General features: G+C 52.3%; 3 protein-coding genes across 4 annotated transcripts; all 3 read right to left on the reverse strand.

Moving 5' to 3' along the window:
- Positions 1-44,591: 44,591 nt before the first annotated feature.
- CELF5 (CUGBP Elav-like family member 5) lies at positions 44,592-93,295 on the reverse strand. Its single transcript, XM_055566660.1, has 12 exons — positions 93,037-93,295; positions 74,041-74,123; positions 63,016-63,067; positions 61,087-61,215; positions 59,478-59,557; positions 57,663-57,809; positions 56,620-56,761; positions 56,370-56,516; positions 54,494-54,556; positions 53,606-53,689; positions 50,503-50,646; positions 44,592-44,758 (listed from the first exon to the last, which is right to left on the reverse strand). Exons 1-12 carry the CDS (start codon positions 93,293-93,295, stop codon positions 44,631-44,633), a joined length of 1,458 nt encoding a protein of 485 aa, XP_055422635.1. The 3' UTR covers positions 44,592-44,630.
- Positions 93,296-103,848: 10,553 nt separating this feature from the next.
- On the reverse strand, positions 103,849-117,866 carry NCLN (nicalin). 2 transcript variants are annotated; one of them, XM_055547334.1, is made up of 15 exons: positions 117,523-117,866; positions 112,048-112,238; positions 111,814-111,958; positions 110,885-110,979; positions 109,972-110,052; positions 109,576-109,679; positions 108,621-108,709; positions 108,398-108,537; positions 108,004-108,182; positions 106,978-107,065; positions 106,848-106,886; positions 106,598-106,758; positions 105,646-105,699; positions 105,476-105,554; positions 103,849-105,382 (listed from the first exon to the last, which is right to left on the reverse strand). In XM_055547334.1, exons 1-15 carry the CDS (start codon positions 117,704-117,706, stop codon positions 105,326-105,328), a joined length of 1,686 nt encoding a protein of 561 aa, XP_055403309.1. In that variant the 5' UTR covers positions 117,707-117,866; the 3' UTR covers positions 103,849-105,325. The 2 variants fall into 2 exon arrangements, with proteins under 2 accessions (XP_055403309.1, XP_055403303.1); XM_055547328.1 differs by having other exon boundaries at positions 106,598-106,761.
- A 6,364-nt stretch (positions 117,867-124,230) lies between these two features.
- On the reverse strand, positions 124,231-125,641 carry S1PR4 (sphingosine-1-phosphate receptor 4). The gene has a single exon (XM_055566661.1). The coding sequence runs from the start codon at positions 125,595-125,597 to the stop codon at positions 124,440-124,442; it is 1,158 nt and encodes a 385-aa protein (XP_055422636.1). The 5' UTR covers positions 125,598-125,641; the 3' UTR covers positions 124,231-124,439.
- Positions 125,642-132,891: the final 7,250 nt, after the last annotated feature.

Here is a 132,891-nt window from a genome sequence, read left to right on the forward strand (position 1 = left end):
AATGTGGCTTTTCCTCTGCATCTTCACTTCCTTAGTGCCCGGCACATGGCAATTGCTCAATAAGTATTTAGTGAATGACTTACTGAACGTTTAAGTATAATTCCGGCTTTGTTAAGGCGATAACAGCCCAAGAGCACACATCTGAGCAAAGATCTCCCTCAAACCAACTCTGAGGCCCACAGATTAGGAAGCACCAGCAGAAGGATGTCTCTAAGGGACCAAGAGGGGTAGATTTGGCGGCCTAAAGGGACCCACTCCGAAACCCTTTGCTGGGCCAATGGGCTTCACCTGGAGATGGGGCGTGACTTGTTGGAGCATTGTCATTGGCCAGCACGTACCCAGGCATGTTCTGATAGGCCTCGAGGCCAGGCGCAGGTTGATTGGCTCCTTCCTCTCCACCCACCATGCCCAGGCCCGGGATTCCACTGTTTGTGCTGGTGCCCAGTTCTGAGTTGCATTTTCTATCCTGATGGTGCCCTCAGGGCCAAGGCAGTGGCACTGCCCAGGCATGCCGCCCTCAGATTTTGCAACTGTAGCATGCCTTGGGCTCCTTCTACCAGTTCCTGGAACCTTGGCATGGCTGATCGCATTGACTGCCCAACCCTCCCCAGGTGGGACTAGTGTCCTGAGCAATGGGTTGCCCGGGAAGACTGTAGAGCCTGGCTGCACCCTGATGTGCTGTGCACTCTCTCTGAGCCTTAATTCCCTCCTCTGCTAAAGGACCTCTCTGAACGTGAGGGTGCTAACAAGGCTGTAGGGTTCTCAGCGGGGCGGTTCTGTCCTCCAGAGGACACTGGGCTGTGTCTGGGGACATCTGTGGTTGTCATGATGGGGGTGGGGGGTGGAAAGGATGCTGCTCCTTACTCACAGTGCCCAAGACAGCCCCACAGAGAATGACCCCCTCCCCAAATATCCTCAGTGTCCACGGGGGAGAAACTCTGCAAAAGAGGGCTAGGTGTTTTGGAAACTGGAAAACATTGTGTGCAAGAAAGTCTGCCTGATGGTCACGATTTACTCAACAAGCATATATCCTCCTGCCGCGGGCCAGACCTTTACAGAGTGGGCTTCATTCATCTTCCTGACAGCTAAGGGATGTGAGGACAATGAAAGCAGGATGGTTTTGTTGTGCACCTACTGTGTGCCAGGTACCTCCCATGCCTCTTCTACACGTGACTATCTCACATTCTACCCCTGCCACTGATGTTTCCATTACTCAGCCCATTTCACGGATGCACAAATTGAGGCACCTGCCCACAGTCACCACAGGTAGCACCTTTGCCTCTGGTGCCTGGGGTGTAGACAGACTCACTCACTTGTATCATAATAAGAACATCAATAGCCAATGGGGCCCGACTTTGTGCTAACTCTTTTACAGACTCAATGCAGTAATTCTCAAAGCTGCCCTCTCAGGAGTGTAGGACTGTTGCCTCCATTTTATAGATGGGGAAATTGAGGCCCAGAGACAAGCAGGTCTGTTCCAGGGTTCTGTGCAATATACAGCTAGCTTCCCAGGTCATTTGTACTCATACCCCTGTTTCTGCTAAGCTAGGTCTGCTCCCCGGCCTTTCACCCTAATCTTCCCGGAAGATGGGAGGCACTGCTGTTGACCCAATCAGGGTGCAGTTCCTCCAGCCCCCCAGCTTCTCTGGGCTCATCCCTGAAGCCATCCAAACAGGAGGCAAGGGAAGCAAAGCAGCAAGAGAGACTGGGGCTAGACACCTAGTAGCACTTCCTGGGTTTGGAGACTGATAGAGCAGGAAATGTACCTGAAATATTCCCCCTACTGGAAACATTTCATACCCTTGGAGCAGAGCAAAGAGCAAGTGAGTGACGACCCTTCTGGACAAGACAGGGAGACTGCAGTTCCAGGAGGCATGACCATTTCCCCATGGGCAGGGGATGCCCAGCAGCTGGGAAACTGTATCCCTGAGGGCTTTGATATTGTCCAGATGCCTTGGCTCTAGAGTCAGGCTGAACTGGGTTGGAATCCTGGTTTGGTCATTAGTTTGCCTGGTGACTTTGTGGGGGAGCTTGCCATTGCTGGGGACATTGAGAATGCCATGGAGGGTGGTAGCCTGAGTCAAGCCCAGACTTCCACAGAGGCCATTGGGGAAGGCCTCCACCCAGCACCTTTGCCAGAGGGCCTGGCACAGGCACCTGGGTGTGGACTCGGGCACCGCCTGGAACTCTGGAGCCTGCCCACACATGCCGACCTGGGCACAGCCTCCAGAGTCCCACTCTTGTGTCTCTGGCATCTCTCCTTCGAATGGAGAAACTGAGGCTGGGACCTCGTGAGGTGGGAGCTACTGACCAATTCAGGATGGCCGTGGGGACACAGCCCACCTGGCCCCCATGACCGCCCAGCTCAGGGCTCCCCAGGCTGCTTGTCTCCCGCTGTCGCATGGGAACTCAGACAAGTTGCTGTTTTCTGGTCCTCGGTTTCCCCATTGGTCTGAGAGGAACTCACTGACGTGCCTGGGGGCGCTGCTGCAAGTAACAGATATCACGCACTTCCGTGCAGCAACAGGGGCAGAAGTGACACTGTGATTTCCAGTCCCACAGGGCCCAGGAGGCCTCTTCCCCTGAATCCCACCTGCCAGGCCCCAACAGTCAGGCGACTGAAGGCTCAGACCCCAGCTCTGCTGCTCGCAGATGGTGTGGCCTCAAGCAGGAGGCATCCTTGTCTCAGTTTCCCCATCTGTAAAATGGGCACATCCACATGATGATCACAGTTGCCACTCTTTGCAGGCTGCCTTGCTGGCTAGAGGAGGGCCCCAGAGACAGCCCTCCCACATCCCCTGAGTAGGGTTGGGGGTCTGCTCTTCCCACCATGGGGGCTGTCTCCCACCTCCTGCCAGCTGCTCGTAAAAGTCCTGCCAAATGGGAAGTTTCTTTGCCTTCTAAAAATTAGGGGGCAACTCCTGCTCCTCTCGGTCTTAAAAGGGAGCTCCTTGGCCTTCGCCCTTTGCCCTCCGACCTCCAGCAGCCAGGTAGTGGGAACCCAACAAGTAGGGAAAGCAAGTCAGAAAGGCAGTAGGAGCCTGGTAATTGGGCCCCAGGTCTTACCCAGGTAGACGTGCCACTTAGGGGGGCGTTTCTTGGGAGTGGGAGCCTTAGGTGAGGACTGAAGTCCTAGCACTGCCGCCTAGGCTGGGGGGCAGGGAGCGGGTGGCTGGCACCCAAGGTGGGTCATAACGGCAGGAAGTCGGTTACAGAGGGAGAGAGTCGTTGGCACTGTGATTTCCGGCTGTGCTGCTGGGTTATGTAAAGGGCAGAGCCGCGGGGTGGGGAGGGCGGGCACCTCGACATTGTTGCCCACCTGGCCTGGCTGACAATGGAGGGACAGAGTTTCAGAGCAGGGGTTGGCACTAATTTGAATCGGACCATGGGGACTGATGCCCTCAGCTCATTTCTCCACCTCCTCAGCCTCCCATCCACTGGGCACCATCAGGTGGAGGGGTGGGAGGCAGCCCTCTGGGTTTCTCAACTCTCCCGGCCCTGCCCCAGAGGCAGGGGACCCCAGTCTTGGTTTGCCGGTCTGTGCAATAGGCCTGGCTTGCATATTTATTTATTTTTGTTGTTGTTCTTTCTTTTTTTTTTTTTTTCTCAAGGATAAGAGACTTTTTAATTTAATTTTTTTTTTTTTTGATGACTACTATATGTTTGGGCTTCCCAGGTGGCTCAGTTGTAAAGAATCCTCCAGCAATGCAGGAGATGTGGGTTCAATCCCTGGATTAGGAAGATGCCCTGGAGAAAGAAATGGCAACCCACTCCAGTATTCTTGCCTGGAGAATCCCATGGAAAGAGGAGCCTGGCGAGCTACAGTCCATGGGGTGGCAAAGAGTCAGACAAGACTTAGTGACTAAAGCACCCCCATCGTAACCACCATCACCACCACCGTACATTTATCTATCATATCATGTAGATACAAAGTTAAAGAAATAGAAAAAAAATTTTTTTCCTTGTGTTGAGAACTCTCTGAACAGACTGGGCTGAGGGGAGGTGGCCTCTCCACTTCACAAAGGAACACAGTGAGTCTTGGTGAGGACCACCACGGTCATGAGGCCTCACGTCCAGTCCCAAGCTGTCCCGGCCCCAGTGTGCATCCCACCTCTCGGTTCATCAGCCCGCGTTAACTGAGCACCTGCTATGCATTCACTCCTTCTGGGGCTTTCTTCACAACCTGGAGGTCAGGACCCCCACTTTCTGGAAGAGGAAACTGAGGGGACAAATCTGGGGTCAGAGAGGGGCCAGAGCCTGACTTGGGTGTCCTCACTTTAGGCCCTATGATTCCATCCTTGGTAGCTCAGTCGGTAAAGAATCTGCCTGCAGTGCAGGAGACCCGGGTTCCATCTCTGGGTTGGGAAGATCCCCTGGAGGAGGAAATGGCAACCCACTCCAGTATTCTTGCCAGGAAAATCCCATGGACAGAGGAGCCTGGCGGGCTTTACAGTCTATGGGATCACAGAGTCGGACACGACTTAGCAACCACCATCACCACTCCCATCCCTCAGACACGCGCTGCACCCACCACGCCCAGCCCCCCACCCCTGTGCCCCTTCCACCACCTAGACCTGGACTTGGGGGTGGGCAGAGGCCACTGGATCTTCACCGAGTGGGGGTGGGGCGGTGGCTAAGGTCAGGTTGCAGACCCCGCCCCCTTCTGGGAGGGGCCTGGCCAAGAGCTCCGTTAACAGGCCGATTAAAGAATGACAGATGCGGGGGAAAGCCTGAAAGAATTAAGCCAGCGCTTGGAGAGGTTGGTTTATATAATCTCGGGTACGACGTGTCCTCTGGAGCCAGGATTAGGTGCTGCCGTCTCCCAGGCAGCCTTGAGGGAGGTGGCATTCCGCTCCTGCTCTGCCCTGCTCCACTGGGGCTACCCCCTCCCCAACCCAGCCCTCCTGGACACCTGCTGGGGGAAGCTTGGGGGCTGCAGGGGCCGGTTCCCCTGGGAGGGCGCCAGCTCTGCCCGAGGAGGGGGAGACGGGTCTAGGAAGTGTGCCACCTGGCAGATCCACTCCCAGGTTCTGCCTTGCACAACCGGCTCCTGACCCTGGACAAACCCGAGGCCTCACGTTCTCTTCTGGAGAATGGGTTTTGCAGGTTTAAACATTTGGAGCATGGTGTACAGTTGGTGCTGAATAATCCTAGACCTTGGGAGGCCTTGGAAGCTGAAACGTGGGCTAGCCACATTGTCCATTGGCTATCAACATTGCTGATGGACTTCCCTGGTGGCCCAGTGGTTAAGAATTCACCTGCCAATGCAGGGGACATGGGTTTGATCCCTGGTCTAGGAAGATTCCACATGCTGCTTGGTAACTAAGGCTGAGGGCCACAACTACTGAGACTGTGCTCTAGAGCCTGCCAGCCACTGCAGTGAGAAGCCCACGAACCACAACTAGAGAGCAGCCCCACACTCACGGCAGCTAGAGAAAGCCCGCACACAGCAGTGAAGACCCAGTGCAGCCAAAAATAAAAAATATTTTAAAAACGAATGCTGACTGCAATAATAATAAAGCCTAACAATCATTTCAGTTTTCCTTATGCCATTCAGTGTCCCTTGATAGTATGTGTTGTTTTTCCTCTGTAGTCTGTCTCTCTCCCTGGAATGCCAGCTCCTCAGGCACCCAGGAAGCACCCTGCATACAACTGCGGGCTGTTCATGTGTACTGCACAGCCACTCGGGAACATGCTCTGTGCTGGGACGCTCACATGGGAATCCCTTGGCAACCTCACAAAACCAGGAAGGGGTGTTTTATGGCTCCTATTTCCCAGAGGCAGAAACTGATGCTCAGAAGGGGAGGCTCACCTGCTCAAGGTCATCCTGCAAAGAAGTGACGGAGCTGAGGTTCGCATCCAGCTCCCTTTGCCGTCCGAGGCTCCCGGCCAAGTTGCTGCCTGGCTCCTCCTGGACTCAGACGCTTGCAGGACTAAAGCGCAAGGAAACATGGGGCAACCAGAGATGCCTGGACCTTTGCATCCACCCATCAGGCCTTGTGGGGAGCTCCAAGGGGGGTCAGCAGTGTCACTTTTTGGGGGGCCTGTGTTGGGGGACTGTGGGCGCAATAGGGGATAGACAGTGCAGGGGGAGGGGAAGAGGAAACTTGTTCCCATCACACATCACAGCCATGGTACCCTGGCCTTCAACAACCAGGCCGGGGATCCAGAATGACTCCCACCCCCAAGGAGGATGCGCTGCAACCACTCAGCGAGCTGACTTCTTTTTCCGGTAACTATTACTCAGCTCCGGGATCTGGGAGAAAGGTCAGGGACGTGGCCAGCAGCAGTAACTGGACTGGATGAGGGAGAGGGTGGAATTCCCACTCCTCCCAACTCCTGGGCTGGCTTCCCACTGCCTCCTTGCAGGTGCTGGATGTCCCCAGAGGCAGGGAGGGGGCAGGAGAGACTCCTAGATCTCTATATGGCCCCGACAGTTATACAGGGCAGACTCCATGCTGGTCCAGCCCATGATCCACTTCCTCCCATGCTGGCCACCTGTCGCCAGCCTTCGGGACACACACTCACCACTGTAACTGAATCTACCAGGCAGCTCTGTGGATCCCCCCACCCTGTGACTGGCGCAGACTCAGGGAGAGTGAGATGGGAGGGGGCAGGAGGGGCAGAGCAGGAGTTGGCAAGCAGGGCCAGGCTTCAGTCCTTCATCCTCTGCTCTCTCCCTCCTCCTGCTCTTCCATCTTCCAGATGGACAGTTACCTAATTTCCTCCACTGCTCATAGCCTGTAACATCCCTGTGGGTCCACTGTGTGTGGGGCACTGACCGAGCACACGTGGTTTCTAACTGCTCAGGATAGACCCCCGATCTGCCTCTGACTTTACAACCTGCGGGTATGAACATTCCATGCGCTGTTGCTTTGCTGTGGGGTTAAGTGGATTTCATGGGTCCCATTTTACAGATGGGGAAACTGAGAATCTGAGAGGTGAAGAAATTTGCCCAGTGGGGGATGATTCAGATCCTCTCTGGTTTCCTGGATTTCACTCCTGCCTCCACCCAATCCCATCTGAAAAATGTCCCCCAATTTCTCCATGGCTCCTCATCGCCCTAAGAATAAAATCCACTGTCATCTTCACGGCCCACAAGGCCCTGCATGACCTGCCCCGTCCCCTGCCTCCCCTCCCCTCCTCCCTCTCTCCCCTTCACTCACTCTGCTCGCACCTCATGGGCCTCCTTCCTGTTCCTCCAATACACCAGGACCAGTCCTTTGCCCAGACCTTTGCACAGACTGTGCTTTCTGCCAGGGACACATTCCCCCAATGTCTTAAAGCTGGCTTCTCATCTTTCAGGACACTTTCTCTGTAAGGCCGTCCCTCCCTTCACCCCTTCCACTTGCCACCCACCTATCATCCTAGCTTTTTTTGTTTGTTTGTTTCATAGCCTCAGCATTGTTAGATGCTGTGTCTGTGTACACCTGTCTTGGTCACTGCTGTATCTCCAGTGCCTGGAACAGGGCTCGACACCCAGTAGGAGTCTGATAAACATTTAGGCCAGTGGTCAGCAGACTATGGCCCAGGGACCACATCCAGCCCACTGCTTGTTTTTATAAATAAAGTTTTATTGGCACGGACCCATCCCGTTTAGGTACATGTCATATATGCTGCTTTTATGGTACAACTGCAGGATTGAGTAACCGCGACAGAGGCTGAATGGTCCACAAAGCTAAAAATATCGACTATCTACCTTTTAATAGAAAAAACTTGTGACCCCATCCCCCTCCCCCTGCTTTACAACTAACAGATGTAACAGAACCAAAGAAAACAACCTGCCCAGCTTCCGGTCCTGACTCTCCCCTCAGCCTCTGACAGAATAACTTTAGGAACTGTCTTCCCTCCCCCTGAGTCTCAGATTCCCCCACTGTCAAATAGAGTAAGCTTTCACATCTCACCAATTGCAGCCAGTGGGTCAAGATGTTTAAAATAATCAAATGATGGGACTTCCCTGGTGGTCCAGGGCTTCAGAATCTGCCTTCCGATGCAGGGGATGTGGGAGCGATCCCTGTTCTGAGAAGACTCCACTGCCCTGCAGGGCAACTAAGCCTATGTGCCACAACTACTGAAGCCCGTGTGCCCTAGAGCTCCTGCTCTGCAACAAGAGAAAGGCCATTGCAACGAGAAGCCTGTGCCCCACAACTAGGGAGTAGACCTCACTCATCACAACTGGAGAAAGCCCGCCCACAGCAACAAAAACCCAGGACAGCCAAAAAATTAACAGTAATTATAATAAAATACTCAAACAGACTCATCAGAGACATTTGAGAGCCTAGAGGTGTGTCCTCGGACATCTGCAGACGTGACATCACAAGCCAACAAGGAAAAGACTAGGGCGGCTGGACAAATGGTCTTGGGGAAAACTGACTTGGTCCATGAGAAAACTCAAACTGTCCCCCTGGCTGATGTCACCTACAGATGGATGCCTCCCTGGATTAAAGACCTAAATGTGAAAAAAAAGAATGGGACCATTGGCAGAAGAAGATGTAGGAGAAGAACTTTAGGACCTGGGGGTGGGAAATGACTTTGTAAACAGAACCTCTGAAGCACAAACCAGAAGGCAAAGAAAGAAAGATAGAGCTAAGTTGTGTACAACTCTTGTGATCCCGTGAACTGTAGCCTGCCAGGCTCCTCTGTCCATGGTTTTCTCCAGGCAAGAATATTGGAGTGGGTTGCCATTTCCTTCTCCAGGGGATCTTCCTGACCTAGGAATTGAACCCAGGTCTCCCACGTTGCAGGCATATGCTTTACCAACTGAGCTACATGAGACAGCAAAGGATGTGTAAGTTCTAGGACATTAAAATGAAAGATTTCTGTTCCTAGGACACTAGGAACAGAATGAATAGAGAGATGATGGGACAGGAGGAGAAATGGCAGGACCAACAGCTGGAGTGTACAGGAACTCCTAATCAGGGCTGCTGTATCGCACGTGGCAGGTGGAGTCATTCTCACTCTAGTCTAATTGAGTTCCAAGACAATGTTTGCCCTGGAGGTGTACAATATGGTGGCCCTGCTCCTCCAAACCATTTCAAAAAGATGGTACCCCTCGAGCAGAGTGGACAATGTGTATGAACCAGCAGCTTTCAGAGGAGAGGAGAAATGGTCCGCCATAAGCAGGGCAGAGTAGCACAGTTGTATCACTTTACACCTGTCAGGGAGGCAAAAATGAGAAAGAGGGGGGATGCTGAGGGTTGCTGAGAGCCCATGTGTGTGTGGACTATGGCAGCCCCTCTGGAAAGCAGCCACTCACTACTAGTTGACATAGGTAGATATAAACACGTAACAGCGGTGCAGCATCCCGCAAGAAGACACGCATAGGAATGGCCATAGCAGCTTTGCTCATTAAAAACCCCAGACTGGAAACAGCCGAACGTCTAATCAGTCGAAAGATCCAATTGCAAATGCTGAGGTTTCCTGGCGAAAGGAGGAATTCTGCCACAAAACTGTCACACAGAAGTCCTGCCTGTTTTCAGCCTGCCCAGCTTGCAGATTTCAGACTCAAGGATGCAACATCACTTCTTAACTGAATTTCCAGCATGCTGGCCTGCCCTACAGATTCCAGACTGGCCAGATCCCACAGTACATGAGGCAATTTCTTAAAATAAATGTATTTATCTACTTATACCTATGTCTGTTTATGTCTACACACCCACACACCCCCTGTTTGTTCTGCTTCTCTGGAGAACCTTGACGAATATGTAGCCCAGCCCTGCCTTTTATAAATAAAGTTTTATTGGCACACAGCCACACCATTCACTTTTGCATCATTTTCCCAGGCCTGTTAGCTTCCCTGGTGGCTCAGACAGTAAAGAATCCACCTGTAATGCAGGAAACCCAGGTTCGATCCCTGGGTTGGGAAGATTCCCTGAAGGGAATGGCAACCCACTCCAGTATTCTTTCCTGGAAAATCCCATCGACCTAGGAGCCTGGGGGGTTACAGTCCATGGGGTTGCAAAGTCAGACATGAGTGAGCCACTAACACTCACTATTCACTTTCACTTCCAGGCCTATTACCTATACGTGCAGCCTAACAAAATACATTTTCAAGGACACACAGACGTAAAGAAGATACACATTGACACTTAAGACATTTGCCTATGGAAGGACAGGATTAGGAAAAAAGGACAGAAATCCAGAGGTAAATAAAACAAAGATAGGAAACAGAAAGGAAACCTTCGATAACGTGGGAATATGGATCAAAAGGTTAGGGCAGGTCTCCCGGTCACGTGCTGCCCTCTCGTGGGATCCATAAGCATTGCGGCCTCTATCACTTGGTTTGTCCTAACAGAGGGATTCTACCAGGGCTCAAGCAGTAAAAATCTGTCTGCAATGCAGGAGATGCAAGAAACGCAGGTTCGGTCTCTGGGTCGGGAAGATGCCCTGGAGGGGGAAATGGCAACCCACTCCAGTACTCTTGCCTGGAAAATCCCATGGGCAGAAGAGCCTGGTGGGTTACAGTCCACGGGGTCGCAGAGAGTTGGACACACCTGACGTGCAAGCAAGAGATGGTTACCGATCAATAACCAAAGCAACTTGTTAAGGGCTGAAGTCCACTGCATGCTGCTGCTGCTAAGTCGCTTCAGTCGTGTCCGACTCTGTGCGACCCCATAGACGACAGCCCACCAGGCTCCCTCGTCCCTGGGATTCTCCAGGCAAGAACACTGGAATGGGTTGCCATTTCCTTCTCCAATGCATGAAAGTGAAAAGAGAAAATGAAGTCGCTCAGTCGTGTCTGACTCTTCGCGACCCCATGGACTGCAGCCCACCAGGCTCCTCCGTCCATGGGGTTTTCCAGGCCAGAGTACTAGAGTGGGGTGCCATCGCCTTCTCTGACTGCATGGATGCACCTTAAAAAATTGTGGTAAAATACACAGAACATAAAATTTACCATATTAATCATTTTAAAGCACACAGCTCAGTGGCATTAAGCACATTCATACTGTCATGCAAACCATCCCTGCCATCATCTCCAGAACTTTCTCATCTTCCCAAACTGAAACTCTATCCTCATTAAAAACTGACTCCCTGTCTCCTCCCCCAGCCTCTGGCCCCACGGCCTACTTTCACACCTGGAGAGGGTGTGAAGAAAAAGAGACTCTTCTACACTGTCGGTGGGAATGTAAATTCATACAACCACTATGAAGAGGAGCATGGAGGTTCCTTAAAAAACTAAATAAGAGTTACCATATGATCCAGCAATCCCACTCCTGGATATATATCCAGAGAAAACCCTAATTCAAAAGATACATGAAAAACTTCTCTGTGGGTCCAGTGATTAAGAATCCACCTTGCAATTCAGGGTATGAGCATTTGATTCCTGGTCGGGGAACTAATGCAACTAAGTGTTTCAGAGCAGCTAAGCCCATGTACCTACTGTAACTACTGAAGCCCACGTGCTCTGGAGTCCACACGCAACAACTAAAGACTGTGTGCCACAATGAAAGATGCCCCATGACACAAGGAAGATCCTGCGTGCCACAATTAAGGCCTTTGTTGTTGTTCAGTCGCTCAGTTGTGTCCGACTCTTTGCAACCCCATGGACTGCTGCACGCCAGGCTCCCCTGTCCTTCATTATTTCCCATAGTTTGCTCAAACTCATGTCCATCGAGTTGGTGATGCCATCCAGCCATCTCATCCTCTGTTGTCCCCTTCTCCTCCTGCCTTCAATCTTTCCCAGCATCAGGGTCTTTTCCAAAGAGTCAGCTCTTTGCGTCAGGTGGCCAAAGGATTGAAGCTTCTGCTGCAGCATCAGTCCTTCCAATGAATATTCAGGGTTGATTTCCTTTAGGATGGACTGGTTTGATCTCTTTGCAGTCCAAGGGATTCTCAAGAGTCTTCTCCAGCACCACAGTTTGAAAGCTTCAGTTCTCCGGTGCTCAGTGTTCCTTATGGTCCAAATCTCACATCTGTACATGACTACTGGAAAAACCACAGCTTTGACTATATGGGCCTTAATCAGCAAAGTGATGTCAGCCAGCAGAGGGGGAATAAAGATGCTTGAGCTTGGAGAGATGGGAGTGCGTGACCACTTTGTCAGCCACATTATTTACATGATATTTATTAATATTCCTTTATTCATTTTTCAATACATAATTTCAGTGCCTCCTGTGTGTCATGCCTTATTCGGAACACTGGGAACCCAGAGAAGGCCAGGGCAGAAATGCCCGCTCCCACTTGTGGCACAGTAGGGGATACAGAATTACACAGAATATAATTGCAACGTGTGCTTGCTGCATTCAGGAGAATGGGGGAGGAGTAAGGACAGGACAAAAGTTGGGAAGTGGGGCTTTCTGAAGGCCATTTGAGCTGAAAACAGAGGAATGAAACTAAGCCAGCTTGGCAAAGGGGATATGAACAGCATCTAGGCCAGAGGGCACGGTCCGTGCAAAGGCCCTGGGGCAGGGCTGTGACAGGTTCATTGGTGGAAGAGAGAGGAGGACTGTGTGGCTGGAGCAGAGTGAGCGAAGGGGAAAGGGAGGAAGGAAGGGCAGGCAGGCGGTGGGGCAGGTTATGCAGGACCTTGCGGTCCACAGGGAGGACTTGAGTTTTCCCCCCAGGGAGTTAGAAGCCCTGGAAGTCTGTCGGGAACAGGGAGGGGCCGTGGTGGAGGTGTAACCTGACTCGGATGCTCACTGCCTCCCTCTGGTGGCCACTATGGGGATAACAGACTGTGGAGACCAGGATGGGAGCTGGGGAATCAGGACTGAATGACACAATGATGGTATCAGGTCAGTTTATCCAACTGTGGGCCTCAGTGACCCCCCCCCCCCAAATGGCACTGCCCAGCATTTAGTACGTGTTCAGTAATTACCAGTTTGCCCTGAATAGCTCACTGAATCCTCCCAACAGCTCTATGAGGAAGGAGTTATTCTCATCCCTGTTTTACAGATGAGGAAAAGGAGGCGCCAAGAGGGAAAGTGACTTACTCAAGAACACACAGCTGACGAGTGGCAAAGTGAAGTGCTTGCTCTTAACTCCCTTGCATAAGAACCAGGGGGCTAAGATTATACACACGGGTGGGCAGGGCAGATGTTTCTGAGAGTGAATGACCGGAGTAGTTGATCTGGTCTGGGAGCACTGTCTGGAGGTGGTGGACCTGAGACTTAAAAGATGAGCTGAAACTACCAGGCACCTTTGCAGGAGGCACTGCAGGGCAGAGGTCCCAAGGGAAGCCCCACCAGGATGCACGGCCCAGGTGGGTCCATACCTAGCATCCAGCGCCATCTTTTCCATGATATGGCCCTTCCCCTCTCCCCGACAGCGCTGCTTCCAGGGACCACCCCCTCCCTCTCCCTTTCAGAATGGGTGGCTTGGTGCTGACGCCCCCCCGCCCCCCGCCACCAGCCACCTCCAGCTGGTAACAATCCCCAGAAAGGGGTCATTAAGTGGCCCAGCTGAGGCCGCCGATAACCAGCACACAGGCACTAGTTTAATTTTCCACTGATTTGTGTGCGGTGGGCCCCCCAGAGCTGAGCCATGTGTGTGTGTGGAGAGGAGCATCCAGCCCCACAGCCATCTACAGGGTGTGAGGGCAGAGGAGAGGGCCTGGGGGGCCTCACTGAGAGACAGTTAGGGGGCAACTAACATGATTTCTGCCCCCCCCAAATCTCACCAGCTTGGCCCTACAGTGGGGATTTCCCGGGTTGTACTGGGTCCTCTGTCCTTCACACTCTGACAGCCACTTCTGTCTTCAACCTCCACCCACCCATCTGTCCATTCAGCCATCCAGTTGTCCATATGTCCATCCATCCATCCATCCATCATCCACAATCTATCCATCCACTTATTTCCATCCATCATCCACCCATCCACCCACAGTCTATCATCCATCCACTCATCCATCCATCCACCCACCCACTCAATTATTCATCCACCCATAGTCTATCCATCTAGCCACCCACTCACTCATCTATCCATCCACCCACTTGTCCACCCCTCCATCCCTCTATCACTCCCTCCCTGACCCCTTGTCCCTCCCTGCCATGGACAAGCAGTTACTGATCACATAACATGAACCAGGCACTACTTTGGGCCCCAGTGGTTTTCTCCACACCTTACCTAGTATCCCTCCCAGACCATCCCTTAGGGTCGCTAGACTCAACATCTTCCTCCACAGTCCTGCCTGCCCCCTATGCTCCCATCTCAGGAACAATTCCACCCTTGCTTTCCGTCCCTGAAGCTGGGATCCCAGCATTAGCCTCACATCCTCCCCCATCTCCCACTCCACAGCTTGTGGCCCCCCCACATTCTTCCCATTTACCCCCTTGGGACTCTCTCCCACCCATGCCCAGTTTTCATTTTCTGCCATGTGTATCACCACGTCCATCTCCCCCTGGCCTCATTTCCAAATCTCACACCTGCCTGAAATCTGGTCACACCCCTCCATGCTCAAACACCCTCTATGGCTCCCTGCTACCCCAGAAGAAAGGCTTTGCTCTGCATCCCGGCAGGCTAGGCCCACCAGGGTCTGGCTTCACACTTCCCTCTCGCCTCCCTCTGCCACCTCATTTCCTCCCCACCTTAGCTCAGTCACACCCAGCACATCCCCACCGCCACACCTGCTTCTGTGTGGCTCCTTCTGCCAGGAATGCCCTCCTTGCCATCTCTCTGAGCTGAAAGCCTTGGCTGAGCTGAAAGCCTTGGCATCCCCCCGCCCAGGCTTGGGTCACATGCCACTTTCTCCAGGGAGCCCTCCCGAACAGAGCCTGTTCCCTGGGTTTCCATCTAAGGACCAGCCTCTTCCACCCTGCCTTCGGCTCTGCCCCTCAGGTTTTCAGAGCCTCACAAGGCCACCAGGTGTAGAGGTGGACCAGAGCACCGTGTCAGCAGCTGGTGTAGGGCCAGGGTGTGACACTCACCACCTGGGTGACTTGACCTCCCATAATAGCAGCCACTCATGATGACAGAGACAGAGGCTGCTTCAGAAGCCAAGCCCTGCCCCACTATGTTGCCCTGGCACATCTCTGCATCCTCATACAGCTACTGCCCCCTCTCTGAGCCTGTATCCCCATCTGCAATGTGGGGAAGAAGCCTCCTTCGTGGGCTTGTTGGGAAGACTCCAGTTGGTTATTATCTTGAGCTGTCGGCTCAGCATTGTGAAGTTATGGCGATTTGCTGTGTGATCGTGGGAAAAGTGCTGTCCCTTTCTGGGCCACTCTGTCCCTTCTCTTGACTTCTAGAATGAGCAGCAGCCAGCTCTACCCTGCTCCTGGAGGGGCAGCCTCAGGGGCCCCCAGAGGACGGTCTTCACACCCCACATTTGCCAGCCCAGGAGAAGAAAGGATGGAAGAGAGGAAGGAGTCCTAGAAGGTAGGAAAGTGCTGGGATTTGGAGCCAGGGTGGAGGTGGGGGGGGGGGGTTCATGCATGTGGTCAGGGACTAGTTGTCTCGGGCTGAAGTGAGAGGCGGGGCTGGCAGTGTCGGCTGCCTTCATTCACTCAATTATGAGACCATTCATTCATTCTTTCTTTCTTTCATTCATTCACAAAATATCGCACTGACTTCTTTAGCGGCTAAGCCCCCAGGCTCTGCAGCCGGGTGGCCTGGGTTCGAATCCTTATGCTGCTTCAACCCTAGCTCTATGGATAAATCCATTTACCATCCCATGCCTCAGTTTCCCCCTCTGTAAAGTGGAGGGTGGCATACTGTGACCCCTTCTGCCCTCTGTGCTGTCCGGGTCTGCACTGCCCAACCCCCCGCCCCGGCCCTGCTCTCTGTGTCTCCCCAACTCTCTTCTCCGGGGCTCCCCGCCCTTCCCCTCCTCACCGCCGACATTCCCGGCTCGGGCGCTCCGGGAAACATTCCGTGGTTTGCAGCAGACTGTCCGGCTCCTCAGTCCCTCAGATGTGGGCAGAGTGGGCGGCGGCCGGGCGGGCGCGGGCCGGGGGCTGGGGAGACTGCGTGCCCCCCGAATCCCACCCCAGCGCCGGGCACACGGCGGGGGAGGCAGCGGGCGGTACTCGCAGACTGGCAGAGAGACCTCCTCGGCAGATGGGGAGGCCCTCCGCTACTCACAGCCCTCCCAGGGCTCGCTAGTGCCCCTTGCATAAAACCCCAAGTCCTCCCCACAAGCCCACAAGGCCCTGCACGACCTGCCCCTTCCCCCGCTCCCTCTCCCCCTTGCTCTCTCTGCTCCAGCCAAAGGGGCCTCCTCGCTGTTCCTCCAACACACCAGGCACAGTCCTGCCCCAGGGCTTTTGCATGCATTGTGCTCACTACCTCCAGATCTTTAGTCCCTGAGATCACTCAGGTTGCAACTCAAAGAGACCTTCCTTGCGCACCCGGCTTCCTGGTCAGGTCCTACGCTCTCTTTGCTTATGTCTTTACAGCTTCCCTGTCAATTTGAAATTATCTCCTGTGCTTATTCATTTTCTGTCTTACTCCCCACCCCCACCCCAAGCTGGACCATGAGCCTAGAAAGGGCAGGGCTGGGTCAGCCTGGTTCACTGCTCACACGTAGTAGGCACCCGCTGAATAGATGGAGCGAGCAGCCATGGAAGTCCTCCTAGAATCTAACCACAATCTCTCCTGCTTTAGCTGTGTGAGTATCACACAGTTCCTGACCTGGGCACAGCCCTTAACAGCTTGCTAGACACCTCCACCTTCATAAGCTCATTGGATTTCCCACGAAGACCCTGTAGAGAGGCCTTATCATTCATGCTCCCCTCCCCCATTTTACAGGTGAGGAAATTGAGGCTCAGAAATGTTAGCTAATTTGCTCTCTGAATGAATGAACAGAGAGTGAACAAACAGAGCTGCATTATGACTTTTGAGGGCCCAGTGCATTTTGCCTTCCTCCTTAAAATTATTAACAATTATGCTTCCTGGCTGCGTTGGTAAACACATAAACATAATCTGGGCTAGATTCATTGCTATATGTTCATTATTATCATATTCAGTGTTCTTCTGATTATTAAAAGAAAAAAACAGTTAAAATATTTCTGAGGACACTGGCAGTCCCACAGACCCTGGTCACTGTAGGAGACGTAGAGGCTGCCTGGGGTACTGGGGACTGAGACTGAAATCTTGGACACCTCCCCACACTCCCCTGTCCAGACCCACATTTTGAATGCTGCCTGGTCCCTTCACCCACCTTGCGATCTTTGAAGCTCTGAGCGTAAAGGGACCTTTTTAGACTCGCTTGGTCCTCTCCACTTAAGAGGATGCAGTTCCCACCAGGTGGGGCTTGGATGCTTCCTGTGATGGATGCCTTATTACCTTTCAGCCTCCTTCCTAAGGATGAGCTGACCCTTGCAGAGGCTGAACCCTGCCCTCTGGCATTACGCAGACCTCAACCCCCTCCCCCACAACTTCCTCGGCTCCCAGTGCCCAAGGGCAGCCTCACCTGGGGAGATTTAAAACCTATCTTGGGTCTCACTGTTTCAGCTCTTGTGTTGGGAGCTCCATGTGGGTGGGGCTGGGGCAGATCTTCTGTGTGGGGCCCAGGTAACCAAGCTTGAGACTTGAATCCAGAACAAGATGGTGAATTTGACCAAATTTGCCCAGGCTTTTTAGGGCTGAGGTCCCAAGTCTCAGTCTTTACCTGCAGGCTGTTGAACCCCATTCTCTTTCCTCTTCTGGATATATCCCGGTTTGATACCTGTCCTTAGCTGATCCATGAAAGTGAAAGTGAAAGTTGTTCAGTTGTGTCCCATAGACTATACAGTCCATGGAAATCTCAAGGCCAGAATGAGTGGATAGCCTTTCCCTTTTCCAGGGGATCTTCCCAATCCAGGGATCGAACCCAGGTCTCCCACATTGCAGGCAGATTCTTTACAAGCTGAGCCACAAGGGAAGCCCAATAGCTGATCCATAACCTCCCCTGTATTGGGGCTTCTACCTCTATTGATAAGACCTCAAGTTTGCACAGAACCATTTTCCTTGTAACAAACTGCCAGTTGTGCTTGACTTTCCCAAGTTCCTGGCGGTAGGTGATGGGAAATTGCCCCCTCACTTCTGACTTTCAGCCCCAGCTCTCTCCTCCAGTTTCCAGCTCTGCCTGCCACTTCCTGGGTGACTTTAAGCAAATTACGCCATTATCTGAGCTTCCAATCTAATCACCAGGTTCTCGCTTTTCTTCATCTGCAACCCACCCACTTCCCTTCATCCCCCAGGTGCCCATCATATCTTCCCGGCCTCCCCTTGGTACCAGCTGCCACGTCAGTCTCAGACAATCCCTTCTCCCCACAGAAGTCCAAGGGAACTTTAAAGAATGTAAAACAGGCCCCATCCCTCTTCTGCCCATAGCCCTTCAGGGCTCCGACCTCCCTCGGGGTAAAAGCCTGAGTCCTCCCCATGGCTCCCAAGACCCTGCACGACCGGCCCCATCCCCTCCCTGCCCTCCCTTCCTCCCTCTCTACCCTTTGCTCAGTCTGCTCCACACGGCCTCCTTACTGTTCCTCCAGTACACCAGGCACAGTCCTGCCCCAGGGTCTTTGCATGGGCTGTGCCTGCAGCTGGGGCCACTCTTCCCCTTTTCTCGTCTAATGAATTCTGTCATCTGCCTGGTCTCAGATGGTATGTCATCTCCTCAGTGAAGCCCTCCTAGATTGGCCAGCCTAACTCAAAGCCTCCAGCTCCTTAGAACCCCTTCCACAATCATAACTAAGTCTGATTTTGCACACTGATTTTGCTTTTTTCCCTTATTGCAACATCAGCCCCAAGAGGAAAGGGATCTTTGTCTGGGTCACTGGTGTGTCCTCAGCAGCAGAACAGGCCTAGAGGCACAGTAAGTGTTTAATCAGTGTTGGCTAGATGAGGAATGAAAAGTGAAAGTAGTGCACAACATTTCTCAGGAAGGTGGGGACACCTCTGAACTGGTGGACCCCAAAACCTTCATACTCTAAGATCAACCAGCTCCTCCTGCCCCCAACCAACTTGAGTCATCTCAACTCCAGGGGGCCTGTAATGAGGGATCATAGGAGATCTCCCATCTAAGGCTCAGTTCTCCTTGGAGAACACTGGCTGCCAAGCCTGAGATGTCCAGGCCCCAAACCGTTTCCCTGATGGACCTGATGAAACCTGAGGACCAGAGAGGGCAAGTCACTGGCCCAAGGTCACACAGCACGCCCAGGTTCAGACCTAGAATCGTATAGGTAGGTAGAGGGTTTCACAATTCCACTTTGGGTGGCGGGCCAGCTGCTGGAGGGACAGATGGATAGATGGACAATGGGGCAGACAATGGTGCACCGGCTTATGGCCTCATGCTGGTCAGAGAGCCGCAGCAAATGTCCAGCCCCCAGCCCCCAGGTGCCACAGCCTACCCTAGAATGTCTCCTCTCCCATCGGCTGGAACCTGAATGTGGCCATCTACCTCGAAGCTTCCAGAAGGGTGCCCAGTCCTAGGAGCAGATACTATGGGGTGCCCATACCCTCTCTTAGGTCTGGGAGGACAGAAACGGGCAGAGGTGAGGCCAGGGTCCCACAGTGGCTCAGATCACAAGCCTCCCGCCTTCTGTCTTTTGATCTGGCCCCCAGAGCCCCCAGACCCCATACCTTCCTGCACTCAGAACTTCCCATCATAGGCCCTGAGGGCAACTGAGTCTCGGCCTCTGCAAGGTTTCAGGTCCAGTCAACTCGCTGAAAACCTTCTCAGTGGATGGCCTCTCTTGGCGCCCTTGGCCGCTCTGGACACAGTCAAATCCGGACTCTCAGCTGCCTCTGGGCAACCTGGCCATGCTTCCAAGTGGAATGACTTTCTCTCCATCGTCTGGCCTTGGTTTCCCCGCTTCTGATCACCTTTCCCCATTTTCCAAACACTCAGGGACGGGTCACCGCCAACCGCTAACCATGCCTGAATTCCCTTCACCAACGTCCAAGTGTCCCCAAATCCGAGAGGCTGGAAAATGTGGCGAGAGGCGCCCGTCTGCCCTCCGTCCCCTCCTGCCCCCCGAGACGGCGGTCTGAGCCCCTGCCCAAGCCCCTGCCCGGCAATGGCGGGCGCCTCCTCACTCACCATCCACCACATCTTGGCCGTCATGTCGTAGCAGAGCTGCCATTTGACCGAGGTCTCGCCCGGCTTGCTGGACACGAGGGGCCCGGGCACCTCCATGCTCGGACGGAGGGGAGGGCGGCCCGAGCCGCCTCACTCGGTCAGAAGCGCAGGCTGGGCCGGCCGCCAGGGGTGCAGGTCCGGGGTCCGGGCTTCCATAGCCCCCCGGGGCGAGGGGCTTTCTCTGAGGGATACTCAGAGCTGGAGATTACAGGCTTGAGGGGGAGAGGGAGGGGCGCGGATGCACTGGTCTGAAACACACCAGGCTGGTCTCTTGCAAGTGGCCACCCACACCCCGAGGAGGCCGTCGCAGGCCCTGTGTGTGTGTGTGAGTGTGTGTGTGTGTGTGTGTTCATGTGTGTGTGTGAGCAGTCAGCACTGTCATACCAACCAAGGATTTGTGAATGAGCCTCTGATTGGGAATCCCCCTCCCACCCCCGGAAGGAGCGTGGCTTGTCTCCCCCCTCCCCTGCCTACCAGCCACCCATCAGCTCTATCAGGGAAGAAAGGCTGGACTGGGAGGGAGCTGGCGTATGTGCAGTGGGGGGCGTCAACCCCCCTGCCCTCCCACACACCCACCACCCTGTGCTGGATGCTGGCTGGGGTGGTGCTGGGGCCCCAAGCCTCATTAAGTCCAGGTGGGGCCCTGAAGCCAGGGACAGCAGATGGTACCTTTAGAGAGCTGGGGAGAGAGAGGCATTCCCGGTGCACAAACAAGGTGACATCCGAGGCTGGCTGTGTGATCCCAGACCAGTTCCTGGGCCTCTCTGGGCTTCACTCTCCTTGTCTTCAAGATGTCAGATGACGTCACTGAGGACAATGGTGGGGTGGGAGGGGGTGATGGGACAAAACACAGAAGCCCTTAGAAGGGGATGCGATCGTCACTGGTTGACTTTTTCCCTTTCTTCTCCCAACTTCTGAGCAGAAGTGAGCCAGGGGGATCCCTTTGATCTCATCATCTAATCATCGCTGTGCATTTATGGAGCACCGAGTGTGTGCCTAAACTCCATGAGAAGCGGCCAGTCGATTCCCTGTGTGAGTCGATGTCCTAGCCTCACTCTGGCAGCAGGAGAGACTGGCAAGACTTCCCAACCCGGCTAGGGGCTGCCGGGAGCTCTGAAGAGGCAGAGGTGAGGTCCAGCCGGAGAGCACGTGGCCGCTAGGTTTCTGCTGGCCCTTAAGGCTTCCAATTAGGAGTGGATGAGGGAGGGGGAGGCGGCAGTGGGACTGGGTGCAGCCGGCACCGGAGCTGGCCCCCGTGACACTGCGAGCAAGCAGAGGGGCACACTGGGAGTGTAGCTGTCCCAGGCCCGTCTCTTCTGCCCTGTCTCCCACCAGCCTGGAGGCTCTCATGGGTTCTTTTTCCTGCCTGCCGCCCTCCATGCTCCCCAGTGTCCCCAGGTTAAGCCTACCCCGCTGGGAATGGGACTGACTTCCCCCTGGCCTCTCTGCCTGACACACTCTTCCTCTTTGCATTACCTGTGGGCTCCTATGTATCCTTCAAAACCCAGCCCAATATTTCCCACCTCCCCCTGAGGGTGAAAGTTATACAGAGACAAAAAAGAAACAGAGATACTCAGGGAGAGACAGAGTGAGTGAGAGAGACAGAGAGAGACTCAGCCATGCCCAGTACACTGTCTGGACTACACACTCTTACCACCCACCCTAAGAGGCTTGGACAATCAGCCACTTTTTTCTTGATGGAAAGACACTGTATGACACATACCTGCTGGCCCCAGGTTCCAACCCCCAAGCACACAGGACTGAGTTCCTGGGTCTGGCTTGGGGGCTCCCAGAAGACAGCACCTGGGTCCAAGCCCTCACTGGGACTCCAGTGAGGCACGCAACAGGAACCGAAGATCACTGACCAAGTGCAAGGGTGTAGATTAGACCTGATGATTCCAATCACCACTATTGACATCAACTGCAGGCCAGGAGCCATGCAAGGTCAGTACAGACAGGAAAATGGAGGCTCAGAAAAGTCAGGAGCCTCGGGACACACAGCAAGTAGGGCTCACTTCTGCGATTTCCGGGGGATGCTGGACACCTACCCAGCTCCCACCTTCGCCTCCTAAGCCCACCCAGCACTCCCCCCACACCCGCCATTTAAAAGTGCTCCCCACAGGACATCTCTGGTGGTCCAGAGGCTAGACTCTGAGGTCCCAATGCAGGGAACCCGGGTTCAATCCTCAGCCAGGGAACTAGATACCACATGCCACAACTAAGAGTTTGCATGACGCCACTAACACCCAGAGTAGCCAAATAAATAAATAATAAGACAAATATTTTTAAAAATTATTTAAAAAGTGCCCCTACCGTTCATGAGCATCCCCCCTCCCAATTTTAGTTTTCCTTTATCATTTTACTTATTGCTCATCTGTGGCCATCCCCTGGGCATGGGGGGAGGTGGGGAAGTCAGCTTTTGTCTGTCTTCTTCACAGTTTTGGCCTCAGTGCCTGGAACATCGCCTGGCACCGAGTAGGCGCCCGGTAATCTATTTGTTGAATGAATGAATGAATGAAAAACCAGTCAGGGTTTTGCAAACACTGGCATTTCCTGCTGACTCTCCCCAAAGGCATTTTCCTCTTGGCGCAAAAGCTGCAGGTCTGGCAAGGGGGTGGGGGTGGGGAGGGACGAGGGGCTGGGCCTGGCTGCTGCCAGGGCCCGAACAAACCAAAGGAACAAACGGGGCCACGCCTTGGCCAGCTCGCCCAGCTGAGGCCAGCAGGGCCCAGCCCAGCGGACGCGGGTTCGCCCACATGGAGGCCCCCGCCCCGTAACTATAATTTGCCTCAGTACCTTGTGGTCGTAGGAGACAATTACCCCACAGATGTGTGGTTGGAGTGAGGCATTCAGACGGCGGGTCAGAGCCCGGGCCTTGGCGGAAGACAGATGTGGGAGGCGGCTTTCAAATGGGAAGGGAGAGAAGGCGACTTCACAGAGAGAGAGAGAGACAGGGAGAGTGAGACAAAGAGAGACAAACTGAGAAAAAGACACACACACACAAACAGAACAAGGAAGACCTAGAGACCCAGCCAGGCTTCCCTGGTGGCTCAGATGGTAAAGAAACCCCCTGCAATGCAAGAGGCCCAGTTTTATCTCTGGGTCAGGAAGATTCCCTGGAGAAGGGAATGGCAACCCACTCCAGTATGCTTGCCTGGAGAATCCCGTGGACAGAGGAGCCTGGTGGGCTGCAGTCCATGGGGTCACAAAGAGTCGGCAGGACTGAGTGACTAACTCCTTCGCTTCACTTTTCAGAGACTCATCCACTCCCTGTTCATCAGGGTAGATGGTTGGGCTGCTGGGTCACCTACACACCAATCGAGGGGTCTGGTTTATCAGCTGCGCTTCCACCCAGGGAAACTGAGACCCCTGAGGGTCAGGGGATGCCCAAGCCTTCGGCACCAGCTGAGCTGGACTAGAGCCCACTGAGGGCCTCCCAGCACCTCCCCTGACTTCCCATGCCCTGATCCCGAGGGCAGAGGGCCAGGGTCGCTCTGAGCCTGTTTCCCTAGTTGCAAAAGAAGGAGCTTAGGGGGCTTCCCTGGTGGTCCAGTGGCTAAGACTCCAAGCTCCCAATGCAGGGGGCCCAGGTTCTATCCCTGGTCAGGGAACTAGGTCCCACATGCCACAACTAAGAATTCACGTGCTGCAACTAAAGATCCCACAAGCCAAAACTAAGACCCTGGCATAGCCAAATAAATAAATAAGTAAATGTGGTGACCCAAGGATGAAAGAGCAGATAAAGCCAAGGAGGGTCTTGGAATGCAGGAATGGAAAAACCAGACCCTTATCATCCTTCCCTCCAGCATATCGTAACTATTAACGGATTTCAGGTCCTCCTGAGAAGTACAACCTGTCTCCCCTCCTACCCCACAGGGAGAAGGTATTTGGCTTACTCTTCTCCACAGCCAGTATACGTGCCTCACCCAATCAGCAAATGACCCACAAGACCCCTATCCCACTCCTCGTACCCTGGCTATGGACTAAGAAAAAAAAAGTGGACTAAGGACCCCTGTTCAATATCGGTTTTCTCTTGAGCTGGCCCACTGTTCTAGCAGCGCCTCCCACTCTAATAAACTTTATTTCCCTCTCACTCTGTCTCATGTCTGGAAATTCTTTTTCCAACCCCGCGCCTGGACCATGACATTTTTGGTGGCCCGTACGTGGACCTTGCGGTCTCTTTCCCCATCTCCTCACTTTTTTTTTTCATAGGGACCCTCTGTGAACAGGCAAGTGCTGTGGAAGCAACTGAGGAACTCTGGCCAGGGTTACCCTCTGGTGTGTTCCAAATGCCCCACTGCTCAATGCGCCCCAGTAGCTGCTGCCCAAATGGGAGAGGGTCTCTCCTTTTTCTTCTCTCCAACTGAGGACTAGGCCAACCAATATTGTGTAGGCACGGGTCAGGCACTTAAAAGCTATTAGGGCGCCTGCCACATGAAGACTCCCATGTGAAGATAACAGGGACACAGAATGGATCAGGCCACAAGGGCATCCACCCCCAGCAGGACAACTTCCATGCACCGTGTCAGGCACACAGTGGTTGAAGCAAAACAGAGACAATTGTCTCCTGACCACCGCCTCCCCGATAGGCTTGTAAGGTGGATTCCTCAGTCTTCTTCCCTGTCACTTTCATTTCTTTCCCTTTCAGTCCGGATTGATTTACAGGAGCCGAGGTGTTGCCTCTGAGCCATCCCAAGAGTGCCTTCCACGTTTCAGGGAATCGCCAGTGAGTCACCCGGCTGCTCCCAGGGAGCTCTGTCTTTCTCTGCCCGGGTCACATGGTGCGAGTACGTCTCGGGAGCCTCTCTCATTGACTACCTTCTCAGAAACTGGGAAATTTTGACCCTTCAAAAGGCCTGGCCCCAATACAAACTGGGGGACCCAAAAAATGGCCTCTGAAAGGCACACTAGCTTTTGTCAAAAGCAGGAAAAGGACTCAGAATTTCCTTTCGTCCAGTCCTTCACAGACCTCAGTCAGAATCCAGATTTGAGGGACTCACGCCACATGTGTCTTTCTGTTGCCTTTCCATCTCCTGTTCCCTTTGTCTTTCTCCATCAGATTTCCTAGACAACCCCTACTCGACCTTTCATATCCCCATGATCTCTAGGAAAGGATTCTGAGGTTCCCTTTGGTCCAGGTCTTTCTCCTCTATTCAAAAGCCTTGAAGGATCAAAAACTCTCCTAACATTCTAAAGAATCCCCTTCTAACTAGCTTATCTCTCAGGTGGGGAGGGAACCAACCATCCCCCATTCCTGAACATCCTACAGAATTCCCTTCTAACTACTCCTGTTTCTCAGGGTGGGGAAGGACCAAGCCTCCCTGACTCTTGCAGATTTCCTTAACCCTTTAGATTCTTCTGAAGGGATGAAGACCTCATTTCCCACCAGAGAGACAATCCAAGACTTTATCAGCTGATCTGCCCCTGATATCAGAGTCAATTTCAGTACTATTTGGTCTATATTTTAGCTATAAAACTAACATGAATTTTTTTTCTTGGAAACTGCAAAACTGGTTCTTTTTGGATATGAAATTAAAAACAACTAGGTTGTTAAAAGGCCTGCCTAGGGAAAAACTTGAAGTTAACCCCTTCCATGTCCTTGAAATACACAGCCAACTTTGACTGAGACCTCAACCTTGAGCAAATTAGAACTTCAAGCCAAAAAAAGTGGCGGGGAGGGGGGGTGGTGCTGATAAGAGACATTTTAAATCTCAAGCGGAAAACTATGAGATCTCTGTCTGCCTGTCTATCTGGATTTATCTATGTCTCAGTGTGTGTCTTTTGATTTTTTTTTAAAATAATATTGCTGAAGTTGTAAATGAGTTCTAATTTAATTGGCCTAATGTGCTGCAATTCATGGGGTCGCAAAGAGTCGGACACGACTGAGCGACTGAACTGAACTGAACTGAGAGAAAAGTAAGCGCTTACAAATCAGACAATTCTAAAAACAAGAGAAATTAACCTAAATGAATTTCAGATTCACATGAATGAACTTGGAAATACAATACTAAATATCTAGTATAAATGTTTGTTTGCAAATCTAATATAGACATGTCTAAGAGTCGAGTCCCTTGGACTGCAAGGAGATCCAACCAGTCCATTCTGAAGGAGATCAGCCCTGGGATTTCTTTGGAAGGAATGATGCTGAAGCTGAAACTCCAGTACTTTGGCCACCTCATGTGAAGAGTTGACTCATTGGAAAAGACTCTGATGCTGGGAGGGATTAGGGGCAGGAGGAGAAGGGGACGACAGAAGATGAGATGGCTGGATGGCATCACTGACTCGATGGATGTGAGTCTGAGTGAACTCCGGGAGTTGGTGATGGACAGGGAGGCCTGGCGTGCTGTGATTCATGGGGTTGCAAAGAGTTGGACACGACTGAGCAACTGAACTGACTGACTGAAGCGTCATTAATCTTAAGTATAATATTTTCATTGTGCCTAGGTTTATTATAAGTTAAATACTGTTATATTGTTAAATATTATTATATCTGTTACAAGTTTGTCAGCCAAGAAGGTACCTCCAGTGAAGAAACTTAAAAAAAAAAAAAGTAAATGAGATATGAGGTTTTAGATAAACTCTATTAAGATTAAAAATGTCTGTCTAAAACAGTCTCTCTAGATTTTGGTAACCTGAATTTCTAGGGTTGTGCTAAACTAAGGGACAGAAGTTTATTGAATAGGTCATTTCCAAATAAAGTAAGATTCTGAAACATTCATTACTAAACACTAACTTCCTCTTACAGAGAAACTAAAGATTTTGGGCTATTAATGAATAATATTTGATGTTATCCTGAGATGTTCTCTATCAGAAAGCAAAAAAAATTTTTTTTAAGGAATTATCACTGGTATTTGTGTTCACCAATCTATAGAATGCTAATATAAAAGTCAGTTCTTGATTGCTTAAGGAAAGTAGGGTGTGTGTTTTCAGTAAAGAAGGTATGAGGAATGAAATTACATTTTATGAAGGGAAAAAGAAGTAGGTCTGACTTACAGGTAGCTGTTTCAGGATGGGAGAACAAACTAATGGGTGCAGAAAGTGATAAGAAGTTTTATGGAAAGTGGACCCCAAGGGAAGAGTTTTGTGCGTAAATACAAGTTTTCTTGAGATGTTGAACTGCCTTTGATAGTGGATTTTAAGTTTCTTTACCTCTGAAGTGATCTGTTCTATGTTTACCTTTGAAATCTTTGTTACTTTGGCTAAATGAATATATTGTTTCACAGTGACCTATATGATCCTATCTGACCGAGTGTTATAAACCCTTTTGATATTTATTGAAAACACTTCCTAAATCATTTGATTTCTAGCTAACTTTGGGATGCTTCAGAGAGCCCCTGAAACATGCCAAAGAGAGATATTAAACTACCTGAGTTCATTTGACATGTTAAATTACATGGGAAGTATTGTTGGAGGAGTGATGACTCTTCTCAGGTTATATTTTATGGTTGATGTTACTAATATAGCTATCCTAGAAATTATGTGAAATTCATGAAAATCTGATATGTCCTGGTAAAATGTTGTCAGTTATAATTCTAGTTATCATATTAAAGTGTTACATTTCACAGCAATGACCAGGCTACTTTGTCAATTGCAATTTCATCAGGTTTTAAGCATGCCTTCTATGGTTCCACTCTGATGCCTTTGCAAGAATACTGCCACTTCAAGATTTATGGAAAAGACTTCTAAAATTAAGCAACAAACAAATTTTGCTTGTTTGTTATCTGGTAAACTTACTGTCTATGTTAAGAGAACAAAGTTTTCTTAGAATGAAGCTTTCGATAACAGATTATGAATTTCTTTGCCTTTAAGTGATTTATATTTGTTTTTAAAATCTTTTGTTACTTTGGTAAAGTAAATAAACATTATTTAAGATTATGGTACATAAAAAAAAAAGATTATGGTACATGTAGACAAAGGTTATTCTGCTTCTACAAAAAAATAAGCCCTCGCGGTTAGACTTTTGCTATCCTGATGTCCTTAAAACATGGCTACAGTCTACTCCTAAATCAGGGAATTAAAAATGCGTGGACAATAACTGTAAATCAAAGAGTCAGGGCTATGGGAAATCCAAGACGGCTCCTTGGATTTTCCTGGCTCCCTGACAAACCTCATTTTTATTTGATGGGTTAGAACCTTCCCTGGCTACAGGGTTAAGGCCCTCACAATGACAAAAAAAATTATATTTCACTTAATGTTAAGCTCTAGCTTTGTTAATTAAGCTCTGTGTTTACTACAACTCTCTCTTGAGATAGTTCCTTGTTGCTATGTTATATTGCTAAAAGGTTTAATTAAGTTATTAAAAAGGCCACTCTAAGTTTGTTTCTAAAGCAAATCTCAATAACCAATCTTTGGATAAAGGTCAGATGCTCCATGAAGTACAACCAGGAGATTCACACCTGGCTATAATCATTTAACTAAGTCAGATGACCTGGGGAATACTAGGGTATACCTAATGAAAGTTCTTGACTTAAATTATTGCTTGTGACCTTACTAGTAACTGTGAGCTATATTATTTGGAAGGAATGATGCTAAAGCTGAAACTCCAGTACTTTGGCCACCTCATGCGAAGAGTTGACTCATTGGAAAAGACTCTGATGCTGGGAGGGATTGGGGGCAAGAGGAGAAGGGGACAACAGAGGATGAGATGGCTGGATGGCATCACTGACTCGATGGACGTGAATCTCAGTGAACTCCGGGAGTTGGTGATGGACAGGGAGGCCTGGCGTGCTGCGATTCATGGGGTCGCAAAGAGTCGGACACGACTGAGCGACTGATCTGATCTGATATTATTTTCTATGTCACTTGTTTCAGAAGATTGTTTCTTACCTTACTCCATATGAGAGCAATGATTGTAATAATGTAACTCTAGATATTGGAAGAAGCAACAAGAGGGAATATTTTCCTGGACCAAGAGACTAGTAAGACAGGTATGGTCCAGAGACTTCTGCTACTCACAAGGCCTGGTCCAATAACAGCACACTGAGTGGCCTGTCAGTGGAATCTTCCCTAGACCTGGGAATGAGCCTTCCCAGCACTGCGGGGCACAATGGCCATGATATGTCCACAAAGCATGGTCAAATATGTGGCTATGAAGGGACCCAGCTGACTGGAAGTTGGCATTTGCCAGCTGCCTCTACAAAGATTACATCATGACCACTGCAAGCTGATGAACTTCAACACCCCCTGAAAGGAGTTCAGGGTGGAGATTAGAAATAAGGCACTCTGTGCTCTGGGAAAAACCCAGAAGAACCGGCCTTCAGACAGTCAGATGTTTTCAGATAAAGATTTTATGAGCCCAAATTCTTGCATCTTTTTGTACCTAGTGAAACACTAATGTCATGACCAATGTCTGGGCCTGGCTCTCCTGGTAGCCCCTGAGCAGCTTTTCTACTGCTATTAATCTTTGGGCCATGTACCTTTAACTTTCTTGTTAAGTTTGTTTCTTCTAGAATACAACAAATTTCAAGTGGTAGTACGACAAGAATATTCCCTGACCAACAGCCAGACGATGCTGAAACAAGTCACCTTATCATTCCATGGCCTCTCCTCTCCCTCCATAAATGCACCCTGATGGAGAGCACGCAGAGGGAACCCAGAGCCCCACGACACCCCTGTACAGCCTGAAGAAGTCAGAGCGGTCATCGCCCCCTTTCCCCTGACACTGGGTTCCCAAATGCCTGAGAAGGGAAAGAGGTAGATAGTTAGACATGAGCAGGGTATCAAAAGGGGCCAAAGAATTGGCCCTAAAAATAAAGAGAGGGGGGAATGTGGTGACCCAAGAACGAAAGAGCAGAGAAAAACAAGGAGGGTCTCGGAAGGCAGGAACAGAAAAACCAGACCTTTATCGTCCTTTCCTCCCCCATGTTGTAACTATTAATGGATTTCAGGTCCTTCTGAGCAGTATAACCTATCTCCCCTCCGATCGCATAGGGAGAAGGTATTCGGCTTACTCTTTACCACAGCCAGTATACATGCCTCACCCAATCAGCAAATGACCCGCAAGACCCCTATCCCACTCCTTGTACCCTGACTGTAAAAGTGGACTAAAAAAAAAAAAAAGTGGAGTAAGGACCCCTGTTCAATGTCGGTTCTCCCTTGAGCTGGCCCACTGTTCTAACAGTGTCTCCCACTCTAATAAGCTTTATTTCCCTCTCATTCTGTCTCATGTCTGGAAATTCTTTTCCAACCCACACCCAGACCATGACAGTAAATAAATTTTAAAAATTTTAAAGGAGGAGGTTAAGTAGGGAAGCCCCCTTCAGCCTCCTGCTACTCAGACCACCCTCCATCTTTTGTCTGTATCCAAGTATGACTTAACAGTTTTCTTGCAATCCAACCACTTCCACCAAAAGACTTGGAGGTATTTAAAAATTACAGCTCACCACTACAGGCTGCCACCATCAGCTGAAAAGATAAATACCAAAAAAACCCCTCCTCAATCCTATCCAACTCCTAACCAGAGAACAAGCCTGAAGCTTGGTCTTGACGTCAGTTTCAGGGCCCCGGAAGGCCACAGGACAAGATCAAATGATCTAATAGACGTGTAACTGGCATCCCAGAAGGATAAGGAAAAGCAGGCAGAAGACTATCTTAAGATAGAATGGCCAATAATTTCCCAAAATTAAAGATATGGAGTCACAGTTCCAAGAAGCTTAGAAGATACCAAATGGGACAAATATTCCCCCTAAAACAGACCGAGACATGTCACACTCAAAATGCATTAATTTTAAAACAAAGAGAAAATTCTCGAAGGAAGATGAGAAGACACACACATACAGAGGGCCAAAGACAAGAATGATCAGACTCAACCATATAAGCAAAAAAAAAAAAAAAAGATATCTTTAAAGTGCTGATAGGAAAATACTGGCCAGCCAGAGGTTTATGCCCAGTGAAAATACCATTTGAAAATGAAGGAGAAATAAAGGCTTTTCCAGCAAACAAAAACAGAGGAAATTCATGATTAGCAAGACACCCACTTTAAATATAAAGACGTAGATAAAAGTAAAAGTATGTGGGAAATATACCAAGAAAATAAGCATTTAAAAAGTACTAGAGGAAAAAAAAAAAAAAAAAGTACTAGAGGGATTTCCCTCGTGGTCCAGTGGTTAAGAATCTGCCTGCCAATGTTGGGGACATGGGTTCAATCCCTGGTTTGGGAAGATTCCACATGCTTTGGGGCAACTAAGCCTGGGTGCTGCAACTATTGAGCCCATGTTCTAGAGCCCATGCCCTGCAACAAGAGAAGCCACCAAAACTAGAAGCCTGCACACTGCAACTAGAGAGTGGCTCCCACTCCCTGCAACTAGAGAAAAACCCACACATGGCAAGAAGATGCAGTGCAGTCAAAAATCAATAAATCAAAAGGCACCAGAATACCACCCTATATAACATAGATTAACAGGGAACTTCCCTGGGGGTCCAGTGGTTAAGACTCCGAGTTCCCACTGCAGAGTACTCAGGTTTGATCCCTGGTTGGGGAACTAAGATTCCACATACACCAGGAGCTGCCAAAAGAAAAAAAAAAAAAAGAAGCCCACAAAAGACAACTCAGTAAGAAAACAATATTTCCTACACTATTAAAAAAAAAAGAAAATATAATACAAAAATCCATGATGAATAAAATACCAAGGTTTTTTTGTTGTTGTTTAAAAAAGTGGATTAACAACAAGGATTTGCTGCAGAGCATAGGAACTATATTCAATATCTTGTAATAAATAGAATCTGAAGAAGAATATATATAACTAAATCACTTTGCTGTACACCTGAAACTGAATGATATTGTAAATCAACCATTATAACACTTTTTAAACTTAAAAAAATGCTGGAGTGGCTATATTAAAATCAGACAAAGCAGACATCTTAACAAGGGACATATACGAGAAAAGGGCCAATTCGCTGATCTCAAATGTGTATGCATCTTGCCACATACAACTAGCAAACAATCCAACAATACACAGTCAAGACAAGAAAAAAAGCTGATGATTCTGAAAGGAAAACGGACATATCCACATGTATACTTGGAGACTTCAAACTATGCTCCCAGCAGTTGATGGAAAACAGGAACGACATTGTCCAGCTCTTTGCAGCCCCAGGGACTGTAGCCCAGTAGGCTCCCCTGTCCATGGGATTCCCCAGGCAAGAATCCTGAAGTAAGGTGTCATTTCCTTATCCAGGGGATCTTCCCAACCCAGGGATCGAGCCTGTGTCTCTTGCATCTCCTGCACTGGCAGGCAGGTTCTTTACCACCAGTGCCACCTGGGAACCCCTATGGATAGAAAAAGTAGACAGAAAATCTGCAAAGATCTAGAAAACCTGAACAATACTATCAACCAACTTGAAATGGCATTTCTAGAATATTCCACCCAACAACAGCAGAAGACACATTCTTTTCAAGTGAACATGGAACATACACCAAGACTGGCCATATTCTTTAATCATACTCATCAAGGTGGGTCATAAAACAAACCTTTCGTTTAAGAGAAGTCATACCAAAGAAAAAATGTAACAAAATTAAACTACATATCAGTAATAGCTATGCGGAAAAAAATCTCCAACAACTTTGAGATTAAACCATAAACTTCTTAATAACCTAGATGGAAGTGCCATGAGAAAACACTTAATTCAATGAAAATGAAAATCAAGGTTTGTGAGATGCAGCTACTATAAATCAGGTGAATGTATTTAATGTCATTGGAGCTACACTCTGAAAATGGTTAAAATGGTAAATTTTGTGTTACATATATTTATCTACAATCGGAAAAACCACAAGAGAAGAGGGAATGAGGCCATCACCTTGATATATCACTTTGTATATTCCATTGGTTAGAACAGGTCACAAGCTTCGTCCACACTCAAGGGGTGGGGTGATGTCAGGGCTGTGGGTGGGACTGACACAGAAGCTCATCTCTGCAGAGACCTTCCCAGCTCAGGACCTTCTCCCTGACCATCCAGGCTTGCCCATCAGGTTTCCAACTGGCTTTCATCCTCCTTACATCACACCACTTGACACTGGCTCATGCCTTTTCTATAGCCAAGAGTGCCCACCTCTGGCCCTTGACCTTCATCCTCATCCTTCTAGGCTCCACCCAAATGCCACCTGGCCCCTGGAAACCTTCCATGACCGCCAGAGGACTTGAGTCTTGAATCAGCCTGGGTTTGCTCAGGCAAACCCCTTCTTTTGTTTGAAACTCAATTTCCTCATCTGTATAATGGGTCCTACAATGTCTTCTTTGCAGCTTTGTTGTGAGAGTCAATCCAGTGTCAAATGTTTCCAAGCCAAGGTTCTGGGCATAGGACGTTCCTTCCTTCTTTCCTTTATCAGACCTTTGTTGAGCACCTGCTGTATGCCAGGTCCTGTACTGAGCTCTGGGGAACATAGCACAACCAAGGCAGACCCCAGATTCTGCCGAGGGGAGTTCTGGGGGGCCCTGACCTCATCTAAGCCACAGCACTGCCCACTTGGGAGCTGGAACAAGCCTCTTCTCTTTACACAGTCTCCCCTGCACTATGTTCTCCACACAGCAGCCAGAGGGAGACTAAACAATGCAGATGTGACTGCACACCTCACCCCTCCCTCCTATAAAACCCTTCATGGCTCCCTGTTGCCTTTGGTACAGAGACTGACATCCCCACCAGGTCTCCAGGGCCCATGATGCCTGACAGTTAATCCCCTGCTAACTTATCCCACCCCCACTCCCTCCAGGCTAGTTCCTGTGAGTGGAAAGGAGGTGATTATCTAGGGAAAGTGGGTTCCAGGCAAAGGGTCAGCCAGTGCAGAGACTGTGAGCCATGGCTGGCATGATGGAGAAGCAGTGATGAGGCCTGTGTGGCTGGAACAGAGTGAGCGAGGGGGAGAGAGGGAGGAGGAGAGGCCAGGGAGGGGACAAGGTAGGTCATGCAGGGCCGGGGGCAGAATTTGGATTTTTACCCCCAGGAGGTCTGTAGGCAGAGGAGGGTTGGGGCCTGACTCAGATGCTCATGAGCACCCTCTGAGGAGTTTGCTTCAGGTAGGACAGATGGGTTGGGGGAGGGGGGCAGTGAAGATGAGCCAAGGACCTCGCTGGAGGGGACTGCGATGGTCCATGTGGGAGATTCTAGGGCTGGGTTAAGTGGAGGCAGAGGAGCAGGGGAGAAGTGGGTAGATTTAGGATATTTGAAGGCAGAGGCAACAGACTTGCTAATAGATTGGCTATGAAAAGAGCAAGCAAAATGTCAAGGATAACATCGACATACGTGGGCCCAGCACGTGGAAGGATGGCACTGCCATCTGTTGACATGGAGCCAACGTGGGAGTAGTGGGACTAAGGACCAGGAACAGTTTTGACCTGAGGAACTTCCACTTGAAGATGTCAAGTGGACTCATGCATCTGGGCTCCTTTGAGGCTTTCTATGGGGGTGGAGCAGACAGGCAGAGAGAGAGAGTAGGCCCTTGTTCCTGTGGGCTGGCTGAGGGCCTGGGACGCTCTTTCTGGACCTTGTCCCCAGAACCTTCTACACACGGGTACACCCACCCACTCAGGGCCCTCCATCTGGGCTCTGGAGCTGTCCGCGACCCCTGGTGCTGAAACTCCAGCTCCAGTGCCTGGCAGGGGGTGTGCGCTCCAAACGTATCCCTGACTTTATGCACGACGGCAACGCTCTTTCTTCGCTATTAGTATGCGCTGGTTTCCCAACCTGTATTGTATAGACTCCTAAAAAGAGGCAGGTATATGTGTTGCTGTAAGTCAGTTCCAAACTACCTGCTCTTCAGGAGGTTACTGCGCCTTTAAGTATCGCTGACAGCGTCACTTCTGAGGTCACAATTACCGAGGCTCTGAAGACAGGCCTGAGTTTAGGCTGTGGATTGGCTGATGGGCTCATGAATATGTAGATAATCCCCACCTCCACCTCGTTCTGGTAGGCTCAGGAAAGAGAGGGGCGGAAATGAGGCGGGATCGTGGTGAGGGGCTGGGGGCGTGGTCAGGGCTGTGTGTGTGTGTGTGTGTGTGTGTGTGTGTGTGCATTCTGTTCCCGGCTGTGTCTCCAGGACCTACCTACAGCAGCGCCTGGCACACGGCTGGAGCTCAATAAATGCCTGTTGATATTCGAATCCACAGTGTTCACTTTCCTGATTCAGGACATCTTGTCTTGTGTATAAGTGTTGTATTATAATGACAACGGCTGTTATTCGTATGCATTTATCTTGATTGTCTCAACAATCCTGGATGGTGCACAGTATTTTACAGACGAAGAAACTGAGGCTTAGAGAGAGAATGACAAATATTGAGGATCCAGACGTAAGCATACTGGTCTCTGTCCTCGTGGGCTTCACATCCTATGTCACCATGTTTAACCATCACGTGCCCTGCTTGCATCCTCCGTGTTGCTCTGAGGCCAACCAGGGTGAAGGGTTCCCTGTTCTGTCACTAGGATCTAGACCATTGCCATCTCTCTACCTCGGCCAGTTCTGTTCCCTGTACTCGGAAGATTTCCGGTGCCCTCATCCCAAGCCAGCGTCTCAGAACTCCAGGGTGGGAGGGTTTCCCGATGGAGGAAACCACAGATGGAGAGGCCTGGTAGCTGGAGAGATGAGGGGACAGAAGGGAGGTGGGACTGATCCCACAGGCTTTAAGGGACAGGCTAAGAAATTTGGGCAAGGTAGCTTTCATGTCCAAGGAGAGAGCCCAGGGGTCTCCTTCACCCCCTCATCCAGCCCCCAGCACGCGTGCAACACGCATTTGCTGTTTAGTCTCTTAAGTCGTGTCTGACTCTTTTGTGACCCCATGGACTGTAGCCTGCAAGGCTTCTCTGTCTATGGGATTTCCCAGGCAAGAATACGGAAATGGGTTGCCATTTCCTTCTCCAGGAGATCTTCCCGACCCAAGAATCGAACCCGTTTCTCCTGTTTGGCAGGCGGTTTCTTTACCACTGAGCAATAAATGCTTGTTCCGTTTCAAATGAAGGCGCCAATACTACTGAACGAAGGCGTGAGTCTCTGTTGCCCCCTGCTGGTGGCCAGGAGCCAAGCCTCTGGAAAGTGAATTTTCTATGGGATTGATTTCTTTTCCACACTCCAGTGTTCTTGCCTGGAGAATCCCAGGGACGGGGGAGCCTGGTGGGCTGCCGTCTATGGGGTCACACAGAATCAGATACGACTGAAGCGACTTAGCAGCAGCAGTAGCACTTACTCTGGGCTTTATAGATATTAACTTATTCATTCACACAACAACGCTCAGAAGTGTGTGCCCATTAAGCCTCATATTCCGGCCCTGGGGGCGACTGAGCCTCAGAGAGATGAGCTACTGGCCTGACAAATGTGATAATTGGGATTCAAACCCTGCGCAGTCTCTAGATTTAAGCTTAAGCTTCCAGATTTAAACACTGTAATTTTAGGACAGTCAGTGAGCAGATACTATGTACTGGGATCCAGGGAACAGAAGAGCAAATAAAACAGGACAGACACTGATGATGTATAATTTTAGTTACTATAGTTTTATAACATATCTTTCTGTTCAGTAGGGCCGTGTGGATTCTTTATCACAGTTCAGTGGGCAGACTGTGGCCAGTCACCCAATCTCTCTGTGTTCCCCATCTGTGAATGAGATCTCACCTCCTGAGGTGATAAATGAGTTAAACCTAATAGTGCACCAGGAACTGTGCCCAACACATAGTATATGCTCAATAAACAGCCATTCAACTCAGGACATTCCAGCCTTGCTTCCCTTACAATTCAAAGATCCACATGAATTTGAGAATTGGCCTATCCAGTTCCAAGCAAACTTTGTAGGGATCTGAATTGTGATAAAGTTCAAGGTTCATCTGGGAGAGAACAGATCCCTTAAGATCGTGAGTTGCCCCAGGTACCTCTGTCACCCAGTTCACCACTTGTCTGCTTTTCCATTTATGTCTTTCAGTAAGATCTTACTGTTTTCTCTCTACAGATTTTTCTGAGGTTTATTCCAGGTACTTAGTAGTTTCTGTCATAGTTGATGAGCTTTTGCTGATGTGTTATTTACCACTGCTGCATGATGAATTACCTTAAAACTTCATGGCTTAAACTATTTCCTAGTTTCAGAAATCTAGGGGTGCTTAGCTGGCTTCTCTGCTTTAGGGTCTCCCACAGGCTGCAATCAAGGTGTTGTGCTGGGGTGGTGTCTCATCTGAAAGCTTGACTGGGTCAGGATCCTCTTCCAAGCCCAAGTGGTTGCTGGTAGGCTTCAGTTCCTTGCAGGCTGTTGGCTGGAAGCGGCCCCCACTCCCCACCCCATTCCTTGCCCTGAGGGCCTCTCTGAAGGACAGTGGAGCATTTGAGTTAAATGTAGTATTTCCCCCCAAATAACTATCATACCTGTCATTTCCATTCTTTTATCTTCAAAAAAAAAAAAAAAAAAAGAATATTTGGGGACTTCCCTGGTAGTCCAGTGGTTAAGACTTCACCTTCTAAAGCAAGGGTTGTGGGTTCAATCCCTGCTCAGGGAGCTAGGATCCCACATACCTTGTGGCCAAAGAACCAAAACATAAAACAGAAGTAATGTTGTAACGAATTCAATAAAAGACTTTAAAGATGGTCCACATAAAAAAAAATTTTTTTAAAGAAGAACATTTAAAACTAATTCTTAATTTCCTAAATAATAATATATTCACCTTGTAAAGATTGCAGCTGAGGTTCAACTCTGCTTAATCTTGGCCTCCAATTCTTCACTTCCCCAAAACCACCCCCATCATTATTTTGGTAAATATACTTCTAGCCTTTTCTTCTCATTCTTACAATCATATACATGTCCCCAGAATGTTTTAAATACATATATTCTTTTTTCTCTCTCTCTCTCTCTCCCCCATGTTGGATCATGTGCTCTCTGGGAGAAGCCAGCTGCCATGTCATGAGCAGCCCTGTGGACAGGTCCATGCAGTAAGGAACTGAGGCCTCCAGCCAACAGCCATGCAAGGGTGCCAGCTTGGACGCAGCTCCTCCAGCCTCAGTTGAGCCTCAGATGATGTCTTAACTTTGACTCTGTGAGAGACCCTGAACCACAGCTCAGTTAAGTTACTCCTGGATTTCTGATCCATAGAAACTGGGTGAGATAATAAATGTGTGGGGTGTTTTAAGCAGCTAATTTGAAGATAGAATATTTGTTCTGCAGCAACAGCTAACTGATACACCCTGGGTGTCACTTAGCCTACTTCCCCAGGATGAACACCCTACCTCACTACCAGGACTAAGCCATCCCAAACACACCCCTAAGTCACTCTATGGAGATACTCAGGTACAATTGCTGTATTGTACAGGTGCACATTTTAATTGTTTAATGACTTTGAGTTAAATTTAAAAGCTTAAATTGGACTATCTCAAATAACAACTTGAACTAAGATCTAATACATCTCATTTTAGCCACTACACAGTACAGGGAAATGGGATAGCACAGTGGTTGAGACCAACCTGAGATCCTGGGTTCACCTCTGGCTGTGCAGCCTCAGGCAGGTTAGTTAACCTCTCTGAGCTTCAGACTACTGATTCATAAAGTAAGGCTATTGATAGGACACACCCCACAAGGTTGTGGCAGGTTATGTCATGTACAATGTTTAGACTGGTGTCGTCTGAGAAAACTCCAGAAGTGATGAACACGTGGCTCTTGAGCCCTTGAAATGTGGCTTAGTGGGACTGAAGAAATTATAGATTGACAAACTGATCTAGATGTAAATAGCCAGAGGTGGCCAGTGGCTACTGTATTGGATGACATAGGCTTGAAACAACACTTGGCAAACAGTGCTTAGTAAATGCTTGATAGAAATATTACCCTGCCCAGTTGTTCTCCAGAATGCCAATTTACACCTCAACAGCAGCACAGAGGTCACCTGAGGTGTCCTATCATGCCCCTCCCCTGCTCAAAATCCTCTGTGACTCCCTATTGACATCAAGATAATGTCCCAGGGAATTCCCTGGTGGTCCAGTAGTTAGGACTCCCCATCTCCACTGCAGGAGGCGTGTGTTCGAGCTCTGGCTGGAGAACTAAGATCAAACATGCCATGTGCCATTGCCAAAAGAAAAAAAAGGTAATGTCCCAGATTTGTTGGTTTCATTGTGATTACAACTTTTAGCACATTGCAAATTACTTTTTCTTGTGGGGATGGAGTACTTTTTTTTTTTTTTTTGGCCCTATAAGTACTTTCTCCTCAACTGCAACTTTGGAGGGCAGAGACAAGGTCCAGCACATGGTAGTGCTCAGTCACAAAAGAACCTCTGTAACCCATCACCTCTGCATCCATCTCTTCATCCAGTGCTGTGGTCTTAGCCAGTGGCCCAACTAAAAACCACATCCCAAGCCTTTGAGCCTTTGCCCAGGCTGTTCCTTCCACCCAGAAAACTTTTCCAGGTGGACTCAGACTCACCTTTCCAACTCCCACCCGAGCTGGGCCTCTCTGCTGGAGCTGGACCAAGCATTTCCTGTCTCTGAGTCTCAGTTTCCTCAACTGTAAAATGGAGTCATTAATAAGATTAAAAGACATAGTTTCTGCAAAGCCCCTGGCAGGACATGAGTAGCTTATTAAATCAAGTGCTTAGTATTCCTCCCATGAATTTGGAAAGGCTCAGCTTGGGTGTGGCCACCCCCCTCTACTCACATCCCCACTACAAGCTCTTACCCTGGAGCCCACTCTTCTGCATCCCAGGTCTCAGGATTTTCTTTTTTAGGACCTTTGAGGACTTCATTGGAGCGGGGCAGGGTCTGCAGGCTGTCTTATATGTGCCTTTTCAGCCGAAGTCAATTCCTCTCTTGGATCTTACCTCCTTCAGGTCTCACCTCTTCAGGACACTTCTGGGTCCTTGACTACCTCAGCTCCAATGGGGGGATTTCTCCCTCCACATTCCAATTTGAATCTGTTGTGTAACAAGAATTGGTGAGGATGTGGAGACGTGGGAACTCTCATGAGCTGCTGGTGGGAACACAGAGTGACCAGGACCCAGGAATTCTGCCCCTAGGTATGTGCCTTAGAGAACTGAGATGGGTGTTCAGACAGAAACTTACACATGAATAATTATAGTAGCGTAATTCATAGTGACCGAAAAGCAGACCCAAATGTCCATCAATGGATGAATGGTCCATCCACAGATGGACCAGATTTTTAAAGAAGAGAAGCACTGACACTCGTTACAATGTGGCTAGACCTTGAGAACACGATGACAATGCTCAGTGAGAGAAGCCAGACACAAGAGGACACACAGCCATGGGATTTATCTGGTGGTCCAGTGGCTCAGGCTCCGTGCTTTCAATGCAGGGGACCTGGGTTCTGCCCTTGGTTAGGGAACTAGATCCCCTATGCCTAAATTAAGAGTTCAAATGGCACAACTAAAGATCCCATGTGCTGCAACTAAGACCCAGCATAGCCAAATAAATATATTTTTTAAAAAGGACACAAGGTCATTTTGCTATACATGTGAAACTAAAACAACACTGTAAAGCAGCTATACCCACAATAAAAAATTTTTTTAAAGAAAAAGAGGATACACAGTGATTCCCTTGAAAGGAAACGTCCAGAACAGGCAAATTCACAGAGAGTGGGTTCCTGGTTGTCAGGGGCTGGGGAGTGAGTGTTCATGGGGACAGGGCTTCTTTTTGGGGTGATGAACCCTATCGTCTGGGACTAGATAGATGTGATGGTAGCACAACATTATGAATGTACTTAATGACATTGAATTGTACACTTAAAAATGGTGAATTTTACCCCAATTACAAAAATATGTATTGTACAGTGTCTCCCCTGCCCCCACCCCTGGCTGCCTCCTTGAAGTCAGAGCCCAGAACCATCTGGTCACTGCTATGTCCCTGATGGCCAGCATGGGGTCAGTCATTCAGTTGTTGCTGTTTTAGTTGGTGAGTGGTGTCGACTCCTTTGGAACCCCATGGACTCCTCTGACCATGGCATTCCCCAGGCAAGAAAACTGGAGTGGGTTGCCACTCCCTTCTACAGGGGATCTTCCCTATCCAGGGGTTGAACTCTCATCCCCTGTATTCACAGGTGGATTCTTTACCACTAAGCCACCAGGGAAGCCACAGTCACTCAGTTGGCATTCAATAAATAGTAGACATTTGTTGAATTAATGAATGAACGTGTGAATCAACAAACTTAGGCACCTGCTTTTCATGAGAAAAGAATGCTCCATTTCTTCAGCGTCTGGATGATTCTGTCAGAATTCGGCTGTGGGGACATCAAACCCTTCTCCCCACACACCCCTCACTCTAAATCCGGATTCATCTCTAGCCCAGGCACCCGACTTGACCGGAAGCACATGGTCTTTATCGAGGAGAGGAGGGCAAATGAGGGAGGGCCCAGTCCTTTAGCAAGTAAAACTTTTATTAAATAAACTTTCAGTTTCTCCAGACCAAAGAGAGGTGTTTTGGACATGAAGGTGATGACTGCAGCTTCTCACCTGAAACACGCCACAGTGACAAGGACCTCGAGATTCAAAGCAAGTCAACTCAAAGTTCCCTCCAAGTCTTTCTCCTCTTTGTGTGTGTGTGTGTGTGTGTGTGTGTGTGTGTGTGGCGGTTTGTCTCCAAAAGTCAGTTTTGCAAGTTGAAACTTCATGAAATTACTCGTAGCAGAAATAAAGTACATCGTACAAATCACGTCGGTCTTTGATGTGGAGTATAAAAATGGTATTTACAGCCAGTAAACATGGGCCAAAGGACACACACCACTGCACGCCGGCACGCAGTCCCAAGCAGGCCTGGCGGGGGCCAGGTGGGGCAGGACATAGCCGAAGCCCCGCGACCCCTGAGCACACACACACGCAGACTCACAGAACACAGGCACACTAGAGAGGGTCTTGGAACAATTATCAAACTGGAATATCGAAACAGGTTTGTCAGATTTTTTTTTTCTTCCTCTTTTTTTTTTTTGCTATGTTTTTTTTTTTTCTTCCTTTTTTTTTTTTTTTTTGCTTTTTTTTTTCTGGGTCCGTCAACACATTTTGGTAGAAACAAAAGGGAATGCTTTTTTTTTTTTTTCCTTTTCAAAAATTTTTTTTTTCTCTTGAGCTTATGAAGTTCTCTGGTGCCTCGTCTGGCATGAGGCCCCACCGGATGTCCAATAAAAAAAAAAAAAAAAAAACTTGACTCTGTGCTTCAAGGGGGGTTTTCACGGTTTGAGTAGCTATACAGAGGCGCCCCACGGGATATCCCTCCCCGCCCCAACTAGGAAACAAAAAAATCCATTGTCGTTTGATTTTCCCCCCATTTCTTTTCTTCTTTGTACCTGCTCAGAAAGACCAAAAAAAGAAAATTCTTTGTAGAGGTATCTCCGGTGAAGGGGTGCTGGGCCAGCGCACACTGGGCTCCTCCGGTGCACGTGGCGATCTTGGTCATGACATTGTGAATTCCAGGCTGGTGATCCAAAGGCAGGGAGGGTGGCTGCCTGCCCTTGGGAGGGGGCTCAAAGGGTGGGGGGGGGGCTTCCCCCGGCCCTGTCTGCCCCCGACGGAAAGCTAAGGGCTATTGGCCACATGAGTAAGGCTATGACTGGGGGTGGGGGGAAGGGTCGGGGGAGGCCAAGGGGTCTCTTTTGTGCCTGCATCCGGAGAAGGCAGGGCCCTGGCACGCGGGGGCGGGGGCTCAGGAAGCTGCAGCTAGGACCAGGGACACTGAAGCCGGCTGAGCCCTCAGGCCCATGAGAATTATCGGTGGCGGGGGGGTCAAAAGTCCTGGAGGTATATCGCGTTCGTTGGCTGATTCCCAGTGCTTGACCGGCGCCCTGGTCTGACATGACAGCGGGAGGTGGGAGGACACTGGGCTGCCCCGCCAACCTCAGCCCTTCTGAGCGTCCCTGCTGGGTGACTGGCCCAGGGTCACCTTCTCTTGGATGGAAAGAAGTCGGAAAAGTTTGGTCCCATGATCTATACTCAAAAAATATATATACTGTCTATAGCTCTATATATATATGCATATATATATATAGGAAAAGTTGCGATTTCATTTGGGGAAGCCATGAAGGTTGTGTGTGTAGGAAGGGGGTGGAAGCGAGGAAATCTCCGTGGAGGGGGTAGTGAATCCTTGGCCCCCACCTCAGGAATCCCCCAAAGACCACGAAGCCCCTTCCCCACTCCATGGGGCCTTGGGTAGCATTTCACATTTTGGGAAGGGGAGCAGGGAAGTAGGGAGGGGAGGGGAGGGGGCTGGTGTCCAAACTCTGTTGTAATTTACGGAAAAGTCCTGGATCAGTTGGAAGCGGGAAACCCTCCTGGGGTGGGAAGGCCCCTCACCTGGCGGAGAAGGGAGGGGCGTTAGGGCGCTGGGTGAAGAGAGGGGGAGGGTGGGCACATAGGCCGACAAATCACCTCCCACCCGCTCCCCTGCCCTGGCCAGACTTGGATCTGGGATCCCCAAGGACCCCTATCTTTGCAGAAAGAGTCCATTTTGGGGTTTGGAGGTTGACACACACGGCTTGGAGGGGTTGCTAAGCCCCGTGTCCTCATCTGGCCACCGGGCACAAATATTTGTTTCTTTCCGTCTCCTCTCCCCTGCTCCCTGTCGCTCCATGAAGCAGCATCCCGCCCCAATTTCTGTTCACTTGTGGCGCTGGAAACAGTGCCTGGTGCACAGTAGGTGCTTAGTAAAGACTTGCTGTCAGAGTGTTCAAAGCGCGCGGATCACAGATGTTGGCTTCAGGTGGCGAGTCTCCGAGCATGCCCCCAAAGACCCACAACCCTTGAATCTGTGGGTGCTGAACACCCTTGAATCTGTGGGTGCTGCCCTGGCAGAGGGTCTGGAAGCAGACCCTCAGTGAACACCTACTTCACACCAGACCCCAAGGTGGGGAGCCTCTGTGATGACCGCGGCAATGGTGGGTTTAGTGGAGAAAAATCGAAATAAGTTATCAAGAGCTTTCCAGGTGGTGGGTCCTGGGCTCAGCTGGAAAAACATCGAGTGCCCCGTGTGAATCCACCCCACAGCCCCTGGGGGAGGCGACGTGCATGAGCCCATTTCACAGATGAGGCTTGTCGAGGCTGGAGCACAGTTATAAGTTTCCCCACTGGCCCTGGAGGCTCAAGGTTCATGCCTCCAAAGAAGTGATGAGTTGACAGGGTCGTTCACTTTGATGATGCAGACATTAGGGGATTTGTTCATTTGTTCAGGGGATTTCCACCCCCACCCTCACCCCCGGCATGGCCTTGGGTGGGGCAAACATTTCACTCTCTCATCTACCCACTGGGTGTGAATTGTGCCAAAGGAAGGGCTCCCAAAGGGGCCTAGCTGGGAGAACTGATTCTTAGTACAGGACAAAAGCCCCTCCTCACGGCCCTCCTCACCCGACCATGCCCGCTTCTCAGGTGAACTTCTATTCATCCTTCAAAGCCTTCTCCAGGAAAGATTACCTAACTGCCCTTCCCACCCCCATCTTACTGCTCCGGTTCCAGCCCTGACCATGGGGTGAGGGTAGGGGGTTGAGAGGACTGGGGGGGGTGTCTTTGTCCAGCTCTGTCCCCGTCAACCAAACCTGGGGGCTTCTTGAAGCCTCTTGCAGCATCCCCCCAGCCTGGGGAGGGTTTGGAGAATGAGGAGAGGGTGCGGACAAGACGGGGTGGGGGTAGGGCAGGGGCAGGGCCGCCTAGCGGCTCACCTGGGCCAAGCCCGCAGCCTCTGAGTGGCTGTGGGCCCGGTCAGTAGGGGTGTCCCGGGTCTTTGGGCCGCTTCAGCTGCACTTTGAGCCTCTTCATGCCGATCTGAAAGCCATTCATGGCCTGGATGGCAGTCTGCGCGCTGGCCGGGTTGTCAAAGCTCACGAAGCCTGCGGAGACCGGGGTGGACCCACGATGGTGGGCAACGCAGGGGTCCTCGGCTCGCTCCAGTGCTGCAGCCCTGGCTGCCCGGCTTGTGGGGTCCTGGGGGCGGGGGTGTGCACTCGCGGGAGCAGACGACCCAGGGGAGGTAGGGGAGCTTCCCAGAACACACACAGCAGTCCTGATGTGGTTCTGACACCTTGGTGGCTTGCATGCCTCTGGGGATAGGGCACTCACTTCTTACCTGGGCTCTGCTCTGATGAGGCTTCCCAACTGATAGGGGGAGAGGGGGACAGGTGGGGCTTCTGGGGGTCCAGGGAACGCCACGGTCTCCCTTCCCCACCCCAGGCCCACCTCCTTCTAGGCTCTGGATCCCTACCTTTTGCCTCCTCTAAGCCCTCCATCCATTTGGGGTCTTGTCTGTCCATCTGACTCTTCCGGTCTGTCTCTGTGTCTATCTGTCCTTGTCTCTCTTCTTCTCTCCTTTTGTGTGTGTCTTTGTGTTTCTTGTCTATGTCTCTCCCTCCCTCTCTTTTCTCTTTTTGTGTCTGTCTCTCTCTTTGCCACCATCAGTCATTCCAGCCACAGATATCCCCCAACCTGGACCATCAGAAACACTCCAGCGCACCATCTCCTGACACACACACCTTAAACTTCCACCACATAATTCCCTCCACCCAGCCCTACTCCTACCCCTTACCTGTTGGTTCTCATAGACTTTCTGGGGGGCTCTGCAGAGGCTACAAGGGCTGGGGGCCACCCCAGGGGGAGGGGAACCACATGTGTGAGCGTTTGGGGGCAGGGTACCTGAGATCTGTGGGAGAGGCAGAGAGGTCAGGGCAGAGAGATAGTGGGATCAGGGCTGAGGGGTCTGGCTGAGGCCCACGGGGAGCCATAGGGCAATCTGGAAATGGGGTAGGGGGGTGTCTTCATATCACTCACACCTCCCATTATACAGACGAGGAAACTGAGGCTCAGAGAAGGCATGTGACCCCCTGACTGCTGAATGTTATGGAGGTTTTCTTCCAGAAATTTCTTTATTCTTCCTAGAAGCAGGATGCTTCCAGAAGCAAAAACAACAGCCAGTTGAGGATGTGACTGGTGATGGAAGTAAAGTTCGATGCTGTAAAGAACAATACTGCATAGGAACCTGGAATGTTAGGTCCATGAATCAAGGTAAACTGGAAGTGGTCAAACAGGAGATGGCAAGAGTGAACATTGACATTTTAGGAATCAGTGAACTAAAATGGACTGGAATGGGTGAATTTAACTCAGATGACCATTATATCTACTACTGTGGGCAAGAATCCCTTAGAAGAAATGGGGTACCCCTACAGTCAACAAAAGTGTCTGAAATGCAGTACTTGGATGCAATCTCAAAAACGACAGAATGATCTCTGTTCGTTTCCAAGACAAACCATTCAATATTACAGTAATCCAAGTCTATGCCCGAACTAGTAAAGCTGAAGAAGCTGAAGTTGAATTGTTCTATGAAGACCTACAAGACCTTCTAGAACTAACACCCAAAAAAGATGTCCTTTTCATCACAGGGGACTGGAATGCAAAAGTAGGAAGGCAAATTTGGCCTTGGAGTACAAAATGAAGCAGGGCAAAGGCTAAGAGTTTTGCCAAGAGAATGCACTGGTCATAGCAAACACCCTCTTCCAACAGCACAAGAGAAGACTCTACACATGGACATCACCAGATGCTCAAAACTGAAATCAGACTGATTACATTCTCTGCAGCCAAAGACGGAGAAGCTCTACAAAGTCAGCAAAAACAAGACCAGGAGCTGACTATGGCTCAGATCATGAACTCCTTATTGCCAAATTCAGACTTAAATTGAAGAAAGTAGGGAAAACCACTAGGCCATTCAGGTATTACCTAAATCAAATCCCTTACGATTATACAGTGGAAGTGACAAATAGATTCAAGGGATTAGATCTGATAGACAGAGTGCCTGAAGAGCTAGGATGGAAGTTCATGACACTGGTACAGAATGTAGTGATCAAAACCATCCTCAAGAAAAAGAAATGCAAAAAGGCAAAATGGTTGTCTGAGGAGGCCTTACAAATAGCTGAGAAAAGAAGAGAAGCTAAAGGCAAAGGAGAAAAGGAAAGATACACCCATTTGAATGCAGAGCTCCAAAGAATAGCAAGGAGAGATAAGAAAGCCTTCCTTTGTCAATGCAAAGAAATAGAGGAAAACAATAGAATGGGAAAGACTAGAGATCTTTTCAAGAAAATTAGAGATACCAAGGGAACATTTCATGCAAAGATGGGGACAATAAAGGACAGAAATGGTATGGACCTAATAGCAGCAGAAGATATTAAGAAGAGGTGGCAAGAATACACAGAACTATACAAAAAAAGATCTTCATGACCCAGGTAACCACGATGGTGTGATCACCCACCTAGAGCCAGCCATCCTGGAATGCAAAGTCAAGTGGGCCTCAGGAAGCATCACTATGAACAAAGCTAGTGGAGGTAATGGAATTCCAGTTGAGCTTTCAAATCCTAAATGATGATGCTGTGAAAGTGCTATACTCAATATGCCAACAAATTTGGAAAACTCAGCAGTGGCCACAGGACTGGAAAGGTCAGTTTTCATTCCAACCCCAAAGAAAGGCAATGCCAAAGGATGTTCAAACTACCACACAATTGCAGTCATCTCACATGCTGGCAAAGTAACACTCAAAATTCTCCAAGCCAGGCTTCAACAGTACATGAATCGTGAACTTCCAGATCTTTAAGCTGGATTTAGAAAAGGCAGAGGAACCAGAGATCAAATTGCCAACATCTGTTGGATCATAGAAAAAGCAAGAAAGTTCCAGAAAAACATCTACTTCTGCTTTATTGACTATGCCAAAGCCTTTGACTGTGTGGATCACAACAAACTGGAAAATTCTTAAAGAAATGGGAATACCAGACCACCTGACCTGCCTCCTGAGAAACCTGTATACAGGTCAGGAAGCAACAGTTATAACTGGACATGAAACAACATACTGGTTCCAAATCAGGAAAGGAGTACATCAAGCTTGTATATCGTCACCCTGCTTATTTAACTTATATGCAGAGTACATCATGAGAAATGCCAGGATGGATAAAGCACAAGCTGGAATGAAGATTGCCGGGAGAAATATTAATAACTTCAGATATGCAGATGACACCATCCTTATGGCAGAAAGCGAAGAACTAAAGAGTCTCTTGATGAAAGTGAAAGAGGAGAGTGAAAAAGTTGGCTTAAAACTCAAAATTCAGAAAACTAAGATCATGGCATCTGGTCCCATCACTTCATGGCAAATAGATGGGGAAAGAATGGAAACCAAGAGAGACTTTCTTTTTTTGGGCTCCAAAATCACTGCAGATGGTGATTGCAGCCATGAAATTAAAAGACATTTGCTCCTTGGAAGAAAAGTTATGACCAACACAGACAGCATATTAAAAAGCAGAGACATTACTTTGGCAACAAAGGTCCATCTAGTCAAAAGCTATGGTTTTTCCAATAGTCATATATGGATGTGAGAGTTGGACTATAAAGAAAGCTGAGTGCTGAAGAATTGATGTTTTTGAACTGTGGTGTTGGAGAAGACTCTTGAGAGTCCCTTGGACTGCAAGGAGATCCAGCCAGTCTATCCTAAAGGAGATCAGTCCTGAATATTCATTGGAAGGACTGATGCTGAAGCTGAAACTCCAATACTTTGGCCACCTGATGCGAAATGACTCATTGGAAAAGACCCTGATGCTGGGAAGGATTGAAGGCGTGAGGAGAAGGGGACAACAGAGGATGAGATGGTTGGATGGCATCACTGACTTGATGGACATGAGTTTAAGCAAGCTTTGGGAGTTGGTGATGGACAAGGAAGCCTGGTATGCTGCAGTCCATGGGGTGGCAAAGAGTCGGACACGACTGAGCAACTGAACTGAACTGAGAAGCAGGATGTGGGAGCAGGGGGGCTGGGTACTGGGTCGGGGGGGTGGGTGTTGTTCCTAACTTGCTGTGTGACCTCAAGCATGTTGTTTGATCATCTATACCTCTCCTTCCTCCCCATGTAAATGGGGACAATTCTTCCCTTTTATGGTTGGATAATGAGTATATACAGCAGGACTTCCCAGGTGGCTCAGTGGTAAAGAATCTGCCTGCCAATGCAGGAAACCTGGGTTCGATCCCTGGGTCTGGAAGATCCCCTGGAAAAGGGAATGTAACCCACTTCAGTATTCTTGCATGGGAAACCCATGGACAGAGGAGCCTGGCAGTATATAGCCCATGAGGCTGCAAAGAATTGGACACAACTTAGTGACTAAACAGCAGGAGCTTAATAGGCAGTCAAGAATCAGCCCTTCCCAGAGGACAGGGTAGGGTTCAGAGTCCAGATTTTGGAGTCAAACAGATTGTTTCTAATTTAGGTTCTTGCCTGTGACTTTGGGCAAGTTACACATCTCTGAGCCTTAACATCCTTTGTGTCTGGGGACAAGGAAGTCCTCCCCATGGCCCACAAGGCCCTTCATGACCTGCCCTTCCCCTCCCTGCCTTCCTCTCCTCCCTCTCTCCTCCCTGTCCTGCCCCAGGGCCTTTGCACATGTGGTTCTCTCTGCCTAGAACACTCTTCCCCTAGACACTCCTATGATTGGCTCCTCATCATTCAGGCCTCAGCTGAAGCACTGCTTCCTCCTATCAGTCTGTATTTTCTTACTGGTTTTATTTTTCTCTATACCATTTATAACACCCTGGCCTATATCCTGGGCTTTCCTGGTGGCTCAGACAGTAAACAATCTGCCTGCAATGCAGAAGACTCGGGTTCCATCCCTGGGTCAAGAAGATCCCCTGGAGGAGAGAATGGCACCCCACTCCAGTATTCTTGCCTGTTTATTTCCACCTCCTCCCCCTGGACCTGTGCTTTCCAATTCAGTTGGCAGCCACTGGCCATGAGTTGTTACTGAAATTGAAATTCATTAAAATTAAGTAAAATAAAAAATTCAGTGCTTTGGCCACAATAGCTACACTTCAAACGCTCAGCAGTTACATGTGGTGGACGGCTCAGACAGTGGGGATACAGAATATTTCTATCCTCAGAGAAAGTTCTACAGGCAGGGTGGCAGGGCTCTGAGCTCCCAGAGGGCAGTGATTTTTGTTGGCTTCCTTCACCAATCTGTGCCAGGCACTGTGCTGGGCACTGGCACACAGTAGGTGCACTGTATGTCTATTTGGGTTTTTTTGTTTAATCTTATACAGGGCTGTGTTATTGATTTATTTATTGGCTGCACCCTGTGGCATGCGGAATCCTAGTTCCCTCACCAGGGATCAAACCTGTGCTCCCCCCACACACACAGTGAAAGCTCAAAGTCTTAACCACTGGACCACCAGGGAAGCCCCTATGTGTCTATTTGTTGAATGAATGGATGAATGAACAAGGGAATCTTAGAAATGACTCATGCTAAGTGCTGGGTACACAGTAGGCGCTTAATAAGTGCTTGTTATGATCATAAATGTGATTCTTTCTTTCTTTTTTGCCCTTGACGCTGCTGCACAGCTTGTGGGATGTTACTTCCCCAACCAGGGATAAACCCGGGCCCTGAGCAGTGAAAGCGCAGAGTCCTAACCACTGGAGCTTCAGGGAAGCCCCAGAATGTGGTTCTCTCAGACCAGATCTGTCTTGTGGCTGACCACACCCGCCCCCCCGCCCCACCCAGGGCAAGGGGCCCGCGGTTCAGGGAGCGGCAAGCAGGAAGGGGCGCCCACAGCAAGGACTCACCAAAACATTTGCTCTGGTTGGTGGCCCGATCCATAAACACCTTGGAGGAGATGATATTGCCGAAAGGCAGGAACATCTGCGTCAGCTCCGTGTCTCCAAACTCCTGGGGGAGGTGGTAGATAAACAGGTTACAGCCTTCGGGACCTGCAGGTGGGGGGAGAGAAAGACATAAAGCCCCCAAGGAGAGGAGGCCGACCCCCGGGGGAGGGGCACGGGTCCGGAGCCCACAGCTGGTGTCTCCAGCTATTGGGGGAGGGGTGCACCCTGACACCCAGAAAGGAGGGGCGTGGAAACAGCGGGGAGGGGAGGCAGGGTGCCTTGAGCCCTTGTCTATAAAATTCCACATTCAGATGCTCCACACCTCTGCTGATCCTCAGGCCCCAGAGAACTGACAAACTTTAGATGATCCCTAGCCCCCCAAACTGAAATAAAGCCTTTCATCCTAGACCGCAGATAATCCAAAACTCCCAGACAACCTCAACACCCCCCAGAAAACCCCTAAACCTCAAACTCTTGGTCATTGACAGAAATCAGATGAACTGGTTGTAGGGTATAACAGAAACTCTGTACTGTCTTTGCCATCACTCCATATCTCTAAAACTGGTTTAAATGGAAAGGTTCATTTTTGAAAGTCTAATGATCACAGATTAGAATAAGACAAGTTAACTCCCTGGTCCCAAACCCCAAACATCCAGATAATTTTCAAAACCTTGGATAACCTTCCAAACCTTGGCTAATTTTTAAAAGCTTGGATAATTTAAAAACTGATGCAAAAATAAAATGTAGAGAAATAAAAAGATTATTCTCCAGTCCCAAAGCTCAGATATCCTGAAACCACTAGTCATGTTTAAATGATATGCTATACCAACCAGAAATAATTTTTTAAAGCACAGCTAACCATCAGAATCATTCCTTCCCAAAGAATCCCCAGTGCATGGCTCATATAAGAATTATAAATAACAAGAGCATTTTAAAACCTTGATTACCCAGTTTAGTCCTCAAACCTGCTGCTAATCCTGAACCTACAGACGATCTTCTCCTAGGTCTCCCCAAACAAAGGTAACCCTCAAACCACCAAGAAATCCCAACACTCGCGATGAACATTCCCCACCCCAGAAAATCCAAAATTCAAGATTACACATTCACATCCACCCTTACCTTCCTGATGAGGACCACAGTTCTGCTAATGTGCTTGTTTGCTGTTGTTGTTTGCTTATTTGTTTGTCTGGCCGTGTTGCAGGGTTTGCCTGAATTTAGTTCCCCGCCCAGGGATTGAACTTGGGGTCACAGCAGTGAAAGCACCGAGTCCTAATTAGTGGACCTCTAGGGAATTCCCTAATGTGCTTGTTTTTAAAATACAGGTGTGTTTCCACACAACTGATATGTTACAGAACAGTTGTGAGCAAACATGAGCTTTGTGTTTGCTTGTGTGCTAGCTCAACTCCAAGAAACACTAGGTGAAGGCGGAAAGCCACACCTAGCTGAACTGAACCTCATAAGAAAGCAAAATGCACATACATATGCAAAGGCAGCTTCCACATTCACCACCTTTCTCAGCTCTCCAAGTGTATTAGGAGGAGGACCTTCTCCCGTCTGAGGTTCCAGCTCTCCGTCTGATTTCAGACAAAACTTTCCATCACTTCACGGTAACTCACATGCTACAACCCATCCTACGCCACTTTCCTGTGCAAACTTCTAATGCCCAATTTATTGTACTATTCATGGATTTCTTAATCATCTAACATGAATAAAACTGTGCTACCATTTTTATTAGGGTCTTTTTTTTTTTTTTTGCCATGTCCCAGCCAACTTCTAAAAAAACATTTTGGCCACACCAGGGCTGCATGAGATATCTTAGTTTCTCAACCAGGGATTGAACTTGTGCCTCCTGTAGTGGAAGCACAGAGTCTTAACCACTGGGCCACCAGAGAACTCCCACAGGCAACATTTTGAGTGGTGTGCCCTGACCCAACTTCCCCCACGAGCCCTGCAGTTGGTATTGTGAGGCTCTGGAACTCGGGTGGCTTCCCAGAAAGCAGATATCCTGTTCTGTTACAGCAGCACAGATGGCATCAGAACCAGCTTTTACCCACAGCACCCTGCTGGGCAAGGAACTGAACAGAACCTCACAGAACTCAGTCTACAGGCCAGGCCATCCATAAACTTCCCATGTCCTGGGGGAGTCGGGGGACTTTTCTGGCTGGTCGCCTGGCCCCAGCTCCCCACCCCCACCCCACTAGATGGATTAAGGCGAGGAAAAGCCTCCCAGGCTGCTGCTGCTAAGTCACGTCAGTCGTGTCCAACTCTGTGCGACCCCATAGATGACAGCCCACCAGGCTCCCCCGTCCCTGGGATTCTCCAGGCAAGAACATTGGAATGGGTTGCCATTTCCTTCTCCAATGCAGGAAAGTGAAAAGTGAAAGTGAAGTCGCTCAGTAGTGTCCGACTTTTAGCCACCCCATGGACTGCAGCCTACCAGGCTCCTCCATCCATGGGATTTTCCAGGCAAGAGTACTGGAGTGGGGTGCCATTGCCTTCTCCTCCCAGGCTGAGTGCCTACTATGTGTCAGGAACCGTGCTGCTCACTCCCCAGCAAGGCCTCGTGGCACGCGTGGCCGTGTGGCCGATGAGGAAACAGAGGCACGGGGCAGGGAGGTGCCTTCCTGACGATGCCTCAAGTCAGCACTGGGTGGATTTGAATCCCAGCGGTCCGACTCCAGAATCTAACTCCTCTCCCACTTGACTCTACTGAGGAACCCTCATCTCACCAGGGATACCTCATCACCCCACCCCCTGACCTCAAACTCAAAAAAAGGCATTCCACTCTGGAGAGAGCTCCTGGTGGAGACAGGGTCACTGCTATCCCTATGGGGTCGGGACTAGCCCGGTTCCCACTTTCCGGAGGAGAAGACGGAGGCTCAGAGACCTAGAGTCAATTGCCTCCTAAATACCCAGGTGATGCTGGGAACTGAAGGCACGTCTCTCCGGACGTCAGGCCGAGCAGTTCCCCGAGGCTAGGTCAGACCCAGCAGGAGGTCCTGGAGGTGGAGGGGGGCGGTCAAAGGGCGGGGCTGGCGCCCAGGGGAGGTCGCGGCCCCCTCACCTTCTCGCTGCTGCTGCTGCAGGAGGGGCGGCGGCTGGGGGACGCTGTGCGCGATGGGCGTGATGGCCGCTGTGGGGTACATGGCTGCAGAGACCGGGAGCGAGACATAGGGCGGAACGGGCGTGAGGCCGGTGGGCGCGTGGGGCGGGGCTAAGACTGAGGGGGCGAGGTCACAGCCTAGGGTGGGGCCAAGATGGGTCTTGGGACGGTGGAGGCGGGTGGTCACAGGGGAGAGTTGGTCTGAGGGAAGTACTAAGACAACAGGGAAGAGTAGAAGGGAAAGGGGTCATATTCGAAGGGTGGGGCCATGGCTGAGGGCAGAGCCAAGGCCAGATTTTAGGAAGAAGGAGGGGGCGTGGTCACATGGGAGAGACAGTCTGAGGGAGGGGCCACGGCCACAGGAAAGAGTAGAGTGGGCGTGGTTGTGGCTGAGGGTGGGGCCACGACAGGTCTTGGGAAGGCAGGGGGGCGTGGTCACATGGGAGAGACATAAGAGGCAGGGAAGCGTTTAATGGGCGGGGCCATATTTGAGGGGTGGGGGACCACGGCTGAGGGCGGAGCCAATGCCCGGTCTTGGGAAGAATGAGGGGGCATGGTCACATTGGAGAGCGGGTCCGAGCAGGACACGACAAGCGGGACCAAAGGCAGGTTATGAGGGGCAGGGCCAAATGTCGAAGGTGGGTGAGGCGGGGGCCAAGCCACAAAGTAGGAGGTATGGCTAGACAGAAGAAGCAAGGTAGAATGAAGAGGGCGGCCCTGAGGGGTGGAGCCAGATCTAAGTGCAGCTAGGGGCGTGGAGTGGCTAGCCCAGGGAGGAAACTGAGGGCGGGGGGGTGGGGGGGGGTGGGGGGGGGTGCCCCGCGTTGGGGCGCCGCACTGCCTCCCTACCTGTGTACTGCTGGACTCCAGAGAAGGCAGGATGGAGGGTCTCGGCTACCGTCGGACTCTGAGCTGCGGGGCAGACGGAGGGGCTCAGTGGGGCGGGGGCAGCAGAAGTCTTCCATCCACCCCACAGCATCCACCCCGGCTTCATTTCTGCATAAACATTTTATAGGTATGACCCTCATTCCACAGGTGAGGAAAACTGAAGCTCAGGGAACCTCTTACAGGTGGGAAAACAGCAGCTGGCGCAGGGCCACTCAACTCGAATCCAGTTTTCTCAGACTCCAGATAGGTTTAACTCCCAACTCTTTGTCCCCATCCAGACCCCTTTGCTCCTCCTCGTTTTTTCTCTGGATTCTCCAGGGCTCCAGGTCTCTGCTCCTGATCACCACCCATTCACATCTCTTCCTCCTTTTCCCTCCCCACACCTTGATCATCAGACAGCCTATGGATCCCCTATGTGACTGTGACCTTCCAATAGTCCCTAGTGGAGGACACAGGGGGAGGAGAGGGCTTGTCGAAGCAACTAAAAATCTCCTTGAATGGAGAGAGGTTGTTAGAAGATAGGGTAGTGAGGGCAGAGAGATAAGCCAGTAAAGGGGTCACATGAATGAATTACTTCATAGTAATGGAACAGTGCTGTATGTTGATTGTGGTGGTGGTTACACAAAACTATACCTGTGATGAAATGACATAAAATGAACGAACCACACACACACACAGAAGTGCCTGTAAATAGTGAAGTCTGAACAGGGTCTCCAACACGTGTTCAGTTCATTGTACTGTACTGATGCCAGTTTCCTAGTTTTGACAACTAGGAAATAACAAATACTGTTGTTATGTAAGGTGTTAGCATCCGGAGACACTGGGTGAGGGGTAACCAGGACCTCTCTGTACTATGTTTGAAACTCCCTGTGAGCACCAATTATTACAAAATAAAAATAAACAGATTCTCAGTGGTGGAAACCCAGATGACAAACTTCACCTAAGCAAGGTGTGGGAAGACATTTGCCTTGAAATCAGGGTATAGGGTAGAGAAAGGTAAGACCTCTGCTTCAGTAGGGCAGAGTCCAGTGCCACAAATCAGTGCGTGGTCAATCCTGGATGAATGAATGAATGAATATGGGCACTGATCCCAAATGGTAACAATTAATAGTGAAGATTGATGGCACCCTTCTTGGTACCAGGAGATGGGTTAGCATCTTACAGACTGAGTGCCTCATCAGAGCAACATCATGAGATGAATGATACTATCTGTCCCATTTTCCAGATGAGCAAACTGAGGCTCTGAGATGTAAAGAAACTCCCCACAAGGGCCACTGAATTGGAATTTGAAGCCAGAAAGGTCTGACTGCAAACTTCCCATGTTTAACCCCCTTCTCTGTGCCCGTGTGTGTGTGTGTGCTTAATTGCTCAGTCGTGTCTGACTCTTTGGGACCCCACAGGCTGTAGCCCTTTAGGCTCCTTTGTCCATGGGGATTCTCCAGACAAGAATACTGGAGTGGGTTGGCATGCCCTCCTCCAGGGGATCTTCCCAACCCAGGGATTGAACCCAGGTCTCCTGCATTGCAGGCAGATTCTTTACTGTCTAAGCCACCAGGGAAGCCCATGAATACTGGAGTGAGTAGCCTATCCCTTCTCCAGGGGATCTTCCTGACCCAGGAATCAAACAGGGGTCTCCTGCATTGCAGGTGGATTCTTTACCAGCTGAACTAACAGGGAAGCCCCTCTGCACCCATAGCTAGTATCTATTAACCTAAGAGTCCTTGCTTCCTGTACTTTTGTTCCCTGGACACCAAGGCAAAGGGATTCATGCTTGTCCCAGGGACACCCTCCCTGTCCCCTGCCACTCTCCTCGGCCCCAGGGGACCACCCAAGTTACCTGGGTAGGGCACAAGGCCATTGGCATATACGGTTTCTAGGGCAGGGTGCCCGCCAGGGAAGGGCACAACACCTGCGAAGCCGTTGGTGATGGGGGCCACGAGGCCGGGCACAGCAGCGGTGCCGAGCAGCGGGGGCGAATGCAGTCCTGGGGAGTGGAAGAGCATCATGGGTAGCCTTAGCCACAGCTAAGGCTAAGAGTCATAGCCCCAGCTCTGCCCCCCATCTGTGGGCCCCTGGCAGACTCTCACCAGAGGCAGGGGCGATGGGTGTGGCAGGCAGCCCGTTAAGGCTGACAGCGCCAATCTGCTGGATGTGGCAGGGTGAGAAGGCCACGCCGGGGCTCAGGTAGCTGCCTGATGTGGACAGGACCGTCGTCTGCTGCTGCATGAGCTGGGGGTGGAGAGGGAGTCAGAGTCCAAGTGGCACCTGGCCTTGGAGCATTACTCATGGGGTTGAGGGGCCAGTCCTCCAAAAACAGGGGCAGGGGGTCAGGCCAGGTATCTTGGCTCAGGTTGGGTTAGGGCTCAGTTAGGAATTGGGGCTTAGCCTGAGATCAAGTCTCAGCATAGGATCAGGGCTCAGACTATGTTCAAGGATCATTTAGGAATCAGAGCTCAGCCAGGGACTGGAGCTCAGTCTATGATAGAACTTAGTCTGGGACCAGGGCTCAGCCAATGTTTTTTTATGTGTTCTGCTTGTTTTGGTTGTGCCATGCATACGGCATATGGGATCTTATTTCCCCAGCCAGGGATCGAACCTGTGTGCTGTGCACTGGAGGCATGGAGGCATGGCAACTGCCAGGGAAGTCCCAAGCTCAGCCAATGTTGAACTCACTCAGGGCTGGGTCTCAGTTTGGAGTTAGCCTGGAGGTTTAGCTAGAATTGGGGCTTATCTAGATTTGGGGAACAGCCAGGATCTGGGGGTCAACCCAAGACTGGGTCTTGATTTGACATTCACCCAGGGTTGTGGCTCAAGCTGGATTTGGTGGCCGAGCCTGGGGTCCTGTCAGTTGGGGTTCAGCTTGGGCTCAGAGCATAGTTCATGGTGGGTGGCTAAGCTGGGGTTGAGATCAGGAAGTGGACTGGATCTGGGGACTTAGCCATAACCAAAATAAGGCCATGAGTCAGAGATTGGGCAAGAGAAACAGAAAGATAGCACTCAGAAAGAAACAGAAAGAGGCACTCGACAGAGACTAGATGGAGAAAGAGAGAGAGAGACACTGAGCTGGGCCCTCAAAACAGCGGTGTCAGGAGCCCCGCTGGAGACAGGAGTGTGTCCGCCATTCACTCACAGCCTGGGCGTAGGCACTGTAGGGGCTGAAGGGCAGGGTGAGGGACGGAGTCAGGATGCCCAGCTGGCCCACCATCTGCTGCATGCGCCTCAGCGTCCGCTCCTTGTCCGTGTCGGCAAACTTGACCACCAGGCTGGAGGAGGCACCCTGCAAGGGCAGCCGCAAGCAGGGAGGAAAGAAGGGGGACATTGCCAGGACTCTGAGGTACCTTGCGGGGGGTGTAGGGTGTGGGTGGCAGCAGCTATCAGCCCCTCCCTCAAGGTCCCAGGGGCCGCAGTGAGACTAGTCTGGAGATCAGCATCCTGGGTCTCACACTTGACCTTGTAGGCTGCCATGCACACAAGTGGGGCACCCAGGTCTAGTGGGGGCTGCCTCTGGGAAGCAGAGGAGGACCTGACTGTCAGCCATACTTTCAAAAAAGGTGGAGAACCCAAGTGCTGGAGAGGAACAATGAAGGCCCATACAGAGGATTCTATAGCTGCCCACACCTGAGAACAGGTGAGGTTACAATCATTTGAGAAACTGAATACCTCCTTTGATGGGGAGCTCACTACCTCTCCACTCACCAGCTCCATCAGTGGACAGCTCTGAGCAGGAGAAAGCTTGACCTTGGATTGAGTTGATTCCTCCCTCTCCAGGGACTAGAACTGATGCCCAATGACCCACAGAGCAAGAGAAGGGAGGATCTGAGACTGCCCTGCTCTTTATACCATGTTGCAGAACAACAGAAAGGAGAGTGGGTTCCCCAAGGCCTGTCTTCCCTGCGGCAGATTTGGACATTTTTGTACAGTGATGGAGGCTCCCAGGGCCACTTTTCTGGGTGGCAGGGCCACCCCCAAGACCCCAGTGGTCTCCTCCAGCCTCTCACAGCTGCAGGCCCACCAGCTCCCAGCTCTAGACTTGCCACCTGCCTATCTCCCACACTGGCCCCACGGAGACATTTCCAAATGGCCTGCCCCTTCCTTCTCCTGGGGATACCCTGGGAGGCTCCCCATTGCCCTGGGAGGAATCCCAAGCTTCTTGGCCTTGAACTGCAGGCCCCTCCAGCCCCATCCCCTCCTGTTCCTCTGGGGCTCACACACATCTGCACACACACATGCATCCCACCCACAGTGACTCACACTCACCATCCACACTCACACACATACATACACTCAACAATACATGCACATATACTCACACACACATGTACACACATATTTGTCTACATTCACACACATGTGCTCACCCCTCCACACACACTCACACACTCTTACAGATGCACACACATGCACTCATTCCCCCCATATCACTGGGACACACACACACAAACACACATGTGCACTTACCTATATAACTTACATATGTGCACTCACATGAGCACACCCACTCAACACACTTGCATGCATGCAGTCACAGCATATACATGTGCATATGCATCAGCATACATGTGAACATATATCCATTTGCACACACTTCATGTGCACACTGACACCCACCTACTCACAACCACACACTCACATACAGGCATGGAAGCACACTCTCAGGCACATGCACACGTGTGCACACCAACACACACACTGGCCCACACATACTCACACATGGGCAGCCAAACACTAGCAGGACATTCTGCATAGTCTACACTTGCACGCTCACACACACACACAAGTACATACATATACCCAGTCATACCACCATCAGAGATGCACTTCTTTCTCCCTACCCTGTCCCCTCTCTGAAGAAGGGCTAGGGGTTACCAGATGGCTGGGATGGTCAGGCCAGGCCCCTCCCCCTTGCCTACCCTGACCCCAATTGCCCAGGGCAGCTCTGACTCACCGGCATGGTCTGGCTGCCGTGCAGAGCGTGTATGGCCGCCTGAGCCTCGGTGTGGGAGGAGAACTTCACGAAGGCACAGCCTGCTCCAAGAGAAGGGGAGGGGTGAGGGGACACAGAAGAGGGGCTGGCAGCCCTGCACAGCAGGTCAGCATGGACATGGGCAGCCCACAGGTCAGACAACAGAGAGACAGGCAGCCATATGTTCAGACAGACAGTGGGACAACAAAGAATCAGACAGTAAGACAACTGTTTGTCCAGCACATCATCAGAGGGTGTGAGGTGGTGCCCAGGATAGGGAGGCAGGAACTGCCCATTAGAACAAGTGAAGGGGACAGGATTAGAGAACACCCACCAGCCACCAATACCACAAGATCCAGAGTTGTAATCAGGCAGAATTAAAGTGACAAACCATCAGACACAGACAGAGATGTGGACACACTCGGGCAGAGGTACACTCAGACCCAGATGGATACGCCCATGTGACCAGAGTTGGATAGATGGGGATGAAGAGTCATCGGGCAAGGGCAGAATCAGGCAGACAGACAACCAGAGACCACCAGACACAGGCAGATCCAGACAGATGGTCATAGGATAGAGTTCCAGACAGAGGGCTATGGAAGGGTCACACGAATTTGGGGGAGAGGAGTGAAGACATTCTGGAATTCAATACTGATGACAGTCGCACAGTTCTGTGAATTTTGTGAAGCATTTCACTGTCCACTTTTTTTTCCCACTGTCCACTTTTAAAAGGTGAATTTTACAGTATATGTGTGTGTGTGTGTGTGTGTGTGTGTGTATACTCAGTCTTGTCCAATTCTTTGTGACTCTCTGTACTGTAGCCTGCCAGGCTCCTCTGTCCATGGGATTTCCCAGGCAAGAATACTGGAGTGGGTTGTCGTTTCCCCCTCCAGGGGATCTTCCTGACTCATGGATTAAACCCACGTCTCTTGCGCCTCCTGCCTTGGCAGTATGTGATTACAGTATGTGATCATATCTCAATTTTTAGAAAAGAGCCAGGCAAATAAATAGACAGGGACCATCAAATATATTCAGTCCTAGTAAGATAAAGTCACAAGGGCAGAGACAGGCCAGTTCTGGACAGAAACCTGAACAAGTAGAATCAGGTAGACAGAGATCGCCAGACACCTGAAGACCCAAACAGAGCAGACCAGAAAACAAGTTGCTGGAGATCATAAAACAATCATCCCTGGATGGTACAACCTTATAGGAACGGTGGAGTAAGTAGGATCAGGTACACCGACAGTCCAGGAGACACAGGCAAATCGAGACAGAAAGTCTGATGGACACAGACACAGGAGGCAGCCCCGGATGTCCTGGGCCGGCGAGTGGGACCAGGTGAGACTAGACGGCCTCTGCTCGCCCCGCCCCTGGGCCAGCCCCGCCCTTTTGTGTGCCTAGAGGAACCCCATCCGGCAGGCCTGCTTTCCACGTGCCAGGCCACGCCTACTGTGGGCCAGTCCCTCCCCACAAGCCCGGCCCCGCCCACCGGATCCAGCCTCCCTCTCCTGGGCCCGCGCCGACCCCATCCCACCAGCCGCGCCCTCCTATAGTCCAGTCCCCGGAGCTAGCCCCGCCCCTAGCTGGTCACCTTTGCTGCTGCCGTCAGGTCCCCGGAGCACGGTGCACTCGTCGATGACCCCGAAGGGCTGGAATAGCCGCAGCACGTCCTCTTCTGACTGCTGCTTGTTCAGCATCCCCACAAACAGCTTCCGGTCCCCTGTGGGCGGAGACACCACCTCAGCCAAGTCCTAGCCTCCGGGAACTTCCGCATCCCTCCAGCAGAAAGCGGAGGCACCGGGGTGGGGAGCGGGGCCCCTGGACCTCCCCGGGGCCCTCTTCTGCGCGTGTGAAGGAGGACGCAGCCTCGCGCTTTCCCGCCTTCTCACCCGCCCACGTCCGTGAGGCCTCCCACCTCATTCAGTGCCCTCTGCCTAGAATGCCCTCTCTGCCCAACTGCTCCCCATTCTGGGCAAAACGGCTACTCCCGCCTCTGTACTCCTCCCACCTCTCTGAGTTCTTCAGAAAGCCCACACACAGTACTAGGGTCTATGCCTTGCCTGGCCTGGGTCTATGTCTGTCTGCCATCTAAATTTTCTAGGCAGGGGTGAGCACTGAGGGCGCCTGCATTCTCACAGTACCCAGCAGAGCTCCCCATCGGACTTTCCCAGGGCTCCGGAGAAGCCAAAAAATCAATGTCTGATGAATGAATAAAGGTATGTGTGTGCAGAAGACCAGTTGTCTGGGGAACCTGGGATTGGCTGGAAGCCTGGCTGGGACCTGCCCAAGCCTAAGGCCAGGGGCCAGTATGGCCCAGCCTCTCCCATGTGAGGGACTAGAGCCCTCTCCCGCCTCCCGGGGGAGTTGCACTGCTCCCCTGTAATCAGGGACCAGGCAGCTTCCTCTGTGAGGAATGGTGAGTTGGGTTGCTATGGAAACCCGTTCTCTGGCAGCTGTCATTCATGGGGGTGGGAGGGAGAGAGAGGGACAGGGAGAGACCAAGAGACAGAGATAGGCAAAGAGAGAAACAGGAAGAGACAAAGAGAGACACACAGAGAGGCTCTGAGAGAACCAGAGAGATAGGAGGAGAGAAAAAGATGAGAGAGAAACAGATGGAGGGAGAGGGAGATAGAGATTGAGAGAGAGACAAAGAGAGACAGACAGAAATGAAAACATGCAGAGCCCCCTCTCCAATCCCTAACCCTCACTGGAAGCCAGGTTGAGAGTGTGAAAATGGGCTCCCAGCCCAGATGGGCTCTACCACGCTCCTATGCATACACAGAGGTCCTAACAACCCTGCCCCACACACCATTTCCAAGGCTGAGTGCTCTCCTTCAGGCCTGTAATCCATCTGAGATGGGGAGGAGGGGTCAAAGTATCTAAGAATGGCTAGTCTTGGATCCCATGGGGGACAGTCAAGCATCTCCTGATGGCACACACCCATCCTGAGGTCAAACCTCACGTAGACACAAGACAGAGCCTGCACACCCACACTCCCAGCCTAGAACAGTCAAGCACACACGCTTGCACATATACACCTACGCACCTATGCACAACCCAGGCACACAGATGTGCACACAGACAGGCACTGAACCAGCCAGAAAACACATGCCCATGTGCACACACCCATACACATCTGCACACAGGCATGCCCAGGAATGCATGCTCACATACACACATATGCACTGGCTCATATATCCAATTGTGCACACACACAACCCAGAAAGCCATCCATAGTCCTTTGGGGTCCCCCAGTGCCTCTGCATCTGAAGATATCCATCATTGCAACCTGAAATGAATCAGGTATTTCAAGTTCTAGGGGAAAGCAGCAGGGCCTGGCCATACCCTCCACAGCTGGGCCTGTGGCCCTGCGGTTAGGAGGGACCCATGCCTTCCTTCTCTACCACCTTGCCCCACCCTCACGGGGGCCTCTGCCTCTCCCACCACCTTTTGTGCAAGGATTTCCCTCCTCCCGTTCCTCCATCAACCCACAGTCTGGCAGCCATGGAGAGATGACAACTACCTCCACGGCTTTCGCTGTCCGCAGGCTTCACCTGGATTGGTCGCGCCATCTGTGAAGAAAAGGGGAGGGAGGTCAAGGTGGACAGTGGGGGTAGTGTGGTGGGAGCTTCATCTGGGCCCTGCCAGGCACTCCTGCCCACTTCCCCAGCCTCAGCATCCCACCACCTTCTGGCAGCAACCAGCACCTCAGTCACCACTGGGTGTGACCAACTCAGTCACACCCAATGACACATGGTCCTACCTCCAGGGCTTTACTCTTGCTACCTGGAAAACTCCTACTTTGCCTTCAAACCCCAGGAACAATACCCCTTCATCCAGGAAGTCTCTCTGCTGCACCCACCCCTCCTCCCCAAAGTATGATAGATTGCTTGCCAAGATGGCACAACTCCTGTGGTCCCTGTATATAATGGGACATTGTGGCTCCTCTCATTGAGAACTGGAGTCTGTTTCTTTACCTCTTCTATCTGGACTTGGCCATGCAACTTGTTTTGACCAATAGAATATAGTGGAAGTGAAGTAGTGGGAGTTCCAAGCCTTGGCCTCAAGAGACTTGGCCATCTTGGAACCCTGGAGATTTCAGGGTGGACAATTCCAGGTGACTCACTGGAGGATATGATATCTCATGCACAGAGATGCCCTGCTGACAGCTCATGGGGGTCCCAGCCCAGCTAACCCCAGTCAATCCCCAATTGACTACAGCTGCATGAATGACTCAGGATGAATCAGCCAAATTGTCCAGTTAAGCCCACCCTGGGCTTGCCAACCCATGGAATCATGAATAAATAAAATGGTTGAGGCAGCTTATTACTCAGCAGCAGCTGACTGGTACACCAAGGCAGCTAGTTTTAGCCAGCCCCCTGAGCCACAAGTCAGGAGAACTGTCATACTTGAATGGACCAGCCTTCAATCTGGCCTCATTGTTCTGGACATGTCTGTCCACCATCCTCCAGCACTGAAACTGGAAGAAACCAATGAACTATTCAGTGGAAGAAATTCTTCCCTAACTCCAGCTCCTGCAACTTACCCAGCCCTGGGTATGAGCTAATGCAAGTATTTCAGAACAGACTTGAGGAATGTGGGGTTGGGTGGCATTTACTTCTCTCTTGGCTCTAGGACAGAATCTTCTTCCCAACCCGGTGTCTCTGGTAAACTGTTCATCCAAGTTCAAAAGCCCCCAGGCAGGCAATCCTTCCACCTTTTGGGGCCTCCTCCTCTCTCTGCCTCAGGGCAGGAGGTGTCTCCATGTTTCTGCTTCCCTCCAGACTGAGACCATCACATTACTCCCCATCCTTCAGGGCAGGGTACAGGAGAGAATCAGAGGAGTTTGCTGAACTGAAGTGACCAGAAGGAAGTGGTCAACACCTGCCATGATAGAAAGGCGCCTGGTCCCTCTCCACCAGGCCTGGGGTCGGAACAAGTGCTGGTCCCAGCCCCCCTCCCAAGGCAGTCTTGGAGTAGATCCCCACAGCCATTCGGAGGTACTTGATGATACTTGATAAGTGTCTTCTAATCACAACACAGCTGCCCGGCAAGTTTTCAGAGAGAGAGGCACAATTTTTACCCTGTTTTTTATGGATGTCAAAATCAAGGCCTGGAGAGGTATTTTTCTGCTCCCCCTCCCCTGGTGGGCCCCCTCATCTGATATGCTCCCCCATTTCAAGTGTGTGTCTGAAGCATATATGGGCCTCCTCAATGTGAACTCAGCCTTGGGAGCCCCAGAACTCAAAGGGTTTCTATTTCCCCCATCTTGGCCCCCATTTCCCCCAGCGCAATCCTCCTGCCACCCAACCACACCCTCAGAGGGACCCTGACCACCTGGGAAAGGCCCAACCACATCTCCCTTCCCCCACCACACACACACACACACAAACGCACATATGCACGTGTGCGCGCGCACACACATCTTGGACCCTCTTCACCTGGGTACCACACCCCTCTAGCTGGAGGCCTGAGGAGAGATTATTTCAACCATATGAGACCAGTTTCTGGGCTGAGGGTAGACTGAAGTGGTAAAGGGAGATGGGAGGGAGGGGGCACCTGGGCTTCAGTCTCCCTCTCCTCTACCTCTCCCACCCGCCTCCGCTGGCCCTCACCTCCTCCCCCCCTCCCAGCACCTTGGGCAGATGAGGATGGGGTTGCCATGGCAACGCTGATTCACCACACGGAAGCTGGCAATTGTTGTTGCCATGGAAACAGCCTCTTAGGGGCGAGCCCAGCTCCTGCCTTGCACAAAAGAGATATTTAAATATAATCTTCTGGAGATGGATGAGCCGAGGGAGGGAGCGAGGGAGGAGGACCACAGGGAGGGAACCTGCCCCCATCAGGGCACCCTCCACCTTTACACCGTTCTCTGGGTCTGGATACCTGCTTCCCATCTCCCCCCACCTGCTGCAGAGCCTGGGACCTTCCGCCTCCTACTAGGAGGCCCCTTCCCCCTCCTGGGTCAGCTCAGCTGGAGGGAAGGGGTCCTGGCCTGGCTCTAAGAAGCCTGGTGGGCATCCCCTTCCTCTCCAGCCCCCACTCGAAAGTCGAGGTTCTGAGGCCCGGCCATCCACATCCCGCAGACCCGCGCCTCGCCTTACCCACCGGCCTAGAGATGTGCGCTAGGCTGGCATCCATGTGCCGCCGCCCGCCCGGCTGGCCCTGAGAGCACAGGCGCGCACACGCGCGCACGCTCGGGCTCCGCGCCTCGCTCTCCGCTCTCCGCGCCCAACGCCCAGGCAATCCGCACGCCAGAGGCCGGGCCCTGCCCGCCCAAGCCGGGAGGAGGCGTGCCGGGGAGAGCTGGGTTTCCCCTCACCCCACCCCTCCTGTCGCCCCTGCCCACCCATCTGGCTCTGCCCACCTCCTTCCGGCTCCCTGTCTCCATCTGTCCCACCAAGGTCTCTGCCGAATGCCCTTCCTCGCTGCTCTACCTTCCCTGGCTCCCCATTGTTGTATCCTTTCCCTGCCCTTCCCCTCCCTCTTTACACTTATTCAACAACATTTTCATGTGCTTCCAGCTGAGTAATTCTGCAACCTCAGGGAGCATTCCACTAGTAAGGCAGTGAGGGAAACAGAAGGATATGCAGACATTTCCAGACTCATGGGGTCAAGTGCTGGGAGAGCCTAGAGCAGAGGACAGTGAAGAGCCAAAGACTTTCCTGGAGATGCACTGAGATGGAAAATTTGCAGTGGGTTTTAAAGTATGAATAGGAGTTCATGGTGGGGTGGGGGTTGGTGAGGAACAAACTGGAGCAACACCTATGTCCATTGATTCATTTAATCTCCAAACAACTTTATGAAATGGAAACATGCTCCTTTTAAAGATGGGCAAATCAAAAAGGGAGAGGAGAAAATTAGAAGCAGAGACCAGATCTCCTGCCAGTTTTTTCAGGGGGAGTGGGGGTCTCTGAGAACCCAGCCATCCCTCCAGCCAAGGATCAGGTGGACTAGGGCTCTGGGCAGGCATACGTTAAGTGACTGGAATCCAGTCCTTGCTCTGCCACCCAGCTCTTGCTAAATGACTACAACCAAGCCATACACCGTTGGGAAAATAGGGTCCTTTATGTCTGACTTATGTATATACTGCTGCTGCTGCTGCTAAGTCGCTTCAGTCATGTCTGACTCTGTGTGACCCCATAGATGGCAGCCCACCAGGCTCCCCCGTCCCTGGGATTCTCCAGGCAAGAACTCTGGAGTGGGTTGTCATTTCCTTCTCCAACGCATGAAAGTGAAAAGTGAAAGTGAAGTCACTCAATCGTGTCCAACTTTTAGCGACCCCATGGACTGCAGCTTACCAGGCTCCTCCGTCCACAGGATTTTCCAGGCAAGAGTACTGGAGTGGGGTGCCATTGCCTTCTCCGTTATGTATATGAGAGATGAGGAAACTGATGCCACTCGGGGGAAGGACTGCAGGAAGACCCTTTGGTAGACAGGCTGGGGCCCCAAATATTCTCCTGGGTTTGCAAAGCTGTGCCTTTTGAAGGTGTGGGGGCCCAGAGAAAGCCCTGACTGCGTTGTTTCTGGATGGTGTAGAGGGAGATGAAGCAGGTGGACCCCTATCTGGGCTGTCTGGGCTAGCATTCCATGCTCTTCCTCTCCCATGCAAGCCCTTCTCCTGTTCTAGATTCTGCCGTGGCTCCCTATTGCCCTTGGGGTGGCGTGCCAACTCCTCATCCTGGCATCCGAGCCAACTTTGTTGCTCTGTCCCAACCATTCCTGCCCCTTTCTCCTCCCTCCCCCCCCACCGAGGACAATGGACTGGAACACACCCCTGTGCACCCCATCCTTGCCCAACAAGCCCCTTGGAATGTAACCTCCCCCCGAAGCCTTCCCCTCCATCCTACCTGCTTCAGTTGCTTTGCCCAGTCATTGCCTCGATGACAGCATCTCCCCCCACCCCTAGCACACATTCTGTTCCTCTCTAGGAGGGATTTCCAGGGTCGGGGCTGAGGTGAGGGGCTCTAAGACCTCCTCCTGAGAAAGAACCAGCATAGGGTCCACAAGTGGCAAACAAGATGAGACAAGACAAGACCTATGGTTTCCAGACTCCTGTCCCACAGGCAAGAGTTGGGCAGGCGTGCTGGGCAGAGTGCCCAGCATGGGAAGTAACCCAAGAGCTTGTGCCAGGCGTGTCTGAGCTGTCCCCGTTTCACGGGAGAACACGAGCTCGGGAAGAGACGTGACTGGCCAGAGTCCCACAGCTCGACTCCTGGGACCATGAGTTCATTCATTTGGCTGTGTATTTGCTAAGTGCATGCTCAGCCTCTGGCGTGTCCCAGCTCACAGGCCCCTCAAAATACACCACAAACCCATTTTACAGATGAGGACACTGAGGCCTCAAAAACCATATCCTGAGACACTTGGCTCCTCAGGGGCCTCCTGCTCACTCCCAGGACTGGCTTGACTCTGAGCCAAGTCATGAGATGTGGGGGTGGGTTCTGCAAAGGGACCACTTCAGATACCCCTGTGTACACAGAAGGGGGTTCAGGGGTTCAGGGAGGGGCCTTGTGGTGGAGTGCTCACAGTTTGACAAACTCAAACTCATCCCTTTCCAGAATGCTCAGATGCGCTGCATGGCTGCTCCCTGATCTGGCTCATCCCTCACTACCAAGAGCTTCACAAAGAAAGAGATAGTGTTGCCTCAAATGGCCACCAGCCCCTTGCCATCCTTGAGGTGGGAACTGGACCTGTTGCCTTTTGTCGCCAGAGTGGGACTTTCTTCCATCCCCAGGATCCCCACCCTGGTTTTGACAGGCCAGCGGAGAATCCCTGTGACAATCGGAGGTGTCGGCCCTGTGGATTCCAGGGTCCTGTGGTCCATTCTGGGTTCTATTCTTGGATTCTGTTATTCATTGTAGGATCTTATTCCAGAATGCTGAGATCTGATTAAACTGCATCCCCCATGGACTCTGCTGTCATATTCGAGGTGGGAATTGGAAGGGGTGTGTGTCACTTGCTGCAGAAAACAGCATTGGGGGGGGAGGGGGCGTCGGCTGTGCCAAGGTGGGGGAAGATGCACTGAGCTGGCAAACCACTGGGACCACTCCCTTGTTCATCAAAAGATGAAGAGACAGAGGTGTCGATCTGTACTGTGTTCCCTAATGCGCGCGCGCGCGCGCGCGCGCGCGCACACACACACACACACACACACACACACACACACACACACAGGGATAGGAAAGGTGCTGGCAGTCTTTGTCTCTAACATGGCCCAGCCCAGGGCCCCTGTCTCCCGGGCAGTGCACAGGCACGTGCAGCATGTGACCCTGCAGGGCAGGCTTTCTTCCGCAGCCAAGACTCCATTCTCTGGCATTGACACCTGTGGGGAGGCTTAGACTCCTGTGCTCAGACATGCTGACAGGCAAAGGGTCCTCTTGTCCAATAGACCCCATGTCTCCTTGTGCGATTAGTGAGCAAGCCTCCAGCTCTCCTACTGTAAGACTGGTTCCATTTCTGTGGGTGTTCTTGTGGAGGGAGGCTCACCCCCAAAAACAACCCCTTCTCTCATCAGAATTGGAAGACACACATATTCAGGGATCCCGAACTCCTGTGTATGAGACTGACCCAAACGTGGCATGTGTCCACCCAGAGCAAAACACTGGCAAGGATCTCTGTGCCTTAACAGCAAAACTAGAGACAACTCACATGTCCACCAGCAGGAAGATGGATGAATAAACGGTGCATCCAGGCTGTGGAATACCACACAGCAATGACAAAGCACAAAGCTACAAGGCATCATATTGAATCTCATCCGCATGGTAATGGAAGAAAAGGAAGGGCTGATTGCCATAAAAGTCAGAACAGGGGTTCCTCCAATGAGAAGAGAGGGGCTTGGGCTTGGGGACATGGGTCGGGGTGGTTTCCGGGTGCACAGTGGTAATGGGTGCTTGCTTTATAGTCAGTTGGGTTGCATGCACTTTTCACTAAATGTGCAGTATTTTTCAAATTTTAAGAAAAAAATTTAAGCTGAGCCCCTCTGTCCCCAGGATCTAGCTCTGAGCCTCCTCTTTATTTATCAGACATCTACCCTCACCTCCAGGGCACAGGGAGCAGCTTACAGGAAACTCAAGCAGAGAAGCCACAGGTTCAAGGTCTGTGAAGCAGGGTGGGTGGAGCCATAGTGCTCACCCTCCTGGGTGACCTGGGACAAGTCCCCTCCTCTCTCACCACAGTCCCCTTGTCTGTCACATGGGGCCAGAGCAGACCCAGGGCCCTGCTGACATGGCAGCTGGATGAAGTGCCCCAAAGTGCTGGGGGACAATGATAACACCAGGGAAACTGAGCCCTGAGAGGAGAAGAGGTGGCTTGAGGCCCCTAACCCCTCCTCAGCTGTGATCTGGTGTCAAAACGAGACAGACAACTCCCTAACCTAGATGTATAATGATGTTGCACCATGCTCCTGAGTCTAGAACATTCTAGGTCTACACTGTTGAACAGTCTAGAACATTCTAGATCTGCACTGTCTAACGTGGTGGCTGATCCCTGATCTAGAACATTCTAGATTTTGCAGTGTTCAGGACAGTAGCCTCTAGCCACATGTAGCCAGTGGAAGTTTAAATTTACATCTATTAAAATTAAATAACATTAAAAATTCAGTCCCTGAGTCACACTCACCCCTTTTCAAAGGCTCCATAGCCAAACGGAGCAAGTGTCCACCCTACTGGACAGCGGAGACAGAACATCCAGTAAATTCTATTGGATGATGATAGCCCAATATGGGGATGGGCAAACTACAGCCCTTTTCTGCACCCCGCCCCAGCCAGTTTTTGTCAATAAAGTTTTATTGGCACTTAGCCACACTCAATGTGATTGTTTTGTGCTTTCAACAGATGCAACAGAGGCTGTATGGCTGGCAAAGCTGAAAACATTTGTTCTCTGATCCTCTCCAGAAAAGTCTAAAAACTGACTCCATTCTTGGAAAAGCTCTGAGTAGGTTTACAACAACTTGAGGAAAGGAATCTACTTTTTCAATTGTCGATTTTATAAAATGCAACTCCACATTGAGCATCTCTGGTAACCACTAAGTGTTCTGGTTGAGAGGCATTGAGGGTGTGCAAGACACACACCAGATTTTCAAACACTTGCTGCTGCTACTGCTAAGTCGCTTCAGTCGTGTCCAACTCTGTGCGACCCCAGAGACAGCAGCCCACCAGGCTCCCCCTCTCTGGGATTCTCCAGGCAAGAACACTGGAGTGGGTTGCCATTTCCTTCTCCAACACATGAAAGTGAAAAGTGAAAGCGAAGTCTTAGGATGAAATAAAAAGAATGTGAACTATCTCATTAGTAAGTTTTACATGGGCCCTACTGACAGCCTCTTGATAGGATTTTGGGACAGTGGGTTAGAATAAAAGAAAGCATTAAAATTCATTTCACCTGTTTCTTTCTACTCTTTAAACGCTGCTCCTAGAAAAATCTAAATGCTGTATGTGGTATGCATTCTACATAATTCTCTTAGTACTGTTCTAGAACATTCACCAGCTCCTTATTCTCCTAAACAGGGTTCCTCAACTTCAGCACTGCTGATTTTGGCCTGAATCATTTTCTGTTGTGGGGGGCCGTCCTGTGCACTATAGGGTGTGGAACAGCAGCCCTGGCCTGTACCCGCGAGATGCCATGGTCAAGATGATCACAAATGTCCTCAGACATTGCCCAGTGTCCCTGGGGGCAGTAAACTTCCATTAGGTTCTCGTGCGTTCCCACACTCAGCTTGCCAGGCACACTCCTGCCTCCACGTCTCAGTACGCTCCGTGCTCACACCACCCCCATCTGCCAACACCCTCCCAGTCACTCAAGACTAGCTCCAATGCTTCCCCCTCCAGAAAGCTGCCCTGTTTGCCCTCCATGAGGTCATCACCACAGGTCACCTGGTTCTCCCTTGAGATGCAGTTCCCCATCACCCTTCCATCCAGCTGTTCATTTTGTGGTCACCCCCTGCAGTGAAGTGAATGGCTGTCCTGCCCCAAAACGTGTCCAATACCTAACCCCTGCAATCTATGAATGAGACCTTATTTGGAAATGGTATCTTTATAAATGTAATTAAGTGACAGATCTGTACACAAGGTCATCCTGGATTTAGGTGTCCAGGACTGGACTGGTGTCCTCATAAGAGAAAGGCAGTGGAGATGGCAGAGATGTAGACATGGAGGAGAAGGCCACCTGACAACAGAGGCAGGAATTGGAAGGATTACAGGCCAAGGATTGCCAGCGACCACAAGAAGCTGGGGCAGGGCAAGGGGAAGGGAAGAAAAACTGGTTCAAAGGGGATGCTGTGGGCAGTTTGAGCTCTGCTGGGTATGGGGTGCCTGAAGGAGTCACCAAGGGGCGTCTTCTGTACACAGAACTGGTAAGAGAAGTGCAGAATCAGGCCTATTAAGTAGGTGCTTAATAAAAGGTTGCTGGCTGGCTGGCAGGATAGATATGGATGAAAGAATTGGATTGTGCTAGGAAAGTGAGCAGAGAGAGGAGGACAAAGAGCCCTGAGACTGGGACTTCCCTGATGGTCCAGTTGCTAAGACTCCATGCTTCCAATGCAGGGGTCCAGGTTCTATCCCTGGTCAGAGAACTAGATCCCATATGCTGCAACTAAAGATCCTGCATGTTGCAACTAAGACCCAGTGCAGCCAAATAAATAGATAAATACATAATTAAAAAAAAAAAAGATGCTGTGGCTTCTTCCTGGCTCACTCTCAGATCACATGCCCTGAGGGAAGCCAGTCACCATGCTGTGAGGTCCCTCAAGTAGCAAGCACTGGGGAGATGCCCACAGAGAGGAGCGGAGGCCTCCAGCCAATAGCCACGCACTGGGCCAGATTTGCCAGCCACAGTAAGCTCTGGCTGAGGACTCCACTGCAACCTCAGGAGAAACCAGAAGCCAGAACCATGCAGCCAACTCATGTCCCAGTTCCTAACCCCTGGCAGCTGTGAGACAATGCATGCTGATTGTTTGAAGCCACTAAGCTAAGGAGTAATTTGTTACTTATTTTTATAAATAAAAATCTTGGCCACATAGTGAGGCATGCAGGATCCTAGTTCCCCAACCAGGGACCGAACCTGTGCCCCCTGAAGTGGAAGTGCAGAGTCTTAACCACTGGACCGCCAGGGGAGTCCCTGAAGAGTAATTTGTGACACATCGGGAGATAACTAATAGAATCCACCGAACTCCACTGTGCCCCTGGGTGCTACGGACGAACCTGCCCTCCAGTTTCCTGTTGGTTTGGGGAGGTGTTGGCTGAAGGTCCAAGTGAGGGAAAAGAGTGAATCCAGATGGTGTTTGCTCACCTTTGCATATCTGGTCCCCTCTTCTAGCATGTCCTTCCTCCTCATCTTTCAAGTCTCTTCTCAAATGCCACCTCCTCAGTGAAGCCCTCAGTGACCTCCTCAACAGTTTCTTCCCTCTACCCCACCACATTATACTCTTCTGGTGCTGAAGATCAGAGAGGTTGAGTTGCTGGTTCATCGTCACATGGCAACACCAGGTGGAAACTAAACAAGGAGCCCGCTGATGTGGCCGCCATAGCGTATGCTCTCGCTTCTGCCACTTCATCTTTCAAAGACGGGCTCTTTGCTCTGCAAGGTAAGGTTGAGGCCACCCCCCAAACCTTTGGATGCTTGCTCAGAGTTGAGTCAAACTCATGCCACAGCTTCTGGTTCCTGGCAGGTGAACCCCAGATTGTCCACTGTCAGCCGTGTAGCATCCATGCTCCCAGCAGGAATGGCAAGATGCCACCCTAGCATCCTCTGAAGCCCCTTGATACTGAAGGGTCCCTGAGATTTCTAGAGGGAAAGGCGACACTCCCTGCCCCCAAACTCACGGGGTGGGGTGCTACAGATCTCATTGAAGACCTGGCTTGGCAGGCTGAAGGGGACCTTCCATCCTTTCCTGGGGGCAGGGACCTCCTGCCCACCCAAAAAGGACAGGGCTGACAGGAGAGAACCAGCAGGCCCAGAGCCTGGGCCAGCCTCCCCTGGGGAGGAAACACCACTTAAGGAGCCATAGCTTTACTTGCTCCATAAGGACAAGAGGAAAGAAAATCCCCTCCTTTCTTATGGTGAGAGGTAGGTAGGGTCCAGTCTCCTCCCACAAGGCCCTGAACATCTGCCTTCATCCTCTTGTTGCCTTCCCCTCCTCCCTCTCTCCTCCTCACTCTCTCTGCTCCAGGAACATGGCCCTCCTGGTTGTTCCTCCAACACACCAGGCACCATCCTGCCCCGGACCTTTGCCCCTGCTGATCCTCTGCCTGCTAATGCTTCCTCATCCTCCAATGACACTCTCATGTGAAGCCAGGTGCCCTCGGGCAGTGTGCAACCTCCACAACCACACAAAACCACCCTGACATGAAGTGCACAGCCAGGGATGCAGTTAACACACAAGAAATGCCCATCCAGGTGATGATTTCTGTGTCTCTGCTCCATTCGTTTCTTTCTGAGTTCAGAGGCAGATGAGCTTCACAGCTGATCCCAGGAAGGACCTTAGCCTTCCCCAAAATGACAGCATCCCCTCCATCTGCCCCTTCACTTCCCAGCAGCATCCAGCACTCACCCCGGGCAAGGTCTTCTGTTCGTGCAGGGCAGTCTGAGCTTTGATGGCGGAGTCCCTGGCACAGTAGGTGAGAAAGGCACAGCCTGGAGGGGAGAGAAATAGAAGTGTTAGGAGAAAAGGAGGCTGTGCACCCATGTTCACAGGAAGATCCACTGTGAACCACTCACAGGAGATCCGCAGAGGAGTCAGATCCACAGAGACAGAAAGTAGATGGTGGGGGCCATGGGCTGGGGAAGGGGATGGGGAGTCAGTGTTTAATGGGGACAGAGTTTCAATTTGGGAAGATGAGAAAGTTCTGGAGATGGATGGTGGAGATGGTCGCACAACAATGGGAGTGTACTCAAAGCCACTAATTTCTGCACTTAAAAATGGTTAAAATGGCAAACTTTCTGTTATGTGTATTTAACCACAATTTTAAAAGCTTAGGAAATAAAAGAAGGAAAAGTGATTAAGGTGGTAAATTTAAATTATGTGTATTTCACTATAATTTTAAAAATAGAGAAAAGGAGGCTGGAGCCCCCTTTGGGGTGGGGCAATTAGGAGTAGCTCAGCTCTCCCCTTCCATACCCACACTTCCCAAAGGCTGCGACGGGAAAGGCAGAGAGGCGAATCAGCTGTTAATTAAATCTGTGGCTGATGCTAAAAAGCGGGGTGAGATGGGGGGTGGGGGAAGGGGGAAGCGGCAGAGCTGCCGCCCCAGGGAGGAGGATAGTGAGGGGCATCAGCAGCCCCAAGGAACCAGAAGAAGCCTCAGCACTGGACTGAGGAGCACAGTGACTCTGGCACTAACCAATTCTGTGGCCTTGGATGGCCCGTTGCACCTGTGTGGGCGCCTCAGTTTTCCCCATCAGAACAGATGCTCGGAGGGTGCAGTGGAATGGACCAACCTAGATGCGGGGGCGGAGCTAGAGGGGTGGGGCGTGGCGTCAAATGGAAGGACCAATCAGGAGAGGCAGGGGGCGGGACCGGCTCTAAAGTGGTCCAGAGCCGGGGTGTGATTGGAAGACGTCCTGAGTGGGGGCAGGGGGTGCCAGGCATGAGAGCCATAGAGACAAGAAAGGTTGCAAGACAGAGACCGAAGAGAACTGAGCAGAGGGAGGCGCCCAGAGAAAGGCCAATGAGATTAAAGATATTTTAAAAGATTTTGTGGGGTGGGAGATGCAGGCAAGTTCTTTGGGATGGACACAGGGATCCGGGCCTCAGAGCTGGGTTTGCCTCTCTAGCCCCAGGGGACCTCAGTTTCACTGACTGAAATGAGACCATCGTTGGCTGCTCTGATGCTGTCGAGTCCTGGGTCCTCCACCCCCAGCTCCCTTCCCATGGTCTCTCAGCTTCCCCCGACGGGGACCCCCTATGCAGAGCCCCTGGGAACAGCTTTGGGGGCACCACTTTCGCCCCAGGCTGGAGTTAATTAAAGCTGCATCCTGCTGGGCTGCGCTCACTTCGCCGGCTGCTCCCACTAGCTGGGCCTGGTGGTGGGGAGGAGTCTCTGACCCAGGCCTGAAAGGTGCCCTGGGGCCCTGGGGAAGGGGCACCAGGCAGAGCTGAGGACAGCTTCTAACATTCATTTTTTTAAAAATTGTGTTGGGAATGTAAAATGGTGCGGCGGCTGTGGAGAACAGTTTGGCAGTTCCTCAAAAAAGTTAAACATAGAATTACCATATGATCCAGCAATTCCACTTCTGGGTATATATCCCCAAAGAATTGAAAGCAGGGACTCTAAAAGAAACACTCGTGCTCATAGCAGCATTATTTGGGACAGCAAAAAGGTGGAAAAACCCCAAATACCCATCAACAGATGAATGGATAACAAAACGCTGTCCATCTATACAAGGACCACAAAGAAAGGAGATTCTGACACCTGCTACAACATGAATGAACCCTGCAGACACGATGCTCAGTGAAATAAGCCAGACACAGAAGGACATTTACAGTATGATTCCACTCAAATGATGTCCTAGAGGAGTCAGATCCACAGAGAGAAGGAAGTAGATGGTGGGCCCAGGGGCTGGGGGAGGGGATGGGGAGTCAGTGTTTCATGGGGGACAGAGTTTGGGAAGATGAGAAAGTTCTGGATGGTGGGGATGGTTGCACAACAATATGAATGTGCTCAGTGCCACTGAGCTGTGGACTTAGAAATGGTCAAGATGACAGATTTTGCTATGCATATTTTACCAGAATAAAAATTTGTAATGGGAGATATTACAAACACACCCTCTTTATATATTGTGTGTGCTTATCCTTTTTTGGTTATATTTAATGCCCATATCTTCTCCCAATACACGTCTTCCTGCCTTTTTTTTTTTTTTTGAGTTTCTATTTTCTGAATTGAATCTCCAGGGTCTTCAAGGAATGCAGAGGCACTAAGAAAATAGCCATAAGGCCTGAGAGACATTAGGCATGGCTGGAAAGAAATTGGGAGGTATAAAAAAGGGGCAAAGCCCTTTCTCCTTGGGTCTTTTCTTGCCTGTGGAGCCCTATATGCAGAAGACAGAATGTATCGGCTCTAGGAGCGTAGGTATAACCCTTGAACAACCTTTTGCCAGCCTGTGGATCTGTCTGGAAGGCTTGCAGCCAGATAGACGGAAAAAAACAACCACCAAAAAAAACAAAACAAAACAAAACACACGAGCTGCTGTCCCTGGTACTGAAATGTCTCCTTGTTTTCTTGGCACTATCTTCCCAGCCTCTTAGCTTCTTTTTCTAACTGGTGAAAATGTGTCATATTTACCCATTTCTTGATAAACAGAGCCTTGAATTTCAGTTTCTATTAGGGCTGAATTGTTTCCCTTCTCCATCAACTCAACTCATTCTCCTAATCTCCAGGACTTCAGAACGTGATCTAATATCATTGCAGATATACAGTCAAGGTGAGGTCATACTGGAAGTAGGGTGGACCCTAATCCAATAGGACTGGTACCCTTATAAAGGGGGGAAACTTTGATCCAGAGACAGACACACAGGGAGAATGGCATGTGAAAATGAAGGCAGAAATCTGGATGATACAAGGATTTCCAGCACCACCGGAAGCTGGGAGATTTGGATCAGATTCCCAGTCACAGCCTCAGGAGGAGCCGGCTCTGCCAACACCACCTTGATCTCAGACTTCTGGCCTCTAGGACTGTGAGAAAATACATTTCTGTTTTTTAGGCACATTATTTCGGCAGCCCTAACAAACAAATACAGTTCTCAATGAATACAGACCTCTAATGATGTTAATAAATCTCCCTAGATTTTTCTTTATTATTATTATTTGCCACACTGCACAGCATGTGGGATCTTAGTTCCCTGACCAGAGATCAAACTCAGGCCCCTTGCATTGGAAGCGTGGGGTCTTAACCACTGGACCACCAGGAAAATCCCTAAAGCTCCCTAGTTGTTAATGCTAATAAGCTTATACTCAATATTGATTCATTTAATCCTCACAACAACCCCACAAAGGAGCTGTTAGCATCGTCCTTGTTCTGCAGATGAGGGGTTGTGGTACCAAGAGGGGAAGCGACTTGCCCAGGGTCACACAGTGGAACATCAGAGGCACCGTGAACTGTGTGCCAACCACTTGGATACAACTACCTGGAATTTGTATCTTTTCTAAAAATTTCTCCTAGGGCCTATGGGGAGGACCACAGGCCCTTGCCTTACCTTGCCTTGAAAGGAACCTTAAAATAGTCTCACCTTTCTGAGATAATCTGGGACTGGATCCAATGGTGAAGAGGCCGTGGAGCACATTTCAGTTGGGGATTGGGGGTCTGGTTTGCCGTGTCCTAGTCCTAGAGTGACCCTCCCAGGGAACTCTCAGCCCAGCCAATGCCCACGATGAGTGAGCCTCTTCTCAGAGATTCCAACCCTGGTTACCCTCACCCCACACACCAGACTTGTCCACCATAAGAGTGTGTATGTTAGTCTCTCAGTCGTGTCCGACTCTTTTGTGACCCCATGGACTGTAGCCCACCAGGCTCCCCTGTCCATGAGATTTCCCAGACAAGAATACTGAAGTGGGTTGCCATTTCCTTCTCCAGGGGATCTTCCTCACCCAGGGATAGAACTGGGCTCTCCTGCATTGTAGACACATTCTTTACCATCTGAACCACTAGGGAAGCCCCATGATAAGAGTAGGGCCAGGTATTCAGCAAAACACATCCCAAGCCCCATGCTGGCCAAGCCCTGGAGTTCCGTAGAGGTGGGGTGAGTCAAGAAGGCAGCCCTACCTCCAAGAACCAATTGCCAAAAAGGCTCAACCCTATGATTTCCTTCACACCCACTCTTATTTTCAAAGTCTGGACAAAGGTTGACCTCTTGACACCCAAGGTGGAACAGGGACTAATGGGGGGGTGTGTGGTCTTTGGGAAACAAGAGATTTCCTCAATGTATGAAAGCAGTCTACCAACTGATCTATCTCATCATGGTGCTTGCTCTTTGTAGGGAGGGAGCTCCCTGTCACTGCTGCTTAAGCAAGCAGAAGATCCCCCAGAGAGGAAATTTCTTTGCTGGGAAATCCTGAGGATCCCTCCTCTTGCCAAGATCCTCTGTTCTCTGCTCCAAGATCAGAGCTTTTGGGATTTCCAAATCAAAGTTGTAACAATGCTAGTATGATAATAATTGAAGTCCAGTGAGTGCCAAGCATCTTACAGGGACATCACTCATATGAACCCTTTGAACCCTCAGCCCAGCCCAAAAGAAAGAATTGATACCATTGTATCTTTCTCGTCATTTTAAGATGAGGAAACTGAAACACGAGACAGACATTGAGTTGTCTGCCCAAAGTCACACAGAGGTGAGATTTGAACCCTTGAAGTTTAACCCCAGTCCTGACCCTTCTGCACCACAATATCCCCCATTATTATAAGATAATGATAATAGTGCCAGTAAACAGCCAACTCACTGAGCCCCTAGGCCAGTCGCTGTCCTGGGTACTTTACTTCACACGCCCCTTTTCTCTGCAGGAATCCTGTGGGGGGTGGATGTGATGCACAGTATGGAGGAACTGAGGTTCAGAGAGGTAAAGTGACTTGCCTATAACTGCACAGCAGGTAAGGGGTGGGGATGGAATTTGAAGCCAGGAATATCTGATGCCGTGGGCTTCCCTCCTATCCACTGCACCTCTAGGGTTTTGGTCCCTGGAGTACAGAGTGGCAGAGGCACCCAATTCTACCATCTTCCATAAAACTCACTTCAAACCTTTCATACTCCAAGACAAAGGAGGCCTTAAGTGTTTCCATGAAAAGACCCTGTGGGCCATGGATAATCTAGACACCAATTGTTTGATGCATGAATAAACTGAATCATTAATGATACAGGCTTCCCAAAAGTGGAGCCCCAGGGTGACTCCACAGAGCCTTCAATGGTGGGGAGAAGAGTGTCCACCTTATAGATGAGGAGGCTGAGGTTCCCAGTGGCCCAGGTCACCCACAGAAATGATAGGGCTGGGACTTAAGCCCACATCTGCATGACCCATGGCAAAGGGCTCTTCCCCCAGCCCACAAGGATGCTCCTCTCTCCAGTCCTGGAGATGCTCCTGAGAAAGGGAGCAGAAGTAGCCATGATCCCTTCACGGCAACAGGTCTCTGTTCAGCTGGGGCTCTGGGGACAACACTTTGACTGATGGGTGATGCTAAGGTTCCCAGGCTAGGTAGAGACAGAGATGGACACACCTCCCTGTGTGTCATCAGCCTGGAAGACAGAGTGAGGGATACAGGGCTGGGGGAAGCCCAGAAGATGAGGAGCATCTTCAGGCACTCAATAGTGATCCCCCTAGAAAAGATACACCCACTCCAGGAATCTGTGAATGGGACCTGATCTGGAAAAAGGGTCTTTGCAGATGTAATCAAGGATCTTGACATGAGGTCATTTTGGACAACCAGGTGGACCCCAATCCAATGCCAAGCAAACTTATTTGAGACAAAAGAGGAGAGACAGATGGAAGGACAGGGGAAGATGAAAGCAGAGACTGGACGGATGCAGACACAAGCCAAGAGATATGTGGAGTCTCCAGAAGCTGGAAGAGGCCAGAGGGACCTCCCTGAGCCTCCAGAGGGAGCAGAACTTTGATCTCAGACTTTTGCCCTTCAGGCCTGAGAATCTGTGGTCATTTGTAACGGCCACCCCAGCAAACCAGTACAGATGGGAACCCAGGAGGAGAAGCAGTTTAGAAGGAAGATGTGAAACCCAATTTGGGCCCTGCTGAATCTGAGGGTTTGCAGGTCTTTATGGAAAGGACCCTCCAGGACTGACTAAAAAAAACCCCAAGTGGCCCAGGAAGATGTACCAGCTGTGTACATGGAGCCAAGCTCTGCTGAAGCCCCTCCCCCATCATCCCTGGAGCTTCACACTACTTTTATCCTCGTGTTACAGGTGAGCAAACCCGTGTCCAGAGATGCTGAGCCGCTTTCTTGATGTCACACAGCAAGTCGGAAACAACCCTTGCTACTAAAGGCAAACTGGGGGTGGCTAAAGGGCTTCTGAGTCCCAGAAAATTCCACAGCACTGGGGATGACTTAGGTCTTGGGAGCTTAATACCCTGATCTAATGAACTAACAACAAAAAAAATGTTTTAAAGATGAAAACAGAGAATTCCCTGGAAGTCCAGTGGTTAAGACTCTGTGCTCTCACTGTGGAGGGCTTGGGTTCAATCCCTAGTCAGGGAACTAAGATTCCACAAGCCGTGCAGTGTGACCAAGAAACACACAAAACAAACAAAACCCCACCAAGAAAACACAAAATAAACTCAAAAAATAAATAAAAGGAAAAACAATTATTTTCCTTTTTACTATTCATAGCTGTCATGTTCAGGCATAAGTCTGGGATATTTGTCACTTCCCAGGGAGCTTGACAGGTCTAGGAACTGATCCCAATGGACACTGGTGGTGTCCCTGTCTGCACCCTGGTCCCAGATACACCTGGCCTCTCGCTGACCTGCCTTTGAATTTGCCATTTCCTTGGTCCATACATCATCACCCTCATCTTTACCTGGCTCATTTCTCCTCAACCTGCAGGTCCCAGCTGAGTCACTCTTCCTCCAGGAAATCTCCCCATCCCCGACTGATGCTGGGGCAGGAGGATTGGCGACAGGTAGCGTCCATGTCACTGATGTGTCCCCAGTGCTCAGCGTTGGGCCCATTACACAGCCCGTGCCCAGGAAGAATTTGGCCACTGTACATGGTCTCCATCCTAGTTCAGCCCCACCTGGACTGCTCATTTCTCCTCCCCACTGGTCCCCGGCTCCGCCCTCGTCCCCCCATTATGTCCTCCCCAGAGAAGCCACGAGAGGGCGCCTGTGAGCGCCTGAGTCAGGCCCCGCCCCTCCTCTGCCCACAGCCCTTCAGGGTTCCCACCTCCCTGAGGGAAATGCCCAAGTCCTTCCACAAGGCCCTGCACAACTAGCTCCTTCCTCTCCCTGCCCTCCCCTCCTTCCTCTCTCCCCCTCGCTCACTCTGCTCCAGACACACAGACCTCTTGACTGTTCTTCACACACCAGGAATGGTCCTGCCCCAGGGTCTTTGCATGAGCTGTTCTGGGATGTATTTCCCCTCTGATCTCTGCAGTTTACTCTCTTACTTAACTTAAGGTCTTGGCTCAAATGTCACCTCCCCCGGTGAAACCTCCTTGGAGCACTCCGTTTCAAATGACAGTCCTCAAACATGCCCCCCTCCCCGTTCTATATTTTCCAGTACCCTTAGAACCATCTCAAATGTCACTTTTTTTTCCCCCTTGTTTCTCCCATACTGAAATGTCACTCCAAGAGGATGGGGGGGCAGATTTTTCAGTTTTGGGTCCCTAGTACCTAAATAGTGTCAGCCACACAGTAGGTGCTCAGTAAATACTGACTGAAAAATGAATGATTTTGCTTCCAAGATGACCTGCTAATATCAAGACCACCTTGTGGGCAACGACCCCATTTGATTTGTTTTCCTGCCTCCCCTCCCCCACCATGCCCAGCATGGGGTCAGTCGGTATTTCCCAAGTACCGCCAGGTGTGCTGGGAAAACAGAGGCAGGAAAGACAACCTGTTTCATTTCTCTCTGATCATCAACATCTCCCCTCCCCAGCTATAACCAACTGTGTGAACCCCTCATCTCAAACCCTTTTGAGCCCACCCCCTCACCACACACTGACACCCCTAATTCTAGTTCTTTAAATTCAGCTCTAATCTGGTGAGTAAAGATGGGATCTAACCCTGCCCAATACCTTCCTGCTGTGTGCTCTAGGGCCAGCCACTTAACCTCTCTGAGCCTCCACTTTCTCATCCATAAAATGACAACATCATCCATTCAGCACTATAGGCGACACTCCCTTCTGCTGTGGGGCCACCTCTCCACCACCCCTGCTCCTGGCCGCCCTCTCCACCTCCTCCTCCATCCTCTCATCCTGAAGCTGTCCCCCACTTAACTGGGAACAGAGGGGCTGATGGTCCCCACTCCCCTATTCACTGTCCCTCCCTCCACTTATGAACTCACTGGCTCCTGTCCAGGAGGGCAAGACCTAGGACCCAGGGCTCATGCTTCATCAGGCACAGTGTTCTAGCCTCACCTCCTATCTCCCTGGCTGCTGCTCCTTAGCCTCTGTTGCTGCCTCCTCCTCTGTCCCCACGTTACAAACAGGGCTTCTCAGGGTTCACCTGGACCTATGACTTTCTGCCTGCACCCATGTCGACTGCTCCCATGGATTTAGTCACCATCGCTGCACCAGTGGTTACTCCATCAGGGCACCCACCCATCCATCCACCCATTCACCTGTCCATCCATCCATCCATTCGTCTGTCCATCCAGCCACCCATCCATCTGTCCATCCTCATATCTATCCATCCATTCACCCATTCTTCTATCCATTCATTATCATCCATTCATGTATCCATCCATCATTCACTCATTTACCCATTCATCCATCCACCCACATGTCAAGCTATCAAGCTATCTCTCCATCCACCCATCCATCCATCCATCTATGCATCCACCCATCCACCTGCTGAGTTTCAGGCACTCACTGTTCTGGGCACTGGAGACTAGCAGTGAACACAAAAGGCAAAAATACCTCATCTTAATAGGGCGTCTAGTCTACTGGGAGGAGAGAAACACAAATAAAATAAATAAATTCTATGGTACATCAGAAGTTTTCATTTTCACAGAGGTAAAAAAAAAAAAAAGGAAGCAGGAAAGAGGGATGTGGAGTGTTGGAGAGTGGCTGAGATTATAAATCAGGTCCACAGGATGACTTCACTGAGAAGGTGGGCTTTACAGAGGATAGGGAGGAAGTGTGGTCCAGACAGTGGGCAAAGCCTGTGCAACGGCCCTGGGGCAGGACCATTCCTGGTGTACTGAAGGAACAGCAAGGAGCTTGTGTGTCTGGAGCAGAGTGAGAGAGGGAAAGAGATGGAGGAGGGGAGAGGTCATAAAGGGGGGGGAGAGGTCATAAAGGGCCTTGTGGGCTGTGGGGAGGACTTGGGGTTTTACCCTTGGGCAGGTGGGAGCCCTGAAGGACTGTGAGCAGAGGAGGGGTGGGGCCTGACTCAGGTGCTCACAGGGACCTTCAGCTTGCTGGGAGAAGTTCAGACTGTGGCTGGTGAGGGTGGGAGCTGGGAGATCAGGGGAGAGGAGACTAAGCTAGTCCAGGGGATGTGATGGGGGTAGACAGAGGAGTGGGGAGACATGAGTGGACTGGAGAGGTTTAGAAGGCAGAGCCATCAGGAGGGAAGGATAGGGGAGCAGAGGTGTGAGACAGGGAGAGTCAGGGTGACTCTGAGGTCCTGTTCTGACACACTGAGGGCTTATCTCCATGACACTATGCTGACCACCAATTGCTCAGGCCAGAATGTTAGTGTGATCCTAAATCAGGATCCCCCTCGGCATTGCTGGCATCCAGGCTGGGTCATCCTCTGTGTGTGTGGGGGGTGCTGTCCTGGCCACTGTGGGGATGAAGCAGCACCCCTGGCCCCACCCAAAGCCAGGAGCCCCCTCAGTCATGACCACCACAGATATCCCCAGACACTGCCCAGTGTTCCCTGGTTAAGGATCGCCCTGGGTGAGGCCCACTTCACCAGATCCCTCCCTATTGGATCCCACCAAGAGATGATGATTTGACTTTTTAAATCACTACACATCACCACTCTTAGGACTGCTCAGCGTTCTGTCCACTTTCTCACAGCGCATCGCGCTCCTCTTGGTCACACAGTAGGTCTGGTTCACTCAAAGGTGGCACATAGCAGGAACTCAAAAAAAAAAAACAGTTGAGAGAAGGGGTGGGTAAGTAGGTGAATAAACAACCTTGTAGCTCTGCCTAACCACACGGGGTAGCTCTGCTGCTGCTGCTGCTGCTGCTAAGTCGCTTCAGTCATGTCCGACTCTGTGCGACCCCACAGATGGTAGCCCACCAGGCTCCCCCGTCCCTGGGATTCTCCAGGCAAGAACACTGGAGTGGGTTGCACATTTCCTTCTCCAGTGCATGAAAGTGAAAAGTGAAAGTGAAGTTGCTCAGTCATGTCCGACTCTTAGCGACCCCATGGACTGCAGCCTAGCAGGCTCCTCCGTCCATGGGATTTTCCAGGCAAGAGTACTGGAGTGGGGTGCCATTGCCTTCTCCAGGGGTAGCTCTAGATGATGACAAATCCCTTCCAGCATAGACACTGCTGTGATGAACTTGTTGTGTGTCCTTGGGGAGGTGCTCTCCCCTCTCTGAGCCTGCACTTCCCACATATATCATTTTGCTCTGGAGACCCCTAGCTGGGGTGGGAATGAGGCCTCGGGTCCCTCCTCCTAGCAGAGGGTCAGGGACAAGGATGTGATGAGTGCCCCCTTCTCACCTCTCGGATGTGGGGAACTCCACCCCTGAAGGCTGCTGGGGGAAGCCAGAGGACTGGTGAGGGAGCTCACACAATCTACCGTCGTGGCACCTCCAGGCAACCTGCCACTTTTCAGAAGTCCCTCAGAGGAGCTGAGCTCACCTGTGGCGGTAGAAATGTCCAGCCATGTTCTGGGACTCTTTGTGCCTCAGTTTCCCCACCTCAAAAACAGAGGACCCAGAGTTCACTTTCCCCAGATTCAGAGCTCCCTAAAGGACCCTGACCTTCCCCTACCCACAGCCCTCCAGGGCTCCCACCAATCTACCTGTAAAAGCTCAAAGTCCCCTCCCTGCCCTTCCCTCCTCCCTCTCTTCTGCTGGCTCACTCTGCTCTAACCCCGTTCTCCCAACGCTGTAAACTTATTCTGACCTCAGGACCTTTGCACATGCTGTGCCCACTTCCTAGAATGCCTTTCTCTTGACTTTACAACAACAGCTTTTTAATCTGCCATGCAGGGCTCATCCCAGATGTCACCTCCTGACATCTTTGGTCACCCGCAGTAAGTTGTCACCCTTCAACACACATCCCTCTTTACTTCCTCCATAGCAACTTGCTCCTACCCAAGTCTTACCTGTTTGCTCATTTAGTGTCAATCCCTCTTCTCACCCAGACTGATTTGCATCCTCCCAAACCAGGCACAATGCCTGGCACACCCCAGAGGCTGGACAGAGGTTGTTAACTGTCTGGCTACCTGACCATTTATTAACACCGATGATGTGCAAGACGCTATTGACAGGGATTGCGTTAACCCTGTCATTATTTGCATTCTACAAATTAATGCTAATTCTTACAACTACTCTGTAAGAGAACTCTCAATACTCCTTCTCTTTTACAAGTGAGGATGCTAAGGCTCAGGAAAGATAAGGCAGTTTGTCCAAGAACACACAGAAATGAAAAGCAGAGTCAGGAATAAAAACAAAGCCTCTTGGGCTGCAAAGCTGATGGTCATTCCCATTCCCCTGATGGGGAGGAAGGTGGTAAATGTTGAGGAGGTATCCACCCAGCCACCCACTCACCCATCCATCCACCCATCTACCCATGCATCCCTCCGTCCATCCACCCGTCTACCCATGCATCCCTCCGTCCATCCACCCGTCTACCCATGCATCCCTCCGTCCATCCACCCGTCTACCCATGCATCCCTCCGTCCATCCACCCGTCTACCCATGCATCCCTCCGTCCATCCACCCGTCTACCCATGCATCCCTCCGTCCATCCACCCGTCTACCCATGCATCCCTCCGTCCATCCACCCGTCTACCCATGCATCCCTCCGTCCATCCACCCGTCTACCCATGCATCCCTCCGTCCATCCACCCGTCTACCCATGCATCCCTCCGTCCATCCACCCGTCTACCCATGCATCCCTCCGTCCATCCACCCGTCTACCCATGCATCCCTCCGTCCATCCACCCGTCTACCCATGCATCCCTCCGTCCATCCACCCGTCTACCCATGCATCCCTCCGTCCATCCACCCGTCTACCCATGCATCCCTCCGTCCATCCACCCGTCTACCCATGCATCCCTCCGTCCATCCACCCGTCTACCCATGCATCCCTCCGTCCATCCACCCGTCTACCCATGCATCCCTCCGTCCATCCACCCGTCTACCCATGCATCCCTCCGTCCATCCACCCGTCTACCCATGCATCCCTCCGTCCATCCACCCGTCTACCCATGCATCCCTCCGTCCATCAACCCGTCTACCCATGCATCCTTCCGTCCATCCACCCGTTTACCTATGCATCCCTCCATCCATCCACCCGTCTTTCATGCATCCATTCCTCCATCCTTCCAGCCATCCATCCACTCCCCTAGTCCATTCCTCTATGCTTCTATTCCTCCATTCTCCATCATCTGTCTACCCAGCCATCTTTCCATCTATCATTCCTCCATCCATCCATCCATCCATCTATTCATCCACCCATTCATCCACCTAGATATCTATCAATCCATTCAGCCTTTCATCCACCTACCCACACTTGCATCCAGCAATCCACTTATCCACCCACCAAGTCATCACCATCCATCCATTCATGCCTGTAGCCATCTACACATCATCTGTTGGCCAGGCCACCCCCCACCACACCCAAGCACCCCCTCACCCTCTCATCCTCTTCTTCCCCTAGGCCTTTGTTCATCCACATGCTCCACTTCAAAATGGTGAACAAGACACGGTCCCTACCCTCACAGAACTTACATGTCAGTGATGATCACCATGACCCCAGATCAACAGGACTATTGCTAGGTCCATGTCTTCCAAACTTAGCAGCCCCTCCCTCTGGCCCTGGTCACCTTCAATCCAAGGAGAACAAGGAACCCTGGATGGCTTTCACCTTGAGTCTACATCTCCACGATCACATCTCTTTCCCTACTTCCCTTATTTATCTTCCAAGGTGGGTCAAGTCTCAGGCTGGGAGACTATATTGTGTGTGACTTGGCTGTGGGTGTCGCCTGTCTCTGAGCCCCAATTCCTTGTCTATCCGTGGGGGGGGGGGGCTGGGTCTCTAAGAACCATTGTGACCTGAGCATGTGTCTGTTTATTTGTGTCCCTTTCATCCCACACTGTGAGCCTCAACCCCAAGGGGAAGCTTCTGTTGTATCCGCCCAGGTGTGTGAGAAGTGTGCATATTACAAATAAGGCTAGGACGCTGGCAAGAGGCTGATGGTAGCAATGACTGTTAACAGGACATGAAGCTTTCTTTCCACACGGGTCTGAGATCCTCCTCTGCTCTAAATTCTTCCATGGCTCCCCAGTGTCCTCAGTAAAGATCCAAGCTCAGTGCAGCATAAGAGGCCCTTCAGGGTTGAGTCCCTGACTTCAAGGTTGACTCCCTGGCCTCAACTACCATGCCTCACCTAATTCCTCCTCGACTCCAGCTGTGCTCCTTCACACCTCCAGGCCTTTGCAAACCCAGTTCCCTCTGCCCACATCCACGAGGACAGAGACAGTCACCTGGCTGGCTCACTGCTGTGTTTCACATCCACCATAGGGCTCAGAACATAGAAAGCGCTTCTGTGAATAAATACATGAAATGCTTTCTCCACCTAACAAATTCCTATTCACCCTTCAAAGCCCCAGTTCTAATCCCCCTCCTCCACCCAGCTGGATTCCTTAGGCAGAGCCTTCAACTCCCTATCCAGTTCTCTCAACACTGCACCCCTTCCCTTTGAAACACCCTGACCATTCCAGCTGTAGGTGCCAATGTGTAGCTCTGCTCATTAGGGGGGTCTCAGATCTCTCTTGCCTAGTACAAGGCCCCAGAAGGCTTTCAGGAAGTGTTGGCTAAATGAATGAGTGTGGTCCTACTGAGTGCTCCTAATGGCCAGGGTCTCATCAGCCAATATCAGGGTTTAAAGAGAGAGCAAATGTCATCAAAAGGGAACCATGGGGCTCCCAGGACCCTCTGCTGTTTCCCCACCAAGGCAAAACTCCATCCACTCCTAACCTGGAGGGTCTTTGCACATGCTCTGCCAGGATCACCTTTCCCCATCAACAGATCCTTCAGGTCTCAGCTTAGTAGCATAACAAGCATAGGCTCTGCGCCCAGCCCTGTGTCAAGAGCTTTAACCACTATTCTGGCCCTCATCTCCCTTAACTCTCCTCAAGATGGGAGGCCCCCCTGGTCTCACGACTCTTTTACAGATGACAACACTGAGCCTTGAAAAGTTGAAGGCAGCTGCCCAAGTTTCCATAGCCAAGAAGATGCAGAGAAACCAGACATCCTAACTGCTCTCCCTTATCAACTGCCTCCTCCAGGAAGCCCTCCTGGGCTCCACACCTGCAGCAGCTGGGGCCTCCTCTGGATTGTCCCTGCGGATGTGCGTCCACCATCTCAGCCCTGACATCAATGCCTTGGAACTTCGGGTTCCTCACTGCGTGCCCCCCCCACCCCCCCCACCCCCACCAACACATCACCACCAAATGGGATCTGGGGGTGGGAGGAGTCTGGGAGAGGATTTTTCTCTATTTTGCCCGACACTGTATCCTGGGTCTGGAAGAAATAGTGGTTCCATTAGTAGATGGCTTCACAGCCTGTTGACTCCATCATGTCCCCCAGGAATTTCTGTTTGCCTGGACTCTCAGACCTGCACACAACAGGCGCTCAACCAATGCACTCTGCCTAACGGAAGGCAGAAACGATGTCATGGTCACCCATAAGGTCCCCAGGGCCTCATAAAAGCCTGTTAGCCCCCTGAGGATGGAGTGGTTGGGGAAACTAAGGCATGGAAGGAGGCGTGCCCAGCTCGAAGCCACACAGCCAGCCCTGGTGGCTTGCCCCCCGCCCCCTCCCTGCCCACCAGCCACTGTCCCCTCCCTCCGCCCCTCCCCACCGGGCAGCGCCTGCCGGCCGCCCAGCCCGCCGGCTCCCTGGGGCTGGCACGTCACACACGGAATTTCATGCCTGGAGCTCAGCGTGCTCCAGCCTCTCCCCCCACCCTCTATCACCCCCCAACCGCCAGCCGAGCAGCTGGTGCTCCCATGGAAACTGCAGGCCCCCCCCCGCCCCCCCCCTTACCGGCCCCCTTCACAACCTCCGCTTTAAGACAAATATTGTCATTAACATGCAAATGTATATACGATTACCATAAAGGGGGCCGCGGCGGCGGACAGAGCGATCGCGGGCTCCTGCCCCGGGCAGGGCGGGTATTAATATTCAAGCCGATCGCGCGAGAGAGGGCCCGAGCCACATCAGGCACCTGGGAGGAAGGGAGGGCACGTGCACCCAGCCCTCTCCGAGGGAGGGTCCCAGAGGAGGCCCGTCCCCCCAGCAGGTGGCTGGAGGGGACGATGACGGGACCCTGATCAGTGGGAGCCCCTCCAATTCCTGGCCTGAGCCCCTGGCTGGGCTGGGGGCACCAGGCAAGGCCTTTCTCTAGATGAGGCGCAGATCTGAGCAGGGGGGAAGCGGTCTCTTGGCCTCCCTGCCCCCCCAACTCTCTCCCCAACTCCTGCCCTCTCTCTGCCTTCCCCTGTGGATGAGGGTGGGGGGAGACTTCGTTAGTCTCCCCCTCCCTCTGTCTCTGTGTATCTCTCTCCTCTGCTCTTGCCATGCCTCTCCACCTCTGTCTCTGTCTCCATCTCTCTATCTTAAAAACAAAAACAGCCAGCACCCATGGGTCTGCGCTCTTCCAGAGAAACCTCCACTTCTTCCCTGCCTTTCTCTTGGTCCCAGCAGGGAGGCCCCCTGCACAGACCTTTAGGAATGGGGGTGCCCCACCTCACCCCTGGCTGGTGGCTGTCAGATGTCATAGCCCCGCCCCCTCCCTTCCCCTCCCCAGCACCACCCCTGGGGAAGGTGGGGGTCCCCCCTCGGCTTGTCACTCCTTCATCCCACAGATACACTTCTGCTTCTTTGGCCTGGGTGGGAGACAGGTGTGTGACAGCTGGGTGAGGGGCACCTCTGGTCAGTCCTTGGGACCCAGTATTTGCCCCTCCAGCCTCAGTTTCCCTTTCACATGAAATGCACAGATGCTCACAAGCCTGTGGGAGTCACGATCCCATCAGCAGCAATCAACCAGGCCCCCCATTGTAAAAATTAAGGGTGAGACAGTGATCATGGGAATAATGCAATACTGGATGTCCGTTCTCCTGCTGGCTGTAGGGGCCACGGGGCCACAGTCGGTGTTCTCAGCTCCCCTGGTGCCCAGCCTCCAGGGGCCCCCCAAGGCTCTCTGGGGATTTCTCTCCACAACCTGAGGTCCACACTCCCACCCCTGGGCTCTCGGCCAGCACCCTCAGTAGGCACCCTGCACCCTGCAGGTTCCCCAGAAACAAAACCAGATGAGTGTTAGCAGGAGGTGCCTGGACCTCCCCACGCATCATTCCACTTCCCTTTGGCTGAGGCCCAGAGAATGACAGCCACTGGCCAGAAGTCACACAGCTAAGCGCCCCCACAGCAGGCCTCCAGCCCAGCTTCTGGCCCTTGAGACAACTCCCATCTTCAACACCCCCTCAACTCCCTCCCACAGATAAGGTCCTACCAGGCCCAGCACAGGTGGGATAAGGAGGAGCCTCCATTGGTGTCCTGAGGGCACTGGGTTGGGCAGGTGAATATGGAGAGAAGGCCCTCCACTCCATTACCCCCAGGCCCTATATCTGGGGCTCCAACCTGCCTAGGGCTCCTGAAAAGTGGATGTGAGGGACACCCAGCTCCTTAATTTTCACCCTCCAAGGCAAGACTGCAAATGGGAAACACACTGAGGCACCCCCTAGTCCCAACATTCTCCAGCCAGAAAAAAAACCCCGCATTCATGAGACCCTGTTCTGTCGACAACAGGTAAACTGAGGCTCTCAGATCAGTGAAAATCCAGCCAGTCTCTCCCTTACCCTTCTGTGGGGGTGGTAGGGTTCTCCAGGAGAGATTTTAAAATGAGAAAAGAGGGGAGGACCACCGGGTGGCTCCATCTCCCCACGCCCCATCTGTCTCATCTGTCTCCGAGACCCAGAGCTCACCAGCAGCCTTTCATTCAACGTTTGGGGGGGGGCACGTGGACACCACCTCCATCAGAATCTTTCTAGAAATGAGCCCTTTGGACACACCGGGGGTTCAGGTTGTGGAAAGACCCCTCACACAGCTGTGGATCCCTCAGCCTGACTCATGGGTGAGCACAAGCCCTTTGCCCTCCTAGGCCACAGGGAGCGGTTAGATTTTCCAGGCCGTTTTTTTTTTTTGGGTGATGGTTGAATTTGAAAGAGATGGGGGATGGGAGGAGCTGCTTTCCTCCCCCTGGGTACCAGCTGGAGGGGCTAGCTGAAGTGGCAGGCCTGGACTTCAACCCACCAGATCCTCCCTATGGTCGATCCCAACCCATCATTCACTGATTCATTCATTTGTTCATTATTCATTCATTCATTCATTCAACAAACACGTATTCATGCTTACCATGCCTGCCACACAGAGAGGAAGACGGGGATGAATGCAGTCTGAAATAGGTCACGGGCCCTGATCCAACCCCAAGGCCCCTCCAGGGTCTCACCGAGGGTGTCAGCACAAAGTCTTTACCGTTCCCACCCCTCAGTTCCCATCCCCTGCCAGGAGAACTGCCAGGGCCACCCCAATCCAGACACTGTGCCGTGATCTGAGCCCAGGGCTGGGGCCACAGTCCCCAGCACCCCCTGTCAGCATGCCAACAGAGAATCAGGTGGCAGGGAGGCAGGCAGGCCTTCCCACCCGACCTGCCTCCTCTGCTGGGCTCACAGGTCGCCCACACCTCCCTGTCCACCCCAGGATCTGGGCTCTGCCAGATGGACAGCCCAAGCTCATCGTCTTTGGCCTCAGCCCTCAACACACTGCTAACAGGCTTGGCCAGTTTTAACTTGAGCCAAAGGTGGAGGCGGCAGTCTGGGTGCGGAGGGGGCAGTGGGGGCACAGAGAAATGGAGGGGGAATGCTGATCCAAACAGAGGGTGGGCATGGGGGAGGGTACACGGTAGCCTTTGAACCACCCAAAAGGCCGGTGCTCCCCCTGACTGGCTTAGCTGTCTGCACCCCCACCCCCCCCCCACCCGCTTTCTTTGTAGTTACCGATTAGCCCGAGATCCTGAGCATCCGTGTCCCCCGCGGCCGGCTGGACCTGCCCCGCCGGCCTGGCTTTGTGAAAATGACCAAAGCAATGAAATCCAGTGGTGCAAACTTCCCCGACGGGCCTGGGGAGGCCGAATGAATGGGGGGGGGGGGGCACAGGGAGGGGTGGCAGTGTTTAGGCAGCTTCCCAGCAAAGGGGCAAGAAAGAGTGGGTGAGGGAGGGAGGACGGGGTGGGGGTCTAGAGGGAATGAGAGGGAGAGGGAGAGAGGGAAGGATGCTGGGGAGGGGGAGGATGGGAGGAAGGGGGAGATGAGAGAGGAGAGAAAAGGGAAGAGAAGAGAGAGAGAGGGAGAGGGAGAGAGAGACAGAGAGAGAGAATGCCGGAAGGTGGGGAGGGAGGGAGTGGGGGCGGAGGAGGGGAGGGGGCCAGCTCGGATCTGTCAGCTGCACCCCCAGAGGGGGGAGGAGGGGGTGGGTAGACCGGGGTTGGGGGGGAAGAAATGATGCCGTGGCAGAGGCAAGCGGAGGGAGGAGGTGAGGAGAGGAAGGTTGGTGGCGGGGAGAAGATGCCGGAAGGTGGGGTGGGGAGGCCGAGGGAGGAGAGGGGAGGGGAGGGGAGCGATCCGGGCGCCCACCTTTGTGCATGCCCGTGTAGGGGTCTTTGAGCACCGTGAGCTCATAGATGCGGCCGAACTGCTCGAAGAGTGGCTTGAGGTCCTTCTCGTCCAGGTTTCGCGGGATCTGGCCCACGAAGAGCTTGATGGCGTCCAGGTCCTTCGTGCCGTCGGGCTGCCCCCCGGGGGGCTCGGGCCCGCTGCTGCCCACGGGCGAGGGCCGCGGCTGCAGGAGCTGCTGCTGCTGCCGGCGCGCCTCGCTCTCCGTCAGGCGGGCCATGGCGGGCGAAGGCGGGCGGCGGGCGCGGGACCGAGCCGGCGGCGGCGGCGGCGGCGGCGGGCGGCGGGCGGACTCGCAGCTGGAGCGACGGACACCGCCTCCCGCCTCCCTCCCGCCGGGTCCCCGCGCCCTCCTCCCTCCTCCGCGCGCCCGCTCGCGCCAGCATCAGGACCACAAAAGGGCGGCTCCGCAGCGGCCCCTGGCGGCCAGAGAGCTCCTCGCCGCGGCGGCGCCCCCGCGCGCAGCGTCTATCCCGAATCGCACTTGAACATCCTGCATCCCACACATCCGGCATCCTTCCTGGCCGCCCTGTCCCAGCCGGTAAACTGAGGCCAGCGGGCTCGTAACCCCTGCCTTCTGGGTGAGTGACGGCAAATCTTTAGGCAGGACCGACCGGGCTTCGAGGTGGCTCGAGGTCTTCCCACTGATAACACCAGGAAAAACACAAAAAGTAGCACACAGTTCTATGGGGCACTCACTTGGCTTTTACAGGACTGTCCATGGAATGGTTAAGCAGACAGAATAATAACATTAATAATAATAAAAATAATAACAACAAGAAGGAGTATTTTGATAATACTATGCTCAGCACTTTTAAGTTTGTAACTTATGGAATAGAAACAGCAATCATTGTGTTATATCCTCAGCAACACTTTTGGTCACACTTGCCACGGGCACATACTGTTCAAAATATTTAGAAAGAAATGGATGCATTTGAGCCAAGTGCTCTATGGGCATCACGCCATCCCTGCTAAAACTCTCCATCAAAACCCAAGGAGGTTGTCACCTCACACTGGCCATCATCAAAAAGCCTACAAATAATAAATGCTAGAGAGGGTATGGAAAGAAGGGACCCCTCCTACACTGTTGGTGGGAATGTAAATTGGAACAGTCACTATGGAGAACAGTATGGAGGTTCCTCAAGAAGCTGAAAATAGATCTATCATATGATCCAGCAATCCCATTCTTGGGCATATATTTGGAGAAAACTTGAATTTGAAAAGATACATGCATTCCAAAGATACATAGCAGCACTATTTACAATAGCCAAGAAATGGAAGCAAGCTAGATGTCCATCAACAGATGAATGGATAAAGAAGATGTGGTATGTATGTCTGTGTGTATACACACACACACACACACCAGAATACTACTCAGCCATAAAAAAGAATGAAATAATGCCATTTGCAGCAACATGGATGGACCTAGAGATTATCATACTAAGTGAAGTAAGTCAGGCAGAGAAAAACAAATATCATATGATATCACTTAAATGTGGAATCAAAACAAAATGAGGCAAATGAACTTATTTACGAAACAGACTCACAGATATAGGAAACAAATTTACGGTTACCAAATGGGAAGGGGGGTATAAGTTAGGAATTTGGGATTAGTAGATACAATAAATTATATTATCTATATTAGTAGATATATTAGTATTATATTATTTATATTAGTAGATATATATCTATGTTATATCTATATAGATATATATAATATTTATATATATAATTAGTAGATATATAAAAGAAATAACAAGAACCTACTCTATAATACAGGGAACTATATATATTCAATATTTTGTAACAATTTATAATGGAAAATAATCTGAAAAAGAATATATACATATACATATGTACACAGCCACTTTGCTGTACACCTGAAACTAACACAGCATTGTAAATCAACTACAATTCAATTTAAAAAAATATCCAAAGATGTCTCCAAATTAAAGCCTGAGTTTCCTGCAGCACCTCCCTGCCCTCCCCTCCACCTTCTCTCTCCCTTGCTCAGTCTGCTCCAGACACATGCACCGCTTCACTGTTGCCCCAACACATGAGCTATGGTGCTGCCTCAGGGTCTTTGCACAGCTGTGCCTGGAACGCCCTTCGCCCAGTCCGCTCCTTCAGTCTCCCATCACTTTCTGTGTCTACCTGATCTAAACTCATTTAGCCACCATTACTTCTTTTCTCAGGCTTCCTTTTTCTTCCATAGCATTTATACTCATGATAATTTAATTAATTAAATTCTCTGTTCAGTTCAGTCACTCACTCGTGTCTGACTCTTTGCGACCCCATGGACTGCAGCATGCCAGGCTTCCTTGTCCATCACCAACTCCTGGAGCTTGCTCAAACTCACATCCATTGAGTCGGGGATGCCATCCAACCATCTTATCCTCTCTTATCCCCTTCTCCTCCTGCCTTCAATCTTTCCCAGCATCAGGGTCTTTTCAAATGAGTCAGTTCTTCACATCATTATACATTGATTGATTGATTGATAAGTCACTTTGCTCTCTTTCCAACACCAGGCTCTGTGCTCAGTGCTTGACTCAATCCACAGCACAATGCCTGGGATGAGTACAGACAAATAAACCAGATACTTTATTATTATTAGCCATGCTGCAAGGCATGTGGGCTCTTAGTTTCCCCACCAGGGATAGCCCTCTGCAGAGTCTTAACCACTGAACCACCAGGGAAGCCCCTAAACCAGATACTTTGGACTGTGTTCAATGCAATGGAGGAAACAGAAGTGGAAAGATGGCTTTAGGAGGCAAATTCAGGGAAGGCTTAAAGAGGATGGCCTTTAAGCTAAGAATGAAAAGGCAGATGCAAAGGCCCTGAGGCAGGGTTGGAGGAACTGGGGTCAGAGGTTGTAAGATAAAAAGCACCACACAGCCACTGGGGGGGTCAGTCTACTGACCCTGACTTTAGTTTAAATGTATTTCCTTTGTTGTTGTTGTTGTTGTTTTCTTACTACAGAAGCCTTCTTTTCTCTCTCTCTCTCTCTTTTTTTACAATTTATTTTTTGGTCATGTAGCATGTGGGATCTTAGTCCCCTGATCTGGGATCAAACTCATGCCCCTGCAGTGGAAGCATGGAGTCTTAACCACTGGACCACCAGCGAAGTCCCTATTTCTTTTCTTTCTTTTTTTTTTTTTTGAAACAAAAACAGTATCAATCATAGTGCTGTGATGAGCCAAAGGAAAAATCAGTAATTCTGATTCTATTTAAAATGTTGACCTTTTTGTTCATCATGGATTTTTTTCCAGCATTATTTTTAGTTTTTGAAAACTATTATATTAAAATATTCTCTATTTTTCTCTATCCTTAAAGTTTGCTCCTCAGTAGAGGTCACCCTCATAGCAAGCATAAGAGGTGGGTAATGTTACTATACCCACTTTACAGAGGGGGAAACTGAGGCCCAGAGAGGTCGAGTCACTTGGGCAAGGTCACACACTGAGACTGCTGGGATATGAACCCACATGCTTCCCACAGTCCCACAGCATCTTCCCCATGCTTTAGACAGCCAAGCTCCAATTTCCTTATTTGCCAAGCTAGGACTAAAGAGGGTGAAGCCCCTGGCATGGATTCAGTGATGCTAATAGGGGAGGCTCAGCATAAAACCAGGAGCACCTTTAGCATTCAATAAATGGCTGTTACCCTGCCTGATACCAGCAGCCACCCCAAGACAGGATTGAGGGAGGAGCAGAACCCGGGTAAGGGATCCAGTGTCCTCCTAGAACACCCCACCCCTTGGCCCTGCGCCCCTGGTTCTCAGCTCAGCCTGGGGCTGAGCTGGTGGAGCTGGGCTGGAGACAGGCTCTGTCTCCATGGAGACAGGATGCTGAAGCCCTGTGGCCCTCTGATATGCTGGGAGAGTCATTTAAAAGAATAAAAATAAAACCCCACCAGCTCTCTTGCGAGTCAAAGAGGCATTTTCCTCAGCCTCTTTCTCCCACTGGGGACAAGGAGTGGGGAAGAGCTCAGTGTAACTTGAGTCTGAACTCCATGATCTAAAATTCAGTAACTGTGTGTGTGATCAGTCGTGTCCAACTCTTAGTGACCCCCATGGACTGTAGCCCACCAGGTTCCTCTGTCCATGGAATTCTCCAGGCAAGATTAGTGGAGTGGATTGCCATTTCCTTCTCCAGGGGAATCTTCCTGATCCAGGGATCAAACCCTCATCTATTGCATCTCCCACACTGGCAGGAGAATTCTTTACCACTAGCATCCCACCTCCTGAGCAATCTTCACCCCTGGCATTTATTCCCTGACACACATCAGCCATATCAGGGAACAGGTCATGGCAGAGAAAACCAAGACTGTGTACCTGAGGGCACCTAGAACACTTGAGGCTGACTTTGATTTTATTATCAGCAGAGGAAAGCTGGTCACATCAGCTTCGTGGCAGGAGGTCCTTGGTCTGGGCTGTTACTTAAAAGACAGTGAGGGTGGGAACAGAGCCTGATGGGGAATCTGGGGCTGAGATACTTCCCAGCCGGTTGACTGGTTCTCAGGATCTGCTGTCAAAAACGTGCCCCAGGACCTTTGCACAGTCTCCCAGAATAGAGTTTCTCAAAGTAATTACACAGACTTAATTTATCTTAAAGGAAAACTCTCTACAGTTGGAATCAGGTCATTCTCTGTGCAGGGGAGGCAGTGGGGGGGGGTGTTGAGCAGCTTCCCTGCCCCACCCTCTTGGTGCCAAGGGCACCCCCCAGTTGTGACAGTTGTCCCTAGATGTGGCCCAGGGTCCAAGGTGAGAACTGCTGATGTGAACGGGTAAGGTGCTTACTTTGGCTTACCTTGGCAGAGGGGCCAGACTGGGATCAGGGGGGCAGTGTCCAGGCGGCACTGCCCCTCAGAGGTGCAGACCACCTGGGCGGGCATTCCCTTGAAAACGCAGAACTGCCCCCAACCCCATGGGTATGATGAGGGGCATGGGACTCTATTTCGAACCAGTCTCCAAGTGAGGGGCAGCAAAGGTGTGAGCAGACAGCCACTGTGTCCCCGTCTCGACGTTTACAGTCAAGACTCTCATTTCATGGGGTGTGGGTTCATTTCACAGGGCGTGGGTGTGATGAGGACTGAGCCCATGAAGGGAAACGTCCTTTCTGGGTCCTGGTCTTGCCGTCCTTGGTTTGGGGGTTCATCCGGTGGTGGTGGGAGGGTCAGCCAGTGGGACTGGGGGCCCAGGCTGGAGCACCAGTGCCAGTGTTCTCTGCACTGCCAGCCCAAGTGTCTTCCTGGGTAAAGATTAGCCACGCCCCATCCCCTTGGACCCTGTGTCCTTCGGCCTCATCCCTTCAGTGCCCCCAAGACCCTCATTGTCCAGGCTGTGTACACCTCCTCTGGCACATCCCCAGAGATGTGCCCATACAGGGCTTAGGGGCTCAGGGTGCGTCCCCCAGAAACACTGTACCGCAGTCCCCACCCGCCCCAGATGCCTCCTGCCTTCACACACTTAAGGATACAAGGCACCCGGGGCTGTCCAGGGCTCAGCGCCCCCAGCCCCACTGCCCTCCCTCTGCTGGGAGGGAACTGCCCGTCCGCCTTCCTGCAGGGACCCCCAGATCCTCTCTGACCCTCGCCATTTGGCTTCAGGGATGGGAAAAGGTTTTTCATTGAGCCAACCCCTTGCTGCCCCCCTCTCTCAGCAAACCGCACTCCCTGGACACAGCCAGGGGCGGGGGTGGGGGGAATCTGAAACACAACTCTGTCACCCCCTGAGCAAATCTCTCCCCCGTGGGGAGGTGGGGGAAGGAAAGGAGGGGCTGGAAATAGGAGTAGGGACCCAGCCATGCACCCCTCAGTGATCATGGTCCCTTCCCCCCATCCCTCCTCTGCTGTGGCCCCGCCCCTTTGGCCCTAGGAGTGGACACCTGCCCCTCAGGGCTTCTTCCTTCCTCTTCTGAGCCTGGGAACAAGAGGGCCTGGGTGTTGAACTAGGGAGTTTGTCAGAGGATCTTCCCCCTCCCCAAGTTAGAATGAGAAAGAGATGAATAAATGCTCTTTTCTGAATGAGCTAGCCTCACTGTGTTTCTGTAACTCGCCATCAAAACGGCATGAGAGTCTGTATTGCAGGATTCCATTTCTGTGAAATGTTCAGGACAGGCAGAATCCACAGAGACATACAGTGGGTTTGTGGTTACCAGGGGCTGGGATAGAGGCTGGGGAGGTGACTGCTCATGAGAGCAGGGTTTCCTTTCAGGAGTGGGATAGGACATTCTGGAATTAGATGGAGCTGACAGATACACAGCTCTGTGAATGGACTAAAACCCACTGAACTATACACATTGAAATGGCAAATGTTATGGTGTGTGAATGTATCTCAGTAAGACTTAAAAAAAGAAAAATAAAAAAGGTGGGAGACTTCTCTGGTGGTCCAGGGGTTAAGATTTTCTGCACTCCCACTGGGGGGGACACGGGTTCAATCCCCAGCTGGGGAACTAGGATCCCACATGCTACAGGACGCAGCCAAATAATAAAAATATATATATATATTTAAAAGACGCTGACTGCCAGCAGCGTCCTGTTGCCAAGGGACCTTAAGGCAAGATACTTCTCCTGCCCAGATACCCTTTTGTCCTCTGCAAACTGGACATAGATGCAAGTATGTGATCCTGACCCATGCCTTTAGGAGAGGAATGGAAGGAGGGTCCCCGCTGGGCACCAGGTCCTGGTGGTTTCAAGCAGGAGTTGTCAGTGGTCGCCGACCCTTGGACTAAAGGATCAACCTACAACTTGCTCATTAATCACAAAAGGGGAACAGTGACTCTCTTGTGAGACACCCAGCAGACACATCGCCCTGAGCTTGGCAGTGACACCCCCACTTCATTCCTGGTTCCTGTACCAGCGCCCCCTGTACCCCCGCTCCTTCTCTCCCTTAATTTTTTTCTGGACCTTCTGTAGGTCAAATACGATTAAAATTATCAATAACTCTCAGAACTGAGGCTGAAATGTCAAAAGAAGCCAAGGATATGTGTGTGTGTGTGTGTGTGTTAGTCACTCAGTCGTGTCCAACTCTTGGCAGCCCCATGGACTGTAGCCCGCCAATGGAATTCTCCAGGCAAGACTACTGGAGTGGGTAGCCACTCCCATTCTCCAGGGGATCTTCCCGAACCAGGGATTGAACCCGGGTCTCCTACATTGCAGTCAGACTCTTTACTGTCTGAGCCACTCTGGAAGCTCCTGAACTGAGGCTGAAATGTCCAAAGCAGCCCAGGACGTGTGTCCCCTGCAAAAGGACTGTACCACCAGTCTGTTCTGGTAGCTGCCAGATGTGTCCTATGGTGAGAAAGGGGAGAAACCAGAGGGCAGTGGACCCCCCACAGCGGGGGGCTGTGGACTTTTGGGGGGCTGGAACAATAAGCATTTGAGGGTTTGTGGCCCCTGCAGTGAGAAAACAGCTGAGGGTGATTCACAGCCGGGTGGGTCTGGTTGTGGCCGTGTGCCAATAAAGCTTTATTTACAAAGATGGGCAGTGGGCCAGACCCAGTCAGGGCCACAGTTCTCTGGCATCTGGTTAAACACACTCCCTCCTGAGAAGCACCTATGAAGGCTTGTGATGGTATGAACATCAGCAGGGCGCCAGTAGATAAGCCGTTGTCCCTTCTGAGTTCAGAATACTACACAGCAGGGAAAAAGAGCATGGAGTGTAAGTGAGAGATACCAAAGCAAGAATTAATGCAAGAGAAGGACAGTACAATGTGACCCACAGATGTGTAGGCCACACACAAGCAAAGCTGAATATTGTGTACATATCCATAAATAAGACGCTTGTTTCTTGTAAGGAAAGCTATGACAAACCTAGACAGCATATTAAAAAGCAGAGGCATCACTTTGCCAATAAAGATCTGTCTAATCAAAGCTATGATTTTTCCAGTAGTCATGTACAGGTGTGAGAGCTGGACCATAAAGAAGGCTGAATGCTGAAGAATTGATGCTTTCGAACTGTGGTGCTGGAGACTTTTGAGAGTCCTTTGGACTGCAAGATCAAACCAGCCAATCCAAAAAGAAATCAACCCTGAATATTCATTGGAAGGACTGATGCTGAAGCTGAAACTCCAATACTTTGGCCACCTGATAAGAAGGGCCAACTCATTGGAAAAGATCCTGATACTGGGAAAGGTTAAAGGCAGAAGAAGGGGACAACAGAGGATGAGATGGTTTAGATAGCATCATTGATTCAATTCAATGGACATGAATTTGAGCAAACTCTGGAAGATAGTGGAGGACAGAGGAGGCTGGTGTGCTGCAGTCCATGGGGTTGCAGACTTGGACATGACTGAGTGGCTGAACAACAACATAACCATAAACACACACACACAGACATTTTTAAAAGTGAGAAAGTTACAGTGGGAGATGCCTCTGTGCAGAAGGAGGAGAGACCAAGGTGGTTTCACCAGATGCTCTTCCTGTTTTATAGCCTTAAAACACAGACCCTGGAAAGAGATCGATGCCACTGGGGTCCCAGTAGGGGACTGCACCTTTGCCCAAATCATTTGCTGCTGCCCAGGGTTGATGGAGACCTGCGGTCATGTTCACTGATGCTGAGGGAGTCCACAGAACAGGGTCATCTTCACAACTGTCCCCTGGGAGTCAGTGGCCTTGCCGCAGCCCTCCTCTCCTCTGCCCTTCCTTCCCCACAGCTTCCCATCACTCTGACAGCACGAAGCAAATGCCCACCAACTCCCCAGGGGCCTCTTGTGCCCCACCTCCTTCCTCTCTCCCCCTCCATCACTGCCCCACCCACACAGGCCCCCTCCTCACTGCTCCTGCAACTCGCCAGGCCTGGTCCTGCCCCAGGGCCTTTGCACAGGCTGTGCACTCTGCTTGGACCACTGTCCTGAATTTCCATATGGCTTAGTCCCTCCTGTCACCCTGATTTCACTCAAAAGCCCGCTCATGTCCACCTGGGAGGTTTATTTTTACTCCAGTGGACCGCAGGCCCCAGGGTCTCTGCTTGGCAGCTGCATCTGTATGCCCAGCAGGGCACCTGGCATATGCTGGGGAAATACTGGCTGACTCCACAGTTGAATGAGACTGATCTGCAGTGGCGGGACCAGAGGGCACCTGGGGACAAGGAGGCCACAGGGAGGGGTCATGGATGGAAGCCAGGAGGAGCGCTGAGGGCGATGCATACACCACGCCTTCCATGTGGCAATGGTTCCGTGGGTGTAACATGTGTGCACTTCTCACCACCTAACATGCCTACGGACAGAAATACTGTTTTTCACATGTGGATCTCATTTCCAGAATGTGACTTGGTGTACACCCATGTACACACACCGCATACCCAGGGTGGACATGACGGGGAGACACTAGCACGTACATAACAACAGCTGTGTCTGCCTGCCAGTGTTGTTGTGGGTTTCATGTTTTTGGTTATAATGGGCACAGTTTCGTGGAAAAGGAAGAGGAAGTTAACAGCCTGTGTTGAAATAAGGGGAGGGGCTGGCTTTCCCCCTGAAACGTGGGGAGTTTTACCTGAGTCCGAGCTGGGGCCAGAGCCACCTTCCAGCCTCGGGGTAGTGGTGTGGAGGACATGAGGGTCTGAGAAGAGGCGGCAGTGACATTGACCCTGAAGATGGGAGTCACTATGAAGACTTGAGCAGCTCTGTGGTCAGGCCCACACATGGTCCAGAAACAGCCTTCCAGCCCCTCCTCTGGGTCCAGGGAACCCAGCCCCCTTCTCCAGTCATGTGTTCCCCACCTGGACAAGCATAGCCCCCTGACCGGCTGGGGGTACCCATTCCCAGTCTGCCTTCCCCAAAGCTGCCACCAGAGGGCGCCCGTGAGCACCTGAGTCCAAGCCCTCCTCTGCCCACAGCTCCCCTGAGGCTCCCACCTCCCTGGGGTCAAGGATCTCACAGCCCTCTTTCTTGTCTGAAGCCGTGGAGTTCAAGCCACACCCCCTGTACTGCCTACCCCGCCCCCCCCACCCCCCACCCCCGGCTTTCTCTCCCCGCTGCACACGTCTCTGTACTCTGCTCTCCAAAACCAAAGCCCCCGATGCAGGGACCCTGACACAAAGGCACTGAGAACGGTGTGTACAGGCAGAAGCCAACAGGGACAGGCCCCAGATCAGGAGTCCCCCCCAGTGGAGCTCAGGAAGCTGGCGGACCCCTCGGGAGCTCCCAGGCCCAGAGCACGGAGCCCGCTGCTGAAACCCCAGTGTGGAGCTGCACCAGGCACCCTGATAACTGGCCAGGGCCTCCCCAAAGCCTGGGCTGGGGCTGGGGCTGGGGCTGGCCAGTGGGCTTGACCTTCATACAGCCATCACCCTTCCCCCCATATCAGGTTGAATGGTGTCCTTTCAAATTCACAACCATGCAGAACTCCAGAACGTGTCCTTATGTGGAAATGGCATCTAGAGGTGGAGTGAGTTGGCACGCTGTCTGGAGCAGGATGCACCCTAAACCCAAAGACGGACGCGTGCTTATGAGACGTCAGAAGAGATGGCCATGCGACCCTGAGGCCAGGAGCCGGGGGACACATGGGACACACGCTGCCTCCAGGGCTGGGGGGTAACGGACCCCAGCTGTATTGTGGTACGCCACCCCCCACCATGATCTATCAGCTCTGAGCTGGCTGTCACCTTCATGTTGCCATGGGGCGGGTGATGGTCCCAGCTACGGGCAGGAGGGACACCGACTCTGCTCTTTATACAGACATGAGGCTCTGCCCCCAACCTTCCCCCAAGAAATGCATACGACCCTCAGGGGGTCTGTCCAGACCCTGAGGCCCCAGCCCCAACAGGACACACGATGCTGTGGTTTGTTATGGCTTTATTTCTCATCGTCTGGCCGCATCCCACAAGCAGCCTGAGCTCCACCTAGTCAGTGGCCCTGACCATGCCCCCCGGGGAGGAAGGACACTCACTTGGCATCCCCAGCCGGTCCCTGGCTCACACATTCACACCCGGGGGAAGGGTGGGCCACCAGCCCCACATCGCCCTAGAGGGGGCCGGGCACTGGGTAAACAGTCAGGCAGATGGGCCACTGGACAGGGAGGGTTAAGGAACCTGCAGCCCTGACGGCTGCCCCTCCCAGGCCTGCCAAATAGTCACCTGTTCCCTCCAGTGGGCGGTAGGTGGCTTCGGGGGGGAGCCAGTCCCCGGCCCCTCGGAATCGGAAGGCTGGTGAGCGTTCCCTGGTGGCCAGTAGGCCCCTGGAGTCCCTCCGCCTGGACCCTGAGTCCCCAGCACTGGACAAGTCACTGATTATATTGCTAATGAATGGTTACACCTGGGTCTCCCTGAGGTCACTCCCAGCCCTGCTCGCCTCCCCCATCTCACCCCTTCCCAGGGGCTCAGGCCTGGACCTGCCCCCTTCAGGTCCCAGGAAGAGCTCCCCTGTGGCCACGTCCCCTCTGGGGATATGGGGGAACACGCTCCCCCTGAATGCGACCTCCCCCTTGCCCATGAGGAAACCGAGGCCCCGGGACAGGGGCAGAGGGGCTGCCTCCGCCCCCAGGGCTCCTCAGGAGAACAGGCTGAGCAGGAGCCCCCAAGGACTAGAAGAGGTGGGCGGGGCCGGGTGGGCGGGGCTCCCGGGCAGGGGACAGGGCCGAGGAACCCAGAGGCAGGGTGAGAGGGCCGACAGAGAGGGTGCCAGAGAGGGTGCCGGGTGTCCAGGGCGCCAGCTCCCCAGGGGCTTCAGGGAGTCCGGAGGCGGCCCCTTGAGCTGGCTGCCCTCAGCCAGGCTGGGGGGTGTGGAGGCGGTGCACAAGGCTGCGACAGAAGGGCCGGGAAGCGGAGACCCAGAGGCCCTGCAGCGCACTCTCCAGACAGGAAAGAAGGGAGAGCCCCGGGGGTGGGGGGTGGGGTGGTTGGGGAATGCGAGGGCAGCCTCGAGGTCAGAACAGAGCCAGCATGGTGGAGGGCTGGGGGTTTGGGGGGTGACCTGGCCCGACTTCCTTGGCCTGCAACTGCCAGGTCCAGGGTCAGCGTCTTGGGCGGGGGTGATGCCCAAGGCCACGCTGGGCGCGTTTCCTCTTTCCTGGCCATGGCTTATGCCCCAGGGCCATGGGGCTGACTCCAGGGTGGGGGGCTCATCCACACATTTGTCCCCGAGTCTGTGGCCTGGCCCCAGACCTCCACCGAGCTCCTCCAGGGGAGCGCAAAGGACAAAAAAGAGAAAGAAGCCCCCAAGTCCTCAAGAGCAACACAGAAAAGCTCTGTAATTCAGGGTTTCGGCCACTGAGAGGGAGGCCCTGCCCTCCAGGTGAGGCGGGGATGGCAGCCTGGTCACTGCGTCTTGGCCTTCAGCAGTCTCTGAACTGTTTTGTATAAGAGGTCGAAGTGCTGGGGGCGGTGGGAGGACTCCAATGAGACCAGGGGAAAAGGGCCACCCGTTGGGCTCCCACAAGGACCCGCCTTCCACCGCCCCCTGCTTACCTGGACTGCCGTGTAGGCCATCCCGAGGTAGGCACCAATGCAGACGGCTAGGAGCAGGTCGAAGATGGCTGGCTTGACCCTGGGGATGGGAGGGGGCGGTGGAGGCGGTCAGCCAGCTGCTCCCAGCTGTCCGGAGGACCCAGGCCCCTGGGCGGTGACAGGGCGCTCACCTGTAGGCGTTCATCACCTGCTTCAGCTGGTCGTAGAAGACAAACTCGGGGTCCCTGGCAAGAGAGCACTTGCTCAGCAGGCTCACCCTGACATCGGAGCCACCCGAAGTCCCACTAGCCCAGAACACAGCAGGGGGGAGGACCCTGGGTATGTGTCTACAGGGGGTTGCCACTGTCTGTCCTAGGGAAGGACGTCCTTTATTCTGAACTAACATCTTGTCTATGGTTTTCTGGGCCAACAACTCTCTAAGAACAAAGTGTGGTGACTGTGGAAATTCTCTGGTCTCTTTTCTATAGAGGGAGAATGATCACAGCTGAGGACTCGCAAGCCCCAGCTCCACAGCTGTGGGTCCACTGTGACCCTCAGTTTCTTCTTCTGTTCAAGAGCTCTGTCTCCCTAGAGTGCCACAAATTGGGAGCAAGATGGAGAGCCAGTGAGTGGCACTGAGCTGTCTGTGGAGGAAGAGGGGTGTCTCCTGCCTGAGGGTTCCCCAACACCCTTCCTCAGTCCTCATTCATCCCAACCAGGGAACATGGGAGCATCAAACAGAAAGACAAAACCCAGGAGGCCTGCAGTGGGCAGGAGCATTCTGAGGGCAGGAGGGGGCCAGGGCTATGAGTTGCCTGAGGCCCAGGGCACAGAAGGACCACAGAGGGTGGGCAGGAATACAGGGCTGCCAGATAAAACACGGGGCTTCAGTTCTGTGAGGACTGAAGATAGAGACGACACGGGCTTTCAGGGTAAGTGTGTCCCAGACTGCGTGAGAGGTACTTATGCTGGGATAATTCGTCGTTCACCTGGAGCTCAGATTTAATAGGGCGCCTGCACTGCTCACTCATCCTGTTACATTCCGCCCTGAGTTTCCATTTCCTCCGTCTGGTTCCAGGGTAGGCAGGGAGACCCTGGAAGGGCCCTCTGCCAGCTGGGGGCAGGGGCTGCGCCTGGTCTCACCGCTTGTCGGCCTTGACGTGGTGCGGCTTGACCTCCTTCAGGTAGCGACTGAGGTAGTGCTCCAGCGTGCTGAGGAACGTGCCATCCTTGTCCACTAGCTGGGCGGCCCGTGGCTGGGTGGTCAGCCAGTCCATCACTGAGTCCAGCTGCTCCTGCTGGATCTGCTGTGGGGATGCGGTGGTGGTCACAGGACCCCCCACACACTCCCACCACGCGCCTGAGACCATCCACCCGCCGGCCAGGCCATTACCATCTGCTCCGTGAAGACTGGCATGTCCGGGGGCGTTCCCTGCAGAGAGAGGCAGGGCGGGGCTGAGTTCAGACCCACTGCGGGGCTTGGGGGGGCGGAGAGGGCGGCTCGTGGGTGGCCGGGGGCTCACCTTCTCTGTCAGGTTGTAGATGACGCGGGTCAGGGCCTCAGCAATGAGCCTCGTGTTTCGGGTAAGGGTTTTCGAGTCAACCCGGGACCTTTGAGGACAGGTTTTTTTAATTTATTTTTACTTTATTTATTTATTTAATTAGAGGCTAATTACTTTACAACAACATGAATCAGCCACAGCTGTACATGTGTCCCCCCCACCCTACCATCCTGAACTCCCCTCCCACCTCCCTTAGAGGGCAGATTTTAAAAACATACATATTCGGAAGTGGCATCAATCACCCAAAACTAAAAATGATCACATATGTAATCTGATGATGAAAAGATAGAAAAAACATCAGCCTTCCCAGCGGATGGTCCCCCACCCCACACCTCGGTCAGGCCCACCCCACAAGGGGCTGCCCCGGGTGCCCAGCTGAGCCCTGAGGATGCTGTGGGCCTCAGTAACCAGACGGCTCTGGGCCCGTGTGCTCCTTCAGAACCTGGGGGTATGGGGGGGCTGGTCAGGACATCTGCCTCCGCCGGCTGCTAAGGGCAGAGCTGAGGTAACGCCCTGTGGAGAGGCTACGGTGTCCCCCACACCCACGGTCGCCCAAACCCCAGGATGGGACCCGAGCTGGCAGCAGGGTGTCCACAGACGTGACTGGTTAATATGCGGTCACAGTGGAGCAGGGGGTCCCGAAGTCCATGGCTCTGTCCTCATAAGGAGGGGAGCCTGGACACAGGCATGGGGAGGGGACCCATGACAAGGGAGACAAGGGCGGCAGCTCAGCCACAAACCCAGGGTCAGCAAGGGCTGAGGCCACACAGGACCGGGAGCCTCAGAGGCGGCACATCCTGACCCGAGTGGGCGTGGGGTGCAGGCTGCCGGGGAGGCAGGGTGAGGTGGCGGCCGCTGGCTCTCCCAGCACCCTGCCCAATCAATTCTTCCCTCTCTTCTGCTGGCTCATGCCCTCGGTTCTGGTGCCCCCTCCTCCAGGAAGCCTGACGGGCCCCGGCTGGCTCAGTCTGATGGGGGGGTGCTCACCTCACGTCCATGATGCTGCTGCGCTGGCCGTCGCGGTGGCTCTGCAGGTGGGACAGGGTGAAGGCGGGCAGCCGGCGGACGGCGAAGCGCTCGTGTTCCCAGGCCAGCATGTCCTCGGCCAGGTTGATCTTCTTGTGCACCATGGAGAACCGCACCTCGGGGAACTGGTGGGCGGCCACCTGCGAGCGGAGCCATGAGGCTCTGCCCGGTGCCCATGCGCCACGCCCTGGCTTCACCGGCCTCTGCAGAGGTGGCTCCTGCCGCCTGACGGATCCCCAGTCCCTCCCCAACCTCCTGCTTCTGGAGCCTGAGGATAAGCCCACCTGCCACTGGAAACCCAACTGAGGCCCCAGGGTTCACACAGCGGGAAGCGCAGCCCTCATGGGGCGCCTACCGTCTCGAGCTCCCGCAGGAAGGCGTGTTGCAGCGTCCCCTCCCTGGGCGGCTTGGACACATGCAGGTGGAGGCTGTCACCCCGGCCCACAGTGTCCAGGCAGAGGACAAAGGCCACGTTGTCCTGGAGCAGGCTGGAATCTGCAGATAGTGAGGGCTGGTGGGCAGGGGGTGTGGGGGAGTACCGGGGTCCCGAGGCCACCCTGGCTGCGGGGGACGCTCACCTGTGTGGTCCAGGTTGTCTTCCAGCCAGCGCTTGGTGCCCTGGTAGTTAAACTTTCCTCCTCCGGAAGCAAAGAACAGGAGGTTGTACCTGGCAGGGAGGAGTGGGGCCAAAGAGTTGACAGGTGGGAGTCCAGGCTCCCAAAAAGGAGGGGGTAGTCTCCCCGCTGAGTACCCAATCCCACCCTGTCCTGGCACTGATGACATCGGGGCATCCTGAGTGCTGCGGGCGCTGGACACATCCCTGGCCCCCACAAGTGAGTGCCAGGAGCCCCCTAGTCCTGACAACCACAGACATCCCAACTTCACCCAGTGTCTCCAGGGTGAGAAGGGAGGCTCCAGAGACCTCTCAGAGTGGAGAGGTGGGCCGCTCAGAGTGGTCCGCCCACTCAGACTGGGTGGACCAACCAGGAAACAGGAAGTGATGGGAACTCAGCACCACCTCCCTGAGCAGCAGTGAAGCCAGCGGGGTGCGGAAGGACCATGTAACTGGGCGCCGCCCCAGCAGTACCCGCCTCACCACAACCACAGCAGTCCTTGTAAGAGGCACAGCAAGTGTGGCCCTGCAACACCTTGATCTCAATGCCTACCGCCCCCCCACTGGACTGTGAGCACAGTGCTTCTCAAGCCATCTGCCTGAGAGCAGGCGTGGGGCCTGGACTGTGAAGTTTGGGGAGACCCGCTGGCTACTAGGGCCCTGCTCTCCCAGGGCACCGTGCTGTGTGGACAAGTGCCCCTGCGAGAGACCGCAGTGTCCAGCACCAAGATGGGGAGATGCTCATCTAAGTGATGACGATTTTGCAGGGGTTTCTGTTTCTTGCATCTGGAAGCAGCCCAGCCCCTGGTGGGATTCCCGGGGAGGGGGCAGGTGAATGGACCTGGAGGGGCGGGGCCTGACTGAACCAACTCTGAGATCACGGGTCGGGCCCGCCCCCAGCCCCGGGCCCTGTCACTCACGCTGCGTGGGTGCGCTTGTAGGTGTACAGCCTGGAAAAGAGGCGGGCGAGCTCCAACAGCACCGAGATACCACTTCCGTTGGAGTCCGCGCCATGCGACAGCCACTGCAGGCAGGGACAAAGGGCACGCTCACCCCACCTCCACATGCACCACCACCCACCTCCACCCCGGCCTGTGGCCCACTCTGAACCCCACCCCCACAATCTTACCTTCGGTCCTCGTTTCCAGTCCAGCTGGGATTGCTTCCTCTCCCCCCTAACCCCCAGCTCTGCCCAAACCTGACTGATGCACCCTTGGCGTGGCCCAATCCTTGCACACGTGGGAAGCTCCCCCAACCCTGCTACCCTGCAGCCTGAAGCCAGACTCCCCAGCTGGGCAGGAGGGGCATGGACATACCGGGGCCACCCCGAAGGCATCGTAGTGGGCCACGATGACGATGGTGGGCAGGTCCTCTCCACCCAGCCCAGTCAGCCGCCCCTGTAGAGACATGGTTGTGAAGGGCCTGCCCATAGGAAGCAACAGCCACCCTCACCTCACGGGGCAGGGTTCTAGGCTCTGCCAGCTACACCGTGGGCACCAGTGGACCAGTGGGCATGGTCACTTTCCAGTAAAACTTTATTTACAGAAACAGGCTGGCCAGACTCTGCTGGGGGCCAAGGTGCCAGCTGTTTCTCCACCTGAAAACCTGGCCTACCCTTCACAGGCTGAGCTCCACTGATGGAGACCCCACCCGTCCCTAAGACCCTGGCCGTAAGGACAGCACAGGAAGAGCCCAGGAGTCAGAGTCCTCTTGTGTAAACCGGCCCTCTGTCAAATCCAACGAGGAGCAGTTGGGAAAACAGCCTGTCCAGAGCACTGCCTAAGGGCATCAGGCGCTAAGGCCCTGCAGCTGTTACTCTCTGGATGGAGAGCTGCCCTGCAAGGAGACAGCGGAGGCCTCCTGGTGCGGGGAGTGGGAACAAAACTGCTCAGAGCTTTTTGCTGGGGGGAGCAGTGATAAAACCCCATGTTTGCCCGTGGAGAGAATGGAAGTGGGGGAGGACTTGGGAGCGTGCCCTGGCCTGGACGCCTCCTGATGGGAGATGGGTGTCTGGATTTCTCTGCACTCTGCTTTAATTGCTGCCCTGAGCTCTCCTCTCTACCAGCTTAGCGAATGTTCCATGAAGGGAAAGGGGTGGCCATTCCAGGAGGCAGGGGTCGGGGAAGCAGGAGGAGCTGGAGGAGCCCCACCTCCCCAGAGGCAGGGACTTGATCCCCTCACCCAAGAAGCAGCCCTTCCAGTGGGGACAGGCAGGCGCCAGGCACTTACCTCCACGCTGGTGATGAGCCAGTCACTCACAGCCTTGCTCTGGACCCCACTGGTGACCATCTGGAAGCCGTTGGCGGTGGCAGTGTGGAGCAGCACTGGAAACAGGGCCAGGGAGGGTCAGCCTGAGCCCCGTGACTGCCCTGCAGCAGCTGGGGGGGGGGGGGGAGTCCCAGGACAGAACCTGGGTCCTCGTCACCCCAGACTCTAAGCGTTCGGTCTGAGTAAAAACGGGACTGTTCATATGCACAGAACACAATGTGATAACGACATGGGAGCAAATCTGGGCATCCAGGACAAGGGCTGGTGAAAGTCTCCTGGTTCCCACGCGGGACCCATGTGCGCCCTCGCTCTGCTCTGTAGGGCCATCAGGGCCCCTTCCTAAATCACAGAGGGGTGCACACTGCCTCTGACCCAGCTTTCCAAGGATCACTTGAGCACGGATGCCAAAACATGAGTTTCCCATCAGACAGCTCATGACCCTCTAGCCCATCCCACATAGTGGAGATGGTGTGAGAACCCAGAGATTCATAAAAATTAAAGTTGTGTTCTCTCCAGAATCAGGAGAGGGTGTGCCCACCTTCCACAGTGTGAGCTAATGGTCCACTTCACCTGGGGGCAGGGGCTGCCTTAAAACGCCCAGGAGCTCACCCTGCCTCCAATTCTTCTGTTCTTTACACATTTAAAAACACAACTGTAGGGATTCCTTGGTGGCTCACTGGTAATGAATACACCCGCCAGTGCAAAGGACGAGGGTTCAATCCCTGGTCCGTGAAGATTCCTCCCTACGGGTGGCAGCTGCAAGATGCGATCTGTGATGCCCGGTGCCCCCAAGGTTAAGCATATGTTGGCTTAGAAAGGGGAGCCCCAGAAACAGCACAGCGCAGCCCATCCACGCACCCTCCGCCCTGCAGCAACCCTCACCAGCCCACCTTCGGCGGCGGAGGCGGAGCCCTGGGAGGCGGAGGCAGCCTGTGTCTGCTCATAGATGGACAGCAAGGCATCGTCCTCTACGGCAAAGTACACGGGAACGATGGTCTCCATGGCCAGCATCTCAGGCTCAATCTCCATGAATTGCTGCGAGAGAGGCACGCGTTCGGTTTGCGGTGTGTGTGGGGGAAGGGGGCCCGGAGGGAGAGGGGTGACCGGGGCGAGGCAGGGCTCACCCGGATTACGTCCTGCGGCACAGCGGCCATGGTCCGCGGCAGGATGATGACCACAGCGCCGGCAGACTGGCGCAGAGCGCGCTGGTAGCGCTCATACGAGAAGTCCAGCAGCCGCACGAGCACGCAGCGCCGGCTCAGCACGTCCGCGTCAATGGTGCGCGCCTCTGTGTTGAGCACCGCGTTCCGCGTGCCTGTGGGGACGGGATCCTGAGCGGGGTTCTGGACCCCCGCCGGCCTCCAGCCTGCCGCACACCCACCCCAACCCCGGGGACTCGCGGGGCCTTCCAAGAACCTTCTCCCTGGGCCAACCTCCCCTCCACACCCACATTCCTAGACCACGGCCCTAGCGGCCTTCGCTGCTCTCGCACTCGCCTCCCCGAACTACACCCCTGCTGCAGTCATCCCCCAGAAAGCGATGTCCCTGTCCACTCAGCCACCCTGGGACCACGTGCGGGCTGCCCGCTGGGCCGGGCAACGTGTCCCCACCCAACCCCGTGTCCCTGAAGCAGCTCAGGGGGTTGGTGCCCTCAACCCACCCAACAGAGGCAGCCAGCCCCCCACCCCCACCCCCAGGCAAGACCCTCAGCCAGAGCACTAGGACCGGAACTCAGTGGTCTTGCTCCCCCAGTCCTTCACCACTGGCTTCCCCACGGCTCCAGGACCCGCAGGGCTGACAGGCGCCAGCTGAGCAAAGCCAACCCCCAGCCTCCTGCCCTGCCCAGATTGTTCTGAGATGCCCAGCAGTTTCCCCAGTACCCACACCACTCCAGGGTCCAGACACCAGCAGAGGGAGCCCCCAAGCTAGGAGGCTGCACCTCCCCACCTCCAGGTTGCCAATGTCCTGGGGAAAACCCAAAACCTGCCCTCTTCAGGCCAACCCCCCGCCCCAGCCCCCAGGCAACTAGCCTGGGGTTCCAGGGGCATGAACCTTGTTCACTGCAGTGTGAACCCAGCATCACCTAGCAACTACCAGCCTAGTGCGCTCAGGACATGGAATGAATGAACAAATGCTTGGTCTCCCCAAGGCCCCTCAGGAGGGCAAGTGCCAGGGTTTGTGCACCTTCTTCCACAGTCAGGGCCACACTGTAGCCTGTGGGCCATCCTGGGCGCTGTAGGGTATAGGGCAGACTCCCTGGCCCCCACACCCTTGTTGCCAGGACCCCCCAAGACGTGGTAATCACAGACGACCCCAGACATAGCCCTGAGTCCCCTGGGAACAGGGCCACCCAGATTTTTCTCAAGAAAGATCCAGAGAATCAAGTAGGAAGTGAGAAGCTGCCTCCTGGAGTGGACCCTGCCTTGCTCACAAGCTTATTCCAGGCAACTGACTTCTTCCCACCAGAGTGGAAGGGGCAGTTTGTAACCAGGATTGTGCAGCCAAAGTGAAAGTCGCTCAGTTGTATTTGACTCTTTTGCGACCCCATGGACTGGAGCCCACCAGGCTCCTCTGTCCATGGGATTTCCCAGGCAAGAATACTGGAGTGGGATGCCATTTTCTCCTCCAGGGGATCTTCCTAAACCAGGGATTGAACCCAGGTCTCCTGCATCACAGGGAGATTCTTTACTGTCTGAGCCACCAGGGAAGCCCACTGTTCTAAGGCTGGTGGGTCCCCCCACACACAGAGCACCGCTGCCCTGAGAGCTGAAGGGGCAAGAAGCAGTGCAGACATTTGATGCAGCACGTGGACTCCCGTGGTTGCACTGCCTGGGTGCACGGCCCCCGGCAGCCGGCCCTCGGGGCCCTCTATCCTCCCTGGACAGAGGGGGTGGGGAGGGGGGGCTCAGGCAGGCCTCCTCAACTGCCAGGGCCACTAGCACTCAGCAGGATGCTGCCGAAACTCCAGATTCTTAGGTCAGACCTCCCAGATGACAAAGGCACACAGTCTCCAAAATGTCTCAGGCCCCGGCTGAGCTGGGATGCACAAAGCAAGCACACTAATCCTCCCACACTGGGGGCAGGTGTGGCCCCAGAGCCTCCACCCTGAGCCCCTCACAGCAAGTGTCAAGACAACAATGCACACAAACAGGTCTGTTTCCACACGGGAGCTGGACCGCGCTGCCCGGAAGATGAGGCGGCCGGGCGAGGGGACACTGGTGTCCTTGGGGGACATACCAAGCCCCATGAAGCCTCAGGCTCAGACCAGGGGCAGGGTCCCCCCCACTGCTCTGCAGGAATGCACTGGCCAGCAGGAGAAGGGTCGCTTCCTACAGCCCGTCCTGAGGGCCCGTCCCGGGGAGGGAACCAGTAGGACACAGAAGGGACGGTGTCCCAGGTGGGAAAGGGCAGGGCCGTCTTGGGGCAGGGGCCAGTGACCAAGGGGGCCGGGCTGTGCACCCCAGGCAGGGGCCTCCATGCCTCTCCCCACCCCTCCGGGCCCCCACTTCTGCTTTAGGGTGACAGGGGAGCCCCCAAGGGCCTGGTAGGAGAGGGCAGCAGAGACCTTCAGGAGCCCTTGAAACCCTGAAAAGGCGGGTGGGCCCTTCCCCCGTGCCCCACCTGTCCCAGCTGCAGCCTCCCGGGGCTGGCTCAGATGTCACCTCGGGGTGGGGACACACAGGGCCACCTGTGGAGCCTACTGTGACCCGCTTTCCAGAAGGAGGACGGCCATAGAGAGGAAGGAGGGGGTGAGAGCAGAGTCAGGCTAACGCCAGACCCCCAAGTGCCCCCTCAGAGGCTAAGCACCCCAAGAGCAGAGACCGCCTTGGTTGGTGCGAGGCTGAAGTCTGCAAGGCCTGTTGCCCCTGCATCACAACGGGCTCTGGACACCTGGACAGGAAGTTGCAGGTCCCCACGATGGGACCAGATCTGAACGGAGGTCGCAGACTTTTCAATCGAAGGCCAGTCCTCTCTCCCTGCAGTGGCACTAGTCTTATGCAGTGCAAAGCCACTGACTAGGTGTGGCGGAGTGCCAATAAAACTTTATTTACAACCAGGGGTGGAGAGCCCGTCCCGGTGCCCGGCGTGGGTGCCCACGTCCCCGCCTGCCAGAGCCGTTTCTGCAGGGGACCAAGTGGGATGGACATGAGCAGCCCAGCCCAGGGAGGCCGGAGTCCGTTGTGGGAGGGCAGGGAGGCAGGCCACACCCAGGACCCAGCTCACACCCCAGCTCAAAGAGCACACGCCTCTCCTGCTGATTTCTCAAGAGGTGTGGAGAGAGGACAGGAAGTTGGGAAATGAGGCTCAAAGCAAGGGCATGTGCGATGCTGGGGACACTGCAATCAGCGATGACCCAGCAGAGCAGCTCTCAGATGCTCCACCACTCGGAGGGAGCTGGGGTTCCCTGCTCCACCAAACTATCCCACAGCTTCTCCCCAGGCAGTGGCAGGCACCCCACATCCCTGCCAATGTGGACACTGCCAGGTGGGACCAGGGTGGGGGTGCAGATGTTTAAGTCGAGATGGGTGGGTGCCCCGCCAGGCCTCTCTGTTCATCCCTGAGCCCACTCAGTGTCTGGCAAAGATGGGGGCCGGGAAGGAGGGCGTGTGGGGTGAGGGAGTCACGGGGTCAGAAAAAGTAGGAATGAATCAAGGACTGGGGGCAAAGGACTGAGAGAGAGGAGGGGAGGACAGGGAGAAAGTATTGAAGGTTCCGAGGGCCCACGTGGAGGACGAGGCAGACATGGCTCTGTGATCAGGGTTGGAGTGTCAGGAAGCGCCCGTCTGGGCAAGGACAGGGGGCCATATCAGCAAGCAGGCCAGCACTGAGCAGGCAGCAGGAGACATGGGACATCCAGATTACAGCTGCCCAAGGGGCCGGGGCAGAGCTGGGTGTGCTAGGAGAGCTCGCAGCAAGGCTCCCAGTGTGAGACAGGACAAGGGCGTGAATCCCATCCCAACGGGATGGTGGAATTCTCCAGACCAGGACAGAGCCGCCAGTCACACATGGCTATTCAAAATTATGATGATGAAATGCCAAAAGTCATCCCAAAGGGCCACCTGTGACACCCCTGGCATAGACCCTCTTCCCAGGGGGATGCCAACAATACATATAAACTGCCCACTCCTTAGGGGCTCCTGGCCTACCACCCCACTGGTGAGGAGCCTGGGGTCTGCAGCCAACACTGTAACCCTGAGTTCTCCCCCTTGGCACTGCTGACCATCTGGCCCAGATAATTTTCTGAGTGAGGTTGTCCCGGGCACAGTGAGGTGTGGGGCAGCACCCCTGGCCGGGCCCCACTAAATGCCAAGAGCCTGTCAATCGTAACGACCCAAAGTCATCACTCAGGGACCCGTGGACTGGCAACCATCGGACTAAACAGAAATGCTACAACTCTGGGGTGAGAGGGGCCTGACGGAGACGTCTCCAGACCCTGGGGCTCCCCAAGGACCTGGCAGCGGCAAGGCGTCCAGGGGACTCAGGTTGGCTCTAATGTTCCAACAAGAGAGGCCAGTCCAAGAGAACCAGGGCTCAGAGATGAGGGGACAGGGGCACTGGAGAAGGGAAGCCCTCACGGCGTGGATGGGCCTTGCTTGCCAGGGGCCTAAGACACCAAGTTGGGAGCGCAACCAGAGGCCAGAAGGTTCTGGAACACCAGATACAGCAAGGCCGGGAAAAGAGAGGACACTTTCGAAAGATTTTAACAGATGAGGGGGCAGGGCTGAGGAACAGAAGCTAGGCAGGATCCAGGCCTGGAGGCCTGCAATCCTGGGGAGAAGGAAGCAGCAGGGGGGCTTCCAGGAAGCTGAGGGGTGGGTGCGCTCCCAAGCAGGGAGCAGGACATGGGGTCCAACGGATTTCAGGAGCCCAAAGGCAGAAGAATTTCTGAGGAACCGAATTCATTAGCTGGGACCAGGGAGTAGGGAGGGCCACCACATAGAGAAGGCTGGGGTGAGCGATCAGAGCTCTGAGCCCTTAAGCAGAGCAGAATGTGAGCACTAGATAAAGCACACCCGGGTGCTGAAGGGCTGTGCAGGGTTGGCCAGCTTAGCCTGGAAAAACGGCGCTGAGAGGCTCCACTCCAAATCAAGGAGGCCCAAGGCGGGGTTCTATTCCAGCTGGGGACTGGGGAGAGAGAGGGGACCCAGGAGGTCTGGAGAAGCGACAGTGTGGCCTGAGGCTGGGAGGGAGTTCTGCGTTCTGGAGCAGGTAGCCCTTGTCGGGGACGGGGCCAGAGGGCTGTGGGAGCCAGCGCGGTGGGTCCCCGGGACACTGGACAGAGAGAGCTAGGGGCCCAGCAGCGGTCCAGGTATCCAGGCTCGGACTTGCCTGGAGCTCCGGTAAAGGGTCTGGCAGGCCAAGTGAGGTCTGCAAGCTGGACTCCTGCTGGACATGTGGGAGAGGCAGGTCCTGAGGCCCAGGAAGCAGAGACCGAACCGCGGGAAGGGGCATCCTGGCCGGCATAGGCCGGGGCCCTAGGGAGGCGGGAGGCTGGGCGGGAGGTCAGGGCCCCAGCGGGGAGGCTGAGCTGGGGGAAACCAAGAGCCCAGGAGAAGAGCTGGGCCCACGGGGGAGGCCAGGGGCCCGGGTCCACGCACCGTAAGGTTGCCCCTGTAGGTCGTACTGCTGCATGCGGTACACGGTGAACTCGTGCGCCGCATCGGCGGCGGGCAGCGGCGGTGCGACGAGCAGCAGCACAGCGGGCAGGAAGACGATGAAGCCGAGAGGCAGGCACGACGCCTTCAGCATATTCTCCAGCACCTCGCCCGCTTCCTCCAGCATCCTGGCCGGCGGCGGGGCCGCGCGGGGCGGCGGCGGGGTCGGAACGGCGGTGGCGGTGGCTCCCGCGGACTCACCTCGGCATGGGTAGGCGCCGGGGTCCTGCGGGCGCCGCGCGGGACAGCCCGCGCCCGCCCCGGGGTCCTGCCGGCACCGCCGAGAGCCGCCTGTCCGCCGCGCTGCCTACTGGGAGTTGTAGTCTTCCCGGCGCGCGGAGCCACATGGGAGTTGTGGGCCCATTCTGTTACTCCCTAATAGAGAAAGCTGTGGTGGACTGTCTGGCTAAAGTTTCGCTTAAACTCCAAGTCAGGAAATACGGAGACTTTAAAACAAACTATTGGCAGTGTAACTTACTGAAACCCTGCCTTTGCTGTGGGAGAAAGGCGAGGGACGGAAGGAAGAGAGGTTGTACAGGAGGTGACCTTGCGACCCGGAAGAAAGTTAGAAATAAGGAAGAGAGGGGCGGGCCTATTGCGCTAGGACTCCTGGGAATTGTGGTCTCGAGCAAGCACAAGGGATCATGGGAGCTGAAGTCTTCCTGGCAGATGTCTGGGAAAAATCACTTAAAACTCCCAAAGAATATAGATGTTAAATTGCCTGAGGGCAAAGACTTGTGTTTGCTTTGTGCACTGATGTATTCATCAGAACTTGACCCAAGGCCTGGCACACAACGGGTGGGTTATATAATTTTTGGATAAATGAATGAAAGAAGAATCAAAAAATCATGACAGGTTCCTAAAAGGGAATGTCGCAATGGATTATGGGACTTGTAGTCTGCAACCTGGCGTTGTGCTGCCGTTGAGGATATATTATTTATACTTAGGCTTAACTATATTTGGGGCATACTCATAGTAAAAAAGTTACTCGTTGATAATGAGAAATTCAAACTCTACCGAGTGTCTTAAATTAATATTTTCTAATCTGCCCACCCTAAGAACCCAATTGTCCCTGGGTCAGAGGCCTTAAGGGTCATCAGTAATTCATATCCTCTGTACGGATGAGAAGGCTGAGGCCACAGGGTGCAGAACACAATGGCCCTGGCCCCTAGGCTCTGGTACTGTTGCCTAAAGAGTTGAGCCTCCCTTCTGTCCCAAGTGAGAGGAGGCAGTTGTGTTGATTAATAACATGAGTTCAAGTCCCAGCTCCTCCACTTCCCAGCTGTGTGAACTTGAGCAAGTCTCTTCACCTCTCTGAGCCTCTATTTCCTCAACTGCCTGCCGAATACGATGATAAATAATCAAACACTCTTCCCAGGCTCCTCAGGGGTGTGTGAGGATTCAGTAAGATAATTCATGTGAATGCACTTTGAAAGGATGAGGCATACATGAAGCGCTCAGTAAGTGCGGGTATTACAAGAATGCACCAAGCTCCTGCAGCCTTGGAGCTGCTGCATCTGCTCTTCCTGTAGAATCCTCACGGACCCCTCCTGCTTTCTCATGGGTAGTTCCTCACCGAAAATGATGTTGGACTCTTAGTTTGGTGTTTGTCACCCACGCCAAACTGTGACCTTTGTGCAAGCAGGTGCAAGATTGTTCATAGCTGCAACCGCAGTGCCCAGAATAGAGCCTGACATACAGTGTTAAGTGAATGAGTGAGTGAAAAAATGAGTCATGAAAACCCTAACATACCAGCCCATCCCTCCCAGCTATGTCACCTGCTTCTGGCCATCCCCAGGTCTCTCAGGGGGTGGGGGTGGGGGTGGTCCCAGGCTGGAGAAGTCAGGAGTGGCTTGGCAGGGCAGGGAGAGGGGTAAGAACTCATTCTGGCCCATGTGATCTTCATCAGCAAATATTTATTATCTGCTTTTCCATCTACCCCTGCTCCTCCCAGCCAGGCTATGAACGGGCAACACACACACACACACACACACACACACACACACACACACGTACACTCACCCAGAGATAGAGCAAGAAAGGGGCCTGAACCTGGCTCAGATAACGAGGCTTGGATCTTAGGGCTGCCTGTGCCACCTCCTCCCCTGAGCCTTGGTTTTTCTGTCTGTAAAATGGGGAGTTTCAACTAATCCTGCTTTATGGAGGTGAAACCTTGGGGCAGCCCAAAGAATAACTTGGAACATTCATTCTTAGTTTTCCAAAGAGGGAAGGAACTGGTATTCATTCATTCATTCATTCATTCAAGAGGCAGTAACGAACAGGGATCAAGAAGTCACCTGAGTCTGAATCCCAATTCTGCCTCTTCCCAGCTGTGTGAACTTGTGTGTTACCTAACCTCTCTGGGTCTCAGTTTCTCTATCTGTAACATGAAGTTAATGACAGTATCTGCCTCCTGGAGGTTTTGCAAGGATTAAATAAATTAACACACAGGTGATTAGAACAACCCTGAGTGGTCTTTAAGGCTTCGTTGTTATTATTCATTTAACTATGTTACCAAAAGCAAGTTCATTCACAACCAGGACAAACCAAAACCTTGGGAGTTGGAGTAGAGAAAGGTTTATTGCAGGGCCATGCAAGTAAACCAGTGGCTCATGCCTTATAAACTCATACTCCCCAAAGGGTTTCAGCAAAGCAAGGTAAGAGAGGGATGTGGTTGATTGTTGCAGACTTCTTAGTGTTGGAATCCTTTGTTCTTGCAGCTGGCCACGAAGGACAGGATGTTCCTGTAAACCTCCAATGAGACAAATGTTATTCTCTGTTCTGCAACTTTTTACCCCTGTATGAATAGATTCAAGTGTCAGAGCCTTGAGGACAGGCTCTCCTGTATATTTCAGGCTCTAATGCAACATTCTTGTACAAAAGGTGCAGAATCAGCATGACAGGCAACAGGGCACAAAGGTGAAAGAGGAACAGATCTAATAGGGAGTCAGATTTGTTCTTCCCTGTTACAAAAACACGCTTTGCAAGTGGTGCAGTGGTAAAGAATCTGCCTGCCGATGCAGGAGCCATAGAAGACACCGGTTCAATCCTGGGGTCTGGAAGATCCTCTGGAGGAGGAAATGACAACCCACTCTAGTATTCTTGCCTGGAAAATTCCATAGATAGAGGAGCCTGACGGGCTGCAGTCCATGGGATCACAAAGAGTCAGACACGACTGAGCAACTGAGCACAGAGCATTACACAAACATACATAGTTTGAGAGCCTTTATATTCCTTGCCTTATCAACATCCCAGGAGGGCAGGAGACATCGATATCTCCATTTTACAAATGAGGAAACTGAAGCCCGTGGTGCATGGCAGAGCTGGGGAACAGCAATGGGTTACAGACACCTGAGCCACCTAAGAGCAGAGGACCGCATTCATGACGGCTCCACCTCAGTTAGGGAGGTGGGGAATAAGGAGGTGAAGAGGTTTCCCTGGAAGGCATGCTGCTGGGACCAGTTATACCAGAGCTCTAGTTCATGGAGCATCTCCTGTCTGCTGGGCCCTGTGTTGTGTTTGGGACACAGCAGTGACCCAAACACTGTCACTAACTCCACTCTCATGGAGCTCAAAGTCCAGGGGAGAAGGTGGATGTGTGACCAGGTGTGACTGAAGCTGTGATAGAGATGCACAGGCAGATGTGTGAGCCTGGAAGAGGGCTAAGGAAGAGGAGAAATCAGAGAGATCTCCTGGAGGAGGTGATGCTGAAGCTGAGACCTGAAGGATGCACAGGCCACTCTAGTGGGGTTAACAAAGACAGGTGCAAAGGTCCCAAATAGGAAGGAGCAGCAAATAGTCCAGTTCAGTCAAAGCAAAGTGTGACACTCACAGGGTGGAGGGGGCCACGGGGCCAACAGGCCCAACTCACACAGGCCTGGGGTTGCAGGTCAAGAGCTTTAAGGCAGCCCAGGCTTCACTCACCCCGAATTCCACCAAGACCCCACCCACCCTGTCACTGTTCCAGATAAACACATGTGGTCAGGAATCTGGAAAAGGTAAGTATCCCAGGTTATGAGTTACCCAGGGGGTGCTCTGGGAAGGGAGAACCCCTCGCCAATGCCCAATGCAGGAGACACAGGAGACACGGGTTCATTCCCTGGGTTGGGAAGATTCCCTGGAAAAGGGAATGGCAACCCACTGCAGTATTCTTGACTGGAGAATCCCCTGGACAGAGGAACCTGGTGAGCTCTACAGTCCATGGGGTCACAAAGAGTCGGACATGACTGAGTGACTGAGCACGCAAGCACACAATCCTAGCTTATACATGCTTAGAACTTTCCCCTCCCTGTCCCATAGCACTTTCTGTGATGATGGATAGATTCTGTGTCTACATTATCCAAAACAGTAGCCACAAGCACTCAAAATGGGGTTAGCGTGACCAAATGTCATGGGCCGAATTGTGTCTCCTCCAAAATTCATGTCTCGAAATCCTAATTCCCAACACCTCAGAAGAGGCCCTTATTTGGAAATAGGATTTTTATAGGTATAATTAGTTAATCTGAGTCACACTGGAATAGGGTGGCCCTAATCCAATAGGACTGGTGTCCTTATGAAAAGGGGAGGGATTGCCCTGATGGTCCAGTGGTTAAGAATCCTCCTTCCAGAGAGAGATCGTATGTCATCGCTTACATGTGGACTCTAAAGAGAAATGATACAAATGAATTTACAAAACAGAAAGAGACTCATAAAGGACAAACTTACGGTTGCTGGTTGGGAAGAATAGGGGGAAGGGATAGTTAGGGAGTTTGGGATTGACATGTACTCACTGCTACACTTAAAATGGATAACCAACAAGGACCTACTGTATAGCACATGGAATCCTGTTCAACCTTATGTGGCAACCTGGATGGGAGGGGAGTTTGGGAGAGAATGGATACATGTAATGGACGGATACATATATGCATGGCTGATTCTCTTCCCTGTTCACCTGAAGCTATTGCAAAGTTGCTTGTTATTTGGTTATACCCCAATACAAAATAAAAAGTTGAAAGAATCCACCTTCCAATGCAGGGGACCTGTATTTGATCCCTGGTCAGAGAACTAAGATCTCACATGTTGCAGGACAACTAAACCAGAAAACTAGAGAAAAGCCCTTGTGCCACAGTAAAGACCCAGAGAAGCCGAGAAAAGAAAAAAAGACTTGAGAATTTGGACACAGACGTGCAGGCAAACAGAACCCATGTGAAGATGGAGGCAGAGATGCGGCTGATGTGTCTACAAGCTGAGGGATGCAAGACTGCCAGCAAACCCCCAGGATCCACAAGAGAGGACTCAGGGAAACCAACCCTGCTGGCACCTTGACCTCAGACTTGCAGCCTCCAGAGTTGTGAGCAAATACATTTCTATTATTCAAGCACCCCCTCCCCAGTCTGTGATACTTGGACACCGAAGCTCTGAGAAATGCACCGAGAAACTGAATTTTTTAAATTCATTTTAATTTTAAGTAGCCACATGTGGCTAATGGCTGCTTTATTGGACAGCACAGTCAACATGTCCATTATGCCATCCCCTATCAGGGGAGAAATGGAGGCTCAGAACAGAGCTGTCCCTTCTGGAGTGGCAGACAGGATGCTGCCCCAAGGACTTGGCAAGACATAGGCAGAAAGACCTGTGGGCACTGTCTCGGCTGGGCGGATGGAGACAGAGAACTTCCCACTAGCCAAAAGTGGCTACATTCAGAAGGTGTCCCCCTGTAGCACTGTCTGGTACCATTGCTGCGAGTCCTGTGGAGTGCTTAAATTCGAACGCATTCAAAGTTGATTTCTTCAGTCCCATTGACCTCTTATTGAGGGCTCAGTAGCCATGTGGTGGGGAGGGTTCCCATACTGGGAAGCACAGATGTAGAACATTTCTACTATCACCGGATGTTTCTTTGACACACTGATGCCTGCTCGCCACAGCAAAAGCACTGAGTGATCACCGACAGCCTCCTGCAGTGAGTTCCATCTGCCATCAGCCCATTTTACAGATGGGGAAGGGAGAGGCAGTTAGTGCTAAAGCATCTCCCTCTCTGTTGGACTCCAGGCGGAGTCCCAAAAGATGCAGAAGCCAGAGGTGGGGGGAGGAGGCTGCCCAGAACCCAAGATGAGAGATAGGGCAGGCAAAGGGGAAGTGAATGGGAAGGGGTGGGTGTCGGTGTCACCGCCCCCACCCCCCCTTCTGGTAGCCTCCCAAAGCTTACACCTTCAACAGAGTGGATTGGTCACGCACATGTGTGCACAAGCACACACCCTCAGACAAGAGGCCTGCTACACTCAAGGATATCTGCACACCAGCGCACTCTGCTCACTGGCACAACTTTCTCTGCCCTCAACCTCTCTATCCCTCTCTGTCTAACACACACAGACAGTCTCACCCACACCAAACCCCTTGCCGTCACAACCACACCCCCCAGCACACAGACCCATGTCACTCCCTGGTCACTGGCCCAGCTCCAGCAGACCCACAACCCTCATGCATTCACCCTGACACCCCCTGTGAATGAGGGACCGCACCATCTCATCCCACCACTGAATTTCCCTGTTCCCAGGGCATCCACCCACTCCCCCCCAGCCCACCCCTACCGAGGCCCAGAGAAGGGCTGGGACTTCCTCCGAGTCACACAGGAGCGGGGTGCACACAGCAAACCTACTGATCTCCAGTCCAGCGTGCTCTCGGTTCCAGCCGTTGCCTCCCACTCCACAACAACCATAGGAAACCCACTTGGTGACAGCAGCCCCAGGAGGCTTCCGGGAGCATGGCGGGGCCCTGGGATGCAGGCCCCTGGTGGCTAACCGGTTCCTTCCTCTTCTTCAGGCCCGACTGCAGCATCCCTGCACGGGGATCGAGGCTGCTGAGCCTCCACCCCGACCGTGGCTTCAGACACTCCGCACGCTAGAGACACTGGTCAGGGGCTCCCGCATCCGGAAGCTGTGGGATCGAGAACCCCGAAAGCTGTCCCTCGGCCTCAGTGAACTGTCGGTGTTGGAGGCTGCAGAGTGGGCCTCGACGGCCTGAGCCAGGCAGTCCCCAGGCCCTCGAAGCCCTAGCCGGAGACATGCGCCGCACAGGAAGCCCACCACGGCCCGGCACACCTCCCGGCTTCGGAAGGAGTAGATGATGGGGTTGACCGCCGAGTTGAGCACGGCCAGCGCCAGGATCCAGTCCATGCCCCGCAGGTACTCCTGCGCCCAGACGTTGGAGCCGAAGATATCGGCCAGCAGCATGCCGAAAAGCGGGCCCCAGCACACCACGAAGGCGACCAGGATCATAAGTACCGTCTTGAGCAGCCGGCGGGCCTTGCGGCGCGCCGGGGTGCTGGGCGCCTTCTGCCCGTTGGCGCGCACCACTCGGAAGATGGCCCCGTAGAGCACCATGATGGTGGCCAGGATGCAAGCGAAGACCACTACGCAGAAGAGGATGTAGTCCTTGGAGTAGAGCGGGAGGAGACTGGAGCAACGTTGGAAGGCGCACACGCAGTTCCAACCGAGCAGGGGCAGCAGGCCAAGGAGCGCCGCCAGCAGCCAGCACAGCCCGATGAAGCTGCACACGCGGCCCCGCTTGGTGGCCCCGCTCTCGGCCACCGGCCGCACCATGGTGGCGAAACGCTCGCCGGCCGTGAAGAGCAGGCTGAAGGTGGAGGCAGCCAGTGCCATGAAGAGCAGGCCCTCGCGCAGGAACCACTGGGACGGCGCCAGGCGGAAGGTGTGCGCCCCCGACAGCAGCACGTTGGCCAGGTACGCAGCGCCGGTGAGCAGGTCGCTGAGCGTGATGTTCACGAGGCAGTAGTAGACCCAGCGCCGGGAGCGCATGCGGCTGGCAATGGCCACCAGCACCAGCAGGTTCTCCAGCACCACCAGGCAGCTCACGGCCACGAACAGCCCTCGCAGCACCCCCAGGCCGACCTCCTCCGCCCCGGCGCGCCCCGCCAGCCGCCCCGTGTGGTTGTAGTGCAGGACGATGAGCCGGCTGTGCCCGCCGGCCGCCAGCAGCTGGCAGGACTCGGGGTCCCCCGTCGGGGTCCCCGTGGCGTTCATTGCGGTCCCCCTCCCCGAGGGCAGACTGAGGCCCCGGGGTGGGGTGGTTCGTTCGCCCCAGGCAGGGTGGAGCCGCGAGCCTTGCCCGGCCTTGGTTTCCTGTTATTTGAAATTTCCTGTTATGTTCAAGGTACCCCCCTGGGTGGGGGTGAGGCTGAGACGGGGAGGGGCATCCAACGGTCGGCTCCCATCCTTACTCCCAGAGGGCAGGGCGCTGCGGTCACCCCCTGTCGCCCCCTTCCGGTCCTCGAAAGCCCATTGAGGGTGGGGTCCCCGCCCCCACCCCCTCACTCCCTCTAGAGGGTGGGTAACCGGTTCCTTTGTGGCATCCAGGCTGGACGACTCTCCCGCCCCCACCAACAGCTCCTTGCAGGCTGGACCCACTGTTCCATCACCTGCTCCTCAATCTCTCCAGGCCCGCCTGGCACACAGTAGGTGCTTAATAAGTGTGTACAGAGTGGCCGCACACACAGAAGCACTGCCAGCTCCCTCATCGGTGCAGTTGTACCCCCATTTTATCCTCACAATAGGGCCAGGACCAAACAGTTCTGAGGGGAAACTGAGGCCTGGAGAGGGGCAGTCCCTGGGGAACCCTGCTGAAGACAACACAGTGGGGAAGTGAACCCCACGCACCCACGCGGGTCTGGATGGGAGGACCCTCCTTACCCAGGTCTTCTGTTGCTTTCCAACCCCTGAGCTGACCTTGCTAGCAGCAAAGCCGCAGGGAACCCCCACCCAGGGTGGCGCCTCACCTCTGGAGGGAGAAGGGGCTCACAGAAGTGGGGAGCTCACACCCCAACTGCTCGACCTCCCTCAGACTGACTCAGCCTGAGAAGGTGGAGGACCGAGGTGTGTGGGGACCAGGTGGGGGAGAGGAAGTGGGGGGTGACATGTGGAGTGATGCTGGGGGAGCCTGAGGGGGGAGGCACAGCCCTGGCCAGTGTCTGAGGGGAGTGGCACAGGCATCTGCGGGGCTCCCTAGCCCCTCTGAGTGGAGGATGGGCAGGACCTGGGGCCAGAGGGCAGCCCTGCAACCCTCCCCTGAGTTCACTGTTCAGCCTGGAGCAGGACAGTTACAGGGAGGGGAGGGGGGCTGCACTGAGAGGCAGCCACATATAATCACTGGAGGTGACCAAGCAGAAACAGATCTGAGGTGGGAAGGGGATGGGAGGAGGGGCTATGCAGGCAGGTCGGGAGAGCGAGGAGGGCACAAGCAGTGAAGTCTTTGCTCAGGTACTACCCTGTGCAGTAGGACCACCAAGCCCCAGTCCCAGCCTCACAAGGGACCCCCGACCCAGGCACACTCAGAGAGAGACACATGCATAGTCTGAGCCTGGACCCTGGACTGAACCTTGACCCCAGGCTGAATACTGACCTTGGTTGAGCCCATGACCATAGGCTGACTCCAACCCTGACCCCTGACCCTTGCTGAGACTTGACCCTGAACTGAGCCCTGATTGCAAGCTAAGCCCTGATCCTATTGAACCCCAACCCTGACTAAACCCTATCCCCAGGTGAGCCCCTGACCCAGCCTGGAAGAGCAAATTGAGAACTAGACTGAAATGTTATGAGAGAGCAGGGTTTGACTAAATTGAGGCCAAGCTGTCCAACTGTGGTGATCTTATGCCATGGATTACCTGCTGCTTAGGTGAAAAGCCATATGTGCATTATAACTTATTTAACCTTACAATTATCCTTATGTTACAGAAGAGCAGTCCTCCTTCAGAAATTAATCCTGAAGACACAGCTCTAACAATACCCAAGTGAGTATGGAGAAAGTTATTAATTGTCATTTGTAAATGCAAAATATTGGAAGCCACCCACATGTCTGTATACAGGAGAGAGACTGATGTATTACACTGCACTTCAGAGTGGAGTGCTACACAGCCATGAAAAAGAATAAGGTCTATTTCTGTGATGGGATGGGGTGATTTCCAGGACATATTGTTAAGTTGAGGGGGAAGTACAAGAGTATAGATATTATGTTACCTTTTGTATAATAAAGAAGAGGGAATAAAATATCCACATATCTGCTTGTTTTTGCAAAATGAAAGGTAAAGCAAAGAGCAATCAAATTGGTTACCTACAAGAGTGGCTGGGATTGAAATTTAAGAAAGGATGGGATACCATCCTTTGTATTTTCCTTTTTGTATAATTTTTAAACTGTTATTGCTTTCTACATTCAACAAAAATTTAAATCAACAACAATGGAGGACAAAAGCTTTAAGATGGAATATAGAGACATCCCTGGTGGTCCAGTGGTTAAGGCTCTGCACTTCCACCGCAGGGAGCATGGGTTTGATCCCTTGTTGGAAAACAAAGACCCCACAGGCACGCAGTGCAGCCAAAAAAGAAAAAAAAAGATGGGATATAAGTAGAAAACAAATGAACCGAATGATATTTCAAATGAAAACCATAACCCCCAGAAATAGAAAACAACCAGCTTATGCAACTTGTGGACACGGTACTGATTCTAAAGACAAAAGGAACTGCAAAAAATATTTTAATCTTGGTTCAGTACATTGGTGTGTTCCGGAGTGGCACAGGCATAGTGATTCTGAAACTCTCATGTGTATTATGGGACTGAGCAAACTAGCAAGTGTGTTGATATTATTAACAATCAGGTCTTTCCTGGGGGAGAAAGAAAGTGCAAAGATGAAATGGAAGAATCCCATGGGGACAGAATGAGATTAAAGTATCTGCGTGGACTTGATAGTTAAACAAAAATCTACCTCCTAACTCTGTCCACTGAGACAACCCAATAGGAATGAGTGCACCTAGCACCTAATCTTGGCTTCTAAATATCATCCCCTCAGAAAGGTGGGAAGGGGAATGCAGGACTCTTGGGAGAAATGGCAGAATCCAGGATACAAGGTGTATACAAGGTGAGGCTGGAATGTCTTGGTGCATCAAAGAGTAAGGAAGGGCTCCCAGAAGGATGGGACCCATCAGAGAGATACAGGCTGGACAAATCTGGGACAATTTGATTGTGAACAAATGTTGTTCAGTCACTAGATCGTGTCACCCTGTCCTTCACTATCTCCCCGAATTTGCTCAAATTCATGTCAATGGAGTCAGTGATGCTATCTAACTATCTTATCCTCTGTTGCCCCCTTCTCCTCCTGCCTTCAATCTTTGCCAGCATTGGGGTCTTTTCCAATAAGCCAGCTCTTTGCATCAGGTGGCCAGAGTATTGGAGCTTCAGTTTCAGCATCAGTCCTTCCAATGAATATTCAGAGTTGATTTCCTTTCAGATGGACTGGTTTGTCCTCTATGCAGTCCAAGGGACATTCAAGAGTCTTCTCCAGCATCACAGTGGGAAAGCATCAGTGAATGATCTTAAAATCATATAGACAGAAAATAGGATGGTGGATGCAGGGGCAGGGGAGGGAGAATTCAGATTTAGTGTTTAACGAGAAGAGAGTTTCAGTTTTATAAGGTGAAAAGAAAGAGTTCTGCAGATAGAATGTGGTCGTGACATTTGCAAATATTAAGAATGTATTCATTCGGTCCTATCTCTGAAATGGATGCTCAGCATGGTTCATTTATGTTATGTTTATTTTACCACAATAAAAAACAGTTTTGAAGGGACTTCCCTGGTAGTCTAGTAGCTAGGACCCCACGCTCCCAATGCAGAGGGCCCGGGCTAGATCCCACATGCCACAACTAAGACCCAGTGCAGCCAAATAAATAAATATTTTTTAAAAATTAGAAAAAATAAATGACCTTTCCATATGATCCAGCAATTCCACTCCCAGGCATTCACTCAAAAAGGAGTGTTAGAAAAAAATCACCATTCAATAATTATCTCAGCAGTAATGGACCCAAAGAAGATTGATCAGTGGAGGGCTTCCCTGGTGGCTCAGTGGTAAAGAATCTGCCTGCTAGTACAGGAGACACCAGTTTGATCCCTGGTCCGGGAGGATCCCATATGCTGAGGAGCATCTAAGCCCGGGCACCACTACTATTGAATTTGGGCTCCAGAGCCAGGGAGCCACAGCTATTGAAGCCCAAGTACCCCAGATCCTGTGCTCCACAATAAGAGAAGTCACTGCAATGAGAAGCCCAGGCACTGCAAGTAGAGAGTAGCCCCCGCTCACCGCAACTAGAGAAAACCTGTGCTCAGCAACAAAGACCCAGCACAGTAAAAAATAAATTCATCAGTGGATGTTAAAATGATTGGGTGGAAGTTTGAAGGGGAGAAGTAATCTTAAAGTATGTTCCTACAGATGACTTAGCAATTACAAATGCCTTACTTAGAACCCTAGTGAATAGCTTCTTAACCAAGCCATCCAGGTAAACACACTGGGAATGAGGACAAATGGTCTTTGTGGGCCTCCTGATAGGAGGCGCTGAGGAGGACACATTGCTTCCGGGATATTCCTGCCAAACACAGACCACCTGCATTTGATCGTGGGAGCCATCAGACAAACCCACACTGAGGGACAAGGTCGTAACAGCTATTAAGTGTGTGTGTGTGTGTGTGTGTGTATGCGCGTGCTAAGTCACTTCAGTCCTGTCTGACTCTTTTGTGACCCCATGGATCATAGCCCACCAGGCTCCTCTCTCCCTGGGATTTCTCAGGCAAGAGTACTGGAGTAGGTTGCCATTTCCTCCTCCAGGGGATTTTCCCCACCCAGGAATCAAACTCACATCTCCTGCGTCTCCTGCATTGGAGGTAGATTCTTGACCACTGAGCCACCTGGGAAGCCTGAAAGGTATTAAGAGACAACAACGGCAACAACAAAAAGCCAGAAGCTGACTCAGAAGAAAGGAGATCACAGATACGTGAAATTATGTGCAGTAAGTGATCCCCAACTGAATACACCACCGGCGGAGAGTGAGGGGTGGGGAGGGGAGTGTTGCTATATAAGACAATATTAAAACAACTTGTGACACTTTCATACAGGCTGTATATTAGCTACTATTATTGTCTCAGTGCTAGATTTCCTGAATTTGACCATCCTGGTTACTTAACAAGACGTGTTTTTTTGTTTTGTGGGTGGGTCTTTGTTTTGTTTTTGTTTTTTATTTGTTTTGTTTTTGAGTCAAAGTGCATGATGTCTCCAGCTCACTGTCAAATTATTTAGAAAAGATTAAGAAAAAGAACAAAATTATTTTGTGCATATTCTTTAGGGAATAGATTATATACTTTTAGATTATGATTATAGAGAAATGTAAAGCGAAAGGTTAACTGTGGGAAGCTCTAGCTCAGGGATGGGCAGACTTTTTCTGCAAAGAGCCAAACAGTAACTATCTTTGGTGTTGAGGGCCAGTCTCTGTCACAGTGATTCTGCTGTCATGGAGAAAGCTGCCCCCCATGATGTGTAAATGAATGGGTGTGGTTATGTGCCAATAAAAATTTATTTACAAAGCAGGCTTAGAGCAGGTAGTGAGCCCTGCTGACCTAGAGGAAGCCTTTATGGGGGTTCATTATCATCATCTTGCAACTTCTGTTGGCCTGAAATATTTTCAAAGTCAAAAGATAAGTGAAGAAAATGTGGATTTCCTAACTTGTGGTCAAGTGATGGTCTCTAAATATCAAGAGGAAGCAGGGGAACTTCCCGGGTGGTCCAGTGGATAAGACTCCATGCTTATCTCAGGGAGCCCAGGCTCAATCCTTGGTCAGGGAACTGGATCCCACATGCTGCAACTAACTAAGACCCAGTGTAGTCAAATGAACAAAATTAATACGTTAATTAAAAAAAAAAAAAAAAGGAAACAGGGCTCCTTGGGGAAACAACCGGATCCAAGGCTGGGGCTGTGAAGTATGAGATGATCAGAAAGTGTCTCACTATGCCAGAACCATGAGCTCTTAAGACCACTGCGTCACATCACAAGGACTTAGGGGCCAACTTGAAGAGGCTTCCATTGGCCAGAGAAGGAAAATAGCAGAGACACCACCTTGCAGAAAAATGTCCATATTGTCAAAAATATAGATTTTCCAGTAGTTATGTATGGATGTGAGAGCTGGACCATAAAGAAGGCTGAGCACCGAAGAATTGATGCTTTAGAACTGTGGTGCTTGAGAAGACTCTTGAGCGTCTTGGACAGCAAGGAAATCAAACCAGTTAATCCTAAAGGACGGAGAAGGCAATGGCAAGCCACTCCAGTACTCTTGCCTAGAAAATCCCATAGATGGAGGAGCCTGGTGGGCTGCAGTCCATGGGGTTGCTAGGAGTAGGACACGACTGAGCGACTTCACTTTCACTTTTCACTTTCATGCATTAGAGAAGGAAATGGCAACCCACTCCAGTGTTCTTGCCTGGAGAATCCCAGGGATGGCAGAGCCTGGTGGGCTGCCGTCTATGGGGTTGCACAGAGTCAGACACGACTGAAGTGACTTAGCAGCAGTAGCAGCAATCCTAAAGGAAATCAACCCTGAAGTTCTTTGGAAGGACTGATGCTGAAGCTAAAGCTACAATCCTTTAGCCACCTGATGTGAGGAGCCGACTCATTGGAAAAGACCCTGATACTGGAAAAGATTGAGGGCAGGAGGAGAAGGGGGCAACAGAGGATGAGATGGTTGGATGGCATCACTGACTCAGTGGACATGAGTTTGAGCAAACTCTGGGAGATAGTGAAGGACAGGGAAGCCTGGTGTGCTACAGTCCATGGGATCGCAAAGAGTCAGACATGACTGAGCAACTGAACAACAAAGGGAAGAATAAGATGTACACTGTGTAGAAACACATCTAATGTTACATCCATGAGTTCATAGTGACACAAAGGAGAAAATAAAACCCTTTGGTGATCTTTTGTGGCTATTAAGGAACTAACTCATTATTATGAAAACTGCTAAAGAAAATCAAAAATCAAGCATTAAACTTTTCTTTCCTGCACAGCTTTTATTTCTGGGTAACCAATTACTTGATAGGGGAAAGATATTTTGATCATACTACATTAAAAATTTTTAATTGTGGTAAAACACATGTGGCATTAATTATCACTAACCATTTTTAAGTGCCCAGAGTGGCTTTAAGCACATTCACATTGTCTCGCAGCCACCACCACCATCATCTCCAGAGCTTTCTCATCTTCCCAAACAGAAACTCTGTCCCCATGAAATATTGATTCCCCCTCCTGCTCCCCCAGTCTCTGGCCCCACCATCTCCTTCTGTGGATCTGACTCCTCTAGGGTCCTCCTGTGAATGGAATCAGTGTGTGTCCTTCTGTGTCTGGATTACTTCACTGAGCATAGCGTCCCCAAGGTTCATGCATGTTGTAGTGTGTGCAGGGTCTCCTTCCTCATTGGGGCTGAATCACATTTCATTGTATGGATGGATCGTATTTG

Source organism: Bubalus kerabau, chromosome 1 (genome assembly GCF_029407905.1).
Source record: "Bubalus kerabau isolate K-KA32 ecotype Philippines breed swamp buffalo chromosome 1, PCC_UOA_SB_1v2, whole genome shotgun sequence".
NCBI lineage: Eukaryota > Metazoa > Chordata > Mammalia > Artiodactyla > Bovidae > Bubalus > Bubalus kerabau.

Coding starts and splice junctions, on each gene's coding strand:
- CELF5 (XM_055566660.1), bottom strand. CDS start 93,295: ATGGCCCGCCTGACGGAGAGCGAGGCGCGCCGGCAGCAGCAGCAGCTC. Junction 63,068..74,040: donor AACAGAAGACCTTGCCCGGG/GTGAGTGCTGGA, acceptor TTTTCTTCACAG/ATGGCGCGACCAATCCAGGT. Junction 56,762..57,662: donor ACAGTGCCTACGCCCAGGCT/GTGAGTGAATGG, acceptor CTCCACCCCCAG/CTCATGCAGCAGCAGACGAC.
- NCLN (XM_055547328.1), bottom strand. CDS start 117,706: ATGCTGGAGGAAGCGGGCGAGGTGCTGGAGAATATGCTGAAGGCGTCG. Junction 110,980..111,813: donor CTCCGCCTCCGCCGCCGAAG/GTGGGCTGGTGA, acceptor CCCTGTTTCCAG/TGCTGCTCCACACTGCCACC. Junction 106,762..106,847: donor CAGTCTTCACGGAGCAGATG/GTAATGGCCTGG, acceptor GCATCCCCACAG/CAGATCCAGCAGGAGCAGCT.
- S1PR4 (XM_055566661.1), bottom strand. CDS start 125,597: ATGAACGCCACGGGGACCCCGACGGGGGACCCCGAGTCCTGCCAGCTG.